The sequence below is a fragment of the Girardinichthys multiradiatus genome, chromosome 13 (genome assembly GCF_021462225.1).
Source record: "Girardinichthys multiradiatus isolate DD_20200921_A chromosome 13, DD_fGirMul_XY1, whole genome shotgun sequence".
Lineage (NCBI taxonomy): Eukaryota > Metazoa > Chordata > Actinopteri > Cyprinodontiformes > Goodeidae > Girardinichthys > Girardinichthys multiradiatus.
In genome coordinates, this window is record NC_061806.1 from 37,320,300 (window position 1) to 37,464,478 (window position 144,179).

Genomic DNA, 144,179 nt, shown 5'->3' on the forward strand with positions numbered 1-144,179 from the left:
CTGTTTGAATGCCACATTCTTAGTGCCCTGGCAAAGAGGACATCAACATGGACACCCCATATAAGAAGTATGTATAGCATGAAAACCCTAACATTTCAGTGTTATTAAATTGTCCATAGTCAAAGGTTTGTAATGTAAAGTTGTTTAATGGATTATTTTTAGAATAAAAAGTATTAGATTTAATAGAGTGGATCTCTGCATATGAATAATAGCTTGATAGCTTTATCTGGGATAAAACACAACAAAACATAGAAGCATTGTGCCAGGGATACTTTCTATGAGGAAGAAAAATAAAGACAATATAGAGAGTAAATGCCAGCAGCAGAACAGTTATTGGCTTTATCTAGGACTGAAACACAGATAAATAGAGAAGCACTGGGCATGAGGTATTTTCTGGGACAAAAAAAATAAAAAAGAGAATATACAAAGGTAATGGCAGCAACAGCCACATTAATGGCTTCATTCAGGAATAGATAAAATAGATAACTAGATAAAATTCATTAAGGAAAGAAACACAGCTAAACTGAGAAGCACTGGACTTGGATTGCTTTCTGTAGGAAAGAAAAATAAAAAGAAGGCTGCAACTAACGATTATTTTGCTAATCAATTAATTTGGTGAATAGTTCTTCAATTAATCGATTAATAATCGGATAGCAAAAAGGTTCCTAACAGGAGATTTTTTACAAAATTTTAACCAGGTGAAGCTAAAGCTATGTTACGTGAGGAGTTCTGGATGGAGCATATTTTCAGACTAAGAAGGTATTTTATCTTAAATGCAAAATGTATCCATTTTTGTACAATTTTGGCCTAAATACTGCTCTGAGTGGGTTGTTCTTTCAGCAAGTGATGTGTTTTACAGTCTGTCTAATGCAGTTATCTATATTGGATTACTAAATTAGTTGATTATTATTTCAGTAATTGATTAATCACGATTAATCCAATTAATTGTTTCAGCCCTAGAGAGTAGAAAAAGTTAATGGCAGCAACAGCTCCGTCAATGGCTTTGTTCCGGAAAGCAACAGATAAATTAAAACGCACTGACTCAGGTGTACTTTCTATGGGAAAGAAAAATAACTACAGAAAATTCATATAAGCCATGGCGCCATTATAACTCTGTCACACAGACCAGAGTAGCAAGTTTAGGTGCCTAACTTAAATATATACGTTTTAAATAATATGGATATTTTAAATTAAACCAAATTGGGTTGTTTCCATAAATTTAAATGTGAAAATGCTAAATGACTGTGGCGTCATCTGACACAATGAGCAGGAGCACACTGGGTACAGCAATGACAGAATGATTCTGATCTCATTACTAATTAATGAGCGGTGCAGTACAAGCTTTTATCACTATTGTTTGTGAAATGAGTGACAAAACAAATCTCATTCATTTTCAAATTCAAGCCCTGATTGTGATCTTACTTTTATTCTTACTGTGACGAACTTTGGAGACCTGTTACAAATCATTTAGGTGGAGAAATGGAGCTTGTGCATTATACATATGTTTTCCTTGTTTTTAAATAGGTATTTCTTTTTCATATAGTCCATGCACGCACCGTGCATGAGATAAGGGGGCGTGGCGGCTGAGTAGACGGACATGTGCGCGCTTCTCTCCCATCAGAGGGCGGTTTTGTGTCGTTGTGTGCGCAGCGTGTGGCTGCTGCTGCTGCGGCTTCTAGTGAGAGAAGTGGCAGGTACCCCAAAAATACCTACCAGCAAAGATCCAACGGCTTGGATGCGACTTTAACAGCTGATTAACCAACAATAAACACCGATATTTGTGAATGTGGCAGCCTGTTATGCTTTTTCATCACCTGTTTTAAATGAAAGCTGAGATTGGAAACAAAAGGAGAGACTTGAAAGTACGCAGAATTGGCTCAAGTAGAGATGCCTAAACGGGTTCTCTCGTCGCGATGGGGTTTGAATTGAGAAAGACGTTGTCTCACAGAAGTCGCTGAAGTTGAAGACGCGCTCCTGACCGCTGGGATGTTGTGAGCGACGCGTCGTTTGGGACAGAAGGAGCCAAAAACAAACAAGGCATAAGGGGGAACCAGGCAGGGTTGAACCAGCACCCGGAGGAATTATGGCTCTCGTAACGTTTTCTCTCAGCCTCATCACCCTGGCGCTTACAAACTTGCACCTTTCGAGAGCCAGCAGCCGTCATGCGGTGTATTGGAACAGCTCGAACCTGCAGTAAGTAGCTCTTTCTCTGCGGCTCTGAACGCAGTCCTGTCCGCGCTGCTCTTTGTTGGTGCGCACCTGTGTGGATTGTGGTTGACAACCAAAGAGAATTCGTTTAATAATAATAAAATAAAGCTAAAAAAAGAAAAAAAAATCTCTTACACTTACAAAATCTATTAGAAAAGAGATTAGATAAGACCGATTATTTATAGAAAATGTAACAGCTAGATCACTGACAATACGAAAAAAAACATAGACGCAAGTGCACATTTCCTGCCTAATCCACCAAGTCTTAATAGATTTCCTATGTTAGGATATTTAGATATCAATTGAGCAGGTGCTGTGTCTCTTAAAAGAGAAAGCTGTCTGAAAGCTTATATCAGGAGACATCCTGAAAAACGTTAATTGATAAGCTAAAAATGAAGGGTCTAAAAATGGTTCCTTGTGGAATTCCTGTTTCAATCTTTTAATGAAAAGACTTAAATTAAACCACAAGAATAGGATTACTCGATTACTACTTGGGACAGCTCTAGTAAATTTATAGTTTCCTTACATACAGGTTCACCCAACTTAAGTGTTTCACCTTTTAAACCAAATTATTATAATGGATTAATTACACAGCAATCTATTTAAAGCATTCATTTCTTTCCATTACAGTGACTAAGCTAATGAAAACCCAAAATTAGGTTTTGCAGAAAAAATGTATTTCAAAAAATTAACAAAATACAGTAATGTTTTGCAGCAGCCTACACAATGATTGGGAAGACTGCTGAATTGACAGTTGTCCAGTCATTGACACCCTCCACATGAATGTCAAGGAGAAGGACACAAGGGCACATTTGTTGCAGAATCAACCAAGTCCTAATAGATCTGCAAACAACAATACATTTGTTTCAGAGTATGCCTTCTTTGACAGACAAAGCTGTCTGAGGGATAATATAAGGTCATACTTTTGGAATGTCATTAACAGTTACACTGAAAAGGATGGCCCCTGAAATGGTTCCTTGTGGAATTCCTGGTTTAGTTTTTTTTTAAAGGAAACAACCTAATGTTACCAATAACAAGGCACTGTTTGCAACATAAGTAAATAAATTACAAAATAAAACATTTATCAAAATTGGTTAATTTTTCTCACATTCAGTACAACTCTTTCTTAGTGATGCAGTAAGGATGGAGTGAATGTTAAATATATCTCTTGTGATATATAAACTAAAAATAATGGTGCCTAAAATGGTTCCCTGTGGAATTCCTGTAAAAGATTTTTTGAGGGAAAGTCTTGATGTTATTAATTACAGCACAACGTTTGCTACTTTTACGGCGTGCTTAAATTTATGAAAACTATTAAATTATTATTATTTATATTATTATTATTATTATTGTATGACTTGATATTATTTAATTATTGAACATGTTTCAGATTTAAATCATTATTTTTCATCTTGTGATGTCCTTCCTAGTGAGCCACATGTTGCCTACCGATCTGTGTATCGGTACATGAATGTGCATGCCTTTGTGAGTGCAATTGGGTGAATGTGGCTCTAGTTTAGAGCGCTTTGAGTGTTTAAAATGACTGGAAAAGCAAATTCAGTCCATTTATCAAAACATTATGACCACTGACATGTCTCCTCATCAAAGCACAGTTAGTTGGTTGGATAATTTTGGCAGTAATTGAGCATATTGTCTCTAAAGTTGCTAAATGTAAGGATTTGAGTGAGTATAACAAGGGCCAAATTGTGAAGGCTGCATGACTGGATAGGGTTATCTCCTAAACTGCAGCTCCTTGTTAAGTGTTTTCAGTCTACTTTGGTAAGTGTCTATTAAAAGTGATCTAAGAAAGTAACTGTGGTGATAGAGGCGATGAAGGCTCATTTATGTGGTTCGATGTATAAGGAGTTTGGGACTGATCAGTGTGCTCTGATCCAACAGAGCAGCTCCTGAACCTCAGATTGCTTAAGAAATTAATGCTGGTTCTGAGAGAAATGTGTCAGAGTACGCAAGGCTTTGTGGATATTTGCATATGGAGCTTTATACATTTAGACTACTAGGGGTAGAAACAGTATGCCCTGAAAGCTGGGGGCCTCTTTTAACAGGAAGAATGGTTTGGGAATGGATCTGAAAAGCACAACAATAAGTTTGACTTAGCCTCCGGATACCCCACAACTCTGTCTGATCAAGATCCTGTAGGATGTGCTAATATCTTGGTACTTGATTTCACTATGGGAAAGTCCATTCTTTGATGATTTAGGGTTTTCACAGCAAAAGTAGGAACTTTAGGTCATAATGTCTGCAGTGATAACTCTTAAAATGACATGCATGTTCCTTTAGTTGGGTCTGTCATCAGCTAGAATACTTAAACGTTCAGAAACTATAATCCCTGCCACACTAACAGCATGCAGACTAAATGCCTGCCTATTGTTGGAATCCACCATCACTCTGGTGGCTTACATTAGGTAAGCCTCCTCAGATGTTTCTATCTGCGTCTACCTGTGTAAAAGGCAGCTTGCTGTGGGTCAGGGATCGATGTGGATTTCTGTGTCTTTGTCTTCTCATTAGCCAACAGTGAATCCATCTTTTGTACATTCTTTAATCTCTTGTCATACAACCCACCCCCAATCACCACTTCTCCATCCGTGCTACTCGTCTGTCTATTTGTATTCAACTCAGATGCAGGTCTCTCATATCTCCTCTCTCTATCTCATACATGGTTATTTTCTACCCTCTCTTGTTTTTCTGAGGTGTCTCACCAGCTTTTCTGTCCCCTTCAATTACCTTTCTTCAGTGTCTCATTATTGTCGCCCCTCAGCATCTGCTCCTGGTCCCTCGTTCATCTCCTGATAGGACGCACGGTCAATGATTGGAATTAGAAACGGTGGAAAACTTGAGACTGTTACTCAAAATTTGAGACGAATAGTGATCGAAATGGCTATAAAACTTAATCAAAACAGTCAATGGCGGATACTGCAAGACTTTCACAAGCTAATTTATGCTAAGCAGGAACTAAAGATTTATGACTGCAGTAAATCCCATCTGTATGACATGAATGGTAATAAACCTTGACAAAGTTGCATGTAAATGCTGTGAAGGTCCACAGTTTTTGAGTGCTGTAATCAATATTAGTTGTCTTTATCAATGTCAGTGAAGGCTTTTGGCAAATGCTCCTTCTGAAATGATTTTCTCAACATGAGACCAGCTCATTTGTCAGCTTTCAATTGACATTTATATGTTAGGGTGACAAATATATGCGTATATTATTAAACTTGATATTGCATGTGTAAAAGAGGGTGACAGTATGGAGGGAAAACAGAAGGAGGCAAAATGCAGGTGTTCATCTGCCTGCCTGCATGTGCAAAATCCCCTCCTTTCCTCCCAGTGAGATACAAATCTCTAAAATAATGCAAAACCTGACCCAGTTTGGAGGTAGTAGAGAAATCCACTGAGGCCATGGTAAGAATACAGATGGCCGTCAGGCTTCAAAAAGGCCTTAAAGCGTTCTCCACAGCTCTGTCTGAGGCCTCACTCGTTCAGGAAAGGGGGCTCCCTTCGTCATCCAGACCTCGTTACAGAGACAAGCCCAGGAGAGAAAGAGTAAAAAAAGGAAAGCGGTGATACACAGCCACAAAGCAGAAGCCTTTGGGGCCAAACTCTGGCTGAAGCTATAATGTTTTACCCGTGAGCACAGCATTCAGTGCAGATGGTTACAGCACAGCTGCAAGAAATGGGATCACTTTAACAGCAAGCTGTTTGCTCTAAAGCCATGAAAATGTAATTTTATGATATTTTAGCTGTAAGATTACTTTCTGTGGTCTTGTGAAGGTAAGAATTTGTTGTCATCCTTGTGGCAGCTTTTTAGTAAGGTCATAGCATTTCATCTCAACTTTATTGAATTATATACATAAATATGTTTTAGTGATAGGACAGAATGTTAACAAAGCTAAAGCTAAATCTCTACTGTTGTCCATGTTTAACTTGAACCTAACGCAATTACTGCAGAAAAGCTGAATACTACAGGAAGTACAAAAAGCTGCAGTATAAAGCTCACATTAGTTACTGCCTTTAAAGTGGGATTGTTTATGATCCAGTTATAAATTTTTACTCATTGCAATTATGTTATGAGTGGCTTTACTGGTTTTTAGTGTTTATGTTTCTTAGGACAACAGCAGATAGAATTTCTCGGGATAAGGACCTATTTTTAATTCTGTTCAAAACTCACACTTTGTCCTTAGACTATGCGCAAAACACACTGCGCATCATTCCGAACACACCCTATCAACGGCAAAGCATGGTGTTGGCAGCATCATGCTGCGGGGGTGCTTTTCTTCAGCAGGGACAAGAAAGGAGGCCAGATTTGGTGGGAAGATGAATGTGGCTAAATACAGAATACTCCTGGAAGAAAACCTAGGGCTGCAAAAGACCTACATACATAAGACTGGGTTTGGGGTTCATCTTCCAGCAGCAACGTCTATTCAGAATCTGTCGCAAGACTTGAAAAAGCTGCTCATAGACATTCGTTAGCCAATCTGACCGAGCTTTGGCCATTTTCCAAAGAAGAATTTTCAAAATGTCTCTAGGTGTGCAAAGCTGGTAGAGACATACCCCAAAAGACTTGGAGCTATAATTGCAACAAAAAGTGGCTCTTGAAACTGTTGACTCAGGAGGGCTGAATAAAAATGCATGGCACACAATTTTGAGGTTTATTTTTTTTAAAACTGTTGAGAAAATATTATGCATCACTTTTATCTAGCACATAACACCATATAATACAATTATGTTTGTGGCTGTAATGTGACAAAATGTATAAAACGTTTAATAGGTGAATATTTTTTTAAGGCATCATACGTACCTAATATGTTCTGCTAGCGCTGAATTTGGGCGAATTTCATCATTGCCCTCCTTGAAAAAAATAGTCTTCTCTTTCACCTGTGATAACCAGAGTGCTGTTTGTATTTACACAGGTTTTAGGAAGTAAACAACATCAAACAACTGATTACAGGTTTTTCTGCTGCCTTGGACTATTCCAAACAAGATATCTCGATTATTGTAACCCAGAAAAAAGCCTCGGAGCTCTTTGATCATCGCCCAAGTCTGTCACTACCACGCTGCCGCCCCCCCGACTAGAAAGTGTTGGTCTCAGCTTCTGCTCTCAGCAGTGCGCCCGGCCAACTCGTTACAGATGTCCCTGCTAATGGCTGACTAAGGCAGGAAAAAACACACACACAGGCCATTAAATCATCTTGCTTCTGAGGCAATCTGCCAATTAGAGGGGGGAGATGCGGAACATCTTGAGAGTGCGCGGGAGCAGCGGTGCACTGCAGTAGCCTCGCCTACTCACAAACATTGTCCCCTGGTCCTGCCACTTCCTCCCATCAGGTGCTTGGCCTCTCTGGATACACGGGGCACATCTCTGTAATTGGGCACCCCGTGTCAGCATGATGGAAACAGGAGACCAGCCTTCATTTAATCTACCTCTCCTTCCATAAGTCACGCAGTGTCCCTACTAATGCTCAGCCGAACACCGAAGCACAAAGAAAATGTGCCACACATCTCTTTGCTAAATTACTATTCCCTTGCCCACTCAGCAACTGGAAGGCGATCTTTTTAGCTATTTGTGGCTGGTCCTGAGTGATTTACAGCACTGTGTGTTTCATTTTGCACATTATAACCCTGATTTGGACCTGTAATGGTGTCTGTCAGGGCCCCAGCTCGCTTGATGAAAACAACCCAAGTCCCAACACACCATATTTAGCGCTAGAAAATAAATTATCACTTTGACAAATGGCTTCCCCTAGAGTGCTAGGGATTTAGGCTTTGTGATCAATGTTTAGTGGAGGTGCTGTCTTTCTAAACAGGCTCATTAACTGGCAGGCGGGTATATCTTGGAGGTTGGACCAAGCGGTAGCTGGAGGTGGTTTCCCTTGGGTGAGGGAGAAGCCGATGGCTTACAGAGAAAATTTGAGCTGCAGTGAAGCAACCTATTATTAAGAAACAACAGGAAGTAAGTTAAGCGATATTGTAGAGGATGTATAATGAAACTTGAGACATAAAAAAATAAAAAAACGATGGGAAAATATTTTACAGTGCACAAAGAATAGAGGTTAGCATGCTTTTTTTTCTCATTAATTGAGTTGGATAAAAGTCAGGAAGGCTGAACAAAGAGCATTTGTTTTTTTCCACATGCAGAAGTTATGTTATTGGCTAAATGTGCTGGAGCAGCTGTTTTCCGAGGAGATGATACCCACAGGAGTTGATCCGTGTTAATGTGGACATCGCCTGGGTCAATCATGTGGACCAGCGCTCGGAGACAATAGCTCCAGCCATCCGCTTGCCCCTCGTGCTCAGCAGAGACGGTACAAGCAGATTTGCAACCTGATTACATAGACGTTTGTCCGTTTGCAGCTCTGCCTCTGGGCTCTCTGCAATTTTGCATACAAATGCATTCTATTCATTGGCATTTAATGTCTTTTACTGTCATTGTACGACGCAGACATCTCAAACAGCCCTAGATAGTGTAAAGCTGTGAATGAATTGTCCAGTTATTCACTATATAGTGAATCAGCTATTTTGTATTGATGTTTAGCATCCCAGGTAGGCTAAATATTGCAACGGAAATTAGTTTCTCAGCGCAGTAAGGTAATGTACAGAGGTGGCACACTACATCTGTCAAAGATAACTATAACACATTAGGACTTAGTCAGAGTAGTGATAGGGTAAAAATATCTTTGATTTTTTAACAGTCATATCTCAATGATGATTCTGTCATATCAATTTACCTATGTAAAAACAAAACCCTAAAGAAAAGCATGTAATTGATTATTTAGGCCAAATATACATGTCTGTGACTTTGCTGTTTGTTCTTGTACTTCTTTAAATAATCAGAAATTGTACCAAACAAATTGATTAATTGCAGTTAATTCATGCAAAATGAATTAATCATTGAATGAAATAATTGAAAAACAGATTTTTTTTTATTTACTCAAGTTATCTATCTAATTTGAAACAATCATATCTGCCAAAAAGCAAAAATAGAAGGGGACACATGAATGTTTTACAGCACTGTTCAGTTTAACTATATTTAAACAACTGAAGGTGAAAAAGTGCTCGCTGATGAAAATGTTTAGGTTTGAGTATTTAGTTATTTTTTTCAAAAAGGGATAGTTAGAATAGACTCAATTCAATTTGTTTCTGTCCAAACTTTTGGTCTGTACTGTATTTCTCAACAAAAATTGGGACACCACATTAACTTTCAGTTTTTCAATAGAATGTTCACATATTGAACTCATTTTTTTATCCAGACATACAAAATAATAATTACAGGTAAACACATTGTTTCACCCATTAAACAAAGGATATTTACAAAACCTGTATTCTGTATTCAGCACGTAGCATAGCGGTAGAGTGGGCATCTCATATATGGAGCCTATTAGTCCTCAACGCTGGCATCCGGGGTTTGATTCAAAATTTTGGAACCTTTGCTGCATATCTTCCCATCTTCTGTCTCCCCATTTCCTGTTTATAATGCAGTGTAAAAAGGCTACTAGCATGACAAAATCTAAGAAAGGGTATTCCAACTGATAAAACGAATGTGAATATCCAACTCTAGTGTTTTCCTTTGGCTGAAATAACTCCTGTGTGATTCTTCTTGTAGCCATGGCAAAGACATCATTCTGAAGAAAGTTAGCCCCTCTCCTCAATTTCATCTGTGAGATATTTAAGAGCTGTCCTGCATTTAATCTGTTTCTAGTCACCCCACAGCATCTCAGTGAGGTCAAGATCTGGGGTTTGACTTGGCATTGGACTTTTCACTTCTTAATTCTTAGCCAGTCCTTGGTTAATTTACTGGCACCTTCATATGTCCAAAGAACACTAATCCAGACGTCTTGATCTCTTTCTATGTTCAGTCTGCCCTTCATGTTATTTGTAGCACACCTTCTATGAAAGTTACATGTGTCTGAATGTACAGGCATGCAGTAGCAAGAGCCCACTGTAAGCCCTGTGATGTGTCTCCATTTATATTTCTGTCTCAGAGCAAACATGCCAGACCTGAGCATGTTGGCAGTGGTTTTGAATTAACATAAAAGGTGAACAAAAAACGATACCCATGCTGAAGGAAGAGGATGAAAATAAAACTGATGCCTCTGTGCAATAGTGTAGATCAACCAGGGACAGAATGGGCTCTGCAGATGAAAGTACAATCCCGTTTTAAGCAGACCGTCATGACATTCTAACCCTTCATTATCTAGTATTCTCATACTCTTAAGCCAACATATGCTAATGCTAGTGTTAACACTGGTTTTTGCAGCTAATGGTGCGGTCATCTGTGCTCAGAAGTTGGAATTTCCAAATTCCAAGATGGAAAAATCGATTACACCTCCTGAAGTAGAAAAGTCTGAGATTACTTACCAAGCCCAAACTCCACACCTATAAAATATAGTGGCACTAAAATCAGTTTATTTGTATTTCTGAGAGCTTGTATCTCATTAAATCAGGAACACATACAGTACTGTACTTAATCTATGTAAGTTTCTCCCTTTATTCTTGAACGTATAGAAAATTGCAGAAATACATTGTTATGAGCTTTTTGTGCTAATAATTATTTGAGAAGAACGTTGAGCAAATTCCACTGGTTGTCCAACTTTCTACTGCAACACAATTAAACTAATCTAAGTTCAAACCTTTAAGACAAAGGGAAGGCAGCTAGTTAGAGTTAGCATGTTTAAAGAAATGTTAGCATGCTAACTGTAATGATATCTTGCTATCACTAACATCCAGCTTAACTAGATCTAAGAACCTTTGGTTTAGTTTTTCAGTCTGTTGCACTTTATATCTGCAATAAATGACACAATTTGATGGTGAAACTCTGAGAGTATGTTTAATGGTTTGTATGGATCTAAGAGTGGGCGAGCAGATCAATACATTTATATGGTATGGGAAGGTGAATGGACCCCAAGCAGAACAAAAACACAAACATGTTGCATTCTGAGCAACAATCAATCTGGGTGCGTCAGGGAATCAATTTCTAAAGGGATTTTTAATTTAATTTAGCAATGTCAGTAAATTGCCATGAAGCATTTGGAACTCGGGTCGGGAAACTCAGATCAAGTGTTGCCTAGGATTGACATGCTTGTGAATTGATTAGTAAGGGCTTGTCAGTCACTGCTCTAGGGTTTGAGTTCCTTGGAGGTCACAAGTGTGTTTGCCCTAAATTAGTTCTTGGTATGGCTTCAGCATCTTCTTCAGGGAAAAATAAGGTTTAAAAAGACATGGGCGTTGACTTAGATGACAGATATATTTCTTTAGACTTAATTTGACTTCTAGACAATAGTAAAATGAGGCATTTAATTCTCAAGGGCCATCATGGATTAAAATTCAGTTTTCATACCTGGGAGGGATTCCCCTCTTTCCTCCTACTCTTCAGCCAAGCTCATCATGTATATTTTATAGTGAGCAGGAGCTCAGCTGCAGATCTTTTGCAAGTTTTTTTCACCTTAGACTGCATTTTTCCACTTTCAAACTGAACTTTTTTTCTTTCAAGTAAACACAGTCATACACTGCTTCTCACACTTCACCCATCAGGGCCATATCGCTGAGGCGTGTCAGTGCGTTATGTTTACATAAACATAAATATATGTTGTTAACCCCATTTAACCTTAGTTTAAATACGACTCCATCGTGACAACAGTATTTACCTATGGCACAAAAAATTCACTGCTAATATAAAAACCTACCAGAAACCAACCGACATGGTGACCAATATAAACTAATTTCCAACTCTAAGGAAATCATCATGTGACTTGCCATTGCCATGAAAAGTATTTACCCTGTGTACAGATTTATTCTGTTTAAGCTTTTTTGTCACTCTTAAATGTTTCAGATTACCTTATGAAAAAACGTAATTCCCTCTTAATCCTAATAAGACTTGGCATGAGTGTGATAAATGGCAATACGTTTGTTATGTTATTGGAGTGCCTTTGAGCATCAGCCGCCTGTTTAATGTCATTCCAAAGCATTTTAATGGGAAGTAAGGCCAGACTTTGACTAGGCCACTCCCAAACTTCAGTTTTCTTTTTGAGTGATTTAGATGTCAACCTGCTGGTGTGCTTTGGATTGTGGTCTGCATAATCCAAGTGTGATTGTTCATAAGGTCATGAACTGATGGCTGGATGTTCTCCTTCAGGATTTTCTGAGAGAGAGCAGTATTTATCAATTATAGCAAGTAGTCCAGGTCCTGAGAAGCAAAATATCCGCAACTTTCTCAGAGCACTGAATGCAACACCAGAAAGGGATGCTACTGTTATTATATGGAAACAAAATAAATTCTATAAGCTTTAATTATTAATCTTTCACGATTCAGTCTTCTGTTTTAGTGTTTCAATGTCTTAATCCTCTCTGGTCTTCATCCAGTGCATGAATATAACACACTGACTGGTTTGGTGGATCAGTATAAACAGTACATAAATTCTGATGGAAAGCTGCCCAAGTACTCATCCAAGAGTTAACCTAGGTGAGAGAGAAAAAGAAAAATGTAGTCTGCCCATCAAAGGACATTAGCATCTCCACTCTCGAAGGTTATGAAAACTGCAGCTAACTGGCAGCCACAGGAGATAGTCCTGATCCCAGACAGGTAGAACCAATTTCAGACTCAATGATTTGAATGCAAATGCTTCCAACATAAAGAAGACCTTCCAACGTCTAAATGGTGGCTCCACAGTACATTATTCTGGGAGTCTGCACCACAGCGGCCCCACTACCCACTGGGAAATTACATTGCTGCTATGATGAAAATGGCTGCCATGTTGGAAAAAGATCAAAGGTGTTGATATGGGGACGGTCACTGGCTGAAGTTTGATTATTTGGGAAATGGGTCTTTTTATGGTACATTGGCTGGAAAAACGATCTGGCAGGCACAGCGCCTGGTAAAAAATAAATATGTCTATTTTTTATTAAAGCAAAAGACCTCCTCTGAACTGCGGCTGCAGAGGTGGTGTTTTAAACCGACTGGTGCACTCAGAGTTATCAGCGTTCCTTCATAAAATAAGCAGTGGGAGAGGATACAAGTTTGTGCTCTGTCATATCTTGTTCTCTGTTCGTACCCTTCAGGTGTTGAACCATGACCGGGCTTCCCTCTAATGCTCTCGACTGCTTTAAAACAGCAGCGTTAGGAGAAGTGGGAACTGTCCACACAGCTTAGTGGATTATATGGCTCCACTTTTGCTTTCATGGGGGCCGGTTTTTGATACGAGCAGCCCTAGTAGTTAGATATTGTGTTACAATTTAGATTTTTCCTTTTGAAGATGTAATTTAGTGAAGGCCTGAGAGCCTCTGGCAGCCACCGTTCCTGTAATAGGAATATTTGAAGAAAATGGAAATCTCTCTAATTTGACCCTTCAGCAACAGCAGGAGCAGCCTTAAATGAGTTAATCTGTCTGCCTCTTTGTTTTTTTAAGGAAACATTTCAATCCTCTTCAGTTGAAGCTGTTACCAAAGTCTATAAAGCTTGAAAGTTTGATGCAGCTGAAATTAGCAGAACATTTCCTGCTGGCAAAAATAAAAGTAAAATATTTATGAGAACATTTGGAGATATTAAGGCTCATCCCTGAAGAATATATTGTGTAATTACGGTATGATTCATAAAACTGAGAAGGCATTTAAGCGAAAAAGCTTAAACTGTCCTATTAGTGTTCTTCTAAGCTTTGCTTTTGTAGAGATATTATAAAATACTTTAGTGTTCAGGAATCACTCCATCTGAAAACCCATCAAAGTTAATCGAAAGGATGAATTTTTACCATTCCAGGGAGTATTCTCTTTAAGGAATAAAATGTACTTAAAATCATTGCAAATATTTTTTTTAATTTTTGCACAGTTACCACAGTACCACAGGATCACAATAAATCCAAAAGGCAACAAACAAAATGTGCTGGTGGGATTAAAAAAATATATAATAGCTCTCACCATGGCTAGATTAAAAACACATGCAGTTTAGCCCAAAATGATTCATTCTTCTGGCTGGTCTAGATTGCAAAATAAGTTTGTTTCTGTTAGGAAATTAGACAGACATTTTGATATTTAAACTCTGCAAAAGGAGTATCAAATGTATCTATTTTTATTACATCTTATCAAATATGGTACTTCAAAAATTCTGTATACAGTTTAAAAAATCAATAGAAAAATCTTCATTAACATTACAGCTATCAAACTTTTATTGGCCAGCTTTTTGCATGTTTCCATTGGGATTTTGATTATTTATCTTTGATGTTAAGCTCCAAGTCTTTGAGGTTGGAAAGCCTTCTTGCTATCACCCTAATCTTTAGCTCCCTTCAGATTACCTATTAGATTCAAGTTGGGACCCTTGCTGGGCCACTCCAAAAGGTTAATATTACTTCCAGTCAGAAGAAATATGTTGGTAAAAATAAAATATGACTTTAAACTTAAATCTGTCCACAGTATGAATCATTTTGCACTTAACTCTAATGGAAATAAAACAGAATACAATATTTCACCCTTAAATAATTAAACAATATAAGTTTACCATACAGCATATAAAGAAAACCATTTAAAAAAAGCTAAATGAAGATAAGCTCATATAAATGTGTGTAGCTTGGATATCATTAAATAGACACACAAACAGGACAAGCCTAACAATTTAGTGTCACTCAAAAGACATTTCCTAAGTCTGCCTTTACATTTTCTTTTTTAAAGAGACGGACTGGAGTACAGTTTCATAACTAATCCGTAATTTGGACCATTATCAAATGAAATATTTATTAGGTGTGGTTAAAACAATGAAAGGTGCATTTCTTTCCCTGTATTCTGTTATGATTTTAGAAATAATTATTTTCTGCAAAACAAGTTTGATAGAGAGAAGAGATAAAGTAGGCTAATGAAGAATGTCTTGCTTAAAAACACATGTTCTATATTATATAAAAATGGTCAGGATCTAAAATTGACTAAAAAGAGGCACTGAATTATCAAACCCTAAACTCAGTGTCACATTTCTAAATGACAGAGTCTGTTTTAGATTTCAACGGCCACATTAAAGTCAAGTCCAAATTCTATGGAAGCAAATGTGTCAAGTCAAGTTTATTTATATAGCGCTTTTCAGCAACAAGGCAACATATCTCCACCTCTTCACCATGCAGTTTCCTCAATTCCTCCTCCTGCTGTCGTATCCACTTTTTCAGCTCTTGAACTCTGTCTGCTTGGTCCTGTTGGCTGGTTCCTTCTGTCAAGGTGTGGTTTGCGGGCGGACCAAAGTGCAGACAAGAGCTGGGCAGCAAGCAACATGTTGTAAAAGGTTTTCAGCTTTATTTCCAGAGGTTATCAAAGAAACCAAACAAGGCACTGCACATACAAACAAAGTCCAGATCCAAAAACTTACAAGATCGGTTCTGCAGGAACATGGAAAAACTCAGCACAAATACATGGGTTGAGAACAGGGAATGACAAACACAAGGAACCAGCCACGAACAATGACACAAAACCAACTTATATACTGTGAGACAACAAAGGCAGATAATCAACGGAACAGGGAACAGGTGTGACAATGAGGCAGGGAAGCAGAAGGAACAGGTGAAACAAATACAAAGACTGAGGATGGGCAAAGTAACTAATAAACAATAAACAGAAACACAGACCAAGCAAACCTATAGACAAAGATAAATAATCAAATGGGGAATAAGAAAACTAGAATAATCATGACTAAAGTAAACAGAGAAACTAGAGGGAACATAGGAACAACAATAACAACCTAAGAACAACCAAAGAACCCATAAAGAAAACCTGAATACAAAAGTAAACAAACCTAACCACACTGACTGAATTAACTGGAAAGGAAACAGAAAATAAACTAGTAAACAAGAAGAGTGCAAATGAACAAATAATAAAACACAATTAAACATAAAGATACTAAAGAGAAATAAAACTAGAGAATCCAGGGAAGACCAAGAACTATAATAATTACATTAATAATAATAATAATAATAAACCATACAAAGTAATAAGAAAACAACCATAAAATAACTTAAGAAGTAAACACTACAAGGCGGAAGAGGGAGAAAAGAAAACATGATACAAAAACCAAAATAGAAACATCTAATCAAAAGGTAAACAAACACAAAGCCAAAAACGGAGTCCAAAAATGTCATTCCGTGACACGCTGTCCCAATATTCAAATTAAAATGTATTAATAAAATGCTTTTTCATTTTCAAAATGAAGCTGGATTTTTTGACTCATAAATAAAATTAAAAATAAATCATTTAAATTGCATTTTCAGTTTCTTCTCCAAGACTGCTCAATTTGTAAATTAATTAAAATGATAAATAAAATAACGTTTAACATTTCATTTCCAAAAGATGTCTCAGCAAAAAGTGACCAAAATTCATTTTGAAATGACAGATTTGAAAATTAAAATGTATTAACAGAAATGCTTTTTTATTTGAAAGTCATAGCTGCATTGTTTTGACTCATAAATGAAATTGCTAATAGATAATCCAAACTGCATTTTTATTTTCTTCTTCAAGACTCCCCATTGTGTAACACAACTAAAGAAAAACCTAAGAGCAAAAAGCTTTTTCAGTTTTTGCAAAAAGTGTTCCATAAATTAGTTTGACTTCACAATTCCCCCTGCTTGTCGCCCCCTAGCACAAGTATTGGGCCAAGGGAATGTCATGATATGACAGCCCAAACCATCACTGATCCACCCCCATGTTTCACTCTGGGCATGCAACAGTCTGGGTGGTACGCTTCTTTGGGGCTTCTCCACACCGTAACTCTCCTGGATGTGGGGAAAACAGTAAAGGTGGACTCATCAGAGAACAATACATGTTTCATATTGTCCACAGCCCAAGATTTGCGCTCCTTGCACCATTGAAACCGACGTTTGGCATTGGCATGAGTGACCAAAGGTTTGGCTATAGCAGCCCGGCCGTGTATATTGACCCTGCGGAGCTCCTGACGGACAGTTCTAGTAGAAACAGGAGAGTTGAGGTGCACATTTAATTCTGCCGTGATTTGGGCAGCCGTGGTTTTATGTTTTTTGGATACAATCTGGGTTAGCATCCGAACATCCCTTTCAGACAGCTTCCTCTTGCGTCCATAGTTAATCCTGTTGGATGTGGTTCGTCCTTCTTGGTGGTACGCTGACGTTACCCTGGATACCGTGGCTCTTGATACATCACAAAGACTTGCTGTCTTGGTCACAGATGCGCCAGCAAGACGTGCACCAACAATTTGTCCTCTTTTGAACTCTGGGATGTCACCCATAATGTTGTGTGCATTTCAATATTTTGAGCAAAACTGTGCTCTTACCCTGCTAATTGAACCTTCACACTCTGCTCTTACTGGTGCAATGTACAATCAATGAAGACTGGCTACCAGGCTGGTCCAATTTAGCCATGAAACCTCCCACACTAAAATGACAGGTGTTTCAGTTGCATTGGCCAACCCCTGTGTGTGTATATATATATATATATATATACCACAGTCAACAAAACTGTGAATGAACACATATGGAATAATATAGTAAACAAAACTTGTGAAGTAACTCACACATTTTTATATTTTAGATTCTTCAAAATAGCCACCCTTTGCTTTGATTAATAATAATAATAATATGAATTTAGACTTTATTGATCTCACAATGGAGCAATCGACATCTGCATTTTAACCCATCACTTTAGGGAGCAGTGGGCTGCCACTGTGAGGCACCCAGGGAGCTTTCTGGGGCTAAGGGTCTTGCTCAGGGACCCAACGACTGAGACAAATGGAACGTGGGTTCGAACGCGGAAACCCATGGGTTACATGACGAACTCTTACAACCTGAGCCACAGTTGGCTCTACTGATTTGCTCTCTTGGTATTCTCTCCATGAGGTGGTCACCTGAAATGGTTTTCCAAAGAGCCTTGAAAGAACTTCCCAGAAGTTCAGTGAGAGGCCGCCAAAGGTTATTATTTCAGTCAATATTAATGTTACTATGTATGTTTTAAACTATTTAAATTGATTTCACTCTGTTACTTAGAAAAATATTAACTTGGACAAACTAGGCTCTCTCTTTTTCAGTTGCATGTAACTGTCCAGAACAGAAAAATCTTGCCCATATTGGAAAGATTCAGGACCTGCTGCACAATCTTTCACTGTCCCTTTTGCAGCTCAATTTTATTTAATCCCATACAGTTGGGTCTGAACAGCAGCTGGGCATAAACAAGTAAGCAGACCAGAAATTGTTAAAGTTCAGTTTTAAGCTAGTGTATTCAAAGTTTTGAGGCACCCAACAAACTTCATTTGCATTTTACATTTTGCTTTTAAAAAGGAAGTTTGATGGATGCAGGAATGAAGGATCTTTAAAATCTCTCTGTCCTGCATCGAACGGAAAGGAGCCGTCCACCACTATGTTCCGATCCATCAAGGTGCCATGAAGCAGATGACAGGGACACATGTCTGAAGTCATGTTTAAATTTCATGAAGTCATGATGTTATTATAATACAAACTTCATCAGGACTTGTACTAGCTGTGGATGTGACTAGATGTAATAGATGTGTATACATGTATTATTAAAATCGTTTGCTGAATTTCTCACATTTCTCAGGACTTGACTTTCCTGCTATCAGCTGAAGCATGTGAATGTTTTCATGTATACATTATTGCATATTTCTGCGTAAGCATAAAGCATTTATTACTATTTAGTAGATTAATATAATAAACTTTCTAACTGTTTGGTATCGGGTTGCACTAAATCTCTAAACTATTACAATCAGTGCTTTAGCTTTAATAGCTCTTGCTGAAAAAGACCTCAGGCTAAATTGAAATCAGAAGTAGCCTATTGATACCCAAAGGGAAATTCTTTATATTTATTTGTGTGAAAAAAAGGCAAATTTGTATTTCAGTCAGGAAAACAAGCAGTCTAGAACTGCGGGTCTGAACGTGCGGGCAGTTTTGCAGTCATCCAGCAGATGGCACTGCCGCAAAAACAAGCGGTCTAGAACTGCATGTCTGAATGTGCAAGACTGAAACTGCGGTTTCCGGTCTGCAGAGAGATATTCAATTCAATTCAATTCAAAAATACTTTATTAATCCCAAAGGGAAATTAAATGTTGTTATAGCTCATATTATGAAGGTTTCCTCAAAGAGCCATTGTAGATGCTGATGGCTGTGGGCAGGAAGGATCTCCTGTAGCGCTCAGTCTTACAGTAGATCTGAAGAAGCCTCTGACTGAAGACACTCTGTTGTTGTAGGACAGTCTCATGAAGAGGATGCTCCGGGTTCTCCATAATGTTCTTCATTTTATGAAGAATCCATCTTTCCACAATGATCTCCAGAGGTTCCAGAGGAGTCCCCAGAACAGAGCCAGCCTTTTTTATCAGCTTGTTGAGCTTTTTTAAGTCCCTGGCTCTGATGCTGCTTCCCCAGCAGATGATGGCAGAAGAGATCACACTTTCCACAACAGACTTATAGAAGATATGCAGCATCTTGCTACAAACACCAAAGGACCTAAGCTTCCTCAAGATGTACAGTCTGCTCTGTCCCTTCTTGTAGATGGCTTCACAGTTGCATATCCACTCTAGTCTGTTGTCCAGGTGAACACCGAGGTATTTATACTCCTCCACCACCTCCACTTCTTCTCCCATGATAGAAATAGTTTTTGACTCTGTTTCTCTTAAAATCTACAATCATCTCCTTTGTTTTAGTCACGTTCAAAATGAGATGATTGTTTCCACACAGTGCCACAAAGCGGTCCACCACCTTCCTGTACTCAGCTTCTTGTCCATCTCTGATCCACCCCATGACTGCAGAATCATCTGAGTATTTCTGCAGATGACAGGAGTCTGTCTTGTACTGGACGTCTGAGGTGTACAGAGTGAAAAGGAATGGTGAGAGTACAGTCCCATGTGGTGCTCCTGTGCTGCTGACTACCTGGTTAGACTCACAACCCTTCAGTCTCACAAACTGTGGTCTGTTTGTCAGGTAGTCTTTAATTCAGGAGATTGTTGAGGCCTCCACCTGAGTCTTCTGGAGTTTCTGACAAAGCAAATCAGGTTGGATTGTATTAAATGCACTGGAGAAATTAAAGAACATGATCCTCACAGTGCTACTGGCTTTGTCCAGATGACAGTGGGTTTGTTGAAGCAGGTGTATGATGGCATCTTCAACTCCAACTCCACAGCGATAAGCAAACTGAATGGGGTCCTGATGGTTTACTGTTTGCTTACTCAGGTGGGCCAACAGGAGTCTCTCTAGGACCTTCATGATGTGAGATGTCAGGGCAACAGGTCTATAGTCATTGAGGACTGATGGGTGAGTTTTCTTTGGTACCGGAACAAGACAGGAGGTCTTCCACAACACCGGAACCTTCTTCTGGGCCAGGCTAAGGTTGAAGATTTGCTGCAGAATCCCACAGAGCTGCTCTGCACAGGCCTTCAGGACTCTAGGGCTGACATGATCTGGACCTGCAGCCTTATTCCTATTCAGTCTCTCCAGTTGTCTCTTCACCTGACTTCTTGAGACACACAGGTGGAAGGGGGAAGCAAAGGAAGCATCAGCATCTTCTGATATGGTTGAAGGCAAACATGTAGAAACAGAAGGGTCTGGCTGAGGTGGAAGATAAAAAATGTGAGGTGTTACTGGACATCTGTGGGTCCTGTGGGTCAAAGGAAGATGGAATGTCTGTTTGGCTGTGAGCAGGAGAGGAGGATGCGAAGCTTGTTTCTGAACTGAACCTATTGAAGAATGTGTTCAGTTCATTGGCTCTGTCCAGACCTCCATCGGTCTGATCATCCTTCTGCTTGAAGCTTGTGATCTTCTTCATCCCTGTCTCTGATATTGTTTTGCTGGAGCTTGCTCTCCAGCTTCTTCTTGTACACCTCCTTGCTGTCTCTTATCTTGACTTTAAGTTGCTTCTGTATACTCCTCAATAATTCTCTGTCTCCCTCTCTGAAGGCTCTTTGTTTCTTGTTAAGCAGGTCTTTCAGGTTTGTTTTTGGGGAAGCATCTCACGGTTCTGGTGGGGATGATGTCATCCACACAGAAGTTTATGTATTCGGTTACACACTCAGTCATGGCATTGATGTCCTCTCCATGTGGCTGGCACAGTGTGTCCCAGTCTGTAGCCTCAAAGCAACCTTGCAGAGCTTCTTCAGCTTCCTGTGACCATTTTCTCACAGTCCTCTTTATTACAGGTTGCCTCTGAACAAGGGGCTTATATTTCGAGCAGAGAAAAACAAGATTGTGATCTGATTTGCCTAGAGGAGGTCTTGCTGTAGAGATGTATGAGTCCTTGACATTTGCATAAAACAAATCCAATGTTTTGTTTTCTCTGGTAGAGCAGCTGACAAATTGTTGAAACGTTGGAAGTGTAGCAGAGAGTGAAGCATGGTTAAAATCACCAGAAATTGCAACAAAAGCATTGGGGTTTTGTGTCTGTAGCTTAGCAACAACTAAGCTGATGGCATCACATGCAGTGTCAGCAACAGCGGAAGGTGGAACGTAAACTCTTGCCCACATAACACTGGTGAACTCTCTGGGTAAATAATATGGACGAAAACTCACTGCCAACAGTTCAATATCTGGACTGCAGAAATGACACTTTACAGTAACATGTCCTGGATTACACCATCTGTTGTTCACAAGTACTGCCAGTCCACCTCCTTTACATTTGCTGCTCCTCTTTAAATTTCTGTCTGCTCGTATGGTTAAAAAGCCCGGCAGAGAGACGCTGGAGTCGGGGATATGATCCTGCAGCCATGTCTCAGTAAAACACATAATACTGCATGCCCGGTACTCTGGCTGGGTCCTTTGTAGGGCTTGGAGTTCATCCGACTTGTTTCCCAACGATCTCACATTGCCCATCATAATCGATGGAAGAGATGGTTTGAACTTCCTCCTTCTCTCTCTTCTCTTAGCTCCTGCTCTGCATCCACGGCGTCTCCTTTTCAACTCATCAGGGATTTGGGGTTGTAGCAGAAGTATTATTTGAGCTTTTGAGATATTAATCAGCTGCTCCCGGTTGTAAGAAACAACCCCGTTGCCATGGCAATGCATCATAACAAATGTCCAAAAATAGAAAGTATTAAGAAAAATCCTCCAAGCTGCACAGCATCCGACACTGGAGTGGACAGTCATCCAAAAAAAAATCAACTATATCCACCACAAGAAGAATAGTTCCCAAAAAAGAATAAATCAGAATCAAAAGTAACAGAACTACTCTAACCTGCTGCCACCTTGAGCGGCGCAATTCTAGAATTCATTTCATTGTTGTCCTTCCAGGGTCCTTCCCTTAGCAGCTCTGGTACATATTTGGACATGGTGATTTCCTACTGTCTCTGAACACAATCTTTGCGCTCTCATTGCGTCTCGGGAACAATGCACACCGCTCCCTAACGTACAAGATGGATAATGGTGCGGTCTGGGGCAGAAGAAGAGTTGCCACTGACGTCACTCTCCTGCGCCGCTAGGAATTGTGAAGTCAAACTGATTTATGGAATACTTTTGAAAGACCTATTAGCGATTTCATTTATGAGTCAAAAAATGCAGCTATGACTTTAAAATGAAAAAGCATTTCTGTTAATACATTTAAATTTTCAAATTTGACAGTTCAAAATGAATTTTGGTCCCTTTTTGCTGGGACATGTTTTAAAAATGAAATGTTAAATATTATTTTTTTTAAATCATTTCAATTAATTTACAAATTAAGTAGTCTTGGAGAAGATGCTTTATTTTTAATTTTATTTATGAGTCAAAAAATGCAGCTTCATTTTGAAAATGAAAAAGCATTTTATTAATACATTTTAATTTGAATATTGGGACATATTTGCTTCCATAACATTCAAAGTTTGGTACATTAGCAATCCATTTTCATATTTACATTATTATAATTATGACTTATTTTAAGCTTCCTGGATTTATAATTTAAACTAAATTAGACAATTAACCTTAATAAAATCTGATGAGCTGTCTCATCTTAGCTGGAAAGTTTCCCACATCTGCTTTCAGGTTGCATATAAACAGTCAGGACAATAACAATTAGCAACACCATTAAAAACACTGTTCACCAACCATCCGAGGTGAGGGAAGATGACGGTTTTGTTTCCACTAGATCTAAGGTCCGAAGAAGCCACCCAAAGTGATCTGGGCAAAGAGAGTTTATGTAGGTGAAAGGTCAGATTGAGGTGTGTGAGTTAAATGCTATCCAAAGTTAAAGTTAAAACATGATATTAAAATGAAATTAGAAATAATATTTGACATATTGCAACAGACATCTAACTGGTTTTTCTAATTTCCTTTTAAACTGGAGAAATGAGGAGGGCTTAAAATCGTTTGGATGGAAGATTGTGTGAGAGAGTAATCTCATCTTGTTTCATGTTAGACAGTACTGTCAACTTATTAAACTCAGTTTCCAGCTCCAGTCTGTCATTGACTCAGCTCGGTGCAATTTCTGCACGTCGGCTTCCTTTTTTCTATTCAATTACCGGGGCAGGTTTCTGCCAGAATTAAACATAATTTTCAGTTTCCGATGTTGGGTTAAACTGTTAGTTTTTCAGAAGTTTTACAGTATTTTTTTAAAAATCAAGGAACCCTTATTTAATGTCAAACTTTGGGACAAACCACCCACCTCGTCAAAGTGTACACATTAAAATGTCCTGATCAAGTCTCTTTACATCGACATTTCCCAGTTAGACCAGCAAAGCTCATGAAGCCCACTTCCTTGATTTGCCTTCTAATCAGATTAACAGTTTTTCTTTCCCAAAAGTGTTGATCAGTGGGACTAAGGTCCATTAAACTTGACATATTCCGAAATATACTGAACTAGTTCAAGTCTGAAATAGTTGGGACCCTATAATTAAGGCATCATGTTAATCTAAAAATTAATCAGCATTGTTACTCATTTAATTACTTTCCCTAAACACATCTTTTTGCAATGTGGCCACAAAAAATGAGCTCCTCTTTAAGTCTCCTCAGGCTGTTCATGAATCAACCAAACAGGCCAAGTCACACAACAGTGTGTGACTACTAAGCATAAGGTAATGAAACAAAAATGTCTAATCTGGTATAACCCCTTTTAACTAAAGCTGAAAATATTTTTTTTGGGTTATTCAAATAATATCCATAACATGTATTTTTTTTATTTCTTAGATGTGGCCTGGATTTTTTAGATAGGTACTATTATTTGTATATATAATAGTAAATAATAATGATTTAATAATAGTTTATTTATTTAAAAAATTTTAATTAAATCCTTGCTTAATAAAAAGTCAGTGTTGAAACAGTAGTTTTTATGTTTTAACTTCATATACATAGTGGAACATGGCCAAAAATATAGTATTAGTAGTATTTTACAAGTAAACATGCATTTTTGCACAGAATGCAACTATTTGACTTGGATCAAGCATTTTATGAACACCTTCCCCAAGTAGGGCTTTAAGATGGCTTCTTGTTGTATTTAAGCCACTTTGTAACTAATTTGGCAGTACGTTTGTGCATGTGTCAGACCCATTTCTAGTGAAGTTTAAGATTCCTTCTGGATTTCAGTGAAACGTTGCTTAAAGGGAGGGGTCCCCCCCCCAAGATTACATAATCTGCTGTATAATCTGCAGTCAGCAGATCAGAACATAACATAGTGATATCACACTCCTTTCTTTTCATCTGCTGCTCCACATCTTCCTCCTCATCATTTAAACAAGTCTCGTGTTGGTCTGCATCAAAAATCTATCCAAGAATTCACTCGCTGCCTTGATGTGTAAATTCAGTTATGGTTAATACATGAGCTACAGCGTATGCATAATCATGTCTCTCTACCTCAACACATAATTTTTTTCTCCCCTCTTCCTGGAGTTATCAGTCATTGATGATATGTGACTCGGAACGGCATCCTCCGACAGTGGAGGTGTAGGAGGAGAATCCTTTCCCCTTCCTTTCCTCCTCTTGTGGGTGGTAGTTCGAATAGAAATAGCTCTACAGTGCAGTCTGTTATTTATATGTGGGGCTTGCAGAGGGATGATTTTGAACGGTATTAGTGAAAAGATGGAGAGCAGCATATTTCCACAGGCTGCAGTGGGCAGCAATGTGCATTTTTGTTATGTACCTAGTTATTTCAGCTGCTTCCTTAAGCTTACAGGCTATGTAAAGGACACTTTTCGACACTAAATGCTGCAAAAACAAGATTTGTGTGTACAGTACTTGTCAGAAAATGGCTTTATCTGCATCAGTTTAAGGACCTGTTTAATGCAGCACAAGCCTGTGTCTAGACTAGTGCGTAAAACTGGGAAAAGCAAAGAGAAGAGCCCAGCTCCTTGCCATGCTGTGTGTGGGTGTATAGAATATCAATGTCCTGCTGTGCTTACACCCCTGTGTTTGTCTGGCTGCTGTTAGCTGGCATTTAAGGTATTCATTGTTAGTTGTGCGTGAGTGGGCACATTTGATTGATTGTCTTTAAAAGCGGAGTAACGATTCTGTCTGCGCATCTTAAAACTTTCGGTCTCTCTCGGTCAGCCCGTGCATGGCTTCTGCTGGTTTCTGCAGCAGCAGCCCTCCGTGACTTCCTGCCGTGTTGTTTGAAGTGTTTTTTGCTCAGCCTTCTGTTCCTGCTTCATTCTCACCTTGCGTGGAGTCAATGGGAAGTCCCAGAAGACTGCTTCGCTCAACCACATTGCTGTGTGGGTGGAGACTGGGCTCTACCACTAATTTACCTCCATTTGCTTCGTCACTCATCAGCACTGCAACTGAAAGAGGGGATCACATATGTCACCTTGTTATTTAGAAATCCCGTTGCCTATTGCACACAATGCTGGTTCATCTATTATTGGTGCACTGTGGAGCCCCTCCTGTGCCTCCCTTGTTTTAAAAAAGCCTGTAATCAGTGTAAAATAATTCAGTCAAGATATACCAGTGTTTATATTGTGGTTGTTGGTCCTAAACGGCTTTGAAATGTTGGTTTAGAGGGTTTTCATTTATACAATGAAGAATTCAAGTATGGTACAAACATGGTCTGCCAGCAAAGGTTTCTTTATATATCTCTAATTTATTTAGACTCAGATTTATACTAGATTAATCAGGATCTTCTTAAAACAGAAACACAAAGTATTTATCTGTTAGTAACCACTATTAAAAACCACTACTGATTAATCATAAACTTTAAATCAGTTACTAACTTTGAGAGCATCTGTCCTAAACTGTGTACAGCAATATTTTCTCAAACTGCGCACAACACAGGGGGACGACCTCTCCTATTGACCAGAAAGGCAACATAAGAAATGGAAAACTATTTTGCAGATGGCCTTTTTCCACTGAAGGAGCTCTCATTCTTGAGCCAGTTTGGTTCGGGTCCCTTCAAACTTTGGTGTTTTGTTGAGCACCGACGAGCATTTCCACCAGTTTTAGGAACCAAGCATGAGTCATCAACAGTGGGCGTTACACAATCAAGGGAAAGCATGGTGTCGAGGCAGCGGAGCTTGCTAATGCATGTTTAGTGTGTTTTTGCAAACATAAATAATGTTTATACAGTACATTATTTGTCTTCGACCCGCGCACGGGTGACGTTACGGTTCTCTAAGTACTCTGCGGTGCTTAAGTTGAACCTAAGTTCACACTCTGGAACCTCTTTTTGTTGGTGGAAACACGCGTCACCGGTTCAAATAACGTTCAGGAACCATATAGACCAAATATAAAAACTGCCACTGACTGAACATTAGGAACTGATCAGTATTAGATTGTTATGGGCGTGATGAACTCAAGAACCATGGCATTAATGCAAAGTTTAAAAGCACTAGAGTTATATAGCAGAGCTGCAAAATAGCAGTTTATGTGGACAGGTTATATTTAATGTTGCCGGGCTACTTTTCGTAATTCAAATACATCTGAAATTTATATGGCAATGGACATAAAGGATTTAAAAAAATCATAAATCTAAAATGAAACCCAGACTAAGGTGAAAAAAACTCTGGTTACTTTGTCACTTTCTCTAGCATTTCGTCAAAAGGCCCTTAATCCATTGGAACGGGATGTAGGCAGTTTTTAAGCCTTAAGTGTTTAAACATTGGCATACCTCAATACTAGTTACTGCAGACCAACTGCACATGCACATTACTTTCTAGTGCAGTTTTAAAAACATGAAAGAATCTGTGATTTTCCTTTCAGCCTGTTTGTATGCATAAGTATGTCTTTCATTATAAGGTAAGAAGATAAGATGGTTATGATGAATAGATTTGCTTTTGCTGCACTTAAAGGGATTCTGTGCCACTTCCCTGGAGGAACAGGTAGGGAAAAAAAGAAAAAAGCCACAACAAAAAAATAACCAAGGAGAGGAATAAAGTGGGGTTGGGGGAGTGAAATGCTCAAAAAAGAAGAGATGTAGGAGGGTGATACAGTATAAAGCAGTGCTGAGAAGGCAGAGGAAGAAAGTGTGTGGAAGTAGATATTGGCAAAGGGGGAACGGGGATATTCATATGAAGAGGAGAGGATGAGTGTGTATGGAGAATATTAATGGTGTGGCATTTAAATACCTTATCTATCTATCTATCTATCTATCTATCTATCTATCTATCTATCTATCTATCTATCTATCTATCTATCTATCTATCTATCTATCTATCTATCTATCTATCTATCTATCTATCTATCTATCTATCTATCTATCTATCTATCTATCTATCTATCTATCTATCTATCTATCTATCTATCTATCTATCTATCTATCTATCTATCTATCTATCTATCTATCTATCTATCTATCTATCTATCTATCTATCTATCTATCTATCTATCTATCTATCTATCTATCTATCTATCTATCTATCTATCTATCTATCTATCTATCTATCTATCTATCTATCTATCTATCTATCTATCTATCTATCTATCTATCTATCTATCTATCTATCTATCTATCTATCTATCTATCTATCTATCTAAATTTTCTTTAACCAAATTCAATCCCACTCACATTGTTTGCTTCTGTGACAGGACTCTGAAATCCCTCTCAGCGCTTGTCATCTTTGCTGGGATCTACGGCACAAAAGAGCAGAGAGGGAATTACAGATGTGTGTGTTTGAAAAGGAAGGAGCTGAGAGGGAAGAAAGAGGGGGGAGAAGAGCAGCCAATATATGCAATGTACCTACCACCGTAAGATACAAATGACCAAAACAGGCCGAAGAACAGGCCTGTCACAAAGACGGAAACCAAAAAAGAACGAGGAAGCCTGGGAAATGAATACAATCCTCCTTGCACGGCAAAGAACAGGCGTCTAGAGGAACAGTAGGCTACAACGGCGGGGAGAACAACCGGGGAAGAACATCTTTAAGTGTTCAATGATGTAGCAAAAAAATATCGCATACAGCCTGGGGTTGTTATGTATTATTGGAATAGCAGGGGTGGCACGCACAAAGCAACTGCAGAAGATGGATTCCCCCTGTGGAAAGAGGTCTAATACTGGGAGTCCTGCATGCTGGGAGTCCAGAATGCTGGTAGAAACGCTGTGGTTCTGATTGAAAAAAATGGAAGTACACAATAACTTTTTTCCGATTTGGAGTTATACCAGAGGAACATTCATTTGACAGTTTGAGAGAAAGTTTTGCTTCCAGTAATTATTTTAAGAATCTAAAACGTGTAACCACCTCTGATTTGGCATTTGCAAATTACAAAGCATTTTGTAATTGCTTACTAGGAGGCTTTAATTTTACTAATGGGTCTGAACTTTCAATTGAATCAAAGGTTCCATCAGTCTTGAATTTAAACTCCATTGATTGTTCCATTGTGGTAAATTGTTGCCAAAGTAATTATATTTCTAGCTAATGCATAGCATTTAGGTGGTATATCATTTTTAGTTATTTTAATCCCACATCAGATTGCTCCAATGACAATGACAACATGGTGGTGTAAACTATTAATGATAAAATCCACACGATAGTAGACCACATTGGTATATGGCATAATCTATAACTGTATGCATAGAACGGCTTTTAATTGTACCTTACTATTGCTTGCAATTTAAGGCATTTCAATGACTTCTAACATGCTTTAGTTCTTAATTTCTTAGATTACACAATTTCTTTGTAATTATTTTCAAGAGATGAAATCTATAACAACTTTTGATTTGGCATTTACACACTACAAGGCATTCTGTAATGTCTCGCTAGGAAGCTTTCAGTTTACTAATTGGAAGGATCTTTTAATTAAAACTTGTCAACCTTAATTCACTGGTAATACCATTCATCTCACCACGGCACTGTGTTACATCGTCTTGTTGCATGATATTACACCACTGTGCATTTTGCTATTACGCCATACCAGTCTGGCTAAAAAGGCTTGTGATGGTGACTTTTTGCTGCATATAATTTTAGGAATTTCAATTACTTCTAATATGGTTTTATTCCTCATTACATGCATTAAAGACACAATGCACAAATCCTTTTTTTTCTTTTTGGGACATTATAATTATTTTTATTTCTCAATAACTTTTGTCAAGACTTGCAGGTTCTATCAGTCTTGATTCTAACCACCATGGTTTGCTACATTAAGGTAAATTGGTGACAAAGAAATCATATGTTTTCAAGCTGTTAACCATGTCAATGTCAATTTATTTTGCTATTTAAATGCTTTGTGTTTGGCAGATGCCATCCTTTAGATTATACCAGTAATACCTCATATCATAGTATTACGCCATAATGGTATACCATATTACTGGTACAATCTAAGGTATACTCTAACACCATGGTGTATGTTGTCAGTAAAATATGAGGTACTACATCACCATGGTGTATGGTCTTACTGGTATCAAAGGTTCCACCAAAAACTGTCTGTCTGTCTGTCTAGCCCTCTGCAAGGTAATTTAACCTCGCTTTCTCTGGCTACCCTTAATGAAAAACCTGCATTCATTCCTGGCTGTGACCAGAGAAGTCACAGGAAGTAAACTGTCTCTGAATAATTGTTTAATGAGCCACTGCTGTTATGTAATACCAGCTACTGAATTGTGTCAGCACCGCAGGTAAAGTTAGTCACAATGGGGGACAATGATTGCCGATTTCTGTTAACTTGCTAGTGTTTCCTTAATTGGTAGGAAAACCTGAACCGATGCAACAATTTCTAGGATGGCAGGATTTAACAAGTTCAGACATACATTGTTTCTGTAATGAGCTATTGGCTTTCCAAACTGGTGTCAAGACTAGTAACGTGTTGTTAAGACAGCATCGTCTCAGGGGTTGTGGTGTTCTGGGTTTTGCATTATCTTCTTATTCTGACTTCCCTAGATTTCAGTGTCTAAATCTGATTTGTTAGGTATATCCTATTTATTCCTTTGTCTTTATTTTCTGTATTTTTCCTAACAATGTTCCTGGGTTTGCTAGACTTCCTCCTTTCCCTTCTCATCTGACCTTTTATCACACCTGCTTTGTGCCCAGTTTTTTACTTCTTTAGCGAGTATAAACTTCCGGTTTTTTATTGAGTTCGGTTGTGTTGTTCCTGTTTTGCTTTGCAACTTTTTCAATTTACACGGTCTTACAAAGTGTTAAACTTAATTATCTATATTTTTGCCCTTAAAATGTCTGAAGTATGTCCAGATTTTTCATGCTAGATCTTAAATTACATTTAATTTCATCTTACAGTAGCAGGTTTGCATCTTCAAACATTTTCTTTTATAAATCAGGTTTATGGTACTAAAACTGACTTAATAAATGTAAAAACAAAATCAAACCTTCATGATCAACTAAGCTGCACAGTGGACGAGATGGTAGCACAGACAATCTATGGATGGAGATGCTGCTCCCAAAGACAAATTTCATGACTCAAAATTCACAGCAGTTATCCAACAATGATAATATTAAATCTCATGCAAGCTGATGGCAATACTTAGAACTCCTTGGCAAGCCGATTCCTGAACAGACAGCACTTGATTAATGCAGCTAATTATTATTCATGCTACTTGGGGGCAATGACAGAGCATTGAAATGTGATTCCTAGAGGGTCAGTCAATCAGGTGATATAAAATCTAAAATAAACATGGTAATGAAACCATTGCAAATTTACATACCTGGTCATGATGGAGCACAACACTATGAATTCCACCCCACTGATCTCAACATATATACTACATACAGGGGTTGGACAATGAAAGTGAAACACCTGGTTTTAGACCACAATAATTTATTAGTATGGTGTAGGGCCTCCTTTTGCGGCCAATACAGCGTCAATTCGTCTTGGGAATGACATATACAAGTCCTGCATAGTGGTCAGAGGGATTTTAAGCCATTCTTCTTGCAGGATAGTGGTCTGGTCACTACGTGATACTGGTGGAGGAAAATGTTTCCTGACTCGCTCCTCCAAAACACCCCAAAGTGGCTCAATAATATTTAGATCTGGTGACTGTGCAGGCCATGGGAGATGTTCAACTTCACTTTCATGTTCATCAAACCAATCTTTCACCAGTCTTGCTGTGTGTACTGGTGCATTGTCATCCTGATACATGGCACCGCCTTCAGGATTCAATGTTTGAACCATTGGATGCACATGGTCCTCAAGAATGGTTCGGTAGTCCTTGGCAGTGATGCGCCCATCTAGCACAAGTATTGGACCAAGGGAATGCCATGATATGGCAGCCCAAACCATCACTGATCCACCCCCATGCTTCACTCTGGGCATGCAACAGTCTGGGTGGTACGCTTCTTTGGGGCTTCTCCACTCCGTAACTCTCCCGGATGTAGGGAAAACAGTAAAGGTGGACTCATCAGAGAACAATACATGTTTCACATTGTCCACAGCCCAAGATTTGCGCTCCTTGCACCTTTGAAACCGACGTTTGGCATTGGCATGAGTGACCAAAGGTTTGGCTATAGCAGCCCGGCCGTGTATATTGACCCTGTGGAGCTCCTGACGGACAGTTCTGGTGGAAACAGGAGAGTTGAGGTGCACATTTAATTCTGCCGTGATTTGGGCAACCGTGGTTTTATGTGTTTTGGATACAATCTGGGTTAGCACCCGAACATCCCTTTCAGACAGCTTCCTCTTGCGTCCACAGTTAATCCTGTTGGATGTGATTCGTCCTTCTTGGTGGTATGCTGACATTACCCTGGATACCGTGGCTCTTGATACATCACAAAGACTTGCTGTCTTGGTCACAGATGCGCCAGCAAGACGTGCACCAACAATTTGTCCTCCTTTGAACTCTGGTATGTCACCCATAATGTTGTGTGCATTTCAACATTTTGAGCAAAACTGTGCTCTTACCCTGCTAATTGAACCTTCACACTCTGCTCTTAGTGGTGCAATGTGCAATCAATGAAGACTGGCTACCGGGCTGGTCCAATTTAGCCATGAAACCTCCCACACTAAAATGACAGGTGTTTCAGTTTCATTGTCCAACCCCTGTACATACTACTTAGATTCTTAGTTACACATACTTCAAATACAATTTTTTATAATCGCAACAGCTTAAAGTTCTTTTAATAAGATGCTGGTATGACCAGGGTTTTCTCTGGCTGTTTTGAGGATACAGTAATGGTGAACTCTACCTTCTTTTGTTGCGCACTGCTGCTCAGCTGGATGAAAAAAGACTACTGCACTTTTATTCCAAATTCTGTTGTTTGGAAACATTTCTAGTCAGATGTCTGTCAACAGTTTGGTTGTAGACTGACAGATAGCCCAGCTAACTAACCAGCTTGTTATAGCTATTACTCTGTAAATAATAGATGACAAGAACACTGACAATCTGCTGTTAAATTTAGCAGGTGTTTATTTTATATTTTTGCTTAAGTCTATGTATCAGAATTGAAAAAACAGTAAATGCATTTTATAGGCTACATTATTATAAGTTTGTCATTAGGAGTGTGGGTTTATCAGTAGTGGGGCTAGTGGTTGCTTTTGTGTTTTATGTTTAAAGTTTTTTGTGTAAATCTTGTAAAAATGAATGTTTACTAAAGGTTCTCATACTGTAGAATCTTTAGTGTTTGAATACTAATAATTACTTTTCTGCGTTCTGTTTTCCAAAAGTATAGTTATCAGGATCAATGGGCACAAAAACATACAAATCCCACAGTTTGTTTTGACTTGCAACTGTAACACAGTTAAGTGTGATGTCATTCAAAGATCCAAAATCACAGGAAAATGGTGAACATCATTCTTTTGCTTAGGTTTCTATGCTTTAGCGAGATTTTGGGAAAAAAAAAAAGTTTTTCATCCAGTTGCCTCATAAAAAGTATCTGAATTCATGTTCTCTTCTTTGACTTTGCTTATTCTATTTAAATATCAGTATATCAGTCAGTCAGTCATTTTCTACCGTTTATTCCATAGTGGGTCGCGGGGAAGCTGGTGCCTATCTCCAGCAATCTATGAGCGAGAGGCCAGTATATCTTAATGTTTAATTTATATTATATACTGCATTTTTTTCCCTAGGAGCAGCTTGCTTTTGATGTGGAGGCAGATGGCTATAAAGCACCTCTGACTTAGATGTGAAAGACCACAGTTTGACTCCTGAAACAAATCTGTAATTAGTAGAGTAGAAGAGTCCAGCTAAAGGGTTGTGATGCTTTGATAAAGAAGAAATCAAATTTTTTGTCAACATTTACTCCAACAGTACCCGTGGGCACGGTAGTAGTCTGGTAATTTCTCAAGTGAGTCAGTTTAACACGTAGTTCAGAACTGGTTTTACTGTTTTTGTAACTGTGTTCTCTTGTGATTACAGGTTGCTGTTCTAACAGATAGAGCAAAGAGTTTAAATGAAACAGAGTCTCAGCCGGCAGTCTGTGCCTTAGGTGTGAAACTGTGGGGAGGAGTTACTTTATAACACTGTGCGCTCATTCTGAGAAATGCTTTCCCTGCTCAGCAGTCAGCTTCAGTGATTATTATTCTTACTTTGCCTGAATAAGCAGAACATTTTCATCATGTGGCAGAGTAAAAGCACTTAAAAACATTAGGATAATCCTCTGATTACTTTTGAAATCTGATTAATACATCATTAACTGCTCTTGTGTGAATTAAAAATAAAAACACAAAACTTCTTTTGTTTCATGCTTTATTTATTGAAGAAAATACAATATTTAATGTATAAAATTTGCATAAATATGCAATTATTCCTTCTCTATATTTGATGAGCACTAAAACTAAATAACCGTATGACACTGTAAAATATTTTTATATTAATTCCCCTGTACCTCTCAGATAACTTCCTTATTTTTTGTTCACTCGATCCATTTTGAACAAAAAAACGAAAATGAAATTAAGTTTGAATTACCATTCTATTAATTTTTTTATTGATTTGGTGTGTTTGTGTGGTTGTGGGGGCATGGTGAAGGTCGCCGGACCCGGGTGCGTGACGCCGGCCGGGGACCTCTTGCTGGGGAAGTTTGTCCCATCTTGGTGTGGAGTCGGGGGATCCGTTGCGAATACGGTGCTCGGTGGTGTTTGCTCTGTTGTGCTTGTGGGCGGAGGCTGCGGTGACTTTGTGCGGGGCCCTTGCCTTGCCGTCACGGTACACTGTGTGGTGGAGGACAGGATGCAGCGGGGCTGCTTTGAGCGGGGCTGTGTGAGGGGCTTGTGCTGTGTTGATGTGTCGTCATCGGCTTTTTGGGATGGAGCTCATCTGTGGGGGTGTGCCCCTGTGTAACGTTTGGGTTTGGAGGCATTTGTTCAATATCTGTGTCCTGATTGGGGGTGGCCCTGTGGGGAAATTCATGTCGGGGTTCATGGGGGCTGGGAGGCTCATGGGATTGAGATTGGAAATCATTGGAAGGTTGGGACTGTTTAGTCTTGCGATGGCTCTGGTTGGCGGGCTCGTTTGGACCAGATAGACCCGTCTTTTGTCTGTGGCCACCCCTCCGGATGGGGATGGGGGTCATTGGGGGCCTGGGTCGGAGCGGGGGGTCGGGCTGTTGTTATATGTTTCTGTAGATGTAGAAGCAATCTTCTAGTATAATCTTCTTTCTCCTTCTCTCCTTTTTTTTTTTCCTTTTTGTCTGTCCTCTCTGTCTCATAAAACCTGAAGATGTCCTATTGCATACTACTTCCATTCATTTTGATTCTGATTCCTGTTTGGGTCAGTCCAGTCTCTTTGAATATGACAGATTAGAACCCCTGGTGGATCATATTTACAGTATTCTATAAGAAGATTATAGAACATTACTTGAAATCCCCATGTTGTCAAAGCAAGTGCAAACTGTCCGAGTGGTGGGTACAAATTGATGCAACGTGTTTCTGCAAAAAGGTTCCTGTTTTGTGTATGCAATTCATATTTCTTACATGCTAACTTCTATGTGCTTTTGGTTAAACGTTGCACATCTTTTCTGAAATATGCTGGTGTTATTTTTCCTAGTCAAATAATTTAAACAGAAATCTTCACTAAGCTGGGAGACAAACCTATGGCTGCAACATTTTTTATCCTAAGCCTTAAGGCTCATCAGAAGCTGCCTCTAAAAATGTGAACACCTCAGTGTGGGAGCCAGCCTAGTCAGCCCCTTATAGTTGCAGGTGACAATAACATGACGGTGATGAAGCGAAACAGTTTTAAATGAAACCCACAGTCTGTGCCCTCATTTGATGACAGCAATGCACACACAAGTCACCTTACAGATCAAAATTATTATACAACCCCTCACTATTTCCCTACCTTCTTGCTCTGTGGCTGTCAGATCGAGTGGTGACAAGCTCATCAGCTGACAATATGAGGGCAAGCACCTTCTCTTTGGTGCTCATGCTTGAAATGGTAGACTGTCAAAAAAAATAATAACCAACAAAGTGAAGGGGTAAAGATAATATCTCATAAAACAGCGTTTAAGCCGAAGATAGGTGGTCATACAAAATGCTGTCAGCGTGTTTGTTTGGATGAGACGCCAGCAGGAAATTGTGCCAAATGCTCAGCCACCTTTTTTTGTAACAAAGATATGATGCTACTTGGACACATGCTTGGATATAGTCTCATTTATCCTCAAACCATTTGGCTTACCTCCTAATGTGTCCATGTAATCAGTTCTGCTCTTAAGGTTTTACAGGTCCTTCTCAAAATATTAGCATATTGTGATAAAGTTTATTATTTTCCATAATGTCATGATGAAAATTTAACATTCACATAGTTTAAATTCATTGCACACTAACTGAAATATTTCAGGTCTTTTATTGTCTTAATACGGATGATTTTGGCATACAGCTCATGAAAACCCAAAATTCCTATCTCACAAAATTAGCATATTTCATCCCACCAATAAAAGAAAAGTGTTTTTAATACAAAAAACGTCAACCTTCAAATAATCATGTACAGTTATGCACTCAATACTTGGTCTGGAATCCTTTGGCAGAAATGACTGCTTCAATGCGGCGTGGCATGGAGGCAATCAGCCTGTGGCACTGCTGAGGTCTTATGGAGGCCCAGGATGCTTCGATAGCGGCCTTTAGCTCATCCAGAGTGTTGGGTCTTGAGTCTCTCAACGTTCTCTTCACAATATCCCACAGATTCTCTATGGGGTTCAGGTCAGGAGAGTTGGCAGGCCAATTGAGCACAGTGATACCATGGTCAGTAAACCATTTACCAGTGGTTTTGGCACTGTGAGCAGGTGCCAGGTCGTGATGAAAAATGAAATTTTCATCTCCATAAAGCTTTTCAGCAGATGGAAGCATGAAATGCTCCAAAATCTCCTGATAGCTAGCTGCATTGACCCTGCCCTTGATAAAACACAGTGGACCAACACCAGCAGCTGACACGGCAACCAGACCATCACTGACTGTGGGTACTTGACACTGGACTTCTGGCATTTTGGCATTTCCTTCTCCCCAGTCTTCCTCCAGACTCTGGCACCTTGATTTCCGAATGACATGCAGAATTTGCTTTCATCTGAAAAAAGTACTTTGGACCACTGAGCAACAGTCCAGTGCTGCTTCTCTGTAGCCCAGGTCAGGCGCTTCTGCCGCTGTTTCTGGTTCAAAAGTGGCTTGACCTGGGGAATGCGGCACCTGTAGCCCATTTCCTGCACACGCCTGTGCACGGTGGCTCTGGATGTTTCTACTCCAGACTCAGTCCACTGCTTCCGCAGGTCCCCCAAGGTCTGGAATCGGCCCTTCTCCACAATCTTCCTCAGGGTCCGGTCACCTCTTCTCGTTGTGCAGCGTTTTCTGCCACACTTTTTCCTTCCCACAGACTTCCCACTGAGGTGCCTTGATACAGCACTCTGGGAACAGCCTATTCGTTCAGAAATGTCTTTCTGTGTCTTACCCTCTTGCTTGAGGGTGTCAATAGTGGCCTTCTGGACAGCAGTCAGGTCGGCAGTCTTACCCATGATTGGGGTTTTGAGTGATGAACCAGGCTGGGAGTTTTAAAGGCCCCAGGAATCTTTTGCAGGTGTTTAGAGTTAACTCGTTGATTCAGATGATTAGGTTCATAGCTCGTTTAGAGACCCTTTTAATTATATGTTAATTTTGTGAGATAGGAATTTTGGGTTTTCATGAGCTGTATGCCAAAATCATCCGTATTAAGACAATAAAAGACCTGAAATATTTCAGTTAGTGTGCAATGAATCTAAAATATATGAATGTTAAATTTTCATCATGACATTATGGAAAATAATTTACTTTATCACAATATGCTAATATTTTGAGAAGGACCTGTATATACTGATGTCAAGGGTAAGTGGCTGTTATCAGAGAAAACACTTCTTCTCAGGGATTAGAGCTTGAATTAACATTAGCACATACAGTGAATACAGTTTTCAAATAGTTTTTTTTATCTTGTAGAAAACCTATCTATTTACTGTAACATAAAGTTTATTATTCAGCTGAATAACTAGTATTAAGAGTAGCCAATAAGAAAAATGCGTACATATTGATTAAATTGGACATGCTGTCCTCTTAAAGTGCCTTAAGTTGCTCTATTAAAATAGATGCAGCTAAGTAAAACTTTGAAGTGCCAACCTTTTCAAGTGAACTGCTAATTGCCTCATGCAGATATGTGATTGGCTTGTCTGTGAAAATAAGTGAAAGTTTTAGGTAATTTATATGCAGAAATGTGGTGAATTCTAGAGTTTACACACTAGTTGCCAAGGCCTCAAATTGGAAATAACTGTTAAATTGTATTTACTTTTTATTATGCAAATGTCCTCAAAGACATATTGGGTAATCATGGCAATTTGATTAAAGTCTTGATTGGAGGGAAGCTTTTGAATGCTGTTAACAGTAATGTGCTTTTATAAAACATCTAATCAGAATGTTGAAAAAAGTTGTGGCACAATCAGAATAACATAATGTCGTTCTAATCAGAGAAGAAAGGAGGTGCACAAAAAGGCACACGATCAGACGAACACACACACACACACACGTATTCAGAAAAGCCACTAACTTTGATTCCTCTCAGCAGAGCTCCGCAGGTGTGGTCCGCTCCTCCTGCGCTGGCTATTAGCACAGCCTATCATTGGTATTCATTTCCCGCTCCTGATTCCCCCACAGTATTTTTTCCCCTTCTTACTTGACAGAGGACTGTAGGTTAAACGCCGGGGGGAGCGCTCCATCACGACTAGATCTGATCCAATTAAATACAGATTTAATCAGCCCCGTAGTCGGTGAGTGAATGCACAATGCGTTTGGGCCAGCGGTGACCGGAGGCCCAGCAGTGTCAGCGTGGGTTTGCCATCCTGCTTCCATCCCCAGGCTGGGAGATTGGCTTAGTGGGTGAGGAGGCATCTTGATCCTATCTGACCTGTCAGCTGAGCACATCCTTGTATCTGTAGATGGGTTCGAGATTCCTTTTTTAATAACTTGGAGCTGGGTCCTTAATTTTTTGCAGTGCACCTTACTCTGATGACTTCTAACCTGCTGGTTTACTTTAATGAGATGCAAAGTTGGTTGTGGGAGATTTATAAGATTTGAAAAAACACTCAATTAATTACTGATTTATGGGCTGGATTATATCCGTGGCAGAGGGTGACAATCTCTTTGCTGGGGTGTTTACAGTCGCTCTATGGAAAGCAAGGAGAAATTGATTGTTGAGTAAAGATTTTACTGTGCTGGGGAAGCAGTGCTGTGATATGAAGTAAAGCTCCCGAGTGCCCCATCAAAGTCCACTGTAACTGCTGTGTCACCTTCAGAAATCCAGGGGAGGATTGTACACGGGAGCTGTTGCAGAGCCTACTAATGAGAAGTTATTGGGCAAGAACCTTGCTTTTTAGCATAGCTCCACATCTAGGGTCATTTTATTCCTGACATGAGTCTTAATTACAGGTCCGACTATTCTGTGTGTGTATGTGTTTGAATGTTGGAGTAAAAACTAGCCTGTCTGGCTGTCACTCAAATGTGTAACATAAATAAATAATGTCCGCCTCAGCAAGCTGCGACCCACACAATGCAAACATGACACACCGCAGCTAAGAGTGCCGTTTATTGTCTGAGCCAAATCCAACCTAGCAAGCAGTTTGCCCTGGCTGGCAAATTTAACAAGCAGTGGTATAAGCAGTGGGGAGGGTAGGTTTACCTCTTCCAACATGCCGGTCACCTTAATGTTTAGGCTAAGGAGCTTTGCGCTATTGGATCATGGGTTAGGGTTGGGTATAAAAGATGCATTTTGTGACTTTTAATGAAAATCCGTTGAGTCAAATGAAGACAATTCTTTTCAACAACAAAGTTTAATTAAAACAAAACTCTTTCATAGAGAGGATTCATATGCAAGCTGGAAATGTCTGGAATTCCATCATTGGAAATATGAAAGTGTGAAAAAGAAAACACAGTATGGAATAATACATGTATAGCCAGATGTTTTTACACATCCTATTGTCTAAAGATTCCATCCATCCATCCATCCATCCATCCATCCATCCATCCATCCATCCATCCATCCATCCATCCATCCATCCATCCATCCATCCATCCATCCATCCATCCATCCATTGTTATTTTTTGTGAGATACTTTTAATAGCTGACAGCTGGATCTTTTACTTCTTCTCCATCTCAGGTCAGTAGTCTTTAATTACCTCCTGTGTTCAGGAAAGACTCTCCTCATCTATTATTTCCATGTGTAAATGACACGAAGAGAGAAGTTTCATCAGACTGTGCTCTCCCTCAGCATGGCCTCCGCTCGTCGCTGTTGTAGTTTGACATTTCAAACAGAGTCATGTTTGAAGTGCTCGGTTGGATGCCTACACTGTCTGCACTAGGGTGACAGTCGGTACGCTCCTTCAGTTCCTGCAGCCCCCTCCCATCCTCTGTAAGTTGCTTCTTTTGTATTTGCATACTTAACAAACAGGAAATTGTGTTCATTTGTATGCAAATGTGTTTGTCCCTAAGGCTGGGATTTTGAATTAAAAGTTTTACCGTCCCATTAATTCCAAATTACACTCTGGCACTCACATCGCCTCCTCCTCTCGACGTAGGGGTGTTCGACTCGCCGTCCAAACGCATCTCAGTCGGTTGGGCTGTTTAGTTTGCCATCTGCGAAATTGAGTCAGAATTTGGATTTAATCTGGTCCGCTGATTTGCAGATTGATCGTCTGCACAATGTCGCAATCTTTTCCTAATTATCTCTTGAATATATGCAAAGATTTTTCTGTGATTGATATTTGAAAGTACTACTAGAGACATATGAGGAGGCCTTGAAGTGGCTGACTGACAAAGTTGCGGGTAGCACAGTGAAATAAAGGGAGTGCTGAAGGCCGTCCATTTTGCCGATGTAGCACACCTCATCAGCCCAGCCCATTACGTGGTACCTGATGAAAAATGCATGCCCCTATCAGTGATGAGTGGCATGTATGGCCTGATGCTGACAGTCAAGGTAAAGTGAAAAATTTGCATGTGTACATCTTCTTCTCAAAAATAGCATTGTCTGTCATAATACTGCAGACAGAACAGCATTACCATATGAATTCAGTCATTTGATGAATGTATTGTGTTGATATGTCAATGGTTATTGACAAATTGACAAACAATAGCATAAAAAGACAACAGTCCGAACGATGAATGGAAAGTCTTTGTGCTACAGAAAATTATTAGAACCAGATCCATCACAGCTTGTTTTTAAAAATTACTTATTTTATGTTTTAGCATGTCATCGTCATGACCTAATTCACAGAAAACACAAGAATACACAAGTTGGTTGGTGACCAAAATCAGAAAAACAGTCAATGAAAACACCATAGCTGAACAGCCAACTAACGTTGGCAACATCATTCAACATAGCATCTTTCTCACTATTTAAAATGAATTTCCAGACTTCTTTAGCAACTCTTTTTTAGAGCAACTTGCAATAAATGTATCAAGTTGGAAACTGACTTAAAAGCACCAATCCTATTAAAGCTGTTTTCACACATGACACTCAGACCCACTTTAAAATTAATTATTGTGTATGTGTTGCTTGATGGCAGAGCAGTGCTGTGCCAAGCATCCTGCCCTGCACATTCAATCAGAAAGAACCATGCATAACATAAAATCCGTACCAGTGTGTGTTGGAAACTTGAAGTTGTGTTTTGTTGGTATTAATGTAAGAGCGATGTAACAGGAAGCCATCACTGCTCTTTGCCCAGTGTTGAGTTGTTGTTTATGGTCTGCAGAGGACAGAGCCCCTAAAATGTGGCAACTCAGCCATGCTGTCACTGGGGGTGCAAAGGTACATGTACTGGTACCAAACATTTTGTTGTGGGTGGATTGGAGTACAGGTTGTACACAGAAATGTCTATAGCCAAATACAATTAAATATTTTTTATTACTGAGTGTTTACATAGTCATTAAAAATCTGGTCCTTAAAAAAAGCTGGTCATGTTCAAGTGGTTTTATTGTGATATAATGTTTTTATTAATTGACAAAATCAAACCAAATGCTGACTCTATTAAAACATTACAAAAGCTATTTATTGTCAGAAAATGGTACTGCATGGTGGCACAGTTAAGAGTTTTACAGTAATTGGAACCATCCTAGAAAAATGATCCATTAAAAAAAGGCATTGATTTTTTAGTGAACAACACAAATCATCTCACTGTACCAATGTTCAGTTACTCCTGTTGTTTTTTTGGTTCAGCTGCTTCAGTTATTATTTATTAATATCATGGCTTGTCCATTAATAGTTTAGATGTGTTTTTCTACAGAATAAATGCTTATTGTTACACTATAAATACAATGGAAATTGGAAATAAAAAAAATGAATCAACACTAACTGTAACATGACCAAGGCAACCTTTTGTGCAGGACCTAATGAGTAAACACCTCTTAAAAAGAAAGTGTAAAAAGGATTAGATCAGTGAAAAACACACCAACTAACAGAGTTTTCACAATGAATGAATTGTAGATAGGGCACGTCTTGTAACCATGCAGACTTTTGGCAGCCATCTGACATGTGTGTGTAGGTTGTGTGTGTGTGTGTCTGTGCATGATGAACCAGGGAGGACACATCAGGACACATCATTTTGACTCTTGAGTGAAAGTGTTAAAGTGCTCAGATGCCTGTTTTGCTAATAAATGGAGGATACAGTTTTTATGTCTTTTCAAAGACTTTAGGCAGGTTATGTTCACTGATGTTCTTTTACAGCTCCAATCTGAGTTGAGCTCTCATCTCTTGATCTCAATCACCCACAGCATGCACATGTGCTTAATCCTCATTCATGTCAAGGCATGGTTATGATATGAAGATCCTACGTAGTATGACTTTGAGTGAAAATACCCCAGTTTTACTGTATTAGCACAAACATTAAAAGCAAAAATGTATTGCATAATTTTCATGATGCAGACCAATCAACTAAACTTTAAAACCTTAAAATGTAGGTCTATGTTTGCATCCGGTGAACCCTGATGTGCTTTGCTCACAGTAGAAAAGCAACCAGACCGATCTGAAAAAATTTAAATCCTTACTCAGAATCACATCATACCCTCTCTCTCTTACTGTCTTCTTCAGTACCACAGCATTTGTCTCATTTAAAAAAGGCAACATGGGGATATCTTGCTACTGCTAATACTGGCTAGTTTCTTTTAATATCGCCCCAGTAAACCAGCTGTTGTCATCGAGTTGGTCAGGTTTCAAAAGTGCATTGTTAAAGTGAACCAAATCCAATGACAGCTACATTACACTATGAACCATGCAGCAAAATAAAGCTCTAGATACTGTGGCATATTCTCTGGCATTTTATCAAAAGTAATTTAAACTGTTAGAAGGATGTGATGAAAAATTCGTCAACTGGCCTATACCTAATTAAGCCACACAATTTGCATGCATTGTATGCCATGAGTTTCACACAAAGGCACCCTACTGCAGTCTTTGCTGTAAATTTTGTATTTGCTCCCAGGCTACAATGTCATATTGGTTCTTACGGATCTGACCCACATGCAGAAAAGCAACTCAGGAGACAAAGATTTACGGTAATGTGTTTTATTTACAGTGAAGTGACTTGGACAGGAAAACAGGAACCGGGAAACCAACTGTAAAAACAAACAGGTCGATGAGCAGGATAACTCAGGGTCTTGAACTATTACTATAAGATTAAGTCTTACTTGGTTAATGGAGTGATCTGCCAGAGGGAGGAAAGTGGAGAGACCAAGATGTTGTTTACCCGTGACACTAATTAGGATGAAGGTAATGTGTGCCAGAATGATTAATAGGTCCAGGAATACAGAAGTCTGCGCGGTGGAAAAAGGAGGAGGGTGGACGAGGTTCTTGTAGGCTCGGCGAGGAGTGAGGAATCCAGGAGGCTCCCCACCAGCGAGGTTCGAGAGGTGCGGTTCTTGATTCATGAAGAAGAATGGCTCTTCCACAGGAAAAGGTAAATCCTAGCTGTGTTCACCACAAGGCAAGGTCAGGTGCTGGTTCAGGTATTCCTGCAAGGTAACAAGATCAAGTTAATAGAAATTCCAGGCAAGGACAAGACAAGGTAATGTAGCTTGAGCTGTACCACTAATGGACAACACTCCTCCTTAAATACTCCTCAGCAGGTGATCAAGGAAATGGTGAACACCTGTCGCCTCTTCTCCAGGTTCCGCGCCATCTAGGGGCTAAGCAAAGTAACAGCACCAAAACAGACAAAAATCCAGATCCTGACATACAAATTGAATGGAGGATAGATCTAAGATGATGCAACTTTCTTTAAAACCCTGCATTTTGTGTTATGTTTATATGTGATTCACAATCAAAGTCTTCCTTAAAGTCTACTAGTCAATGCAAATTAGTTGTACAAGATAATACACATTTTTTAAATTGACTTTCCACCCATCCACCCATTGTCTGTACCTGATTATCCTCATGGCTTTTTGGTGACAGGCAGGGTACACATTGGACAGGCCGTCAGTCCATCACAGGGCAAAACATAGACACACAGGACACACAACCGTGCACACACACACTCACACCTACTGGCAATTTACAGAGACAATTTAACAGTCATGTCTCTTTGAACTGTGGGTAGAAGCTGGAGAAACCAGAGACATGCATAGGGAGAAAATGCAAACTCCATGCAGAAAGACCCTAGACCATTATTCAGACATTCTGGTTGCAAGGCAACAGTGCTACCACGTGTGCATCCCGATATAACCTTTGCAGGACTGTAGTATAGTTGGGTGCAAATATAAATACATTGAGAGTTGACTGGAAACTCATCTGATTTTAATTTTGTTTAAAATTAGCTCATGAAGTTTTGAATTTTTACCCACTGAGTTGCTACCAGTAGATAAGACAGTGTATATTGTTTGAAAGAATGAGTTAGGATTATGATTATTGAGTTCCATGCGTCCGCGGATAACTTAGGAGAGCGGTCCGTTTTCTTCCTTGGTGGCCTCCGTGGCAGAAAGGTAGAAAAATTATGACGGACCGTCCCTAGTCGACTGGTACAAAAACAAGGAGGAAAATTGCATCTCCTTGAAAACTCCGTGTTTTTTTTGGTTACGTGTTAAACTCACGTCTTCAATCGGTAAAGTTGAAAACTTACAAACCTTCTTACTCCTGTGAGCTTAATTCGCTTAGTTTTCTCGTTGGCCAACGAAGGAGAATGAATAAAATCCACGTGGGACTTTTTCTCCAGAGGGATGCGCTTCAGTTGCTGGTCCGGTTTCCAGTGTGAAAAGCAATGGTGGGCCGTCTCATACTCTGTTATATAGTTGACGGTGGCCTCAGGGCTGCGACGCCCCCGTCCTATCAGCCGTGGTGCCCGCTGGGATTTGTAGGAACAGACTATCCTGCAGTATAAAATGGCTGATGACGTTGGAAAGGCATAGTGGCATCCAGCAACATGCAAATGGTCCAATATTCAGCAAACGAGTGGTCCAACAGAGTATTGCTTTTTTTTTAAAAAAGAAAACACTATTGGTTTTCTAAATTCAAAATCTTCTGGTTCCTCTTTCTCTAAAGTCAAAAACAACTATCCAAATAAATAAATAAGCAAGCCAAGCCTTCTTTCATGCTTAGCAATTTTCCTGCATCAACCAAAACTCAATAAGTGGTGCTGACACAAAATGTTGTTATTGTCATATTTTATCTTTGGCACAAAACACTAGATCCTAGAGGCTATGTTGTCTGGGGCCTAAATGCCCCTGGTAGGGTCTCCCATGGCAAACAGGCTCTAGGTGATGGGTCAGACAAAGAATGGTTCAAGAACCCCTCATGAAGAACAAAATATTGAGGCACGTGACGTCGCCCGGTACGGCGGAGCCGGGGTCCCACCCTGGAGCCAGGCCTGGGGTCGGGACTCGTCGGAGAGCGCCTGGTGGCCGGGTTGCTCCTCGCGGGACCCGGCCGGGCCAAGCCCGAACGAGAGACGCGAGGCCATCCCCCAGTGGGCCCACCACCTGCAGGGGGAACCGTGAGGGACCGGTGCAAAGAGGATTGGGTGGCGGACACTGGGGTGGTGGTCCCCCTTTATAAGAAGGGGGACCGGAGGGTGTGTTCCAACTACAGGGGGATCACACTCCTCAGCCTCCCTGGTAAGGCCTACGCCAGGGTATTGGAGAGGAGAGTCCGACCGATAGTCGAACCTCGGCTTCAGGAGGAACAGTGTGGTTTTCGTCCCGGCCGTGGAACACTGGACCAGCTCTATACCCTCTACAGGGTGCTCGAGGGTTCATGGGAGTTTGCCCAACCGGTTCACATGTGTTTTGTGGACCTGGAGAAGGCATTCGACTGTGTCCCTCGTGATGCCCTGTGGGGGGTGCTCCAGGAGTATGGAATCGGGTGCCCTTTATTAGGGGCCATCCGGTCCCTGTACGAGCGGAGCAGGAGTTTGGTCTGCATTGCCGGCACTAAGTCGGACCTGTTCCCAGTGCATGTTGGACTCCGGCAGGGCTGCCCTTTGTCGCCGGTCCTGTTCATAACTTTTATGGACAGGATTTCTAGACGCAGCCAAGGGCCGGAGGGGGTCTGGTTTGGGGACCAGTGGATTTCGTCTCTTCTTTTTGCGGATGACGGGGTCCTGCTGGCCCCCTCTAGCCAAGACCTACAGCATGCGCTGTGGTGGTTCGCAGCCGAGTGTGAAGCGGCTGGGATGAGGATCAGCTCCTCCAAGTCCGAGGCCATGGTACTCGACCGGAAAAGGGTGGCTTGTCCTCTTCAGGTTGGAGGGGAGTTCCTGCCTCAAGTGGAGGAGTTTAAGTATCTCGGGGTCTTGTTCACGAGTGAGGGAAGAATGGAGCGGGAGATCGACAGACGGATCGGTGCGGCTGCCACAGTAATGGGGGCGCTGTGCCGGTCCATTGTGGTGAAGAGAGAGCTGAGCCGAAAAGCAAAGCTCTTAATTTACTGGTCGGTCTACGTTCCTACCCTCACCTATGGCCATGAACTTTGGGTCATGACCGAAAGAACGAGATCACGGATACAAGCGGCTGAAATGAGCTTCCTCCGTAGGGTAGCCGGGCACTCCCTTAGAGATAGGGTGAGGAGCTCGGCCATCCGCGAGGAGCTCGGAGTAGAGCCGCTGCTCCTCCACATCGAGAGGAGCCAGTTGAGATGGCTCGGGTATCTATACCGGATGCCTCCTGGACGCCTTCCTCGGGAGGTGTTCCAGGCACGTCCCACTGGGAGGAGGCCCAGGGGACGGCCCAGGACACGCTGGAGGGACTATGTCTCTCGGCTGGCCTGGGAATGCCTTGGGCTCCCCCTGGAGGAGCTGGAGGAGGTGTCTGGAGAGAGGGACGTCTGGGCGTCTCTGCTGAGTCTGCTGCCCCCGCGACCCGGTCCTGGATAAGCGGAAGACGACGAACGAACGAACAAAACACTATTCAAAACAACCTCTTAAATTAATTTTCTAGCACATTTCAGAAAGATGTGTCAAAATTAATGTGTCAAAAACAGATGGAAATTAAAATGTTTTGCACCTAAACCAACCCCATTTTTTAACACTCAGAGAAGAACTGTTCTCTTTCCATTAGCAGGACTCAGATCCACACCTTCTGATCATCTCACATCCATCTTCCCATTTTGTCGATGTCATTTTCTTTAACATTTCTGCATTACTGAAAACATTAGTTCAAAGGTTGCTTTTACATGGTGTAAAACAAGCATTTAATCTCTTTTTTTGTAGAAATCTGACTAAATATAAAAACTGTACTGTTGTTTAGCATTGTGGAAAGGTTATGAATTATAGAAGAATCCTGGATTTAAAATATTTCTTCTTCCCATTTCTTATTAATGAGAAAAAACATCCTCTTATTTCCAAGATCCAAAATTAAACAACTCAGCTTAGAGAAAAAATACCCCCTAGCACACACAGGTTATTTAGTCATATAATTTATATTAGCCTGCCACCTTTGACCTTGACTTGCTAATTTCGAGCACTGACTTTATTTCTTCCTGTTGTTGTGCATTTTAACCCCCTCTCTCTTCAGATGTAATGCACATTAAGATACTCTCGCAATTTCATTTTGGATAATGACCTACAATTCAGATGTCATTATACCGCTAATGGTGATGAGCCACTGAACATGAGCAAACTATGATGACACCACTAACATGTTTTTATTGGGGAGCAATACAGTTCTATTTATTTGTACATATATGCCTATTTTGGTTTAATTTGTTCTCAGAGTTTTCCAACTTTGTTCTAATTTAGGTCAGTTCAACTCAATTTTCATAGCTCCAAATCACAAAACCTTCATTGTCAGACATTTTACTGGACAAATGAGTCCAATCCATATACAGTTATATGCAAATAAACTTAGTCAGAACTCATTTGATTTCAACAAATTCATTGCGTTCTAGACAGATCCATTTGCAATTACATCAATTCAGTTCCTAGTTGTATTCTGCTGATCATGTTGATCCAATTAGAGGAAAGATTTTTTACGAATCCAGCAGAGTGCATTGATTCTTCATCTCCATCTACTCTATTAACCTGAGTAAACACAACACATTATTCCACATGTTATGAGCCAATAAAATATGCTGCAAATATGGCTTTCTGATGTGACTTTAATTTTGTGGTATCCCTGTTCAATAAGCACAACCAACATTTAAGTCATTCTTAATTTTCTATATTTCCATGCAGTTTGAAACAACAAAATGTAGACAGCATTAATGTCTCTTTAAACCTTATTCCTAATGCAGCAACACAGATCTAATTAACATGTCAGAATCAGAAAAGCTTTATTGCCAAGTACGTTTTTGGACATACAAGGAATTTGTTTTGGCGTATACAATACAAATTAAACAGTATAAACATATCTACAATATAATATAAATATATGTGCACAGTTTTAAGTGAGTGAGAGTAAATATAGAGCAGTATTGGGTGCGAGAGCACTACAACAGTGCAGATGATCAGTGTGCAAGTAAAGCAGGAGTCCAAGCTGGGCGTTAATGTAATGCATAGAGTTACAGGTTACAGGTGTCCTGTCAGCAAAAAGCGGGGTGTGGGGGAAAGGGAGAGTGTCAGGGTGGTTTCCGGGCTTTGTTAACAAGGCTGGTGGCAGATGGGAAAAAACTGTTCTTGTGGCGTGAGGTTTTGGTCCGGGTGCACCACAGCCTCCTGCCAGAGGGGAGAGTCTCAAAGAGACTGTGACCGGGGTGGGAGGGATCAGCCAGAATCTTCCCTGCCCGCTTCAGGGTCCTGGAGGTGTACAGTTCCTGGAGCGACAGTAGACTGCAGCCAATCACCTTCTCAGCAGACTGAATGACATGCTGCAGCCTGCCCTTATCCTTGGCTGTAGCAGCGGCGTGCCAGATGGTGATGGAGGAGGGGAGGATGGACTCAATGATGGCTGTGTAGAAGTGCACCATCATAGTCTTTGGCAGGTTGAATTTCTTCAGCTGCCGCAGGAAGAACATCCTCTGCTGGGCTTTCTTGATGAGGGAGCTGATGTTTGGCTCCCACTTGAGATCCTGGAAGATGATGGTTCCCAGGAAGCGGAAAGATTCCACAGTGTCAATTGTGGAGTCACAGAGGGTGATGGGGGCAGGTGGGGCTGGGTTCTGCCTGAAGTCCACAACCATCTCCACTGTCTTTAGAGCGTTGAGCTCAAGGTTGTTCTGGCTGCACCAGTCCAACAGATGGTCCACCTCCCATCTGTACGCAGACTCGTCACCATCAGAGATGAGTCCGATCAGGGTGGTGTCGTCCGCAAACTTCAGAAGCTTGACAGACTGGTGACTGGAGGTGCAGCTGTTGGTGTACAGGGAGAAAAGCAGAGGAGAGAGAACACAGCCTTGGGGGGAACCAGTGCTGATGGTCAGGGAGTCAGAGACGTGCTTCCCCAGCCTCACGCGCTGCTTCCTGTCAGACAGGAAGTCAGTGATCCACCTGCAGGTGGAGTCAGGCACACTCAGCTGGGAGAGCTTCTCCTGGAGCAGAGCTGGGACGATGGTGTTGAAGGCAGAGCAGAAATCCACAAACAGGATCCTGGCGTAGGTTCCTGTGGAGTCCAGGTGCCGGAGGATGAAGTGAAGGGCTAGGTTGACTGCATCATCTACAGACCTGTTGGCTCTATAGGCAAATTGCAGGGGGTCCAGGAGGGGGTCGGTGATGTCTTTTAGGTGTGAACACAAGGCGCTCAAAGGACTTCATCACCACAGAGGTCAGGGCGACGGGTCTGAAGTCATTAAGCCCTGTGGTCCTTGGCTTCTTGGGAACAGGGATGATGATGGAGGACTTGAAGCAGGCTGGCACATGACATGTCTCCAGTGAGGTGTTAAAAATGTCTGTGAAGACTGGAGACAGCTGATCAGCGCAGTGCTTCAGGCTGGCTGGTGAGACAGAATCCGGTCCAGCAACCTTCTGGGGATTCTGTCTCCTGAAGAGTTTGTTGACGTCCCTCTACTGGATGGAAAGAGCCGTCCCCGGTGTGGGTAGGGGGCTGGTGGGGGGGAACTTCAGGGTGGGGGTTGGAGGTGCCAAGGCCCCTCTGTTATGATTCTGGCACGTCTGCTCTACCCCGTCTCCCTGGCTGCAATCAGCAGATTAGATGCACCTGGTGGCTGCTGCAGTGTAGTGCAATCTGTGGAATGCCAAGCACCTGTGTCTTCCCTGATATATACTGACTCTGACAAGCAGACGGTGCCAGATTTTTTTAAAGCCATCGTGTGAGTAGATATCCAGCGTTCCTTCCTGTCTGATCTTTGTTCTTGACCTTACCTTGCCTTTTGGATTTATGCCTCTGTCTGCTCCCTGTCGGACTATTTGGATTTTGGTTGTCGAACTTGTTTCCTGCATCTGGTTTATGCCTCTACCTGCCCCTTGCCTGACGCCTCTTGTTCCGATCGTTGACCCTGTTTCTGTCCTTGGATTATTGAGCCAGCCTAGCCCTCGGATTATTCAGCCTGGAGTCACTTCTTACCTGTGCTGTGGAGATCACTGCCTGCCACCCACTGAGGATTCCCCTCTGGGTTTCAAGTTCCACTCAAGACAAAAGCAGTTTAGTGGCTTTTCTGATCCCTGCAAAATCTGGAGAGACTACAAGTCACTAATCCCTCTTTCTGCCTCAGTGATTCCTGGAAGCTGTGAGGAGTGTTACCTGTGTGACGTTTTCCTGTGGCTGAATAAACCTTTTAAACTTTCAGTACTGTGTCTGGCTGAATCTTGGGTCCGCCTTTTTCTGATTCATAGCACCCTCTTAAGGTGGGGGTGGTGGATTGTGGCTGCAGGTGTTGGGGGGGATGGTTGCAGGACTGTCCCTTTGTCTTTCAAAGCGGCAGTAGAACTCGTTCAGGTCGTTGGCGAGGCGTCGGTCGTTGATGGAGTGGGGGGCTTTCGGCTTGTTGTTGGTGATCTGCCTGAGCCCTTTCCACACAGATGCAGAGTCGTTGGCTGAGAACTGGTTTTGGAGCTTCTCAGAGTACAGTCGTTTGGCCTCTTTCACTGCCTTGCCAAACTTGTACTTGGCCTCTCTGTATATGTCTTTGTCCCCACTCCTGAAGGCCTTTTCCTTATCCAGTCTTAACCTTCTGAGTTTAGCTGTGAACCAGGGTTTGTCGTTGTTGTAACTCACCCTGGTGCATGATGGTACACAGCTGTCCTCACAGAAGCTGATGTAGGAAGTCACAGCCTCTGTGTACTCGTCCAGACTGTTGGTAGTAGTCCTGAACACATCCCAGTCCGTACAGCCTAAACACGCCTGGAGATTCTCCACAGCCTCACTGCTCTACTTCCTTGTCGTCCTCACAACAGGTTTGCAGAGCTTTAGTTTCTGCCTGTATGCAGGAATCAGGTGGACCATGATGTGGTCGGATTGGCCCAGTGCAGCACGTGGGACGGCGTGATAAGCGTCTCTGATGGTGGTGTAACAGTGATCCAGAATGTTGTCCTCTCTGGTCGGACATTTTATAAACTGTCTATATTTGGGGAGTTCGTGGGTGAGATTACCTTTGTTAAAGTCGCCAACGACAATAACTAAGGAGTCCGGGTTGGTCCGCTCCACACTCAGTATCTGGTCGGCGAGCATGCGCTGTGCGACCTGCACGTTAGCTTGCGGCGGGATGTAAACACCGACCAGGATGAACGAAGCGAACTCACGCGGGGAATAGAAAGGCTTACAGTTTATGATGAAGGATTCCAGGTCTGGAGAACAGTGCTGCTGAATCACTGTCACGTCGTTGCACCAACCACTGTTGAGGTAAAAACAGATTCCTCCACCTTTCGCTTTACCAGAGAGTTCCGTGTCTCTGTCCGCTCTGTAGAGCTGGAATCCTGCCAGCTGCAGCGCAGAGTCCGGTATTAATCCACATTAATTAATCCGTGAAACACAAAACTGCCGATGAATAAAAGTCCCTGTTTTTCCCCAACAGCAGTTGTAGTTTCTCAATTTTGTTGGGAAGTGAGCGCATGTTAGAGAGAAATATTCCAGGTAACAGTGTTCGTAGTCCACGCTGGCAAAGACGTACCAGTACCCCAGCCCGTTTCCCTCTCTTCCGGCACCTTTGACCAGAATGTCCACAAATTCCAGAGCAGTAGGCAGAAAAGTGGGAAATAACTCCTCTGGTGTAGTAGCCCTGATGTTCATGAGTTCTTCTCTGGTGAGAGAGCTCCGGGTACCATCACAGAAGACCGTTTTAAAGCAAAAAACAAAACAAAACAATGCGCACCAACACGCCGAGGCGACCATCTGCGGCGCCATCTTAAAGAAAACACTAGCAGAAGACACTTTATTTTAGCAAAAACATCAAACAAGATGAAATGATTATTCTTTTATGTTAAGGCACACCTTCAAAGAAGACACAAAGCATGGTGGAGGAATCGTTTAATTGAGTAATAAAACATAAATTCATCAAAGAATATTTTATAGTAGCTACCTGGTAATACAAAGTGTACTTACTTTACACATGAAAAATCTTTCTCTCCACCCTTTTCCTACATCACGTGATGCAATGCTTGATTTCTGTTGCCAACTTTGGGTGCATCAAACATACATTTTTCCGCCTTAAACCCAATTATATCTTCATCTTACAAGGAATGAGATGATCTGAAGAAACGGACTCTGATTAGATATATCTGGCTAATCAGCTCCACATCTACAGACAAAAATAGAAGAAAAAAAAAATTGGTATGGATTTGGTATAACGTTTGAAGCTGTTTCTAAGGCTCTATCCTTCAACAGACAGGGGAATGGGTTCTGGTCTTATCAATCCTCACCATTTCATAGTTCTGCAGTTTCGGCTTTTTCCTACTCGAATTTTGCCATTGAAAGATTGAGCCACAGAACATTTCAGTCCATGTGTCAATTCCCACCTTGCTTGAGGACATTTCATACTGGCTTTGACAACTGATGCTTTTAATATGTTTTCATATAATCTGCTCTACGTAGATTATAATCTAATCCAATAAATAAGATCTTCCAGCATGTCAGTCAGAGTTGTTTTGGTTCAGTCTGTGTTTAAGGCAATGGAATCTTCAAAAAAATGTACATTAAGTTTTTTAGCATTTTTTTAATTATTTATCTCTGAGAGAGATAAACTGATAAACATTAGTTAAATACATGTAGGAAATAGTTTGTTTCATTGGTATACAATTAAAGGTTGTGACAAATTGGCAATGTATGGGTAGAAATTATTAAATTGTTATTATAATTATTAAATTATTATTGAATAATAGTTACTAAAATAATATTATAGCGCTTTTCTATTCATAGAGACAACTCAAAGCACTTTACGCAAGAGTTACGTTCACACAAACACACAAATCAATGGGCAACTTGGGGTTAAGTGCCTTGCCCAGCGACACATCAACATGTGAAAGGAGGGAGCTGGAATGAAACCCACAATTTTTTGGATTGCAAGACTTCTCTTCCCACTGAGCCACATTGGCCCACAAAAGTAACTTCTAAGAATAATTAGCGGCTGAATGATATTCAGTCAAAAAATAAATTATTGGTTAGAAACTAAGCAGATCTTTGAATCTATGGATACTTTTCGAATAGGTTCACTCCCTGTTCCCATTTTTGCAGCTTAATTCTAAACTCTTTTGTTTTGCCTTTGAATGACCTGTCATCGAACATTAACAATACATTATAAGGGCTTGGAGGAAAATTAGTAACTGAAACCTAAATTTGGTCTGAAGGAAACCCAGTGGTTCTGAGGCCGTGAGAAAGTGGGATATAAAGAGGAGGCAGAAGAACGTGCCATAAAAAGAACCAGCAGCATTATCACAACCCCCAGTATGGGCACTATAGCCACCAGTGTTAAGCTTTGAATTGGGAGAATTGAATTAGACTGACTTGTCTTTAAAGGTTTCTGCAATCTAGCTGCCAAAGGCTTTCTGTCTGAGAGCCAGCGAGGGTCAGCAGGACCGCCTAAGACGGCAACAGCCCTCAGTCTCAGCCACTCAGAGAAACACTGGAGGTGGGGAGAGGAGAGAGAGACAAGCTCAGCTTGGCAGCTCCACTGGAGTCTGATAAGCTTTAATGGCACTGCCACAATGATGCACACCACGACACACACAAACACCCACGCACACACACAATGACCTCGAGCAGCCTTGTGGGGAAAAATTTTCCAGACCCTGGATAAATTTGCTGTAGCAGGGAGTCTCTATTTACCAGTAATTGCATTTCTCTGCCCTCTTCTAGACCAAACTTCAAAAATGTTCTGTGCCTCAGGAAGTCGAAGGTGGCTTGGGAGAAAGCAGCAGAACATGTTGTCGACCTCACATGGTGCTCCGCCACCAGTTGACAGCTTATAAGACCAATCTGTACCACACATGAATGCATGCTGCGTGCAGTACATAACCTGTCAGACAAACATGCTGTATCATCTGCACGTCCTGAATGCCTGTTCATCCCAAACAAAATGTATTTAACCAGTTCATGTCTGTCTGCTCCACAAAATGACTTAAAAGATCCATTACTAAATGTCACGGATACAGGGCTGTGAAATAGGTCTTGCCTATTACCGATTTCAGATTATAAAAGACATTTTTACATCAGCCAATTGAAACAAAGCAGTTTTCAAGTGGTGATTTCATTTAAGGGAAAAACGCTATCTAAACAGACCTATGTGAAAAAGTAATTTCACCCTAAACCTAATAATTGGTTGTCCCATCCTTGGTGCCACCTACTACAATCATCAAGTATTTGTGATAAGTGATAATAAATTGCAGGTGTGCTTTGGATCATTGTCCTGTTGCATACCCAAAGTGCGCTTGAATTTAGGATCATGTATTGATGGCTGGAGATTCTCCTTCAGGTTCCATCAGTTATAGCAAGTTGTACGGGTCCTATCTATCACACTGCCACCGCCATGATTCACTGTGAATATGATTTTGTTTTTGATTTTGTGAAATGCTGCTTTGCCAGAAGTTTCCCAAAAAGTCTTGTAGGACTCGTCTTTGTGTGTACGCCATTTTTGCCCAGTTTCTTTAAATTGTCGAGTTATGAACTCTGACCTTAACGGAGGCAAGTAAGGCTTTCAGTGCTTTCGATATTGTTCCAGGTTCTTTCATGACCTTCAGGGTGAGTTGTGATGAGTCACTTCTGAGAATTGAAAACACTTCCATGTCTTCTTGATTTTTGGGACAATGACCCCAGATGACCTGGCCTCCACAGTCACCGGACCTGAACCCAATCGAGATGGTTTGGGGTGAGCTGGACCGTAGAGTGAAGGCAATAGGGCCAAAAAGTGCTAAGCATCTCTGGGAACTCCTTCAAGACTGTTGGAAAACCATTTCAGGTGACTACTTCTTGAAGCTCATCAACAGAATGCCAAGAGTGTGCGGAGCAGTAATCAAACCAAAAGGTGGCTACTTTGAAGAACCTAGAATATAAGACATATTTTCAGTTGTTTCACACTTTTTTGTTCAGTATATAATTCCACATGTGTTAATTCATAGTTTTGATGCCTTCAGTGTGAAGCTACAATATTCATAGTCATGAAAATAAAAAAAACTCTTTGAACGAGAAGGTGTGTCCAAACTTTTGGTCTGTACTGTATGTCTGTGACTTTGTTGTTTGCTCTTGTACTTCTTTAATCATCAGAAATTGTACCAAACAAATTTATTAATTGCAGTTAATTCATGCAAAATGAATTAATCATTGAATGAAATCATTGAAAAACAGATTTTTTTTTTGTTTATGTACTCAAGTTATCTATCTTATTTGAAACAATCATATCTGCCAAAAAGCAAAAATACAAGGGGACACATGAATTTTTTACAGCACTGTTCAGCTTAACGATATCTAAACAGATGAAGGTGAAAAAGTGCTCGCTGATGAAAATGTTTGGGTTTGAGTATTTAGTTAATTTTTCAAAAGGGGATAGTTAGAATAGACTCAATTCAATTCAATTCAGGCTTGTCTTTTGGCAAAATGAGCCTCATGTGCCCTGAATTTGTTGCCCACATTTGTTGCTTGTTAAGCATGCAGTTAAAATCCAGTGTTACCATTTAGAGGCAACACACAACACCCTCAACAGTTTTAACCACTCCTGGTGAAGATGTGCAAAACAATTATAATAAAATTCCTTACCATTGTCCTTGCGGTGCCTGGTGGAAAGTTGGCCTGTGCTGCTTACCACCATCACTTTATACCAATGCTTAAAAAAGTTTTGACGTCAAAATGTTTTCCATCAAGCTACTTCAAATATTTAAAGTCCTTTTAATGAGATTTTAGTCATTTCTGCAATCACCAGTTTTCTTTGACCGTATGGACAGAGCAATACTGTGCTCTCCTTTTTTCTCCTTCTTCTGCACACTGCCGATCAGCTGGCTGGAAGAACACTCCTATACTTTCCCCTGACTACAAGAAACACAAATTGAGCAGTCATGGTGCGTAAACGAACTAATACACTAGCAGCAGGTTTTTAAACTCCCACAGATTACTCTATGTAAAGAAAAATGGTAAAAACAAGTTTAATGTTCTGCAAAAAAAGTAAATTACTGCTAAATTTTGTGGGTTTTTATTCTAGATTACTGTAATATTAATATAACTGTAATAATCAATATATTATTATGGGTACCACATGTCAAGGTTTATAATAAACATATTCTATATACAGTGCCTTGCGAAAGTACTCAGGCCCCTTGAACCTTTCAACCTCTTGCCACATTTCAGGCTTCAAACATAAAGATTTAAAATTCAAATTTTTTGTGAAGAATCAACAACAACAAGTGGGACACAATAATGAAGTGGAATGAAATTTATTGGATGTGTCAAACTTTTTTAACAAATAAAAAACTGAAAAGGGGAGTGCAATATTATTCGGCCCCTTTACTTTCAGTTCAGCAAACTCACTCCAGAAGTTCAGTGAGGATCTCTGAATGATCCAATGTTGTCCCAAATGATGATGATGATAAATAGAATCCACCTGTGTGTAATCAAGTCTCCGTATAAATGCACCTGCTCTGTGATAGTCTCAGGGTTCTGTTCAAAGTGCAGAGAGCATCATGAAGACCAAGGAACACACCAGGAAGGTCTGAGATAATGTTGTGCAGAAGTTTAAAGCCGGATTTGGATACCAAAAAGATTTCCCAAGCTTTAAACATCCCAAGGAGCACTGTGCAAGCAATCATATTGAAATGGAAGGAGTATCATACCACTGCAAATCTACCAAGACCCGGCCGTCCCTCTAAACTTTCATCTGGAACAAGGAGAAGACTGATCAGAGATGCAGCCAAGAGGCCCATGATCACTCTGGATGAACTGCAGAGATCTACAGCTGAGGTGGGAGAGTCTGTCCATAGGACAACAATCAGTCGTACACTGCACAAATCTGGCCTTTATGGAAGAGTGGCAAGAAGAAAACCATTTCTCAAAGAAATCCATAAAAAGTCTCGTTTAAAGTTTGCCACAAGCCACCTGGGAGACACACCAAACATGTGGAAGAAGGTGCTCTGGTCAGATGAAACCAAAATCAAACTGTTTGGCCACAATGCAAAACAATATGTTTGGTGTAAAAGCAACACAGTTCATCACCCTGAACACATCATCCCCACTGTCAAACATGGTGGTGGCAGCATCATGGTTTGGGCCTGCTTTTCATCAGCAGGGACAAGGAAGATGGTCAAAATTGATGGGAAGATGGATGGGGCCAAATACAGGACCATTCTGGAAGAAAACCTGTTGGAGTCTGCAAGAGACCTGAGACTGGGACGGAGATTTATCTTCCAACAAGACAATGATCCAAAACATAAAGCCAAATCTACAATGGAATGGTTCCCAAATAAACGTATCCAGGTGTTGGAATGACCAAGTCAAAGTCCAGACCTGAATCCAAACGAGAATCTGGGGAAAGAGCTGAAGACTGCTGTTCATGAACGCTCTCCATCCAACCTCACTGAGCTCCAGCTGTTTTGCAAGGAAGAATGGGCAAGAATTTCAGTCCCTCGATGTGCAAAACTGATAGAGACATACCCCAAGAGACTTGCAGCTGTAATTGCAGCAAAGGGTGGCGCTACAAAGAATTAATGCAAGGGGGCCGAATAATATTGCACACCCCACTTTTCAGTTTTTTATTTGTTAAAAAAGTTTGACACATCCAATAAATTTCATTCCACTTCACGATTGTGTCCCACTTGTTGTTGATTCTTCACAAACAATTAGAATTTTATATCTTTATGTTTGAAGCCTGAAATGTGGCAAGAGGTTGAAAAGTTCAAGGGGGCTGAATACTTTCGCAAGGCACTGTATGGGCAATTTTAGGATAAAAACTGGTTAAAATCAATGAGTTCATGAGCTGAGCTCCCATTCCTGAGAACTTCAAACTGGTTTTTACTTGATGCACATGAAGGGAATGCAGCTCACGCTGATGCCATTAAAAGTTACTCTGTTCTGGTTTTTAGGAATAAACTTTGAATATTTCATGCAGAAATTACCACAGCATTTTCCTCCCACGTTGGTTATATAGGCCTTAGCATCTGCTCTCTTTAAACATGACTTCACTTTACATGTGAGAAATAGGAATAATACATATTTCAGATAACACAAATCCAAACTCTCTTTGCTAATAATTTATGTAACTAGTTGGATGATCACATGCCCACATCTGATGTAGATCTTAGTGACAGAAATGCCAAAGCTCAGAGAAGGTGATGAGAACCTTGTGAAAATGTTGAACATCTGCTGTGGTGGCATTTATTTTATACACAAATGTCGGGGTGGCACAAGTGATTTTATTTAAATGTTGGATTTTTTTACCTTAGATTTTCAGTGCAATAAATAAACTTTTATTCACCTATATGTCCTACTGAGATACAGTGAGTCCTGGGCATGAAGTAAAAGATTCATTTATTCAGAGGTTTTTACACATCTTTACCAGGGCTGCCAATATTTGTGCTGGGTGGTCTAAGGAGGGGATGGCAAATTACACACAGGAACAAATAAGTGTTTTCTGTGTTTGATTTTTCAATTCTAGTTTTAGTGTCAAAGTGGCATCCTACGAGGTGTGGTTAATACTTAAATCCAAATCCAGTGATTCAGTCTGGAAATCCAAATCAAATCAGCAGAGGTTGTTTCATCACAAGCAAACCCAAAAACACAAACTCTTGTTATTCCCCTTAAGCAAATAAAATAGGTTCATTAGAGCAGGCAGTTTTAAAAGTCTGGAAAGCTTCAAAAGATTACACATGTTGCAATGTTTGAAAATGTGGGTTTATTTTCCACATTTAGGTAGCAGACTTCTTTTTCTTGTGAACATTTGGCTGAGAAGATCAATTCCACCTGTCTGACTTGTTACTGGCCAGCTGCCAGTTTGCTTAGCTTTGCACAAAGACTGGAAACAAGATGAAACGGCTACAGCAGTGTGTCTCTGTCAATACCAAGCGTGTGGGCTCATCGTAAAGCTGCAGAATGGATCATGGGATTATAGGCCTGTGTGAAAAAGATGCACAGAGAGAAATATGTTTATTTTTGTGACAAGTTTGTTCTGCTTTTACAACAAAAACACCTGAGACCTCAAAAATACCACCACTTTATGGTATTAATATAATAAATGTCATATTCAAACACTGAAATGCAACAGCATTTAATATAATTTTAATATACTCAAATAGTTTTTTTTATTTTTTTAAAGATTATTAGATTATAAGATTATTTTGACACATAGCAACAGATGATAATAATCTAGGAAGAAAACATGAAAGATTTGACCCTCTTTAAAATCAGCTTTATGGTATTTCAGGCACTCCTACTCATTCATGGTCTTAATTCAGTTTCAGCTCTTGATATTTTAATGGTAAAGATTAAAATCTTCATTCAATGCAAAATATCGAGCAGCAATGTTTAGCCAGCAACAAAGCAGGATACGAATCTTTCTTTCTTCGATTTTTGATAGGCCTTGCATCGGTGAAATTATCACCCTAAAAATGGATTTTATGTAGCGCTTTTCTAGTCATTAAGGCACTTTAAACCAGAGCCACATTCACTCACAACTGAGCACACATTCATGCAGATTGGAAGGCAATTTAGGATTAAATAGCTTGCCCAGGGGCACATCAATATGTGGAAAGGGCAGAATCTAGAATCAAACCCACAACTTTCCAATTGCAAGATGACCACTCTTCCCATTTAGTCATCAATTGCCTATATAGGCCAGATTTTTGCCATCCTTGAATTGTGGTTGCAAGCTGCGTGAAACCGTATTGGTCTGTTTACTTTTCCATGTACATGACCTTTAATAACATCTCATTCTTACCTATAAGGTCCATTTTGTTGATGGACCCACCATTGCCAGCAAGAGCAACTTTAACTCTTCTGTAAACATCTTCCGCAAGGTTTAAGAGTGTGTTGATAGTTAGATGAGAAAACCAGAATTGCAGCCTCTGCTCTAATTAAACCCTTAAAGTGTTTAAGAAGGCTGAGGTCAGGACTCTGTGGAGGCTAGTCGAGCTTTTCCACACTAAACTCTATACACCTGCAGCTGTGGAAGTGATTCTAGCACCAGAACTCACTAACTAAATTTAAACTAATCTTTTAACAACAACCAACTTCAGACTGGTAGTATATTAGCATTTTGGGTTGGTCCAGCCAGAGTCCCAAATTCAATCTGATAAATAATCTATGGAGTTACCTAAAGATTAGGGTGGCAACGTCTTAGACTTGGAGCTCATCACCAAAGATAAATCATCATAATATGAGAGAATACATAGAAAAAGCTGGTCAGCAATTATAGATGGTGTTTGATTGCTGTAATGCAAAAAGAGATTTTTTCATTGAATTTTGAGCAGGGTAAAAACAATGTTCAACATGCAATACTTTAAAATCAAATTTAATAAAAACAGATATCTTTGCATAGCATCTTTTGAAAGATGCCTGTCCTAGTTCCTTTTGGAAAGAGACTTCTAGGGTGAACTAAAAATAATTTAAACTCAAAATCTGACAGGGATTGTATAATTTTGGGCTTACCTTTAGAAAACAAGTAAAAGCCTGGAACATAAAGGATTTGTTCTTTCTTTTCACTAAGAGTGGTTTTAAGAGTGGTTCTCAAAACAATAATGCACTCAGAAGCGTCGTCTGTGGAGAGCAAATGCTGTGCTGCCTGCTATCAAGTGGAGCCGACTGCCGCATCGCATATGACTCAAAATGTCCATCTGCCCCCCATTATGTCAACAACAGTGTTTTTTAATTTCTTTTTGCAGCTTTTAGCATTGTGTTTAAAACCGGCCCTCGCATATTTCTGTTCTTTTGGGAGCTCTTTTTATATTTCTCCAGATAAACATGCATTAGGGGGCTCTTAAAAAAACTGACCAGGAGGCAGCCTCTGCGCAACAGATAATTATGTGCAAAAGAATGACCAAGCGTGTGGGGTGCAAATTGTATTGTGGGAGGCCTCCATGGAACAGAGATGTCAACTGGAGAGGCTGCCGTTCTCTCTGTGCACCTCACCCATTGTTCTGTGTGGTGAATGGCAGGGGGCATTTCACCAGATCTACATGCTTGACTGTGGGCGTATCTGTTCATCAGAGAGAACGATTTAGCCCCTCGCCGCCTGTAAATGGGAGCATGAGTGTGGCAGTAATTCTGAACTCCTCTTGAGAATGACATGAGGGGTTAGCAGAAAGCCCATCGCCACCTGTCATAACCCACGAAACAACAGGTAGGGGATGAAGAAAAACCAAACATAACATCTGCATGTCAGCACTCTTCGCTTTCTAATTGTTCTGTGCACATTTACTGGATTATTGGTTTAATTCTGCTTTACAATCACTGTTCATTGTTCCCGCTCATTGTTTCCTTGCTCAATTTGTTTGTTTATCTCACACTTTCACCACACAAATGTTTCCTTTCTCATGCCAACCGGGTGATTTCTGTTCAAGGCAGCTGAATTAAATTGAATTTAAGGAGCGCAGGGAGGAAGAAATTTGGGATAGAAGGATGAAGAGGCACCTGCAGACATGAGAAACAATAAAACAAATGAAGGAATCCAAAATTAAGTCTGTTTTAGTTTTAGCCTGTACGGGCACCTGCGCACCACATATAAAATGATGAATTACTCACAAAAAGCTGTACTTCTTCTTAACTCTTAACTAACCCTCTTCTCTCCCACATATCTATATGGATGGACGCAAGGTTTATGGATGTATGTATGTGAAAAGGTTGTGTCTGCTTAAGACGTGTTTGACGGCATGGATGTAAATGTTGTATGGACATAAGTGTATGTCCAAAAGTGTGTTTTAATGTGTCTATGACCATGCTTGCTTCATTGTGCCATAAATTGCCCTTCGGGGACAAATAAAGTTTTATTGAATTGAATTGACTTGAATTAAAAGGACAAATTAAAGCGTTAGGTAGGCTTGTTTTAATTTAAGGGTCTGGCTGCTGAATATTACGACTAGTCATCTAAGGACTAAGCATCCTTATCACTTTCAGATACCCAGCTTTTACCGTCTGAGATGTGTTTGATAATCCCAGGTTGAAGCTCTATACTCATCTGTTAAGATTAGGATCCCAGACCCTATAATCCTCTGATCTCCTATTCATCACAGCTGCTACATCTTACATTATATAATAGGAGTTTACAGTTTTAAACAGATGATATCTATTCTGATTTTGTCAGCTAAGCGTGTGACAGGGAAATGAGGAGTTTATCTACAGTGCTAATAAAACATAATGTTTCTCTTTTTGTGAGAGTAAAAAATGGAGTTTCACTCAAACGTGCTGGGCTTTCATTTCAATGGCTTGAAAAGACATGATGCCATGCTAAAGGCTAAAACTGGTATATAACCTCTTAAATGCTGGTTGTAGTGATTATAAACTTCTATTTCTAAAAGAAAGACACACTAAAAGAATTTGCTATGTATTTTTTATGCATTGATTTGTGTGAAGAGTGAAGGGGGGTTTAACAGAATTGCCCTAAATCGGTAGAGACTTTGATTTTATGATTTTAACCCTTCTTAAAATAAATGGAATTGTGCTCTAATGCACTCATTTGCATATCTGGCTTTTGTTTCCAGCTGCAACTGTGACTGTTGCTGAAGGCCAGAGCCTTTTTCTAAGAGTGTATTTGATGATAAACTGTGAATTTCTGTTTTATCAGGGCGTGACGTAGAGGTAAAGGGGTTGCCCCAGACGTTGTTGTTGCTCGACGCAGCTGTCTGGGGTTCCCAAACTTGGGACATTTGCTGCTGATCTTTCCCCCTCTCTCTCCACCCATATCCTGACTGATTAATCTGAATATAGTCCACTAGTGCCACACAACCTTTTATAAATGTACCTCAGCTGTAGTTGTTTTCAGGAAACAGTAGACAATGCAACTGAACAATATAAAATGATCCATCATACTAATAACTGAAACTATATTTATAGCATAACCCTTGGTGTTGGCCTGATTTTGTGATCCAGGTCCCGTGGACACAAAAAAGACGTATAAATAAAAAAACAGCTAAATTGTAGATAATAAAGTTGATTTGTGTTAGAATTTTTATTGCTAATAAATAAAAAAATGACAGTACACGCACTGTGATGATAAAAAGCAGGAATGAGGCTGAAGTTACTCTTTTGCTGTATGGGACATAGAATCATGCTCTTCCCCTACCTGTTGCTGCATCCTGCCAGGATTATAGAAAAACCATCTATGCCTTAATTAGGTTGCACTTACCTCAGCAATGATCGGAAAAAAATGTCTTTATTTTTCTGCAGCCCTTACTATAAATCCTGTAAGCTAAAAGCTGAAGTGGGACTCTATTTGTGATATAAGTGCCCTCAAATGGGGTACACTGTGGTCCTAGCTTGCAAGTGCAACTTGATAGCGCCATTCGGTTTTGATTAATAAAGCTTGGGCCTTGAATTTGCATCCCCACAGAAGAACACAGATGTTTGTGGAACAGCCTGACCGCACATGCTGCAGACAGCAGACAACCATATCTACTTTCAAAGGAAAATCTTACCCTGGTCTGCATAAATTCACAAAGATTGTCCCAAAACTATGTCTGTCTGAAGCATCTCTAATGTTGCTACAATGTACAATTTTAGCTTAAGTTCCTCCGCTAAAAAGACTTATCACCAAACACTGACCAGACCGCAGTATTTCCAGTGTGGATAAGTGCCTGTTTTGTGAACTGTAACCTCCACACAATAAAATGTTTCCAGCTCTGTTTCAGCTGGGCTGTTGCTTGGCAGCGAGGAAGGAGATATATCGAACACATTTAACACTGAGCTGTTCTAACTTCCTCCCAGATCAATATGAGTCTTAAACTGCTGCCAACTGGCTGAAACTTGCTGCAATTTTCTCCCATCTTAGGCTTTGTCCAGATTTTACATCGGTAATGATTAAATACTTCAAATTGAGCCAAACGCCCCTATTAGGCCAGAGAACACTGACTCATGTTGGTCGCACAGATTAATAATGCATTATAGCATGTTACACGGGATAATTAACTCCGCTGTTAAACACAAGCTGAGTCCAAAGTGCCATTCTGCAAGGATGTTGTTGTCAAAAGTGAGAAAGCAGCGAGTGATCACTATGCCATCCATCTTTGTTGTGAATGATTATAGGCTTTGCGATTTTCCTTTGATTTGCAATTTCTTTCATCATTGTATCAGCAAGTGGTGCTACAATTAGATGGATATTAATCAGCTGTGCTGTAATTATCCAGAGAGAACTTTATTTTCTAAATTTTAAAATGTGTGTTTCTGAATCATAATGTCTGCTCTGTTGCATTAAAACCTTTTTTATACTTGCACTGTTTTTCCATCAATCACAGATAGCCTTTTGTGTTGATTAAATTGCTCATGCTTACTTCTGTTCAATAATCTCACAATTTTCATAACATTCTCCATTAAAATATTCCATTCATTTTTTTTAAATTGAGTGAACTTCATTTAATTTAGTCTTTTGGGGTCTGTGATCATACAAATGTGTAATGTGACAATAATTTATGAACAAAGTTTGATTATCAAGACTTTTTTCTTTTTCTAAATGGCCATTTTCCACCATCTGTTTTCTTTCTGCTTTATCTGATTTGCCACAAAACATTTTACCATTTTACCCATTAATATTTTTATTATTCACTTACTGACTGGAATAAAACTAGATAGAAAAAATCATTAAATGGCCATTTTAATAACTGTTTGTTCTCTAAACTTTAAATTCAAGTTGAGTCAGACCTGTGGTTCTTAAACAGGGTCTAAAATATAGAATAAAGCATTAGACTTGCTACTTCTTTAAACTTTTACAAACAAAATAAAGTTGAGAAAGGTCACAAACAGTGCTTTAAAGGATCTGTGTAGGAGATTTAATCCCTTAGAGCTCTGAGTTCTTGAAGTACAGCAGATCTAAGATGGTCCACTTTCCACAAAAGGAATGGCCATATTCTACCTAGTTTCAGTGTTTCATTATTAATACAACCTACATATTAAAAGACAGAACAGCTTTTTAAGAGGGTTCAAAGTCAATACTTTGTACTCTGACGTTTATTAAAAATGCAGAGCAAAATCCAGAAATTTGAGTCTGGAAAAGTATGGATTTTTGCAATGACAATTGTGTAGGAACCTATGTCTAACCAAGGATAAATCCTCAAAATACTAGTGAAAACATGCAAAAAGCTGCTCAACAGTTATAAAAACGGTTTGATCGCTGTAATGTCAATAAAACATTTTACTTCATTATAGAGACAGGTATAAATTAATACATTTAAATCAAAATGCCAATTTGATTTAGATGTCTTGTTTCCCATTGAAAACAGACTTCTTGGTTTGAAGATATGAGCCACGCATATGTATTTAATTTTAAAAATTGGCTGTGTGGCTAACTGGTAACGGCTGACAAACTCACAGACAGAAGATTGAGGCGTTTCGCCAGGGACTCCGTTACAGTTCATTTAAAGATGCCTTGACAGCGGTCAGATCAAAATTAATTAATCAAAATTAATTAATCAAGATAAATGTGCTTTTGTGTGATTATGGTAATTCTTATATACATAAAAAGGGAATAAATAATTGTAAAAATCTGATTTTGAATGGACGAATGGTGCTACACCCGCTTTTATGACCTTCCAAAGTGTTGGGAGTTTTGCTAAAAGTGTGGAAAATGTAATTGAGCCAAATGTTTCTTCTGAAGATAAAATCTGATAAACATAATAAGAAAAAGAAACAGTTTCCTTTCAGTTCAACATTTATCATGCTGTTTTATTTTCTTAATTAGCGGAAAAGCTGCAGAAGGAAGTATTTGGTCCTAAAAGTGCACCCAGGCGTCACAGCATGACTCAGTTGTTTATGTCCTTCAGTCATTTTGTGCTTCTCAGCTCATTTTCTGCTGTATCCTTGGGCTGGAAGGGGAATGTTATCTCCCTCAGTTTTTCCTTGTAAGGTAAATAATCCATGTTACATTTGCTGCACATTACAAATAGACTGATTTCGACTGCGATCTGCATTGTGCTGGCCCTAATCTAACCAGTGTAATAACCTAATTGATCACTTACATGTAGCTGGACTCGTTCAGAGGTTTGTGCTCTAATTTACGCTAGCCATGCTTGAGTCCCCTCTAACACAGCTTTTCTTTTTTCATCCCTCCTTCCACTCTTGTTCCTTTTGCTTTCCATCTATCCCCGGCAGTTCTGGTCCACTGCTCTGCCTCCATCTCCCTGGACTCTTTATTGACTGTTGAACGCGAGGCGGTGTTAAACGAGCATCGATGTAATAGTAGGCATTAGCCCTTTGAACTACCCTTAATCTGCCTGTAATAAACTCACATTTATTTTGCTGACTTGCAAACATCCAGCATGTGAATAGATATACGTCGGACGGGTGAGCAGAGAGAGACGGAGCCAGTCCTAGTACATATTGGCCAGTTTGAGATTTTAAACTTGTATTAACCTTGTGTAAAAATACCACAGTGTTATGGTATTTACAAATTATATGTTAGCTTTTATTGATACCAGAAAAGCAACAATTATTCCTACAGCTTTCGATACCACAATGATTATCACAGTTGAAAAAATGGTATAAATCTTTTTATTTTAAAACATAGACCTAAACATACTGGTCCTGTTTATAAATTAATTAAACACTACATTACATATAGTCTTCCCTACAAGAAAACTAAATATCACTGTCACTTTTTTTAATCTGTTTTGCTAGTTTGATGTTATTTGGTTATTTAATCGGGCAGTTAAGTCCAGAATTATTCATACCCCTGGCAGATTTTGATTTCAATTTATATTTCAGTCATCCCCATCCCAGAGTTTTGTTTCTGATGTGAGACGGGTATCTCATAAAAGATAATAAAACGGTGTAAAAGGACAAATATTTTTCTTTTTTTATTTTACATTTCGTTATAAAAGGCCTGTATGTAATGTAGCAAACCCTTCTCTGTTTTCATGACATTGATTATTTTTGGTGACCCACAGTAAGTCACAACAACCAGCTTTTTTAGGCTGGTTGCCTTCCTTCATCCAGCCGACCTGTGTTGCAACAAGGTGGACCGGGCCTCCATACAGCTGGAGAAAACTGTGGTCACTCCACCATTTTCTCTGGGATCTTATTAAAAAGACCTGAAAGTGAAGGGATGGGTATACCTTGATACCAGTAACCAGAACTTGCGTAGTTCCTTCATAAACAGACATTGTAATTGGGGTGTCACACTTAGTGTGGAGCCCATCAAACTCCTGTGTGCTTTATCAGAATCATGGCTGAGACTTTCCTTTAATTGAAATGTAATTGGAGAAGCACCACTGATCGTGAACCACATTTGCTCGGGCTCCCTCCCTGTTAAACCCTGGGCTTTTCTGTTTTCCGCTCACTGACTCTATTCCTCCCTGTCTACACCACCTCCTCCTCCTCCTTCCATAAGGAGTGTGTCAGTCATGTGCAGTGGAGCGAAACATAGGAACAAGGCCCCCTGCTGGGTCCAGAGCACGTGGGTCAATGTACTTCAGGGGCCCGAGCAACAAGAAACGAGGAAAAAGCTCAGTGTGGCATTTAGAAGGGAGAAGTGGAGATTAAGAGAGAGAGAGCAGCTATGAGATGTGGAATAATTTGTAGTAGCTTGTGCGCTCTATTGCTCCATTTCATCCAGCATTTAGTTAAACGAGATTTGTTTTCTTTTTGCCTTTTGTTGTGTGGAATATCTGGGAGAAGTCAATTTGCTGGCTCATTTGTCAAATGCTGGAGTGCGTCAGTGACATCTCTTTGGTGCCATGAAGCGAAGAGAGGCTCTCTGTATCAGCTGGAGTGTAGATGGGAATGGGGCTGCCAGAGATTGCCTGTGCACCGTCTTAAATGTGGACTGGAAAACAATAAAAACTAAGGGTACTGGCACATCATTTCTGTGCCAGATTGATTCTTAAATGGTACAGGGCAGTGTGAAAGAGGGGGATGGAAGGGAGATAAAGAGAAAAATGGAGGAAAAGAGGGCTGAATTGAAAGCCACAGATGGTATCTTGCAGGGCTAAAAGATTTTTTATTGATGCTGTGGTTTGAAGGAGACCAGTACTTACCACATAAAAGCCACTTCAAAAGGCCAGCAAATAACAAATGAAAGCATTGTAGGAGAGCAGAATGGTGACTTTCTGACCAATTTGATGGCTGGTGGTCATTAGTGCAAGCTGTTTCTTATTACCAGGTGGCAGACTTAGACTACTTCATCCAAAGAAACAGGGTCGTGCTTTCATTCTGGTGGAAGCTGTGGAAGAAGTTACTGTTTGCATTGTCTTCTGTCTATTCGAGATCAGCCCGCCGAGGTAATAGGTCCAGTGAGGAAACCCAGACATCCCAAGATGTTTCCAGTCCAGACAGAATATTTAGTCCTTCCAGCAAGTTCTTGGGCTGCTTCTGGGTCTCCTCCACAGAAAATCTGGAAAACCTCTGACAGCATACAACCAGGGGACATCTCGATCATGTGTCCAAACTGCCTCAACGGACTCTTTCGTTGTGGAGTGACGGCTCTATTAGACGATGCCGTTTCTTACCCATCCTCTAGAGCTAAGTCCAGCCAGCCAAATTGGAAACTCATCTCAACCTAAAAATATCAAAAAAGTAAAACAGAGGCTTGAGCCTTTTTCACAAAACATTTTCCTCTTAAGTCCGCAAACAAAGGCCAGCCCAGAGATGGCTCCAGGCACTGATAAATCACAGGTGAAGCTGGCGATGTCCAGCTCAGCTTAGATCTTTTAAAAATCAAGCCGGAAGTGTGGTGCAGCATCAACATCAGTGCTACTCTTACCATCTGCTATTCAAATCAAAACAAAACCTTCACATTTAAATATCACCCTTTTACTCATGTACTTGGAAAAATTACTTTTTGAGTCTTGTTAATGCTTTTGAATCCTATGGCTGGTTGGCGAGAAAAAACATCTGACATCACTAGATTGCTCCCCTGACCCGTGAAGACGGCATGCTCTTATTCAGGTAAACTTATGTGGGGCTGTGACTACTTCGTTTGGCGAGTTGGGTGTAACAGAGGCAGACTGACATCTACTGCCCTTGTTGCATCAGTCCTTTTATAAAACACATGAGAATGGTGAAAAGAGGCCTTAAACAGCGATTCATGCTCATACTCAGACTCAACAGGTCAGGGATCGGGACCTACCATCACCCCTTACTGACTAGCCACAAAAGAAGTCAAACAAATGTGTCTTTCAGTTTCTTTTTTCTTATTCAAGCATTGATCATAAAGCTGACGTAAAAATCTAGGAAATCTGTAACAACCATTTTTAACTGGTTCTTGCACTCTTCATGCGAAATATATAAAGGAAAAAAAAGTGCAACTACAGATAAATATTTTTGAATGTCTCAAATTATGTATGTTTATATGAAAATCTTTTCATATAAACAATATACTATAGGGAAAATTTTGTCCAAAAACTGGAAAAAAAAAACTGATAAAAATTACATTTTCAGTAGCTAAATACTGAGAAATGTTGTGCTTTGGAAACACTTAAGTATCACAAAGGTCAATCTTGGGTGTAACACTAACTTCATAAACTGTCAGAATTAATTAGTGAAATGAACATGCTTTGTGCTCCTCATAAGAGCCTCGAATCTGGAGTTATTTTAGACAAAGCTACTCTGAGGTCCTGCTGGATGTCCAGTCTGTTTCACTGCTCAAGTTGCAAGGGAAGGATGCTTGCTCATTACAGTGCAGCTCTAGAAAACCTCCATGAACTTCATGTTATCACATGATAGCTCAACCAGCTGACTCTCTTTGTTGCTAGGCAACGTGACAGCTTCCATGTTGATTCTTAAGGCGTCGCACATCCACTCGCCATCACTTTGTTTCTTTGGATATTGATATATCGTGTGTTGTAGACTGTGCCTTACTTGGGTTTCTCTAATTGTCAGTTTGCATATTTAAAATTAAATTTTGCGTGTTGCGTAAAACGGTAATTGTCAACTTGCATTACTGCCACCTACTGTAGGGAGTGTGAATAGACAACCCTTGTGGATTTTTTTATGTTTGGACCTCCTGTTGTTTTCAAAACCGCCTTACTTTATAATAGAAAGAATTGAACAAGGCGTCAAAAGTATTCCTCGGAGTCTGGACCCGCTTCATTGTGAGACATAAAGCTATACTGAGGCATAATGTGCGATTATAGTAGCTTATATTAGGCTTTGTTGTTCTGTTCTTTGTCGTTGCCTCACTTATACTTTTACAGACACTGGAAAAGGTAAAACTTCATATTTGTGAATGAATGAGACCTGTAACTAATAATTTAGTAAAGGTATTAACATAAGGAGAAAAAATGAGAGATGTTGCTGGAAATTGGAGGGGGACTGAGGATTCTTCATTTAGCATTAATGAGACATAAAGTGTGTCATGAAAAAGTGATCACATGGAAGAGACCGAGTGAAAAATGAATGTCTGAAAGAGCAACAATAACCGGTGAGGGGATGAGAACCAATAATTGATGTGGAGCTGCGGTGTAAGAATGAACGAGAGCAAACAGCGAGCCGAACCACAGCAATCAGGAAGACAAACAGAACACGGTGATGAATATAGAGCTGCAAATGAGAGCAAATGGGCAGAGAAGAGATGAAGTCAATGTGGTGAGAGATGAAGAGGAGGCCAGGGGGAGGTTGGAGTCAGGGCGAGAAGAGATGGAAGGGAGGGAAAGGTGGAGGAAAAATTGAGCAAGCAAAAAGGAGGGAGGTTGTTGTTTTAAGATTAGTATGGATGAGTGTGTCCCCCCACCTTTCTGGGGAGGGAGCCCATCGACTCCACTAGTCTGTCACTCCACTCGTTTATGCCTTGCTCTGAGGGAGAGGTAAAGGGCGCTGAGTTGGTGTGTGCGCTGTGGGCTTCAGGTGGCTCGTGTGGAAATAGGGGCAATTTGGAAAATAAGTGTAGTGCTCTTTTCATCACCAAATGAGTCATCCTTGCTTTCATTATGCGGCTTTTCTTCCCTCAGATTCAGTTTTTTTCCCTTCAGATAATCTTTTCATTCTTGCTTGTTCTTCGCTTATTCGTCAAAAGGTTATTCTCATGATTGTGTTCTGTTCTACCTAGATGAGTCCTAAAGTTTGATTGAAATAATTGCTTTCATGTTCTGTAAAATTGACAGAGAACAAAATATGGTCTTCAAGAAGTGGTGCAGCACAACATCTACGGAGGTGAAAAAATACAATAATCATCTAAAATCAGACACAGTTGGAAACGTAAGGAGCACATTGCATACTTCTTAATCTAAAAGGTTCGTTTTTTAAGCAGCCTCATTAGAGATTAAGACAAAAGAAACATCTTCCTCAGACATCTCAGACAGACAGTTGAATATTCAACATAAGTAAGTTTGAGCTATAAAGACAGGGACAGTATTTTATCTCTTGCACACAATGGCGAAACAAGGCTTCCAAAGCGTTTTGCTCAAATGGTGATGAAAAGTGATTTACAATTTTCAACTCTGCTATAATTTGTGATTTTACAAGATCAGTATGAATGGCAGAGGTTTTACATGACTTGGATGGATGGATGGATGGATAACTGAATGAGTACAGAAATAAATCAGAACAAATATCTGAGAAGGCAATACTAATATATACATACATTTTTAAAACTTACTCAAAGGAAAGAAAAAACCCTAAGGAGCAGAGGCCGCATGCACACATCCTTGCCTATTTCTTTATTTTTCACCATACAAACTGATAAAAGTGGAAAGGTTACTATGTCTTAACAGTAAAAGCAAATACAACTGTAATGGCAGAAGCAAGTACGGTAGAAATGTTATTAAGTAGTCATTGCTTCGAAGTTTTGCATTTTGTCAAAGCCTCCTAGGCCATTTTTGCTTGTTGCAGCCATAAAGTTACAATTTTCCCACATAAAAAGGCAGACACAGACAAATTCTAAACAGACTAGGATTCTTATTGCTTTTTGAATGGAGCTGCAAGCACGGTTGCAAAAATTTTACTCAGTGGATGCCAAAGCAACAACAGCAAATAGGTCCCAATAGATTTGAAGAGACTATGTCTTTTTTGGAGTGCAAACAAATACCATTTTCAACCAAAGTAGGTTGGAGCCCGTTCTGGTTCTTGAACTTGATTTTGATTTTTATAAACATTATTTATATGTTTGCAAAAATGCACTAAACAAGCAATGTAAAACTACTCGTTTTCTTTTCACTTGCAGATACTGAACATATGCAAATGAAAACATTGTGCATAACATTGTTCTTGCACGGAGTTGCTGTCTCCTTTCCCGTAATAACTGTAGTTCATGGATGCCCTCTTTGTGCATTAGAAGGAACATTGCACGCAGCTCAGGAAGCTCCACTTTCTCACTACTACACTTTCTCCCACTGCGTTGTGTAAAACCTAGTAATGATAACTCATGCTTTGTTGCCAAAACTGGTGGAAACACGTGTCGACACTCAACAAAATACCAAAGTTGGAAAGCACCATAACCTAATCGGTTCAAGAACAAGAGTTCAGTGGAAAAACACTAATCTCATTGCTTGATCTCATCCACCCCCGGGCCTTACCACCAAGGAGCTTTTTAATCACCTCGGTGACTTCAGCACCGGAATTGGAGAGCCCAGCCTAGCCTGGGGACTGATGTACATGTGGTGTGTAATTAACCAAAAGCAACCAATGACGCTAAACAGAGAAACTACACAGTGATGTCAGTTCCTCGTCTCAGTTGTTTAAAGATCATAAATTACATCCACCTGTCAACATTCATTCAAATTTTCATTCCAATTCACTATGTCCTTGAAGTTATGAAAAACAAAATTCTGATGTTTTGCTCTATATTTTATGCACAGATCAGGTTTTAAAGTGCTTCTTTAAAGGTGACCCAGTATACTACCTTTTAACTATTTGGTATAGGTCTATGGCCTTACAAAACATGTTAATTGCATTTTTCGCACAAAATCATTCTCAGATATTGAGATTTCACCTCCTCAATTCCCCCTTTTTTGAGCTCCTTTCAGAATGAGCTGTTTTAGGGCTCTGTCACTTTTATGCAAATTAGCTGTATTTGGCTGTGCCCCCAACAAGCACTTTGTATGTGTGAAAACGAAATTGAAACTTATAAGACACAACAAGAAGAACTTAATATTTGTCATCTGCAGATTTGCCAGGAACAGTGGGGACTGAATTTTCTTCAGTCGAAGTCTTTCTGCAAATCCTGACGTGTACTGATGTGAGTTCTCAAAGTTTGGAGTGTTTATAGAAGCATTGGATATGGAAATGGAAGTATTTAAACGTTTAAAAAAGTGAATTTTGCATAATAGGTCTCCTTTAGGCGATGCAAAGCTTTAAAATGCATTTTATTGGTTGTTAAAGGCACAGAAATGTAAAAAGTGATTATGTTCCAGCATAGATGATAATTAGAATTAGTCACTTTTGGTCGCTGGTGCTGGGTAATGAAATTAATTTAAAGTCAGCATGGGACAGTTTAGTCAAACAGAAGTCTGAAAATTTAAGGGGAATTTAAAGCTATATATATATATCTATATATATCTATAGATATATATATATATATATAGATACCTAAAAGTTTCAGATTTCTTATCTAATGGTTTTCTTTATGTTTATGACTATTTACAATGTACATAGAGTCTCATTGAAATTAGTCCCAGAGCTCATTGTCGACTCATCCAGAAGGTCACAAAAGGACAATATCTAAAGCACTGCTGCCCTTAGTTGTCTCCGTTAAGGTCCGTGTTAATGACCCAACAACTGAAAGGAGATGTGGCAGAAATGACCTTTGTGGCAGAGTTTCAAGGCTTAAAACACTGCTGATCAAAAACAACACAAAAGGTTTCACACTTTCCAAAAAAGAATAAAAAAACATCTAGAGGACCCAGGGAAGTTTGGGAAATATTCTGTAAGTTAGATTTTTTTTGTAAGGTGCTTACCCTGTTATGTCAGGTGTTAAATTAACACAGCATTTGAGAAAAAGACAGTACCTATAGTCAAACATGGAGGTGGCAGTGTGATGGTCTGGGCCTGCTTTGTTGCATCAGGACCTGAATGATTTGCTGTAACTCATGGAACCATGTATTATGCTCTGTAGCTGAAAATCCTGAATGAGAATATCTGACCCGTGTTTGTGACCCGTGATCCACAACACAACAGCAAGTGCTTCTCTAAATTGCTAAAAAAAGACCCAAATTGAAGGTTTTGAAGTGGCCTAGTCCAACTCCACCCTTATATCTGAATGAGATGCTCTGACATGACCTCAGACTTATTGTCAGTTATCACAAATGGTTAATAACACTTGTTGGAACCAAGGGTGGCACAGTCGGTTATTGGGTTTTGGGGGCAATTACTTTTTTCTCATAGGGCCAGGGTTGGTTTGAATAGCTTTTTTGTCTTAATGAATGAAAAAAATACATTTTATATTTACTCAGGCTATCTGTGCTTGATCTTAAAATTGGTTTAATGATCTAAAGCATCCAAGTGTGGCAAAAAAAATCAAAAACCAAAGAAATCTGTGAGGATTTTTAACAGCACTGTGTATATATACAGAAATATACAGATACTGATGTCCCTGATGCCCTAAACGTTGCCAAAAACACCAAGTACAACTAAAATTTTCATTGCTTACAATTTGATCAGTGGTGTGATTATTTAGTAGAAGCCAGACAAAGTTATCATTGTTTTTCCAGTTGTTTCATCCTTAGTGTGTGTGTTTGTATGTGTGTGTGTGTGTGTGTGTGTGTGTGTGCGTGTTCAGCCCAGTTACCAAGAAGGTTATCAGGCCAGCACACAAACCAGACCTGAGGTGTTGAGGAGGGTCCCTGCAGACTATAAGGCATGAGTATGCAGCACCAGGTGCTTATTTTTACCGGCGGTTCGTGCGTCTGTTTACCTGCCGCTCTCCCTGCATTGTTTGTGTACGCCCATGAGCAGAACCTCCCAGCAGGAGCAGCCAAAGAGCGTTCCTCTAATGTCATCCTCTGGCCGTCCTCCAGCTAAAAGCCAGCGGCTTTCTTTCCTCCTCCCTCAATGTCACCTTTCCTCCCTTCACTTTTTGCCGCCTCTCTTTCTCTGCTGCCTTCTCCTCCTTCTCCACCCCTACCACCATTCCCTCTCTCTCTGTTTGTCATTTTTCATCATCTGTCTGTGTTAGCTAATCTCCATCCAATCGCTGCTCTCCGTCTCAATTCATCATCCCTTACTTGGGTCCTGCGCTGAAGGTTACCGAGTTGCTGATAGAGAGGAGAGGAGGAATAGATGATCATAAAGACTGACAAGGATTCAACGAGGGATTTAACCTCTATTCTCTTTTCTTACCTCTTATTTCTGCCTTTGTTTCTTATTCTTCGCCTCCATCTCTTCATGTTTCACCTCACCTCCTGCTCCTCTGCTGATCTCTGCCCTTCTGTTTGGTTTCTCCTGATGACATGTCTCATCTCTCCCTCCCGGTTTTCCCCGCTCTTGTCGAACTCAACAGAGAAACTCCACAGAAATGACATCTGTTTATTTCTAGTATAGTGACTTGTAAAAATGTTCATACCCACCACTTTTCGAAATCTTCTGACATCACAACCAGACACTTTAACGGGATTGTTTTGGGATGTTATGTAAAAGACCAAGTAGTGCACACGTCTTGAAGTGGAAGAAATTATACATGCTTTTCACAAAGTCAATATTTTGTAGAATATTTTGTAGAAACACCTTTCAGAGCAGTTACAGTATTAAATGTTTTATGGTATGTCTCACCACTATTAAACATGTAGAGATGGACATTTTGGCCCATTCTTCTTTAAAAACAGCTCAAGCTCAGTCAGAGTGGATGGAGAGCATCTCAGATAAGCAGTATTTAAGATTTGCCACAGATTTAGGTCAGTACTTTGGGCTGCTGCCCTGTGGAAAGTGAACATCTGCCTGTGTCTTGTGTTTTTTGTATCCTTTGCCCCATGATTACCCTGTATTTGCCTTGATCGAACTTTACTTCAATTCTGTTTAAACAGGCTTTCTGTTAAATGTTTACTTCAATTGTGTGTTTTATTGTATGTTATTTTATCTTATTTATGGCACTTAATTTTAATAGTTATTTTAATGGTTTTCTGTACAGCATTTTCTGATGGTTTTCTCTGAGAAAGATGCTTAACAAATAAATTTTACTTACTTACATACTTACTTCTGACCAGCGTCCTTCGTGCTGCAGAGGAAAATCCCCCCTACAGCATTATGCTGCCACCACCATGTCTTTATGTTAGGTTTCTGTCACATAGTGTTGTGTATTTTAGCCAAATATTTTATATTTTGTCTAATCTAACCAGATGGCAAATGTAAATGAAACTTATGACTTTTCTTTAACAATTCTTGCGTTTTGCCTCTTTTTCATTAGCACAAAATTTGTGTAGTGCACGGCTAAATGTTGTTCTGTCAGTTCTCTTAACTTAGCTGTGGATCTCTGCTGCTCCTTCAGAGCTACTTTAAGCCTCCTGGCTGCTTCTCTGATCAATGCTGTCCTTGGTTGGCTGTCACATTAAGTGACTGGCAATATCATTGTATGTTTCAGTTGTGTAATGCTCCTTCCAGAGTACTGATGCCAACTCTGACTAAACATCCTTATGATGTTGCAAATGTTCTCTTTCAAACCTCTGAAGCCTTGACAGAACAGCTGGACTTATACTGAGACTATGTTGCACACATGTGGACTCTATTTGATTATAAGTTATTTGATTGTACTGTATTTTTTAATGGCTATCAGAGTAAAACATGTAAAATAATAAGCATGCCGCACTTTTCATTTTTTTGTTTGTAAAAAATTGGGAAAACCATGTGTAATTTTTCTTTACCTAACAAATACGCACTAAAACTGGTTTATCACATAAAGTTCCCATAAAACACGTTAAGATTTTTGGTTCTACAATGACAAAATGTGCAAAAAACTGTATGGCAGAAAAATGACTAATAAATACCTAATAATCACCTGGAAACCACAGTTCCCTTGGTGAAACACTTTGTGGCTCTATCATGCTGTGGGAAACCTTTTCTTATTCTTAGCAGGGACAAGGTTGATGGAAAGATGGATGGTGTTAAATACGGGGCATTCCTGGATGAAAACCTGTTAAATACTTGAGACTTGGTTGGAGGTTCACCTTTCAGCATGACAACCATTTATACCCAGAACTGTGAAATCAAAACTTATTCATATGTTAAAATGGCCCAGTCAAAGCCCAGTTCTAAATTAGATGGAGAATCTAAATTGATTTCCACACATGTTCTTGATCCACCAATGACTGAGCTGGAAGGAGAATGAATAGAAATTATAGTCACTAGATTTTCCAAGCTAAAAAGACATACCTCTAATTTGAAGCAAATATGTTGTTACCACATTTTCTGACTTTAATTTGTTTAAAAAAAAATTTAAAGTTTTATTTTCGCTTCACAACTGGTGTTGCTCTAATGCATAAAGTTGAAATACATGGCAGATTGTGGTTGTGGCATAAGGAAATGTGAAAAGATATTGAGGTATGGATAATGTTGCATGGTACTGTAAAACAAAGCCAGTTAGACATTTGAACTTGGTGTTTAATTTAGTTACATTTGTTCACATCACCTTGATTTATCACATATCAATATTCAGACACTTGCAAATGGCTCAGTATATTAGGGTTGTTTGAGTTTCCTATCTTATGCTCATAAGGTCACATTCAGAGCTCCTGCATGCCTCACTACACAGGACGGTTGCATTAGGCGCCCTGCTTGCCTGTATCAGAAATCACCGCACACAGACATTATTATTCAGTCTGTGCTCCCACTGGCTGCCTGTGTAACCTCCTAAGCTTTGGACTAAAGTTTCAGTGAAACCGTGCAGGCCAAAGTCTATTTCATAGCACCCATATTTCTGTTGCATATTGATAAAGCCAATCTGTGACTTTCTCCTTCGTCCCCTCTGTCTTTGCCACTGGTGTCCCCCGCATTCACAGTGCATTCACTGAAACCGTTCCTTTTGTCACCAGCTATTTATGCATTACACATCTCCTCCTAACAATCTGTCTTTTCATCTTTCAATTTTCTCTCCTTTGCCGCCGTCCGTCTCTACATCCCTTTCTTCTGCCTCGCTTAAAGCGGTTCACCTCACTGCTATCTCCATGCCGGGGCAGACTACCCCCCGTTAAACACAATTCTTATCTAGCCCTCTATATTCCTTCATCAAATTTTTTCCCCCTATCTTTGCCCAGCTACCTCTCGCACATTCTTACTCCATGCATCCTCCGTTCTCCTGCCCCAGCCCCACTCCTCTTTTGGGTGAAATTAAACCCGTCAACGCGAGTCATGACTGACCACGTCTCCCACCAAAGTTCAACAGCCCCAAGAAAACAGACCTTGAAAAATGAGATAAACTTTATCAAAACTGCAGTAGGCTTACCGCTTCATGGGCAGTGTTTGTATTTTTACACCACCCCACGCCCCGCTCCACCCATTCTGTCTGCACTCTCCTCCCCTCACTCGTTTTTCCCTTGCTTTTTTTCTTTCCGTCTCCTCCTCAGACAGACACTGTCACAGCCCTGACAGTGAGGAGAGTCTGCAGTGATTAACACTGATTAAAGTGGTTAACGAGTCTCCTTTTCGTTGTGTTGATTTGAAGGTGTGTGTGTATTCAGGGTGTGTGCTTATCTGTGAGGGATCGTGTGTTTGTGTTTAACATGTGTCCATAAAGCTGTCACTCATTTCTGCAGGGTGTTGGAGAAGAAAAGCCCAGCTGTGGGTGCTTAGTGCTGGAGGTGTATGTGTTTAATTGGATTCTATAAAGCCAAATATCTGTGTTGCAGCAGTATGTTGCAATGGATCTACTGGTGCATGTGAGGATATTAAATTAATCTAGACACCCTTGGTTTTTGATTCACATGCTACACTTTGAACACAGACTCATTTACTGAGAACCAAATGGCCAAAGTGTAAATTAGCTTCCCAATATTTTAGCATGGAAACACTGAATGTTTCATTATGTACAATCTGAGTGTGCACATTAGTTGGCGGCTGATATGAGACCACAGCTTGACAGTATCACGGTATTACATCAGATACACGGTGATCTAATTGATTTTATTTATAACAGAAAAGCAACCATTATTTGTAGTGCTGCAAAATGTAATATACAGACATAGTATTATGCTTAGAATAATGTTATTTATGGTTGTGTCAGCTTGTTTTTCCATTGTTCCAGACCTTTTGTGCAGGTGTGAATACACTCAAGTGAACTCAAATGTGGACCTAACAACCGGACCGAGACTCAGTTTTTGAGGTAGTCTCAGTCCACTTCCAAACAAACTCTGGTGCGGTTCGCTGCTGGCTGCGTGTTTTAGCTCATTGCAGAGCACAGCATCTCCTTCGGCTTGCAGCACGCGTGCGGCGAGGGAAATAAAAGGTTGCAAAATCTGTGTTGAACGAGCTGGTAACAATGATATTGCAGCGATAATAACCGCGCAAAAATACAGAACAGAAGGGCTGCTTGCAGGACTACCACCGTTGTTTTCCTCCATTTCCGGGTCGGTTCTCTGTTCTGCCTCCGTCATTTCTGTCCAATTGTGGCTTTGTTTACAGTTATAGTTTACTTGCAAAAAGTACAATGTGAAAGCAAACCGCACCAAAACAAAAACAAAAACATTTTTGGTCCACACCAAACAAGCAGACCAAAGGACTTTCCTGGGGTGAATACACCATATATCATCTACTCATTACTATTTTAATGCATCGACTGAGAAAAAGGAAAACCTGTTAAAAGTGTGCACTTCAAATGTCATGAACAGCATGTAGTTTACACTCCAACCACTAGAAAATGGCAAACCACCTCAACTCGAATTGTTAGTATGGGAGGCACATGCATCAACCAGCATTTGTGGTTTACAGTCCTACTTGGTAAATTAGAATATACAGGGGTTGGACATTGAAAGTGAAACACCTGGTTTTAGACCACAATAATTTATTAGTATGGTGTAGGGCCTCCTTTTGCGGCCAATACAGCATCAATTCGTCTTGGGAATGACATATACAAGTCCTGCACAGTGGTTAGAGGGATTTTAAGCCATTCTTCTTGCAGGATAGTGACCAGGTCACTACGTGATACTGGTGGAGGAAAACGTTTCCTGACTCACTCCTCCAAAACACCCCACAGTGGCTCAATAATATTTAGATCTGGTGACTGTGCAGGCAATGGGAGATGTTCAACTTCACTTTCATGTTCATCAAACCAATCTTTCACCAGTCTTGCTGTGTGTATTGGTGCATTGTCATCCTGATACACGGCACCACCTTCAGGATACAATGTTTGAACCATTGGATGCACATGGTCCTCAAGAATGGTTCGGTAGTCCTTGGCAGTGACGCGCCCATCTAGCACAAGTATTGGGCCAAGGGAATGCCATGATATGGCAGCCCAAACCATCACTGATCCACCCCATGCTTCACTCTGGGCATGCAACAGTCTGGGTGGTACGCTTCTTTGGGGCTTCTCCACACCGTAACTCTCTCGGATATGGGGAAAACAGTAAAGGTGGACTCATCAGAGAACAATACATGTTTCACATTGTCCACAGCCCAAGATTTGCGCTCCTTGCACCATTGAAACCAACGTTTGGCATTGGCATGAGGGACCAAAGGTTTGGCTATAACAGCCCGGCTGTGTATATTGACCCTGTGGAGCTCCCGACGGACAGTTCTGGTGGAAACAGGAGAGTTGAGGTGCACATTTAATTCTGCCGTGATTTGGGCAGCCGTGGTTTTATGTTTTTTGGATACAATCTGGGTTAGCACCCGAACATCCCTTTAAGACAGCTTCCTCTTGCGTCCACAGTTAATCCTGTTGGATGTGGTTCGTCCTTCTTGGTGGTATGCTGACATTACCCTGGATACCGGGGCTCTTGATACATCACAAAGACTTGCTGTCTTGGTCACAGATGCGCCAGCAAGACGTGCACCAACAATTTGTCCTCTTTTGAACTCTGGTATGTTACCCATAATGTTGTGTGCATTTCAATATTTTGAGCAAAACTGTGCTCTTACCCTGCTAATTGAACCTTCACACTCTGCTCTTACTGGTGCAATGTGCAATCAATGAAAACTGGCTACCAGGCTGGTCCAATTTAGCCATGAAACCTCCCACACTAAAATGACAGGTGTTTCAGTTTCATTGGCCAACCCCTGTACATTCCAATGAGGCTTGTTTGTCAAATTTAAAGTACCTTTTGAAAATAACAACATTTAAGCTGGTTTTAAACTGACATTTCATTAAGCCCGCATTCCTGAATTAAACATGTTATTTCTTGGTCTGATGTAATGCTCTAATCCTAAATGTTTTGTTTTCATTAGATATAAGCAGAAGATCTTCATAATTACCAAAAATAAAGTTTTGAAAACATCAGTCTGTGTGCAATTAATCTATATAATGTTTCACTTCAATGAGTCACCAAACTAAATGAACTTTTCAATAATATTCTAATTTACATTATGAATGTTTATACACAAATATGGTTTATTCAAACCGATCCAGGACTGGTGCTAATTCGCAACACTCGTCTAAAAAGGTTTAAACCGCAGGAATTTAACAGATTTTAGCTGTTAATTTGTTTAAGTCACTGGACACTTTAATAGTGGCAACTGGCTTGTGCCTACACCTGAAAATTGCAGGATGAGTTTTCGATTGTCAAAATATTAGACTCAGGTAGGCCAAACATATATTTATTCTCACATTTAACTCAGTTTAATCTTTGGAGACCATAGTAACGTGTTTTATGTGAAAACATTTTCTCAAAAACATTTCTAGGACATAAACCATGAATTACTGAATTTCTCTTTAGTGGTGAGCTATTAATCATCCCATAGAGAGTGTTTACCGTATATCGATAGCTGAAAATGGAGCTCTGCAACCTTAAAAATGTGTATATATGTCCAAGCTTACAAAAATACTACATTACTTTCCCCCAGGCTTGTTGTTTACTAGATAAAATCAAGGTCTCCTTGAAAAAAAAAACGTGTGTGGCAGCATAAACAATCAATCTGCTTGTGCAGAAGGTAGATCCAGGCGTGATCGAGCAGGCTGGCTCAACCTTGTACGATGAGCCCAGAAGCCCCCGGAGCCTGAAGAGCAGTAACCCTCCCTACTGAGGGAGGTCAGGCTGAGTGAGCCTTTGAGGCGCACAGATTCACATTGGACATGGCTGCCTGAGCCAAAAGAACAACTTCATGAATTATAAAAGCAGCACACAAGCCCATTGCTGGGAAGAGATGGAGGTAGAGATAACAACATGCTGTAGATAGAAAGATGGTGTAGGGCAAGCATAAAGGTAGAAGGAAAAGATGCACTGGTGCAGGAAGATGGAGAGATGAAGATTGTATGTACTGAAGTAAGAGGAGGTTTGATTCAGAGTGAAGGATGAATTTAGGAAATGTTAGTGCATGTCTACATGTCTGTAAAACCTGCTGTGTTTTCAACAAATCTAGCCAGCTGCATGGAGAATGGCAAAGTAAGCCGTTGGCATCAGTCCCATCACACATAGAAAAAAAGCAACATTTTCACACAGACATCATAACTCACCACACACAGCCTTTGTTCCAGCTTCTTCAAACAGTTTTCAGTGTGGAGGTGTGACAGCACGCAAGGCAGGGATCTTCTGCCCACCATCTCTAAACCCCAGTAAGAAAAAGCAAAAACAAAAAACGAGGCAGAAATTAGGGATTTCTTTCTCTTTCTCTTTCCTTTGCACCAATTATCTAATGTGTGATCTGTGAGCCTGGCTGCCTGTCATGCTCAAACTACGGTTTATTCTGTCTTTTAATCTTTCCAGTAATCTTTTCACCACTGCTGAGCCGATGTCACAGCAGTGAAGTTGAAGACAAGGCAATTCCATTAGGAGATGGCATGAGGCAGCTTTCATTAATGGCCCCTGCCAGACGCTGCGCTTCACATGAAATAAAGGCACAGGGATATTTGAGTTTTATTTGATTCCTCAGAATAATGCATTGCGCCTCATCGCAAAGTTGTTACAGAGATGGGGTTCCAGTTTTCAGAAATGAGTGATTGTGGATATTTGATGAAGCAGGTGGTGTCCTTTTTCAGAGCCATAATGCAATTTCTTACAAGCCCAAAATAATAATAACAATTAGAGATTTACACAGAATATTGTGGCTTGTTATGTTGTGATAATAGTATTATTTTCTGAAGTTAGTTTTGTCATAACAATGTCATTATCTCAAGATGACAAGATCTCAAGCTAATTTCCGTGTCATAATCCTTAATATCCTATTGTAAGATAACGATCTCCCCACTTTGTTTTGTACAATAGCTCTATTATGTTCTTGTTACCTTGACATTAGATCTCAAGCTTCTTATATGTTGTGACCATTTTTTATCTTTGTGTTTGATGATACTATATCAAAATCATGATCTGGAAATAAGAGATTTTGTGTGTGTTTTGTCATGCTAAATTTAAAGTTCATTATAGAAAAATAACAATACATCAAGCTTGTTTTAAAGTCATTACCACATTATTTTAATGTTATGATGAGATTACAATACCATGAGTTTGTTTTTACATATTATGACCTCTTTTTATCAATATAATGAGTTTTTAAAATTACCTTGTCTTAATATCAACAGTATTGATTCAAATACAGTATCTTCTTACAGCTCTGTGCATCTTCTGGCCTAGTATTTAATCCCCCCTCCGCCCTTGAGATTCTGACTGGTAGGGACCAATCAAGCTAAAACTCACCTGATTCTGGTCACCACACAAATTCCTGGTCCATTTTGACAAAATACAACAACACCAAAATAATTTCTGAAGAAACAGACATGCTGGCAGTTGCCTCATGTCAAACAGCTGCAGAATACCCTTTCCTTTTTGTGCACAGTTACATAAGTGCCTCCTTTATGTACCAGCAACTTTCGCATTTCATAGCCTTGGGGCATTTAGAGTGATTTTATTCTGAGCAGAGTAACACAAAACTTAGAGAGGTGGGAACATAGAACAATCAAAGGAGAGAAACCATGCAGGTGATAGGATAGAGATCCGTGAAGGAGAGTGAGAAAACATGTGCAGCAGCCAGTCAATTATTCAGACGAGAAAGGGTCTGTTGCATCCTGGGAGCAGCTTTCAGCTTGTCTGTCTGGCATCACCTGCTAATGGGCAACAGATTGACATGCTACCTGAGCAGACTCTCACCCTCACCCCCCTCAATGACTCTCTTCTCATCTGGACAGGCTCTTATCAGTGCTCTCTGGTGGCACATGTAAATAATTACTCCATGACCGCTGTGGTGTGCAAGCTGGAGGGCTGATTGCATAAAATGAAATGGAGAGAGATTTTAAAAGAATCATTCAATATTTTGATAAAATTACATTTATTAGCTATGTCGAAGGTTAGCTTTGGCTGATCAAAAAAGCAGGTTTCTAAGCACATTAAGACATCATAAGATAGTTTGCGGACGACACCACCCTGATCGGACTCATCTCTGATGGTGATGAGTCCGCGTACAGATGGGAGGTGGACCATCTGTTGGACTGGTGCAGCCAGAACAACCTTGAGCTCAACGCTCTAAAGACAGTGGAGATGGTTGTGGACTTCAGGCAGAACCCAGCCCCACCTGCCCCCATCACCCTCTGTGACTCCACAATTGACACTGTGGAATCTTTCCGCTTCCTGGGAACCATCATCTCCCAGGATCTCAAGTGGGAGCCAAACATCAGCTCCCTCATCAAGGAAGCCCAGCAGAGGATGTTCTTCCTGTGGCAGCTGAAGAAATTCAACCTACCAAAGACTATGATGGTGCACTTCTACACAGCCATCATTGAGTCCATCCTCACCTCCTCCATCACCATCTGGTACGCCGCTGCTACAGCCAAGGATAAGGGCAGGCTGCAGCGTGTCATTCGGTCTGCTGAGAAGGTGATTGGGTGCAGTCTACTGTCGCTCCAGGAACTATACACCTCCAGGACCCTGAAGCGGGCAGGGAAGATTCTGGCTGATCCCTCCCACCCCGGTCACAGACTCTTTGAAACTCTCCCCTCTGGCAGGAGGCTGCGGTCCATCCGGACCAAAACCTCACGCCACAAGAACAGTTTTTTCCCATCTGCCACCAGCCTTGTTAACAAGCCCGGAAACCACCCTGACACTCTCCCTTTCCCCCACACACCCCCTTTTTTTTGCTGACAGGACACTTGTAACTTGTAACTCTATGCGTTACATTAACGCTCAGCTTGGACTCCTGCTTTACTTACACTGCTTTACTTGCACAATGATCATCTGCACTGTTGTATTGCTCTTGCATCTTATACTGCTCTATACTTACTCTCACTCACTTAAAACTGTGCACATATATTTATATTATATTGTAGATATGTTTATACTGTTTAATTTGTATTGTATTGCACCAACTACGCCAAAACAAATTCCTTGTATGTCCAAAAACGTACTTGGCAATAAAGCTTTTCTGATTCTGATTCTGATTCTGATTCTGATATCATTTTGTGGACAAAGACAATGTAAACAATTATTTACATAAATTATCACAACATTAACAATGAGCTAAGCAAGACTTCACATTAATAGCAAACTACTTAAAAAACAAACTTGCAAAGCATAATGCAACAAATATTTCACATTTAACAATAAAGTTATAGATTAGAAAGTGTGTTCATATAAGCATGACATTTCTTGGTGTGTTTGGTGGTGTGTCTAATGGTGTGATTCTCTGTTACGGTTTAAGAGATCCTACTTTCAGATCCGAGATGAGACCATAAATCTTGTTATATTTAAGGATGGTCCAAAGACAAGCTAAAACAGTCCTAGACAGCCACAGAGATGTATTGTTAGGACTACACGTATAAAGATTAAGTTACAGAAATGATTACAAGCGTTAAATGAAATTATGCCTAATTTTAAAGTTAAAAGTTAATAGAAAAAACAAAGCTAATCTAAAACGAGCCTAATCTAAAATTACCCCAGAAAATACATAAAAAATAAATTAACCAAATGTCACATAAATTAGAATGCAAAAAGTGGGCATGAGGTGTTTTTCCACAAATTGATCCTTTGTTCCATATCAAAGCCATTGACAGTGTTTGTTATTAAAAAGCTCAATCCAGACTCATCAGATAAAGTCACACAATTCAGTAAAAGTCTCAGTACATTTTAGAAAACTTAACGTTTTTATGTGTCTGATGGTAGGACAGAATTACTCCTGAATTATTTTCCCCCCTCACCATCTGCCTTAATGTAAGTGGTGACAAGTTAAACTTGGGTGGTTATTGAGTTGTTGTTTTTTTGCTACAGTTTAAACATTTCTTATTTCTGACTGAAAACTTTTGATTTGAGCAAACAAATTTTTACAAATTTTATTTGCAGCTATTTCTTGATTTATCAAGAAATAAAAATTAAATTGCAGATTCTCTTGTCTTTCCTATGTTTTGGCATAGAGAATTGGTTTTCTGTGTTATGGCAAATATTTACCTTAGGGAAACAGAAAGTCATATTTTACTATTAAGAGTTTACAGGACACTTACCAACCTAGAAAGTAAAGTATAGCACTGGTGATTTTGTAAAGACCACTGTTTCTTAACATAGGATTATTTTCCCACCGAATAAATGTTATCAAAGGAATGTTGGATTGTTCTAAATTTTTTTCATTGTAAGATTATGATGCTGCAATAAAATATTAATCTGTTATAAGCCTTTTTTACACATTTTTAGCAAGGGTGCCAAAAAGCTTCCTGTATGTGGCTGTTAGATATGTTAATACAGTGACTATGGCAATTGTAATTACTACAACAGAATGTAGTGAACGTTACCATGTTTCCTAAAAGTGCATGTGTTTGAGTTCTAGCAGGAGGAGTTTTGTACCTACATGAAACCCTGCAGCTGCTGGTTCCAGGAGATAAAATACTTGATTTATTCTACTTCCATTAGGCTGGCGCTGTCCAAACGTGGTCCAGTCTAAATCTGACCCAGAAGTATTTTCCTTCATCTTTTTTCCACTTTCCCCCTTCTCCTACTCTTCCTCCCTTTGTTCTCGTTGCTCTTTATTTTTTGTGCTCGCTCAGAAGGCAATATGTGTGCCAGCCTTAAGAAGGATCTTAAAAACGGAGGTTTTTGAAATGAACTCCCTACTATAGTTGGTTTCCTAAGAGAGCAGCTGAGGCCCTCACACACTGAACTTCAAAGCTTGCATACTAAACTTTATACAGATAACATAATTGTCACTGTTGCTCTCTGCAGACTTACCTCTGTGCACACGCCTTACATACATTAAGTCATCTACTATTGTTGCCTTCATTTGAACTTCCTTTTGATAACTAATTATGCTGTAGATTTTCCATGTGCATGAATGCTCTGTCGTTTTTTTATTTTGGAATGTACAGCCTTTTCAGTCCTTTTCTTGAGTTTGCAGTCTCTTCTTTTGCAAAATAGCTGGAGATTGGCAGTATAAGTACTTTGTTTTTGGACGTAGCCTGGTGGACCAGCGTGAGCTGCCTGGCACAGTCGTAGAGGGTGTGTACTGTGAAGAATTCATCTTGATGGCACTGTCTATTGTCTGTCACAGCTCCTCTTGCTGTGTTGCTTTCTGTTTACTTTGCCATCTATTTTGGTTCTCTTTCTCTCTAAAGTCAACATCTTGTACTGCAGTTTCAATTCACAATAAACAAAACAAAAAATAAACCCTCCTCCCAAGAATACCATAAAATAGGAAGTGCTGAAACATCTGTCACAACTCAAAACACTGTATGCACACAGATTTGCACTTTGGGTTGCCCTTCATGAGCATTTGGTTAAAGCTGAATCCATTCTATAAAATTGCAGAATGCTATTTAAAATCTCTTTCTTGAGCTTGAAAATAATTTCTGTATGATCCATTATGATTGATTTAGTTAATTTAGTTTATTCAGAACATGGTTGTAAATCTAAAGAGTAAAAGATACAAAAAATCTATAATATGACTTTATAACAACTTATATAATCATCAGAGATTTAATACTTATACTTATTCAATCTTATCCCAGTATTTTAAAGTCAAAACTGCCCTTGTCTGATCATGTTGGTGCAGAATCATGTTGGTGATAATATTACCTGATAAACATTTTAGAGGTTTTGGTCATTACCATCCTTGCTGTCAATACGTTGTCCCTTTTTGCCAACTGGGCAACACTTAATCTTGTCTTACAAGACATTTCACAAGGTTGGAGCTTACAGAGAGAAATATCTTTGACCATTTCTCTTCTCATTATCCAGAGTTCTGGGTCCTCTCTTATGCTCTCTCCTCTTCAACACACCCCAAACGTTTTCTATAAGATTCAGGTCAGGGGACAGAGATGACCATTGAAGAAGGTTGATCTTGTTATCTGGTGATTATTCTTCTAAAATAATGGCTGTCCATTTTTACTTTTCTGAGGCCAGGGGATTTTTTTAACCTCCTACTGCCTGAATTTATGTACGATTATGTAAATAAATACATTATTTGTGTATTTGATGTCAACAAGATTATAGTTTAAGAGATTGTTAATTTGGAAATACCATATCAATCTAAGCTTTGGCATTTAGTATATACATTTGCAAAATTAGACATGACTAATTCTACTAGATGGTAGTAAAGTGTTTACAAATAATTCTTGCTATGTGTTGAATATGCCTCAATGGACATTAGTGGTATACATATGTCATCTTGGCTGTGTGTTAGTGTGGCGATGGTAGTCTCCAAGTAGAAGCCCTGGCACATGCGCAAATTAGTAGAAATTAATGCACACAACATAATGGCCGTTCAGTCAGTTTAAAACCTACAGAAGATAATGTCAACAATAACAATGACGGACTGCACAGTACTTACTTGTGCTTCTGACTCTTTTGAATCAAACAATGGCTCCTCTGCGAAGTGCTTATTTTTTTCCTGTTTTGTAAGCGGGAAGTGTCTGCGCATGTTGAGTTTCAAAGAACATACTGCTTGCTGGTGGCATGGCGAGGGGAATCACACCATATTCACGTCATTACTGTTAACAGAAACGGGGGAAACATTCTGTTTTCAACTGATCTTTGTTGTGTAAACCGGTCCTTAGATTGTAGATGTGATTTATTCAACAGCGGCTTTAGTGACTGGTCAGAAGGATAAATAATTCACAAATGTAAATTATTACTGTTTCATCATTTGCTATCTCTGAATGATTACTTTATATGTAAATTTACCTTGAACAACTGTACTACAACTACAGTTTCAATTTGTCTGCAACGTGGCCGTGAAAAGATTTTTCTTTAATATAAGGCTCTCATTGTGAAAGATTAAGAAAGGAATATCAATCATGAAATCCGCGTACATTCAAGCATTCATGCACATAATGAAATCCTCCACCCCCTTGTTTTTGGCAAGAAAAGAATCATCTGTCCATCCTGTTGAATTTCGGCAGCAAGGCACCTTCTGTTCATTTATCATCTCAAAAACCAGTTGCATGTCCCTCCTGTATTCAGCCCCGCTGAAAATTAATCACAGTCACTGACAGTGTTTTGTTTGTTTTTTTCCAACTACTTCAACAACAACTCCAAAAGGCTCTAATGTACTCCAAAAAACTGTAATTATTCTCGTGAAAATACTTCAGGATTTTACAATCCTACAATACATTTTAAACTCTAATCATTATTATTCAGTCTATTATGTTGTGTATTAGTGTGGGATCTTTACAGGAAAGCAGTAAATTATACGTGCTTCTTATAGTCCTGATGATCTGACTGTGCGATGCAAAGAGGATAGAAGAAGCTGATGAGAGGGATCAAGCCTTTAATAGTGAGGTACAATTAGAGCCGCACCTTCAAAGAGATGGATGCCTTTTATATCTGCATGTTGCAGGATATAATCACAGCAATAACTCAGCTGGTAACATCACTAATAAGGACTGTCCAGGAGTATAGACCAGCTTGTAATGCAATACTACCATGGAGAGTTTCTGTCTGCAGTTATTTAGCAAGAAGGGATTCCCATTTTACATCCATTCATCATCTATACCGACCTATCCTTGAAGGGTTGCGGAAGGGTTGGTGCCTATCTCCAGTGGTCATTGGGCGAGAGGCAGAGTACACTATGGACAGCTCACCCGTCCATCACAGTGCAACACAGAGGCACACAGGACAAACAATCATGCACTCACAAAACCATACCAAAGGGCAATTTATAGAGACCAACTAACCTTACAGTAAATGCAAATTCCATGCAAAAAGACCCCAGGTCAGGATTTGAACTCAGGCCCTTCTTGCTGCAAGGCATGCTGCTGTCAAGCATCCACGGTGCAGTCTGGATCCCTATTTTGTTTTTCAAATGTACTATTTTTGTTCTCCTGCCATATTTTTTGGTCTTATTATTTATTAGTGACTGGTAACTAATGTTTTGTCAACCATGAATCCTAGTTTTGATAAACAAAATTATTTGTATAGAAAGTGTAAATTGGGCAGTTAAGTGCCCAGTTAGCTGCCAACTCTTGGTGCATTTTAGTTCTAATTAAGAGCAGAGAAACAGAACAGCAGAGCCAGCTGGACAAAACCCAGCCAAATTGCTAGATTTGGGTACATATAATAGTTTTTTTTCATTAAATTTCTTAGTTTATTTTTCCAGAAACATCTAAACGTTTTAAAAATTTAAATATAAACTAAGAATATTACACAAGGTTTAAATTTTGTTACTTCTGTCAAATATTTGTGTGACATTCCTACAAACCTTTATGTATTTTTTCCTGCACACGTTCAATGTAGTCAGCGTCTCTCGGTTACTTTCTTTAAGATTGTTTACTTTCTAATTCATGTCCAACTTTGTTCTGGACTGATCCAAAGTTAAAAATAAACCAAACCTTCCATGGCTATGACCCAGCAAACAGCTTATCCCTCCTGCAACAGAACAACTTTAATGTTGGTTTGAGCAACTGTTGTGGCTGTTTCAGAGCTTTTCCCACTCAGCCAAGTTTGAAAATAGAACGGTGAGATCCACAAGCGGAAAAACCCTGTTTCAATTAGGGGTGACACAAAATCCAGGCTATAGTAAGCCGTCCTGTTTCTTCAAGTAAGGCAGTTTTTCTGGTGTCGAGAAAATGAACGCATCCAGGTGGTTCTACTGCTTTGAGACGAGTAAATGTTTCATACAAATTAAGCTTTTAATCAGCTTAAACCATTTTTGGTAATTCTTGCTGTCAGACAACATATGGAGTTTTTACATCCTATGTTATTATCTGGTTTAAATTTTATATCCAGCTGTGAAGCCAATCAAAATGCCCTAAAAAGTTGTTCCATGTGTTTGAAAATGCTGACACGGTTATTTCTTAAATTTTGATGTGAACTGTCATTTTCACAGTTTTCGCCGTGTCTGCACTTTTGTCTTTGCTGTATAGGTGGCTGGTGTAAACTGTTTTCTAACCTTCAAATCCATAGAGGGATTAGGATCAAACAATGCTACACAGATGCTCTTTGGAAACATCCCTGCTGTGATAAAAGCAAATATAAAACGCCTTCTGTCCTCTGGTAGATTTATGGTATGCAGAAAGTCTAGCTGGAGAAGAGCCAATGTTTAATTTTTAACTGTGTTATCTGTTTTTCTGTCTGATATTTAAACTTACTCTCTGGAAGTCTAGTGAGGAACAGGCATCATAAAGCCACATGTAATATTAAAAAAGAGATGCCAGTTCATTTTTCCTTCAAATGAGCTGACTGTAACTCATATTGCTTTGCAAGTGATTTAATCCGAGGATGAAGATACTGAAATTGCATTATTGTGTTGATCATGTTTAGTGAATATCACAACTACAACTCAAGCATACATCTGAAGTCGTCTGTTTAATCAGGACTCGCTGTAGCTGAGCTGCATGTACCTTAGATTTTCATTTTCAGTGACAAGCAGCAAAAACTAAAGGCTGAATTTCCCCTCAACTATTATTTCTTTTGGCAAACATCAAACCGTTTCTGTCTCTTGATTCTGAACGGTAAATTATTTATTGTTTCATTTGTCTTTTCTCTCTACACTGAATTTTTATGATTCTGCATGAGATTAGTCATTTTAAGACATTCTACTGTGCATGCTGTATTTTCACACTTTTTCTTCAGATTTGTACATTAAATAAACCCAAAGGTTTGGTAAGTTACATTTTATAGGTAGGTTCATCGCTATGTGTAGTATATAACCACCACTTTCCTAATCCATCCATCCAGAAAGATAAAGGTAATGTTAAGCATTTATTGCTTCAGTTTTACTAAAATGTCGAGCTTTCAGCCATTGGGGTGGCATGAATTAGCTGTAACAGTCCCACACCCCTACTATAACAGGGAAACTCACAGATAATACACTGGCACTGGACTGATAACATCTTACAATTGTCAGGGTGGGCCTGCAGCTCTGACTGGTTATTGTTTTTTATGAAGCTGTTTCAGTTTATATTTGTTGGCGTGCAGAGCAAATGTCATGACCAGGGAACATCACACAAATGTATTAATTACCAGAGTGAGTCTTTATCTAAAAGCTTTGGCATTTCAACATTTCTGAGCTCAGCCAAGAATATCTGCCAGCAATTTTGGGAGTTTATCTGTAATCTCAGTGATTAAACAATAAATTCATGATTATTGCAGTGTCTTAGAAAACTGTTTAAACTTCACACTTCCACATTTCTGTCACATTAGAAGCACAAACTTCCATGTGGTTTACTGGGAATTAATTTGATAGACCAACACCGAGGAATTATTTTCTGTAGTGTGTAAGGAGAATGATGCACGGTTAAAAAAAAAAAAAAAGAAATCTGATAAGAATACTGCTTTTGTATGTATTCATTCTCTCTCTGTCAATACTTTTTAAAACCAACTTAACCTGCATGTCTCTACCAGCCTTGCAAATCTAGAGACTGACATTTCTTGCTCATTCTTCTTCGCACAATCAAGCTCACGTAGAGGGTCCTTTAGCCACAATTTTCCTGAGATTCTAGGTGAATTTAGGTCAAAGTTTGACTGGGTCATTCTAATAAATTTTGATGCTTTATTTTAAACCACCCACCTGTAGCTCTAGCTGTATGTTTAGGATTGTAATCCTGCTGGAAGGTGAACCTCCGCTCCAGTCTCAAGGCTATAAAGCCTCTAACATGTTTTCTTCAAGGATTGCCCCATATTTAGCTCCATCCATCTTACCGATGGCCGACCAACTTCCCTATCCCTGCTGCAGAAACCATCCCCACAGCATGCTACTACCACCCCTTGTTTCACTATGGAGATGATGTGCACAATGAATACTTCTCCTCAATTCTTTACCTTCTGCCCCAGATTTGGATTCTGATGCAAAGCCTCAAGAAGCAGAAAAAACCTGCTGTATCTGCAATGAGGGCAGCCAGTTAACAGAAATCAATAAACTGCTATCAAAGTAATTGGTTTGAAAAGGAGAACTCTGTCAAGGTGTCCTTGACTCACAATTACTTAAGCAAAAATATACGCTCTCGTAGTAAGTGGGGTCAAAAAGATGAACGGTGCAGCTTTATCACTCAGATCCTTGTTGCAGTTATTGGTAATGTTATTGCCTAAGTGTTCTAACTATAAAACTGCACCTGAACGTGTTAAAACCGGGCAGAAATAAGGAAGATATTTTCAAACAATGTTTGGGAGGAGACGGAAGGCATGCAGAGAAAACATTTATGGTTAAATCCTTAAATAAATAAAATAAAAGGTTCATCGGTTTTTGTGAGGCCAGGGTGGCCGCAACGTTATGAAAGAGAACGATGAATGCCTCCCTGTGGTTTAATAGTGGCAGAGGAGGGATGCAGCGTCGGCCTGTTCCCACAAAACTGGCTCAGCACTCGTTTTTACCTCAATCCTTCATTTTGGATCGAAGTGCCGTAAACTGGCCCGTTATTTGCAGCATTAACTCAATCAAGGATGACTCACAGGAGAAAGAGTGTTTGTGTGTGTATGTTCAGGTGATGTCTTTGTCTTTTTGGATGCATTTGCTCGAGTAATGAGTTAAAGAGAAAAACAGCTGTGATACTTGATTGTAGTCTGTGAGTCTTAGAGGTGGTAAACAGAGCACTGGTGAACGGCATTTGAGCTGCGGCGGTTTGTAGAGTGGTGGTTTATCCTCCCGACGAGGCTGATGTTGATTACCCCGGGGAGAGCTTTTTAAGGTCATCGTTGATGGTGTCCAGCTGACCTCATCGTTACTGAGAGAAGATCCTGCAACACTGCATATTGTAGGGATGCTGCAAAAACATACTTGTAAGATTTTTACATTTATCTTTCTTAAAGGGAAACTTAATTTATTATGTCAAGTAAAAGGAAAATGGATCAACACAAATCAACTGACAATTGAAACATTGGCTTTACATACACATACTGTAACATATATACTGTTCCTATTATCCTATTTTATTTCCTCTAAAGTTTATATACTTATACATAATGTCTGTAGACTGTGAGCACTTGAAACTGAAGTCAACTTTCTTGTTTGTGCACACAGTCTTGGCCAATAAAGATGATTCTGATTCTAATTAGATGCAGATTACTTACGCAATAAATAAAGCCCTAATTGTGTAACATTATTTTTTTTTTAGGAATCATTTTAATATTTACTTTGAAGATGTGGATGCAAATAAAGCATTTCCAGAACAGCTCCCATTAAAATTTTGTGATAACTGGCAGTGAGTCTTGCAACACTGAAGAATTTAGGCCCACTGTTCTTTGCAGAATTGTTTTATACTTCAGTCAAATTGGAGTTTTTTTTGGTTTTTTTTTTTAGCATTAATGGCCTACTTAAAGTCATACCACACCATCTTAATCAAATGTAAGTCCGGACGTTGTGTTATTTGTTTTGAGCCATTTAGAGATGGACATGCTGATTTGCTTTGGATCACTGTCCTGCTGCGCTACCCGATGAGCTTTAAGGTCACAAACTGATGGATGGAAGTTGATGGATTTTCTGGTAGAGAGCAGAATTCATGATTATATAAATTACAGCAAGTCTTCCAGGTTGTGACACTGCAACAGAAAAGGCCCAGACCATAACATTGCCATCTGTGTTTTCTGAAATGCTGTCAGTTTTACACCAGATATAACAGGACACGTATCTTCCAACAAGTTCTGCAATTGTCTCATCAGTCCACAGAGTATTTTCTCTAAAGTCTTGAGGATCATTTAAGATCATCACTGTGTTTTGGTCAGCAGTGGGTTTTGCCCTGCAACTCTTCCATGGATGCCGTTTTTGCATTCATGGGAGAGTTTCCGTTTGTTAAATTATGAACTCTTGCCTTAACTGAGGCTACTGAGGTCAGCAGAGCTTTAGATTTTCTGGTTTCTTTTAATATGTCAATGATGAATTGTTGATATGCTCTTGGAGTGACTTTGGTTGGTAGGAAGGTTCACCCCTGTTTTATTCATTTGTATATAATGACTCTTGGTTGGTTTGTTAGAGTCCTGAAGCCTTAGAAATGGCTCTGTAACCCTTTCCAGACTGATAGATGTCTGACTATATAACTCATCTGTTGTGAAATTTCTTTAGATTGGTTTATGATGTGTTACTATTTGAGATCTGTTCACCTACTTTATATTGTCGGACAGGTTCTATTTAATAATGTCTTTGTTGCGAAATTGAAACAAAAAATACTGATGCATATTATTTCTGTTGCCTTGTTTGTGTCCAGAAGCACAGGTGTATTTATTTTGCACATAAAAATCAGGATCAATGTTGTTGCCAATTTTTGACACTTCTAGTACTACTTACTAATGGCATCCATGTGAAAAATGGTGGGCAAAATATATTGATTCAATATTTCTATGGTGGTCTTTAAAAGGGTTTCTCTGTGTGTCCAAATGACACAGGTGGAGCACAAATTAAGGGATTGGGGAGGGTTAAACCTGACATTTATTACTGTAATGATTAATCCTGTTTAAACCTTGTTTCATCTTCAGAATAATTAGTTTATTTTTCATTACAGGGATTTTTTTGTTTAATGCGGTTATTCCAAATATTCTGTTTGCAAAGTGAGTGTCTCCTACTGTATCCCATCCTCATCAATGTTTTTTATTACTGTCAGTATTCTCCAAAGACTCCCTTCTGTGCAGATGTGTAGGGTGTGGTGGTGCTATCTTTGTCTCATTATCTTGTTCTTTTCACTTACTCCACCTCTTCCACTGCTATGTTACTCCACCCCCTGCAATCTGCCTCCCCTGGTAGTCTTCACCAGCTTGTGCAGCCTTTACTAACTAGCTGTGCACTCCCACTCGTAGGGAAATGATGATGAGACAGCAGAATCACCGCAGAGACAATGCAGAGCAGAGACAGAGGAGGAAAGGGAAGAAGCTGCAGGAAGAGATGGTAGAAAGAGCTATCAGTCTTTTAAGGCATTTTTACCATATGTATGTTCAATCCTGGAGAGTATGATGTCTCCTTTTGGACCTTTCTTTCTTTTTCTTGACTCTTTGTTGTCATTGTCATTCCCCTCACTGTTCCCTCTTCCTCATCCTATCTTAACTTATTAAATCTGCCTCAACCCTCCTTCTCTGTGCTTCTCTTCTCCCATCTCCTCTCCATTGCTCTCTGCCCGGTAACCTTTTTGTGTTGTGCCACTAAGTGGATGGCTTACGGCAAACAGTTGGGGGGGGGGACTCCTCATCTCGTCCTCTCACCCACACACCCTAACTACATCATTTCACTCCATCCTTTTTCCTTTGCTCTTTTTTTTCTACTCTCTTTTGACTTACCTCCTCTTTCTTTGTTCCCCAATTTCGCTCTGGTAAAGATTATGTTTGAAACAAATGACCCACCTGCAGTGGAGGTTTGGATAGATGAGTTGGAAGTAATAACTAAAGCAGCGAGCAGGTATGGGCTGGTTTTAGGTTCACCTTGAAAGAGCAGTTCCACCATGTTGTTCGTTTATCTTTCTTTTTATTTGGATGCCAAAGACAATAAGGAGTTTTATACAGTTGTATTAGGCATATATTGTTGCCCCTCCCCCATATGTTGCTTCAAGCTGTCAGTCAGCTGTGTAAGAAATGACAAACAGTCTTTTTTCCCTTTTTTTCCTTGTGTTTATTATTTGGTTTTTGTGTTCTCTTTCAAGTTCATTGACTAACTAAATGTTTCAATTGTCCAAGTATTTTATAAATTTATAGGTTTCAATTAAAGGTATGGTAGTTCTTCCATGGTTGTGTTGTAGCGCCACCTCTGGATGGGAAAACAGTTCTAAATGGAAAAGGAAAGATACCTTTTTTATGTTGTTATGTTGGATTTATTGGTTCTCAGCTCTTTTACATTTGTAACTATATGGTCAATTTATGTGTTGGTAAAACATACATTTAGAACCCTGAAAAATATGCAGAAATCTTTGAATACTTTCTATTAGAGTAACGTACAGAGCTGCATCAAAAAGAAAAGTATCCCCTATTCCACGTGCTTTTAATAATTAATGAGACTGATTGATTTATGAACATTAATATAACCCAAAGTAGTTTTAATCGAATTAAAATGTGCAAATAAGCCACTTCTGTAGTATCTGCTGTACATTTAGCATTTTTTCTGGTGTCTCTACTAGTTAAGGCTCAAGGTGGACTGCCTTTTAATACCTAACCAGCACCTTTATCCATACGTATCACAGAAAAGGTCAAGCACATTCTCCTTGGGTAGTTTCAGCTCTAGTCAAACACTGCCATCCTCTACGATAAGGACTCTCTCTTACTTTTTACACAACACTGGACTACCTCTAACTTTTCATACACCACACCTCACCACTCGTCCCCACCCTCCTCCTCCACAACATCCCTTCCGCCCACCCTCACTAAATATAGTCCCTGCATGGCTGTGCCGTCTCTTCCTGCTAGGCTGCGAGACAAAAGCCTGTCATCTGCAGCAATGGAGACACAAAGCACAGATATGATTGATGGTCATAAGAGAAGAAGAGTCATTAAAAAGTAGATAAACATCTGCCTCAGCATTTGGATAAATGAATAAAAGAATGAAAATCTACAAACAAAAGGTGCAATTGTAGGATGTTAGATAGTGAGACATAAAGGATGTTAGATAGTAAGATATAAAGGAGAGAAAAGGAGTGGTTTATGGCATTCCCTGACATCATTTTTCAATTGAACAATCAAAACTATGAAAGCCTAAACGAGTAATGAGTCTGGCAGCAGATGCATAATAATAAACAATGATGGATAGTTATGACTGTGTAAGTGTTTCTATAGGAATAGAAGAGTTGATGTATATGCAAGAGAAAACAACCAAGAGATAAATATTTTTCCATAGGGAAGCATGGAGAAGTTGGAGCTCATGTTCAGCACAATATCGCCACCTAATTGTGCAAAGTAGTCATTACAGCTAGTTAAAGCAGGTTACACTTCACTGTAGCCGAGGGCAATTCCCATCTAATCAGCACACCTGCAGAAGCCTTTGTAATGATTTCTACTTTGTCTAATTACAGACTGTGTAATTTACATAATAGGTGTACCCAGTATTACACACAGTGTCGGTAACAGCAGCCACAGCAACCTCGCAGCTGTTCAGTGAGGGAGTTAAAGTCAGCTGAGGGTGTTATTTTACCATCACATCTACTTGACCACCAAGAGGCTCTGCCTACCTGCTAACAGCAGGCTCATCCGTTCGTAACTGCCCCCCTGAGGAGCTCGCTCTGTGATGGGTACAGCGTGCACAATGGTTCCCCTAAAGCCAGAACATACATCGCTCCTGACAGGATCTCCTTCTACCTCAGTGAACCAGGCATGCTTTGGGCTGAGGTTAACACCCAGGAGGGCAGAATATCATTCCCAGCATGACCCTCGACCCTCGAAAGGATGCAATGAGTAATAAAACGTGTGTTCTGACATGTGGAGAGATGTCCAAGCTGCAGTTGTGACATGTTTATAGCCCCAGTCATTTATAGATGCTTATATTAGAATTATATTCCTGTTTTAATGCTAAATAAACTTATAAAAAATGGATATTATTGTTGTATATAGTGATTTTTTATGTTTAGTTTTCCTTTGCATAATTACAGTATTTATTTATTTGGTATTTTTTTCATTGGGAAGTAAGACAAAAGAAAGTCACCTATGTAGCAATAAGTGTATGATTCACCTTATACATGTAATCTAATTAGTTTTTCACACATTATTCTATTTTTAGATCATTTTGTTTAATTCGTGATATTATAAAATCTGTAATGTGTTTTGTTTTGTACACTAGGGGTTAAATTTGTACTTACTTAAATGTGACTCTGCACCTTTATTGAATAAACAAATCTATGCATAGTAAAAATGTAAATTTTCAAATACTTGTAAATACTTTACATTGATTTAATTACATTAGTATAGGATATTTTGTGCCAGCCAAATGTTCCACAGTAACGCTTGATGTATTTTATTACTTGCAGTTTCTTATCCTAATCCCTGTCTGTTATTTTTTTTTTATTGTCAGGCTTCGGAGAGAGGGGTACACTGTACAAGTCAGCGTCAACGACTACCTAGACATCTACTGCCCACACTACAACACCAGCCAGCGTGGGACTCTGGAGCGCGTGGTGGCCGAGCAGTACATCCTCTACATGGTCAACTATCGAGGCTACTACACCTGCAACCCCCAGATGGGCGTTAAGCGCTGGGAGTGCAACCGGCCCCACGTGCCTCACACGCCCATCAAGTTTTCTGAGAAGTTCCAGCGGTACAGCGCCTTCTCGCTGGGCTACGAGTTCACCGTGGGCCAGGAGTACTACTACATCTGTGAGTCACTAGCTCTCTGTGATGGATTGAAAACGCCTGAGGATGCAGAACATCCAATATTGTGATGCGAGTGTCTCTTCACCCACATGCATTGACGGCGTGTGGGTTTAGATAATAGCTTGTTGAAGTTAAGCTGAGGACATTCAGTTTCCTGGTGGTGCAGTTTGTAGAACGAGCCTTGCAAAAGTGATCACACCTCTTAAACTTTATCAGATTTTGTGTTATTGGAAGCACAAGCTTATATGTATGTTATTAGGATTTTAAGTTCTAGACCAACCATACATAATTATGAATGCATGGTTTTAAAATGGCTTTAGAAATTACAACCTGAAAAGTGTGTTGTTTATTTGTATTCAGCCCCTTTTACGCTAATACAGCTAAATAAAAGTACAGTACAAGCAGTTGCCTTCAAGAAAACACATAAAACAGTAAATAGTGTCGGCCTGTTTGTAATTTAATACGAGTATAATTATAGCCGTTTGTGAAGGACTTAGAGGCTTGTTAGCACTAAGATACTAAAGATTCCTGGACAGATATTGGTAGCTGAATCGGAAGCATCAAGACCTCTGGGGTGGGTGTGGCTCAGTGGGAACAGCAAACGGAAGGTTGTGTGGTTAATTGCAGCTTTCCCCACCACATGTCGATGTGCAGTTGGGCAAGGCACATTACCCTGAGTTGCCTGTTGATTTGTGATTACAGTATAAATGTGTGAGCTTTGAGCGAGCGACTGGGTGAATGTGGCTCTTGTGTAAAAGAGCTTTGATTGGTCTATATTGCTGGAAAAGTGAAAAGTTTAGTCCATGTATCATTCTGAGTAGAGCAGGTTCAAGCAGGATCCCTGCATGCCAGGCTTTGGACCAGGCACTGTTAGGAGCATATTTTTTTTAAGGCATGTCCTTTAAAGTTTGCAACAAATCATGTAAGAGAGCAGCAAACGTGACAGAAGGTGCTCTGGTCAGATGAGACCACCTTCACATCAGTTTGTAGACTAAATATACAGCCAGAGTTTTAAGGTTCTTCTTTCAAAAAGATGTTTGAAACAATGTTAAGCACAGATGGACTCTATGTACTAGTTAGGATTACTTCTGCAGTGGATTTTATTCAAGGTATCAGAATAAAGGGGGTGAAATAAAAACACATGACAGACTTTTCACATCTTAATTTCTAAAATCTTTTGAAGCCATGAATCCTTTTCCTTCCACTTCACAACTATGCGCTCCTTTGTGTTGGTCTATCACCAAAAATCCCCCAAAAAACACACCAATGTTTGTTAGTGTGATGTGGCCTCCAGAGGGCACAAGGTTGACATGTTATATATGTTTGTCCTTTGTTTTAGCCACACCCATCCACCACCATGGCCACAGCTGCCTGAGACTGAGGGTCTTCGTCTGCTGCTCCACTGGTGAGACTACTCTGCTTCCACTCTCCAGTTTGCTCATGTATTTTTATGTCCCACAAACACAGAGAAACAAAGAGGCCAAAAGTTGCACACACACGAAGAAATAAAGAGGATCTCAGCATTGTGTCTCAGAAAGAAAGTACGGAAGACTTTTTTGGCCTTGTGCTGCCTTGATGAGGTTTAGATGATGCAGTTTTCTCCCTCAAAGCAGTGCTTTGAGAATGACAACCTTATGTTATCTGTCTCTGCTATTACAGTAATGCTCTATCTCATTCTGTGACAGACATGCTCTCATGAAGATGTACAAAAGATGTAGAGAGGAAAAAAAATAAATTCAGCTGTAAGATTCAGATCTCTTTGCCCTCCCCTCCTTCTGTCACTCCCCTTCCTCGACTTTCTTCTTGACCACCCCCTCCGCCTAGCTCTCCGTCTTTCTTCTCTTTCTTGCCTCCTGCTCCGTATAGTGTGTGTGTTATTTTTACCCTGGTAGTCTGCACTCTCCCCTGCAGGCCTTTGATCAGGCAGCATGGTACAGAAAGCCTCCCCCCTCTCCTCTAACCTTGTCAGCACTAATAGATCAGACTCTCAGGCCAGTGTCATTCCCCATGTACAGATCACCTTAACACACCCCAGTGTCGCTGTCAATCTGTTGATGTACCTTCATTTGCATCTGTATTGTTGTGTGTGTTGGTTTAAAGCGTTTGAGGGCATTTCATGTCTGTCTGCACATTTCCGCCATCAATTTGTCTGATGTGTGTGCATGCACTGAAGGGTTCATTGCACTCAGTCAGTTTTACAGCTTGCCATCAAAAGCGTTCTTGACTTCAGCACCCCTTCGTTCTCTTTGTTGCCCTCTTTAACCCTGACAGAACAGGCCTCAAGATAAGTCAGAGGGTTGAATATTCATGAAGTAGCTACCGCAAAACAATGTTCCTGTCTGTGCATCATCAACAGGAACCAAGTCACAACCAAAACAGGTCTTAAATAACTGTTAGTTACATCTTAAATGTTTATGTTTGCTAAATTACTGCTTCATAAGTCTTTTTTCTGCTACTGAAACTGTCTTTTTGTGTGTTCAAACAATGAAGTTGAAAATGTTCTGGTTACATAATCCATGCCCAGCTGGTTCACCGTGGGATAGTGAACATTTAATAGGGTTTGACTTGAAAACATGCCCTTCATCAGTGGCATTTTTGAGTTTTACTACTGAAGTAGGCGTTAAAAACATTACCAAAGTTTAAAAACATAATCTTAATCAGACATTTTACTTCCATATTTAAGGGTCCGTTTATACTTTTTTTATTTATTTAAGGGTAACTGGGGTTTTGCATTTTGTGCTGTTATTAAAAGTCATAATGGTCTTAACAAAGGACTGTCCAACCTGAGATAGCCATAAAAATTATGTCCACTGACGTCCAGTGTTTGGAGGGTCTGTCGTAGCTTTTCTGCTGTGTTTTTGACCACCGAGTCACCTTTCACATAGGTATACAGGATAATTTATGGTTGACACATTGCAACACCGGGTTGCCAAAGATGCCCATATCATCCCCCATCCCCCTCCACTACCGTGCTTGACAGTTGGTATGTGGTGAATGTGCTGATATGCTGTGTTTATTTTTCTGAAATATGATACTGTGCATTATAACAACCATTTCTATCTTGATTTCATTTAACCAACAAAAATTGTTGAAGTTCCTCCAGATTCACAAACCAAAGTCATGCTCCTGTATTCTTTTTGGAGAAATTAGGCTCTTTCTTTTTCTTGATTTTACTGACATGAACATTTAACTCCAGGCCAGAGGCTGCAAAAATTCATGCTTTTATAGAGATGGTCACATTTGCTGATGATCAGTTATTTAAGTAGATTTGCTTGGATGCACTTTGTTGCAACTTTTCTTCTTAAATCCTTGGAAAGCACCTAGTACACTCATTTGCATTTTATGAAGTACTATTTTATACAGTTCTGATAATGTTTAAATGATTTTAGAATCATTAAATACTATATCTCTTTTATTGCATCTTGATGCAGAAAACCCTAGATTGAAAAGAGTATGTAATTATTAATTGTTTACATTACTTTCTTAGCTTTAACATGCGACACAGCTATATTAAACAGAGTTAAATTATTTTAATTACTGCTTGAGGAAAAGCGTTTATAACTTTACATAATTAACATTTCACCTCCAGAGGTTTTTTGGTGAGAAACAGCCCAGCCAACATCGGCTCTGTCAGGTGTGAGCCGAGTTGCAAGGATTCATGTTATCCAAATGTCTGATTGTAGCTCAAACACAACAAATGCAAGTGAATAGTACGTTTCCATCATCTCTGTGGATTAAAGGCTGTCCACCATCTCCAATCAGCGCTGCTTCTGCTCAGTTTTTATTTGTGTACCTCATTCATACTTTTTTATTGTGAGAAACTTCCTACATTTTTTTTCGGTTCTAGCTTTCACAGTTAGAACAATAGACGTCGCAGTACAGAGTCTAGTTGATGGTATTTAAAGCAATACCGCTCCTGTTTTTGAATATACTGGCGTACGGTATAGCTGCATTACTGCCCAACCTTAATCCATGCTTGCACACTTCCATAAACCCACATGCCATCTATTCAAAGAGCAAACTGACTTTAATTCCAAGTCTAGACAAACAGTCAAAGTAATAATTTCTGTCCTGCAGTCCCTAAATAGATTTTTTAAATCCTCCAGGCGCAGTCTGGATTTACAGTCCACAATTTCTTAACGGTTTCTCCAATCCATTTTAACTCCACCAAGCTGACCTATTAATGTACACAGATTAATCATGCTGAAAATCTGAGTTTTCTCTCTCTCTGTGTGAGTGTCTGTGTCTCTTCCCATAATTGTTTTCTCCTCTCTGTTTTTATCTTCCCTTTTCTCTCCATCTGTCTGTCTCTGCTGTGTTTCTCAGCCTCCCAGGGGGATGATGACTCCAGTCAAACTTCTCCCGACTACACAGTCAGGCCGAACATCAAAATACACAATATTGGTGAGTGACCACTGGTCAGTGGAAACAAGCAGTGGAGAAATTTTGCCTTTTTATTTACTCAGTTGTGGTTCACATAAAGCAGTCTCCTAACGTGAGTGGATTTTCTTGTTTTCTAATTTGGTGTTTCAAATGGAGTTTTTTAAATATGCTTGAACAACCCCAGGTTATTCTGGTCTTTTGATTTGTACATATTTTAATTAGCAGCTGTAGAGGTTTTTGACATGGGGTGATCGGCTCTCTACCCAGGGTGCCATTCTGCCAGGGGACACCTGAGTACTAAATGTGTTTTATGTTGTTAAGGTCTAGTGAGTCATGAATGTGGCACCCATTTACCCATGACATATATGGACATGAGCAACATGTGTTGTGGACATTTGAAGCACTTTAAGAAACTACAGTGTGTGTCCAATGGATGGCTATTGATGCCTGAAGTGGGGTATCTGATTCATGACTTTGGTGTCTCATTCCCAGTCTTGGGATTTGGCACTTCATTAAACGGCTATTTTACAGTTTACAGAATCTGCTCTGTATAATCTCTTGCTTAAAATGTAAAACACTCAGGCTCAGGGAGACCTTAACTGCATCATTCTGGATTGAACAGAGATTCTTTAAAACACAGACTGAGAATTATGAAAAATCTTTCAATGCATTTTTTTGACCACTGAGGGTTGAGACGAAATGTAAAAACAAGGAATAACAAGACAAGTCAACCCTCGAGTCATTTATTCTGCTTGAGTAAAGATTATGGCAGTATTTATGCAAGAATTGGCTCTCTGTGTGCAATAACTCAATCACAAAACACTGCTTTGTGGCAGTTTGTTGTTGTCTATTATATTTGAGGTGCCCCCTATAACACATTTGACCTCCTAGACAGTGTTTCACCATCTTTTTTGCCCCCAGCTGATATACATCTTAGCGACCGAGTTCAAAAACCTCAGGCAGAGTGGTGCAGATGTTGTGAGAAAGAGTTTAGTGGAAAAAAAATGTGTTAATCAGAATCGATATCGTTGCAGCAATAAACGACTGCATATTGTGCAGCCTTAACATGTAAAGGATCTTTCAGTGGCATCACTAAAGTGTGATATAACATGCTTGTTTAAAATGACTGGATCTTATCTCTTATTAGTTATTAGTTGACTTATTATTAAATTTCTAATTCTGTTTAACATTTGAATAAATACTTGTCACTTATTTTAGGGAAACAGTCAGCAAGAAGCTTTAAGTCAAAAGTTCATGTCCAAAATAATTCAGACTTCTCCGAGTGCAACAATTTGTTGATTTTCCAAACTAATTTTAATACATTTTTGTTTCAGTTTTGACCAAAATAGTCGTGGAAGCTCAGAACTTTATGTATTTTGGTGTCTTGTTCATGAGTGATGCTGGGATGAAGCACAAGGTGGATAAATGGATCGGTGGCTTATCTGCAGTGCTGTGGCCGCTGCTTTGGTGCAAGAAAAAGAAGTGAGCCAAAAAGCAAAACTTCTGATTTACGGTCGGCAGCGACCCTCACCTTTGTTCATGTGACGTGTATCATCACCAAAAGAGCTACATCCTGGATACAAGCAGCCAAAATGAGCCCTTTTCCTAGGTGTGTCAGGACTCGGTATTAGAGATAGAGTGAGGTCTCCATCATCCAGAGAGAGATTGAACCACACCTGCTGCTCCTGCATCGAAAGGAGTCAGCTGAAGTGCTTCGGGAATATGATCAGGATCCCTCCTGGACGGCACATTTTGGAGGTTTTCTGGGTACGTCCTGCTGGGTAGAGAGACAAGACAAGAGCCAGATCTCACTGGATTGACTATAAATCCCTTTTGGCCTTGGAGCATCCTCAGATCCCCTTGAATCAGGTAGATTTCTGAGAGGTGGAAACTTTAGATGAATGTTATGGTTAAAATTATAAACCAAAAAATAAGACAAATAAACCCAGATTCAGTTTTTGCGTAACCTTTGTTGGGTAGACAGACATTTATCAAATCAAAGTCGCAAAGCAGGATACAGTAAGTCTTAATTCATGGCATGATAGGCAGCGATCATTTATATTAGTAATGTTAACATGATAATTACAATAAATGATGGGGGTGGACTGAGCCAAACCTCTGAAACAGAATTAGCCTCATTGCTGACCTTGTTACACTGTTCATTTGTCATTGTCATTATAAGATTAATTATTTCCTCCATGAGCCACATCAATTCAGTCATAGGGCTACACACGGTTTCATGACCTCACGTTATCTTTCATGAGAGCGATCCTAATGAGCTGCATACAGAACACTTACTTAGGGACACCATGGAGGAAAGTTTCTGGGTTTGTACAGTGATGCAAATGCCCTAAAAATAAGCATGAAATGAGTTGGAATAATTTCAATACTCGAAAACTTCAGTTCCAAAAGCAGTGGGAGCAACTGTTTTTATTCCAGAAAACTCTTTCAGCTATTCTTTCCTCATATATACAGAAATCCACAGAGCAAATTGAGGTCTTAGAAGAAACTAAAGGTTTGTGTTTGTGTTTACCTAAGGAGAGCAAATGTCAGAGAAAGAGTCAATTGCTCAGTGGAGTGGTTACGTAAGCCCTCTATTTTCCTTTGTCTTTTCCCATCCCCATCTCAAACAAAAGCCTTTTGCTGGGAATCATTTAGCCTGCTTATTTCTGGGCAATGTCGGCAGACTGTGACAAGGGCTAAGAGATTGTGACCTATCTGAGATGGAAATCACAACTAATGGAGAAAACCCAAAAAATGCTTGAGCCTTAAGCAACATGAGCATTCACAGTAGAAGGGAGAAGGCCGGACAGAAAAGGTATATAGGAGAGACAAAGAGGAAGTCAGTGAGATAAAAGATGGCAGAGAGAAATGCAGCAGTAAAGTAAAAAGGACAGATGAGGAAGAAAAAATAAAACGGAAGAGGGGCAGAAAAAACATGTAAAGTAAAAGGAAAAACTCAGTGGTGGGCGATTTGCTCAGCAGTAACTCTTGCTCCAGCTTACGTAGAATTTAATACAAAAAACCACACACTCACTGACAGGAAATCATAAAAAATCATAGCCTGCAGCGCTGTGGTGCATTCTGCTGAATACATTTGGAGGAGGATGCGCGGATTGATGCACATGCACAGACTCGCATAAACAAGAACGCGCTTTACAACAACCCCCCAGTGGCTCCACTCACCACTGGACTCCCACTCTCTGACTCAGGACCAGACCAGCCCACAGACTGGCTCAGCATCAACGTTTCTCCATCACATATGTTTGCCCTTCTGCCATCTTTTTTTCTTCCTAAATCATTATCTAACCTTCTGCGTCACATTTTCTTTATTTAACTCAGTGTTTTAAGGATAACACTGCACTGTTACAGCTATAGTCTGATTGTTTTGTTCTTTGAATGGTTTGTAAAGTACTACAACCTGAATATTAGTAAATATAAGGAGATTGTTTATATCATGATTATAATCCTTACCATTTTGCAATCCTAATAAGCTTTTAAACAATAAGTACTTGAAAATGTCTAATATGTCAAAAGAACATTTTCATAGACTATATATTGCTGCTGTACTCCTATTTAATCTTTTGTGTGAAACAGCTCCAAAAAAATGTCAGGTTCCCAGATAGTATTTATATAATGGAAGGAAATGTGGTGAAAAAAAAAGGCCAGACAATTATAGAGGACCAATCCTGCCATAATTCAGTAATTATTTCAGAAATAAATAAATAGCTAATTAAAGCAATTACTGGCCCAATAAATGAAATAATGTACCATTAAAGACAAGAAAAGGTGTTGTCAACATCTGATCAAAATATCAGATGTTTAGTTACAATCTTTAGCTGTTCTAAATAATGTTTGCGCCCTAATGTAATGGCACATTAATTTATTTGCTAAACTATTTATTGGGCTAGTAATTTGTTTATTAAGCTATGTATTTTTTGATTCCTGAATTTATTCTTAGTTATGGCAGGATTGGTCCTCCATACACAATGGATCCCATTATGGACTTATGTAAATTTTCTATAGAGGTTTCATACAGGCCACCTCTGGATAGAAAGAAGGACCCATTTGAGTCCTAGATGTATTGCTCAGTTTGAAATGATTTCCTCAGTAGCCATTGTGACCCAACATCGTTTTAATGTAATGGGTTGAATTTAGTCAACCCAAACTGGTCCCATACAGAAGCCCGTTTTGAACCCTGGCTCACCAATTCAGTCTAAGCAAAGTCCATATGAGGTGATGCCAGGAATTTGACAAATGCCTCAAATAACAACAATAGTTGTTTAAAATGTTCATCTGTTCACTGATCTACTTTATCATATTCAGGTTGAAGAGGAATAGGATAGGGAGAGGCAGCTGTTATTGTTTTGCAAGTCAAGCAAAATAAAAGATTTTGCTGTTTTTAGCTGAAAAAGATTAACATAATGTATCCTCATAATACTGACATTAGATTTTATGAAACAAATCTAAAGAACATGTTGCTGTGACTATATCACAACCCTCGATATTTTAAAATGATAAATTGTAAACATTATTTATAAAAATATTAAATGTCTCAAGCAAAACAATTGCTAGTAGAATTGTAAAGTGCAGGTTGGTAAAGACCTCCACCTCTACCTTTCGCCTCCACTCACTCTGCCTGCAGCTAATGCTCAGTCAGTTATCAATTAACTTTCCAAAGTTGTCTTGTTGGACTGTTGAACTTGTTACCCACTTGTCACATTTATTGGACATATAGTATGTAGTTGAGGGTATGCTCAGATACAGGTTTGGATTCACCTAAATGTTGTGGCAGGGCACCAGTGCAACTAGTTAGTCTTGAGCAGTTTTATAGGTTACCTTACTAATGAGCTGCGGTAGGCAGATTTTCTTTAAATGTTTGGAGCACTAACTGTGTCATTAATATTATTATTGTAGTAATAGTCTGTCATTGGTTCAGTCTTGGCCTAGGTCTCTCATCCCCTAGGCCTTATATTTGGTATACATGGGCACATCCCATGTGTGTCAAATCTCACTTAAATATTTATGCATAACACCTACTTAAGACTGTCTGTTCAAGCTTGGGCACTGGGGGGGCTACAACTGTATAGCTATATAGAGGTTGTAACCCCCCTCAGTTCCCCCTTAGTAGCGCCACTGGGGTTCATCTCTGTGTACTACTTATATTATGAGGCATATTTCTAGTAGACTACACTGTATAACAAGTGAAAACTAACAAATGGAGTTTCAAGCATCACTTCATAAGAACAAACTCAGTACATAGCGGAGTATATGGTGATTAAAAGAGCATTTTTATCACTGGCAATATGTCCCCAGTTGTGACGTTTTAGTTTTGCACCTTTGCAATTTTTTACATGCAGAAAACCCTGTAAAATGCATGTGAGGAAGTGGAAAAACAAAGAAAACCATGAAAACACAGCCTCTTTAAAGAACTTTCACAGTCAGCTCATCTGACCTGGAAGAGAAAAGTAAGGGGGAACAATTAAATACTACTCAGGCTGTCCGGTGTAAGCATTCATCACACTTACTCAGTTGTTTGTCGAGAAACTGGTAACATTTGCAGTCTGCATGAGAGCAGCGCTTACAAATCACTTTCATGAACGAGGCCACTGTTTGTTTGCATCCTGTCATCTTGTCTAATTCACTTGCTGTTCTTGCCCTATTAAAAAAGAATTTCCACATCTCTGCAATTAATGTTGCCGGGTCCACTGCACAACACAACACACAGACATGATTGATGAACTTTGAAATAATTGGTGCAGAGTAAAAACTCTGCACTTCTATTCTTTTGGCTATGAACAGCAGCGGTGTAAGAAAAGAAATCACTGCAGCAGTAGTAATTCTTTATTGTTGAGTTAATCATCTAAAGTGTTGTTCTTACATATATCTCCTATCTTTGTCACATTTAAATTATTCTCAAACAAACTTTGATACCAGAGAAAGCAAACCTTAGTAAATACAAAATACTGTTTTTAAATTATGGTCTAACGTATCAAGGGAAGGAGGCCTTCAAACCAACCATTGTAAAACCACTTTGTTTTTGAAGGCACAGGGTTCTTTCTAGTTGAGAGCAAAAAATATGATTAATTACAATATGACAATATTTTAAGTGCCTTTTTAAGGAAGAACCGGTAAGTAGGGGACAATTCAGATCTCGGCATCAAAACTATGAATTAACACATGTGGAATTATATACTGAACAAAAAAGTGTGAAACAACTGAAAATATGTCTTATATTCTAGGTTCTTCAAAGTAGCCACCTTTTACTTTGATTACTGCTCCGCACACTCTTGACATTCTGTTGATGAGTTTCAAGAGGTAGTCACCTGAAATGGTTTTCACTTCACAGGTGTGTCCTGTCAAGTTTAATAAGTGGTATTTCATTACTTATAAATGGGGTTGGGACCATCAGTTGTGTTGTGCAGGAGGTGGATACAGTACACAGCTGATAGTCCTACTGAATAGACTGTTAGAATTTGTATTATGGCAACAAAAAAGCAGCTAAGTAAAGAAAAACGAGTGGCCATCATTACTTTAAGAAATGAAAGTCAGTCAGTCCGAACAACTGGGAAAACGTTGAAAGTGTCCCCAAGTGCAGTCGCAAAAACCATCAAGCGCTACATAGAAACTGGCTCACATGGGGACCGCCCCAGGAAAGGAAGACCAAGAGTCACCTCTGCTGCGGACGATAAGTTCATCCGAGTCACCAGCCTCAGAAATCGCAGGTTAACAGCAGCTCAGATTAGAGAACAGGTCAATGCCACACAGAGTTCTAGCAGCAGACACATCTCTAGAACAACTGTTAAGAGGAGACTGTGTGAATCAGGCCCTCATGGTAAAATAGCTGCTAGGAAACCACAGCTGAGGACAGGCAACAAGCAGAAGAGACTTGTTTGGGCTAAAGAACACAAGGAATGGACATTAGACCAGTGGAAATCTGTGCTTTGGTCTGATGAGTCCAAGTTTGAGATCTTTGGTTCCAACCACCGTGTCTTTGTGCGGCACAGAAGAGGTGAACGGATGGACTCTACATGCCTGGTTCCCACCATGAAGCATGGAGAAGGAGGTGTGATGGTGTGGGGGTGCTTTGCTGGTGACACTGTTGGGGATTTATTCAAAATTGAACGCATACTGAACCAGCATGGCTACCACAGCATCTTGCAGCGGCAAGCTATTCCATCCGGTTTGTCTTTAGTTGGACCATCATTTATTTTTAAACAGGACAATGACCCCAAACACACCTCCAGGCTGTGTAAGGGCTATTTGACCAAGAAGGAGAGTGATGGGGTGCTGCGCCAGATGACCTGGCCTCCACAGTCACCGGACCTGAACCCAATCGAGATGGTTTGGGGTGAGCTGGACCGCAGAGTGAAGGCAAAAGGGCCAACAAGTGCTAAGCATCTCTGGGAACTCCTTCAAGACTGTTGGAAAACCATTTCAGGTGACGACCTCTTGAAGCTCATCAACAGAATACCAAGAGTGTGTGGAGCAGTAATCAAAGCAAAAGGTGGCTACTTTGAAGAACCTAGAATATAAGACATATTTTCAGTTGTTTCACACTTTTTTGTTCAGTATATAATTCCACATGTGTTAATTCATAGTTTTGATGCCTTCAGTGTGAAGCTACAATATTCATAGTCATGAAAATAAAGAAAACTCTTTCAATGAGAAGGTGTGTCCAAACGTACTGTATAATTTAGGTATCAATTAACAATTAGTATAAGTGTTAAAATCCTTTGTGGCAGTATGTACCTTTTTATTCAGTCATGCAGTTGTTTTATTTTAACATAATTGCTTATCTTTAGTGTGCCACTGTGCGCTTCCATTTGCCTGTCAATTTGATGTTGATCCAAATAAATCTTACTACTGAGGGACAAATAAGAAAATCTATCTAAACTAAAATAAATTGTGCTTCAAAACAAATATAGATCTGGCACATGCAAAACCTATTTTTTACAATGTAAACAAAGATCTGGTCCATGCAAATGTATTCAGCAGCAGCCCTGTACAAATTCTCTCTTTCTGGTAATTTTGTAGAATGCTTTCTACAATGTGATCAACTAAAGCAGCAGGGTAGGTTGCTATGGCTTTTTACTTTGTTCTGCTTTAATTGTGAGCTTCGTATCTAAACGAGGAAGCTCAGAGCGGCGGAGCACCATCATTTGGCTGTCTGCGTCCATGAGGCTCATATTTAAATAGATAGCATTCGCCTTTTGTTGTCTGGGAGGTTTACTACTTCACTGAGCTTCACCGATTTTTTAGTTGCTCTCAGACATCAATGTCATTAGCGCAGCCAGCATATGGTATTATTTAGCATTTTACTGTCCGTCTGCCTTGTAGGGAAAGTTCCACCGAACAACCCTTTTGTGTTTGTCTTGCTGTCTAAAGAGACTATATGTCTGTTCTTTGGCTGTACTTGCCATGTTAGCAGAATTTAAAACTTTCAGCAGCTCATTGTTTTGGTCAGATGAGTGGGCTGGCTGTCTCCGATATTGCAGCTGCTGCACGAAGAAGTGCCACAACCTTGGCAAATGTGAGTGGGTCAGTTTATATTGATTATGGCACAAATGGGTATCTTTAAGTAATATTTTTTTTAGTATCAATTATATCAAAATATCAATTATTTTGAGAACCCTATAGCACTGTTAGTCTTCTAATGTGCTGAATGTCAGAAAATGAGTCAGAATGTAATGATTCCAGAAACAGTCTACATGTGTAAACTGTGTGAACTCTGTGACCAGAAGACATGAAGCTGTGGTGCTCAGTTTCTGCTTTTGTAACATCCAAACAATAGACATGTGGTTTCTGAGCAAGATAAACCAAGTGTCACAGGTTGCAATAACAATAAAATAAATAGACTGCTGTCTGAGCAATGCTCTGACCGAGTGCTCAGTCATTCTGAAATTCTGTTTAAAATAAACAGCTTCGTCAATGTCATCCTAAAAAGAGACAAAAGCTGTTGGCTGAAATTATTGAAAATGTGGGCTTATTTTTTAAGAATAAATAGGCTTTGAATAACTGACAGTAGTAAACTCATATTTATTGTGTATGTTATTCCTTTCTAGATGTAGATGTGTGTTTATTCTGTTTATGGTTCACTGTTCATCTACCATCACTGCAGCTTCGTTGGCAGGAAGAATTATCTGCCCAGACAACCTTTCCCCCCCTATTGACAGTCCAGAGCTGATGTTTCTCATTTCACTGGAAACGCCTTGGGTGTTTTTCTGTGGACACAGAAGCTGTTCTGCGTGCCTCCTGTTGGTCTGTTAGGGCTCATACAGGCAGGAATGCACCCGGAAATTGATTTCTGGATCCTAAATTTGGACCGTGGAGACAGGTGTCATACTGAAGACCTTTGATAACTTGCAGCAGCCCGAGGCTTTTCACATCGCCCACATTAGTCTTCAATTGCAAGATTTCTTGAAAGGCAAGGATTTTAGAAGGTGTTTTCTCTGTGGTTTGTTCAACTTACTGGTGCCTGTAAACAAATCTGTAAGAGTTAGTACACATGTAAGGAACCAAAGAGTTGCTTTATGAACATATTTAGAAAAACACATAAATATGCTTTCATGTTAACCCTATTTTAGATCTGGTTGTATGTTTTGGGTCGTTCTCCTGCTGAAAGATGAACATCCACCTCAGTCTGAAGTTTCTTACAGCCCTTTAGATTTTCTTAACCTTTATTTAGCTCCTTCCATCCACCTTTAAACTCCCACCAGCTTCCCTGTCTCTGAACTAAAGCATTACCACACCATAATGCTGCCACCCCCCAAAATAAGTAAATTTTTTATTGCACTGGTGTCATGATCTGACATCCTGGGACTTGGTTTGTGTTTTTGTGTTAACTGTGTTTAGGTTTATGTTTTCCTTTATTGTTTATTAGTTCCACCTGTCACCTCTGCCTCCCTGCCAGCTTGTCACACCTGTTCTTAGTTTCTGTGATTACCTGCCTTTGTTTTCTCCCTGTATATTAGTTGGTCTGTGTTCTTTGTTCCCCGCTGGTTTCTCTATCACTGTTCCTCGTCACTACCCTTGTTGATGTTCAGTTTTGCTACGTTGGAGAACTGAGTACTCATGTAGGTTTTTGGCTCTGAACTCGGTTATGTACCTGCAGTGATTTTTGTGACGCTTTTGACGGTTTTGGAATAAAACCTCAAGATTAACTCATCATGCGGCTGCCAAGCTCTTTTCTGCACTTTGGTCCGATTCAAACACTTAACGTGAAAAACTGTTTGTTTGCTAGAACTTCTATGACATCACGATGACAAAATGAACCGTATTTTATCTGGTTTAAATCAACAAATGTTAGATTTGTTTTATTTTGAGTTCATCCAATCAGCATTTTTATCTTTGTACATTTCCAGGAATAAAAACTGGAACACTGTGTATGTTTTTTTTTTTTTTACAGTTTAAAACCTTTACTTACATAAGATATATATAAACAGTCATAGAATAATCTTACCTCATGTACAGTACTTGTAATTTTCCACAACCCAGTGGGATTATATTGAAGGTGATGATGGGATTATAATGTAAGATATTTGTCTGTCTGTACAAGGATATGTTATAATCTGTGAACACAAAAGATTTATCTTTGACAGGTATAATAATCACAGGGTGCATGTAAAACGTTGATCTGACAATGTTTGGATGCTGTTCAATTATTTGGTTTTTAGATCTATGGATACCTGTGTTGGAGTTTCTGTATTTCAGGTTTTTACATAGTTTTTTTGAGTTATAATGAGGAACCCATAACTTGGTTTGATACCTTATTCTGATCTTCTAGTTGGTTCTGTTTAGTTTTTCCTGTTGGCGTTCCTTTCAAATCTGGAAATCCCAGCCCCTACATCAGTTGCTAACATTCCTCTGTATGCACATTTCATGGTTTCTGTATTTTCTGTCCGATTCTGGTTTATCTTTTGACCGAGATCTTTTTACATTAGCATGAATTGGTAGTGCACTAGATTGGGTCAGATTTTGTCTCATGTTTGTTCAACAATTAGAAATCTGAGTACATAAAGTGGGGTTCCTCAAGGTTGTAAATTTTGCACCATTTTTATTCATAATATAGATGTTCCTCTTAGCTCAGATTATGGAGTATTACGATCTACTACTGGGCTGCACAGTGGCGCAGCTGTTGCCTTGTAGCAAGAAGGTCCTGGGTTCGATTCCCGGCCTGGGATCTTTCTGCATGGAGTTTGCATGTTCTCCCCGTGCATGTGTGGGTTCTCACCAGGTACTCCAGCTTCCTCCCACAGTCCAAAGACATGCCTGTTAGGTGTATGAATGAGTGTGTGCATGGTTGTTTGTGTGCTGCCTTGCGATGGACTGGCGATCTGTCCAGGGTGTACCCCACCTCCTGCCCATAGACTGCTAGAGATATGCACCAGCTCCCCTGTGACCCACTATGGAATAAGCAGTAGAAAATGACTGACTGATGACAATCTACTACATCTCTTATCATATATATGCTGATAACTTGCAACGTTATACACTATATTGCTAAAAGTAATTGCAAGTGTGCTTTCACTGACACTTAAGTGCCTTCCTGTTCTTAATTTGTGGGGTTTAATTTGATGTTGGCTGACCATAGGCAGCGATAACATATTTGGCCCTTCTGCGAAGGTTTTCCACTAGGTTTAATAGTGTGTTCATGCAAACTTTGACCATTCTTCAGCAAATGCATTTGTGAGGTATAACCCATCCCAAAGTTGAGAGAAGATTAAGAACACAATCTTTGTGTTTGAAGGCAGAGTGATAAATGTAAAAGATAACTTCAGACCAAGCAATAATACAATTTGTTCTCTATACATCCAAACTTCATATTTTGTATAAATACAGCTGCTGATAAACCTAACAATTTAAGGTTCTTTCAATGTGCATTCATTTAAAATAATCATCTACAAGTATATTTCTGTTTTTTAAAGCAAGTATTTCCCCCTTCTTTGATTTTTTAAAAATATTTTAACAAAACCCAGTGATGGTTTCATTTATCAAGGGAAAAAAGCTATCCAATCCAACCGGGCACCATGTAAATAAGCGATTTCCCAGTAAACCTAACAACTGGTTGTGCCATCCCTGGTGACAACAACTACCATCAAGCATTTGTGATAAAAGGCAATGAGTCCTTTTTATCAATGTAATGTTGGCCCACTCTTTTTTTGCAGAATTGTTTCCCTGCAGCCTCATTGGAGGATTTTAACGAATGAGCTGCCTGTTTAAGGTCATGCCACAGCTACTCAATCAAATTGAAGTCTAGACTTTGACTAAGCCACTTGGTTTAGATAGGTTTAGCTTTTTTCCTCTTTAAAATAAATCCCTAATTTGGAAAATGCCTTTTGTATTTCCTTAATTATCTTTGTCTAAGATTAAATTTATTCTTATCTGAAACTTTAAAATGTGACAAAAAGCAAAAACACTAGTAATCTATAATGGGGCAAATACCTTTTTACAACAGTGTAGACTAAATGTTAGCATGATTTTATCCTGGATAAAAGGTGATCTGTGTTTGTTTTTGTACCATATGTAATTTTTCAATCATTAAGCAGCAGTTTTCTCAGGTTTATCTAACAACCTGGAATGAGTTAATCGGCTCTATCTTGTTTGTTTGCCTGATATTGTAGAGATAATGGGAAGCATTAGTTAGGGAATGAACGTGATGAGCTTGTAATCCACTTTTATTGAAAATTCCTAAATGCGTTCCCCGAGCTTTTTCTCCGTCTTTCCCCTTGAGCTAATGTTCTGTTGCATCAAATCAATGCTAAGGCCATAGTAATTTGGTTTGATTGAAATCCCTTGAGGACAAAAATATCATTAGCCTGAAAAAAGTAGCACAAATAAAAAACATCAGAAACGACTTTGTTGTTTAAATTTTCTCTCCCACAGGAAAGGCCATATGTAGCTGACGGTAACTTGTTGATAATTGCTTCATGCCTCTATCCCTGCTTATATTAAAGCCCAATTTGCATGCACCACTCAGCACTTTTAAATAAATTAATAAAATAGTAATGTTTTGTCTTTTTTTTTCTTCACGATTGCTTATTTTCTTTCTGTTTCTTTTCTCCAGATGAATTTAACCCTGAAGTTCCCAAGCTGGAGAAGAGCGTGAGCGGCAGCAGCCCGTCACGCGATCGCCTTCTCCTCACCGTGGCAACGGTGCTCGTGTCGGCCATACTGTTGTCCTAGCGACCGTCATGAGGAGCTTGTTGGACCGCCTTGTCCAAAGGGCTTTGTATCCCACCAAGTTTTTTTGAAGACCTGAAAGATAAACGACGCAAACGAAGAATATGTGCAACGGATAAAAGTCAAAGACAAAGAAAAAAAGAAGTGAGGCCTTTTTGCAGTCATATTTACACCTGTATCACATGAAAACTACAATATTTCATGCAGGTGTGGTGACCACATGGAGATTACAACCAATATTCAGAATCCAGTTTTTTTGTGCCGCGCTCATTGGATGGTGATGGGAGTTTTTTTGTAGCATGATAGAGAAAAGAACGTTACTCTCATCGCATGATGAAAGCAAGGTTTTTGTGTTAGCTTTGAAGAAGATGGCAACTTTAAACTCTAGAGTGGATTTTGTTAAGGCTTTGCTGCATTAAACCAAACTTTGATGTAGGAAAAAAAGGCAAGATGGACTTTGGAAACTGTAACAAGGCCTTTATATGATTAGTGAGTAATCAAAATGACTGTCATTGTCCTGGACATTGTAGAATGTTTTCATACTGGTATGTGGTAGCTGTTGATGATAAAAGCCTGGAGAAAAGTGTGACAATTTCTAAGAATATCCTTGGGCCTTTCAGTAATCCATTTTCTCCAGACATCAAAATGCTCTGGCTTTGTGATAGGCACAGATTCAAAGCCTGCTTTTCTTAGAAGGGTACTGAGTGCCCCTCAGAACTAGTCTTTTGTCTGCATTTCCTGGCTTTGCACTGTAACAACCTAAGACAAATACAGACCCTGGACTAGTAATTTGATGGAAATTATGCTTAAAGTCTCAATCTGTTGTCATAGAAGAATAGATCCAGTATGAGCATCCGGATTGTACGCCATATTGTGAGAGGCATTTTTGTGGAAACAAAAGTTGTGCACGACAGTTCTGCTCCAGGGTTCTAGGTAAATCTGTGTGAAGCATGGCCTGTTGTAATACTGTAAGGCATTAGCATGATAAGGCTCTTCAGTTTTACAACAGACAGTAAATCAGTAAATGAAAAAAGCAAAAAGGAAATATCATTTAAACCTAAATAATATCAAAATTTATTTATACAGTGTAGTTAAGGCCAGAGTTAGTCAGTTATACCTCTTGCAGATTTAGACTTAATGTTTCTTTTAATGTTGCCACTATGTTTCCTCTGACTGGAAGTGACCCAGTAAGTTTCCTGACTTGAATCTGATAGAGAATCTTTAAAGGGAGCTACTGATTAGGGTAATGGAAACAAGGTATTGCAAACTCAATCCCTTGAAGCTCATCATCCAAAATAAATCATAAAAATACTAATGGAAACATGCAAAAAGCTGGCAAAGCTGGTACTGGCAATTTAAGATGTTAGTACGTTATTACTACTGCTGCTACTACTACAATAGTATTCCTAATACTATTAAGATACTGAGACCTCTTTTACAATATAAAACAAGAATAGGTTTACATTTTAATATAAATGATACATAAAAAAATCAATTAGTTATTAATAGAAAAAAATCTAGAATGCATCAATCAAACCCTTCTTATAATGATCCGCTTTTTGCTTGTTTCCACTGATATTTTGACCTATTACCTGCAGTGATGAGCCCCCAGTCTACGGTTGGAAGCCCTCCGTCCCATCACCCCAATCTTTTGCTCCCTACACAGAATCTAAATCAGATTCCACTTCGTTAATATTTCTTCCTCCCAAAAAAGTCAGTCAGTCAGTCATTTTCTACCGCTTAATCCATAGTGGGTCACGGGGGAGCTGGTGCCCATCTCCGGCAGTCTATGGGCGAGAGGCGGGGTACACCCTGGACAGGTCACCAGTCCATCGCAGGGCAACACACATACAACCATGCACACCCTCATTCACACACCTAAGGACAATTTAGATTGACCAATTAACCTAACAGGCTTGTCTTTGGACTGTGGGAGGAAGCCGGAGTACCCTGTGAGAACCCACGCATGCACAGGGTGAACATGCAAACTCCATGCAGAAAGAAATCAAACCCAGGACCTTCTTGCTGCAAGGCAACAGTGCTACCAACTGTGCCACCGTGCAGCCCCCCCAAAAAACAATGCACCAAAATTATTTAAATGTAAACTTTAGTGTTTCATTCAAAAAACCATGTTTCTACACAAATCTTAGTTGCTTTCTAAGGAGAACTTGTCGCTCACAATATGGTGGATGTGCTGATGTATCGCAACGAAGCCAATGCTGTGTCTAATCTTCTATATCTGAAACTAATGATGACACCATCTTGATAAAAAAAGAACAAAAGATAAATAAAATGTGTGAATGTGAAACTTATTAGTTCTTTTATACTGCGTAGGCAAACCTTAATCAAATTACAATGTTGTGCTTTTTTATTTACTTTTCAAATGCTCTTATTTTGACATTAAAGTGTATTTATCTACATAATTTATTAATGTGCATTCTTAGGCCTTTGCTCAATAAGCTATCGTGCCATTTTTTATCATTTGTTTTTCAAAACTGTTGAATTTGTACTGCAGTATTTTGCTTGTTTAGACAAATAGATGTAATTCAGCCGGTCACAAACAGACAGTTCTTGGTTAATAATTCGGTGCAGGCATACACTCAGTTAGCCCAGTCTCATGTAAAAAGAAGCAGCTGATAATGTTGATGAGAAGCATGTCATAAACCAACTGGGAATTCACAGACAGAGCTGGTGTTGTTGGATCCTGCATTGTAATGTACATTTAAAAATACGTGCAGGGTTCTGGAATGTGCATGAGTGTTTTAGTGTGAGCGTGTATTTATTTTTTGTTTGTTGTTGTTGCGTGGGAGTGAATGAAAGGACGTATATAAGTGGAACGTGTTTGTCCGCGCTTTTAAAGTACGTGGCATTTAGAAAATTTCGTACCCATTAACGGAGTCATTTGTAGGATCTGAATATGCAAGCGTGTATGAGGGAGAATGTGCTTTTAAATCATGTTAGTTTATGTTTAAAGATGGGGTCTGAGACGCCGGCAAAAGCATTTACTTTTACTGAAGACAACCACAAGACGTGTTTACGTTTGACAAGAATGAATAAACTGTAAATTAAACCAAGAATGATCAAAATGATGCCAATTAAAATCTTTTTGCAAACTTGTTTGAGTCTTTCTGATTCTGATTATTTTTATGTTTAAATCAGACTATCTTGTCTCTGTAAGTGAAGTTGGTAACATTATTTTTTTTGACAAATTTTACACATGACATTATTCATTTTTTTAGCTTTGAACTTTATTGTCTTGTGAAAAACTTGCTGTTTTCAAAGGATTTAAAAGGAAAAGTTACAGCCAGGTGCTGCTAATTAAATGCATTAGTTAACTGATCAACATAAGCTGTGAACACCTTTATATAGCCAGGAGCTTTGACCCTTTGCTCATCTGGAGCACACAGGTCTGTGTTAACACAATGCAAAATCAGAAAGACATCAGCAGACATAGAAAAGCAATATTGGCTGCCCATTAATCTGGGAAGGCCTAAAAGGCCCCTTTAAAGAGTTTTAAATCTGTCATTATACAGAGAGAGTATTCACAAGAGAAAAACCTTCAAGAGTGGTGTTAGTCTTCCCAGGAGTGGATGCCCCAGCAAATTCCCCACAAGTAAGATCATGTTCAGAAAAACTGCAAAAAAACCTAAGAGCTCTTTCTCAGACTCTAAACACATCAAGCACGTTGTTCTGAATCGCGAAAGTATTTGTACCCACTGAGATTTTTCACTTTTTGTTACATTACAACCAGAAACTAATGTATTTTATTGGTTTTTATGTGATAGACCAATAAAAATATAACAGTCTGTAACTGCGAAGTGTAGTGAAAATGAAACATGGTTTTCGAAACAACAAAAAACTAAGCTAAAAAATGCGGTGTGTTTGTATTTGATTCTATTTCGTCTAGTTCCTCTAAATAAAATCTAGTGGAACCAAACGTTCCAAGTAATGTACTTGATAAACATATTCCACTTGTCCACTTGTCTGTTGTCCACTTGACTATGTTAAATGAAAGTCATAAGAAGTCCCATTTTTCAGTGTGGACACATCCAACCTGAGGAAGAAAGTAAAACACTGTAGTTGGTGTAAAACTAACTGCACATTGCCCAGAGAACACCTTTCCTAAAGTTGGTGGTGGCAGCATCATGCTTTGGGTCTGCTTTTCTTCACCAGGCACTGGAAAATCTGCCAAGCTAAATCCAAGGCAATCCTGGAAAAAAACCTGTTGGATGATGCTAAAGACTTGAGACTGGGGTAGAGACTCACAGGACAATAAACCTAAACATCTAGCAAAGGTTACAAGGCGTTTCCAGTAATAATTTTCAAAGAACATGGGTTTTATTTCACCAAAATAACAAATTTCAAATAACGGTTACAGTGCCCTTAAAAGAGGTCCAATAAAGAAGCTAAACTCAAGACAAAAAAAAAAAAAAATTAGGGTAAAACATAACAAAACCTCAAACTAACTGCTCAAACAAACAAACTGACCTCCTACACAAAGGGGACCTAAATACTGGCTGATCAGACCAGACTAACACACTGAGGAAGAGGGAAGGAAAATATATACAGAAATTTAACAAAAATAACTAAATACAGTTAGCTTAAACAGTTACTTGAATGACTAATAACTAAACAAAATAAGCAAATCACAAAAGCAAAAAGAACTTATGCAAAAATTAGAATAAACACTCTATGGTCTTCCCCCATGGTGGAACTCCAGATGGTATCACCCAATCAGTCAATCTGGAATTGGAGTGTGCCAGCCAAAGTCCATTGCTTCTGTTCAAGGTACTCCCCCACAGCACCAGCAAAGAAAGCACAAACAATTTTAAATATTTGACAAAATTAAATATACAAAAGTTAACCAAATGTGCGCGCTACAATTAGAAATAATGTATTTCAATATTGTCAAATGAAAATATAAACAGAAACCCATGTATTTATGCTGCAGTGAATGTGTATATGAAAACTCAAAATTAAAAAGTGTTTGTGTGTGGGGTTACCGACTGTGTGGCTGCAGGTGTGGCCATCACAACCCTTCATGACTGAAAGTTGAGGCCATAGGTGAGGGTAGGAAATAAACTGGATTAGATTAAAGCATAATAATCTGCAAGAATGTACCCAGCCAAAGACCAAAACCAAACTTCAACCTGAAATCTGTGGCAGGATATGAAAGTTCACAGAAAATGTTTAGCTTCAAGTTGTGTAAATGTGGTAGAAACCTCCCTTAAAACAGTTACAGTGGTAGTTGCAAGTGGTATAAAAAGTACTGAAAACCATATATTATATACCTTCCACAATTATGCAGTACTTTGTGTTGATCTTTCACACAGAACGTTTATTAAAACACATTAAAATTTTAGTTTGTAACTTGACAAAATGGGGTATGAACACTTTTGCATGCATTGTAAATGTTTAACTTTATTATTGTACAATTAAAAGTATGGCTTGTTTGGAAATATTGTTAGAATAAAGCATCTTCTTCCTAAAGATAATATGGTAGCATAAAATTGCTTCATTTGAAACTAAATTAACTGAAGGGAGACTTCAGAATCTATGTCCTTTTGTCTCAAAAGGACATTGATTCTGAAGTCTATGTGTTGGCTGTGTTGGGCAGGGCATGAATGACATCGTACCTGACCAAATTACAGTCTTTGTTCTGAAGTACCGGCAGCAGCAGATTTTCAATCATCTCACCATAAACATAAACATTTGTTTGTCTTTTTGAGATTTTTGGCCATTGCAGCCATGTTGTGAAAATGTGCTGGCCACAATACCTCCACAATGATGCTAAAGAATTAAAAAGTCAGAAAAGACTAAAACTACAAGCTAGAGGCAGTCATGAAAACTTTCATTTAGATTTAAAAATCTACATCTAACCAAATACCCAACAGAAGTAAAAACATATCAAAGAAATAAAATATTCTCATTTGCCTTCTGTATAGCTTCTGTAATGAAACCCTCACCATGGTTTTGCTCCCACATCTGTTTCTTCTCCTCATAAACTCTCCTTTTTTTTAGATATACCAGCTTTAAAAAGAGGTATAAACACTTACGTTGGACACAAATTATCACTTTTTTGTCGCAGCCCGTTGGTAGAGCCTCTCACTTCAGCTTAACAAACAGCCCTGCCATGAAACATAATCACAGCAGAAAGAGGCAGAATCACCACTCCACGTTTCCCTGTTCTGTCGCTCTGTCTGAAAGAAGAAAAAGAAAAAAACACCTGCAAGCCATTCATGTCTCTGCAGATTTGCCACTCCACATCGCTCTTCCTACCGCCAAACCCCCTGCCCCACCACCCCTGTCGGCTTCTTTCTGATCTTCCTTCACAGCACAGAAAGGAGGTGACAATGTGAGGGACACGTCTCAGATGCACTAATGTCCATGTCAAAAAAGGACAAAAGGGGGCAGAGGAGATTTTTGCTTTGATGCTACACTTCAGACCACAAAAAGGAAGTAAAGAAAAAGGAAGTATAGCGGATTCAGGGGAGTGTTTTAAACCTGGGTCAAATGTTTAGGTGGGTCCATGTAGCTGTGCCTGGTAGCCAGTCTTCATTGATTGCACATTGCACCAGTAAGAGCAGAGTGTGTAGGTTCAATTCCCAGGGTAAGAGCACAGTTTTGCTCAAAATATTGAAATGCACACAACATTATGGGTGACATACCAGAGTTCAAAAGAGGACAAACTGTTGGTGAACGTCTTGCTGGCGCATCTGTGACCAAGACAGCAAGTCTTTGTGATGTATCAAGAGCCACGGTATCCAGGGTAATATCAGCATACCACCAAGAAGGACGAACCACATCCAACAGGATTAACTGTGGACGCAAGAGGAAGTTGTCTGAAAGGGTGCTAACCCGGATTGTATCCAAACAACATAAAACCACGGCTGCCCAAATCACGGCAGAATTAAATGTGCACCTCAACTCTCCTGTTTCCACCAGAACTGTCCGTCAGGAGCTCCACAGGGTCAATATACATGGCCGGGCTGCTATAGTCAAACCTTTGGTCACTCATGCCAATGCCAAACGTTGGTTTCAATGGTGCAAGGAGCGCAAATCTTGGGCTGTGGACAATGTGAAACATGTATTGTTCTCTGATGAGTCCACCTTTACTGTTTTCCCCACATCTGGGAGAGTTACGGTGTGGAGAAGCCCCAAAGAAGCGTACCACCCAGACTGTTGCATGCCCAGAGTGAAGCATGGGGGTGGATCAGTGATGGTTTGGGCTGCCATATCATGACATTCCCTTGGCCCAATACTTGTGCTAGATGGGCGCGTCACTGCCAAGGACTACCGAACCATTCTTGAGGACCATGTGCATCCAATGGTTCAAACATTGAATCCTGAAGGCGGTGCCGTGTATCAGGATGACAATGCAGCAATACACACAGCAAGACTGGTGAAAGATTGGTTTGATGAACATGAAAGTGAAGTTGAACATCTCCCATGGCCTGCACAGTCACCAGATCTAAATATTATTGAGCCACTTTGGGGTGTTTTGGAGGAGCGCGTCAGGAAACGTTTTCCTCCACCAGTATCATGTAGTGACCTGGTCACTATCCTGCAAGAAGAATGGCTTAAAATCCCTCTGACCACTGTGCAGGACTTGTATATGTCATTCCCAAGACGAATTGATGCTGTATTGGCCGTAAAAGGAGGCCCTACACCATACTAATAAATTATTGTGGTCTAAAACCAGGTGTTTCACTTTCATTGTCCAACCCCTGTACATACCATGTCAGTTATAATAAACCATATATGCTTGTTTTATAGGTGACAGCTTCCTATTTACTCTGACGTTTGCCCATCTTATCTGACAGACTGATAATTGCAGAACATCACAGAAGATCTCAGCTTACAGTCCCTAAATGTTTTAAAAGGTCTGGTCTTGCACATAAATTGACAGCATGAAACAGTATAAGCGTTTTAGCTGCTGCTCCTGGGCCTGAGCTGACAGCGTATAGTTTAGTAATTTTGGAGAAAATTGGCCTCATTTGTTGCTGGCTCCAAGGAGCTTCTAATTTAAAAGAATTAGAGCCATCATAATCACAACTTTAATTCCAGTCTGGGAAAGCATACTTTGACCAGAATTAAATATGATTTAGGTCTGGGTTTAAAAATTTACATATTTCCACAAACAGCTGACATCGCTCTTGATATGTATTTACTCCCCTTGAGCTTTTTCACATTTTGTCATGAAATAACCACAAACTTCAAAGTATTACATTAGGATTCCACGTGATAGACCAACAAGTAGTGCATATTTGTGAGGTGGAAAGAGAATCATAAAAGTTTTCCCAAATATTTTATACATAAAAATCTGAAAAGTTTAGCATGCATTTGTATTCCACCCACTTTACACTATTGTCCCTAAATAAAATCTATGGCAAGTAAAAAGTGAGTTTAAAAAGCATTAGAAATGTTTTTATATTACAGTCGTCTTTTCTTATAATCATTTTACTCTGGAATCAGTGGACACTGTGTGATGATGAATGATGACATTTTAGTCAACAACCAATGGCCTCATGAACATATCTCCGCAATCGTCCTCCTATCTTGAAGCAGTTTAACTATGGAAGAGCTGCAGAGATCCACAGCTTGGGTGTAAGGATCTGTTGACCGGACAATTATCAATGAATAATATGGATTTTATGGGACAGTGACAATAAGAAAGCCATTCCTGAAGAAAAGCCAGAGGAAGTTTAGTTTGCAGTTTGTAACAAGCCATGTGGTGGACACAGCAAACATGTTAAAAGGTGCGCCATCACAGATGAGACAAAAATTTTACATTTTGTTCTACTTGCAATATGCCACGTGCGGCGAACACTGCACATCACACCTTCCTCATGGTGGAACATGTTGGAGGCATCATGCTGTTAGGGGTGCTTTTTGACTGAAAACCCTTGAAACGTGATCACCTTCCAACTGGATAGCAACACTAAGCATACAGCCAGAGCTGCAACTGAACAATTTAGATAAAAGAAAATGAATGCATTACAATGGTCCAGTCAAAGTCCAGACCAAAATCCAATTGAATATATATAGCAAGACTTGAAAGTTGATGTCCACAGACATACTACATCCAATTTGACTGAGCATGAGCTGTTAGAGGCTGCAAAAGACAGAGAGGAATGGACAAAAATGTCTCCTCATATGCAAAGATGGCAGAGAAAAGTTGCAAAAGTCTTGCTGCTGTAACTGGAAAGACAGCTGATCCTGCAGATTTGAATCGGGACAGTTAAATATAAGTTCACACCACACTTTTCAGATTTTTATTCAGTGAAAAAGTATATAGTCTTTTCATTCCTGTTCTCAATTATGTGCTACTTTATGTTAATCTATAAGATAAAATCCTAATGATAATAAATAGCGGTTTTAAAGTGAAAAAAATACATAAAAAGAGTTTAACGGGTAAAGATCCAGGCACTTTGGGTCTCTAACAAGTCCTCAGTCCATACTCTTCCTAAGGAAGACATTCCAGTAGCATGAGGAGATTACCTCTTTTCTATTTGGAGACACATTATCGTTTTCTGAATCATTTATTGTGAGATAAGCCATCTGTGGCACTGGCAGCTCCGTGCTGTTAAGGAGAAATTCCCCTGACAAGCCGCACCGTTTGGCTCCAGCAGTGAAGCAGATGCCTCCTCCTCAGAGGACGTGTTATAACTCAGGACATCAGTGAGACAATCACTGAAAATAGTCTCACATTTGAGCACTGGTTGCAAGCTGTCGTTTCAAAGATGGCAGTCGTAAAACCGAATTGTGGCTCATTTAAAAAACACATGTCACTGGCAACTATTTTGTTCCTACTTTCTCATCTCAGTCATACACTGAGCTTTGTCTTTTCGTCTCTTTGTTAATGGAAGTAAACAAAAAACAGTCCCCCATTTAAAGCAGTCCAGTGCTTGTCTGTCACATTTTCTAATAGAACTCCATCAGTGAAATATTCAATAAATGACTAATCTGACTCCATTATCTGATCAGCAGGGTAAACCGAGGACATATCGTGTCACCTTCAGGTCCATTATCAGTATTTTAAATTCCAGGCTTGATCACATTAACATCATATCTAACTTCCATCAGTCATTACTTTGGTTATTATATTTTTAGGCACTAGTGGCGTTTATCCTTCTCAGTATTTTTTGAAAGTGAGCTGAAAGAAAACAGGGTGGAGAACGAGGGGAAGATATGTGGCAAACGTCAACGGGCCGGGACACGAACCTGCGACAGATGCATTGCTTTGGTTATTTTGATTAAATCAGTATGTGCAATAGCCTGATTTTGGTTCATGTATTATTTCTAAGCAGCTTCAACTCTAAAAGAAATGCCAAGACACATTGTTCAGGAGAATGTCTTAGAACTGAAGTTAAATATGCAGCCATTTTCTTAAGTACAACTGTTCAATTGCTTGTGAACACATATAGGAAATTATCCAATCACACGGCCGCAAATCTATTCCTTTAGGCATCAAAACCTGGTGAAGTTCAAACTAAGCATCAGAATGGGGAAGAAGGTACTCCAATGGTCTCCACAGGCTCCATATCCCCCATCCAATAGAGCACATTTGGGACATGGTGGAATGAGATTCGCATGTGGATGTGCAGCCAATAAATCTGTAGCAAATGTTTCTAATACTTGTTGAATCTCTGCCACCAAGAATTAAGGCAGTTCTGAAGGCAAAAGGGTGTCCAATCTGGTAATAACAAGATGTACCTAATGAATAACGTAGCTAATGAGCATATGTATATCCTGAAGAAAAAAGTGGATCTAGATTGGCACATCTCTATCGATATACTTCAGAGTATTCTTTTCTTGTCACATGATATCTGCTTTCTCCATGCTATGTGTGCTTATTTCTGGTCGGGGTCACAGGGAGTCCATGCCTTTCTCTAGCACGAAATGTATCATGGACTTTCACACCTAAGGAAAATCTACAATATCCTATTAATGTGCAGGTTTTTGGAGAAAACTGTAAACCCACGCATGCAAACTTCATTCAGAAAGTACTGCATCTGAGATTTCAACTAAGAACCTTTTCGCTACGAGGAAACAGTACAAACCGCTGTTTCACAGTGCTACAATCTTTGCAAATGTCCAATCTGAGGTGTCCATATCCACAGCAATATTGCATACTAATTACTGGTCTATCATATTATGTAAATAGTAAATGGACACAATTTATGTAGTGCTATTCCAGTCATACCAACCACTCAAAGCACTTCACACTAGAGCCGCATTCACCCAAATGCATTCACAGACATACATTCGCAATCCGACACGCAGATCGGTAGACAGCTTGAGGTGAGGTGCCTTGCCCAGGGGCACATCGACATGTGGGGGGAGGAAACTTGAATCAAACTCACAACTTTCAGATTGAGAGACAACTATTCACTCACTGTGTCATGGTCTTGTCCAGTGTCTAAATTGGGTAATTATCCAGAGTTCTTCAAGGTTTTTGAAATGGAGTGTAGAAAGGCAGCGTTAGACAGTAGTGGAGTTATCTAACCTACACTATGGCTGCATCATGAAGTGGTATGTTAAGCAGATTGATACAAACACATGCTGAGAGTAACTATCGTCTACTTAATTCCTGGTCTATTTTCCTACACACTCCTCTTCTGGCATCATTTTCTTGAAAGGATTGCAATTTTAGAACATCTTTTCATCCCTTGGCACCTGTATGTGTGCAGATCAAAAATGTTTCTTTTATCAGGACTCAGAGCTTTTCTCTTGATTTAAGAGCCTCCCTTGCTGTTGTTTTGAAAACACAGCATTTCTGTGGATGAGTGGATTATTTTTGACAGCACTCAGAGATGAATCATGTAGGAATCATACATTCATAGATTTATTGCATATCCGATCTGGTTTCAGTTTAGCATGCTCTCTTTTTAAATGTGCAAACCGTTCCTTCAGCCACATTTCCAAACAGAAAACATCACGACGAGAGACGTGTCCTTTTGGAAACATGTTTTCAGACGACAGATCTGAGCAGAACTGCTCCCATTTAAACAGGCAGCTTAACAGCTTCTCACCCATAGATGTCAGCAAAACGTTCTTTTGCTTTGCCTGTGAAATACAAATAGTTTCATCCAGATAATCTGAAAATCAGTGTGCACCTGACTCTAAAATATGTCTGCATACAAGATAATTTATAATTTCCTATGAACAATGATAATAAGACTCAGTAGGTTTATGTGTTATGTGATGTTTGTCCTGAGTAGAGTTTGTACTCTCATTAAGGGCTTTCATTGGGTAAGCTTTTAAAATATAGTAGAAAGTAAATCTTTTCAGACACTAAGTATACCATTAATGTTTGATTTGTGGTTGTTAGTGTGAGTAGGCAATATCATATTTAATCAGAACAGTCAGGAAATATTAATCAGACTATAACTAGGCTGTTGAAAAGCTGCCCATGGAACAATACAAGTTACTGCATTTAATATTTTATATTACATAACCCTTTAAAATATGAGCTTACCTACTGTAGTGGACAAATAATATTCTTAAACCCAGCAGGATTATATTGATTCATGTCTGATGATGGCATTATATGTCGGCACTACACATAAAGTTATATTATTTTGCTGAACACACAGGGGGATGAGTATGTTGACGTCTTCAGATATTGGATTAGAACTGGAACACTAAATGTTCTCTTTATAGCTCGTCTGAACTGCCCTGCTTTTAAAAAAGATTTGAAAAGTCCTGCACGCACAAACTGCATTAACTTGTGAATCATTTAAGCTCCATAATTCACTGATGGTAATACAAACATCTCTAATATTGAAATAAAAGCAAAATAATCATTTTAACAGTTACAAAATAATAAGTCAAAGTCATTGTTCAAATTATTTGCTTGCTCAGGTGGTTTCGTCATGATGACTGCATGCAGAGCAATCTTGCTAAAAACTTTGTTTATATTTTTTATTTATCTTTCTCTCTCAAAATCCATTTACACTACCTCATCAATCATTTACCATCATATATCATGTTAATAAACTGAGCGTCCAAAGCAAGCCAAATGACCCGGTTATTTAGGCTCAATTGGTAAAATAAATCCCTTATCTGAATGGTTTGATTATAATTTTTGCCCCACATATGACAAAATCTCTAAATTTACTAAGTTTTTATTACACTGTTTAACAATCTTTCAGAGTACTCAGTGCATATTGAACTGGACTGTATAATGTCCAGTACAATTATTTCTCATATAACAATTATGTATGCTACAAATGGGTCTCAGCAGCAGTCAGAAGCTTACATCCACTCATCATAGGGCGTGAACTGATTTTGAGCTTTTACAGATTGATTTGAAACATTATTTTTTCAAGCAGCAGTAAACAGACAGCAAATAATAACTCTAAAATAACTTTATATACGGAACTGTTTTTTGTTTAATTCCATTAACAGAGAGCAGAAAAGACAAAGCTCAGTGTGTGACTAAGATGAGACAGTAGGAACAAAATTGTTTTTGCCAGTTAGAATTTACTGTAACTTTTCTCTAATTTCACCTAGGGTTAAAAATTATACAAGCTCAGATTAATGTATGTATACCTCCACTAATATTTGGTTAAATGTCTCGTTGCAAGTTGCACCTTTACCACATATTTTCATCACCATCAACAAACTTCTGCCTAAATCCTGGCTAGTATTTAACCACTCATCAAGGCAGCATTAGTAGAGATCATTATAATCGACTGTTCTTTTGGTCAGATCAAGCTTTTAAACATAGTTTAAGTTGTTGCTTCCAGAAAGCTTCAAATGCTTCTTGTTAGCTTGCCTTATCCAGTTATCCAGTTATCCATGCTACCTTCAGCATCCTTGTCACTGAAAGGCTCTTAGATGGAAAAGATTTACCTACACTCTTCAAAAACTATTTCTTGTCATTGGGGCCAAATAACCAACCTTTGACTTCCTTGTACTTTGTATGGCAAAATGGTCCCACCACTTTTAAAGCCATGGCTTTTGAATGTTTTAAATCATTGTTATTCTAACTACTTCTAGCAGTAAAAATTAGCACTGCAGCCTAAAATTAGATGGCAACCAGCTTGTACATAAAAACAAATGACAATGTTTATCTGCCTAAAGAGTTGCAAAGTAAAAAAAATAGAGACCAAATACAGTCCCAACAATTTAAAACAATGTCTTCTAAAAGGTTTTAAACTGCTGCTTTTCTAGCTTATTTTAACAGCTAGTGTAGTGGCTATAAATGCTATGTAAAATTATAGTATTGTATAATTATTCAATCAATCAGTGCTTTGATTTATTTTTTGGGATAAGATTTTTTTCAAGGTTATGAGAAAATGATATACTAATAACAATTAAGTATAAATCTGTTAATAATCTAACTAAAATGGATTAGAAATCTAAGGCTCCCTTTCACAAAGCACCTCAAAGCAGGATTAGGTGTATTTTTGCTATCTATGTGTGTGTTATGAAAATCAAATGATAAAGCATTCAGTTTCATTTTCTTTTCCTTATCCAGAACTGAAAAAAAGCGTCTTGATGCGACATGATTTTTCACAAATCAGCATTGTTGAAGTAAAACAAAGATTGTTCTTTCTGACTCTTTGAGTGCTGAGGAAACCTTGAAAAATTGAACTCCGTGGCTTCAGTTCACCTAATAGGAGAGATCTGTGTCTTGTTCTTCATGCTAAAGGAACCGTGTCAAATCTTCTCAAGATTCTGGATTTGATCTGACATTTCTCCAGCTTCGGGTCACCACGAGTCAACTTTCCTCCTCCGCATACGGAAACTAACCCTAGTAGAGGGCTTGATGCGAGGAAAGATGATGAGACGTTTTGGGATCTAAAACGGCATCATTTAATACCCTTAGAAAACCAGTGTCAGCTGTGGCAACAAAGACACGCGCAGAATTAGGAAGGATGATGTGACGGTCCACCTTTGACGTCAGAAAGCTATCACGGCAGTTTAGCAGCTAGATGTGTTAGTGTTTACTTCAATATATTCAACAGTTGCTGATCTGACTAAAGCAGCTCGCAGGGTGAGACACGTCTGCAGGGCTGGGAGGTAATTTCTTTCAGTAGATCCTTTTGATAGGCCATAAAAACAGCATAAGTCGTGTGAGAATGTGGAAAATCTTAAAGAAAGACCAATGTAGGCTCATTGTGATGTGCCGTTTTTATGCAAAATGAAAGTTAGCCTCCTAATTCATGCAGCGGCACACTAAACTATGGTGTTTAGAAACAGATTTTCCTTGCACATGGGAGAAAATGTCAACCTGCATCTTAATTAGAGCAACGTTAAGCTTCCTAGAGGGCTTCGCTTTTGCGCACATTAATTTGGGCTTTCTCCAGCCTTCCTCACGTCAGATGACAAATCTGTTGACAAGTGAGGAAAACAGAACCAAACAGACCACATTTTCTGTCTGCAGCAGCATCTGCACGCCTGCTTGCTGCCTGCTTGTGACCTGAGTTGTTTTAAATAGGACAATTTGACTGTAACACTGGGCAAGAAGAAATGTGATGCTGCAAACAAGTTCCCGCTTTTAGGGATGAGGTTAAAAGTATTATTATTAGGTAATACATTTATTTATCTTTATTTTTAAATGCATATTCTAATTATAAATAGATAGATAGACAGACAGACAGACAGACAGACAGACAGACAGACAGACAGACAGATAGATAGACAGACAGAGACAGATAGATAGATAGATAGATAGATAGATAGATAGATAGATAGATAGATAGATAGATAGATAGATAGATAGATAGATAGATAGATAGATAGATAGATAGATAGATAGATAGATAGATAGATAGATAGATAGATAGATAGATAGATAGATAGATAGATAGATAGATAGATAGATAGATAGATAGATAGATAGATAGATAGATAGATAGATAGATAGATAGATAGATAGATAGATAGATAGATAGATAGATAGATAGATAGATAGATAGATAGATAGATAGATAGATAGATAGATAGATAGATAGATAGATAGATAGATAGATAGATAGATAGATAGATAGATAGATAGATAGATAGATAGATAGATAGATAGATTTTTGTGATTTACAAAATCCTATCTTCATTCTGACAGTGAGCTTCTTACAGTCTCTCCATAATCTGGCTGTATTTCCTGTTGACCATTTTAACCCCTTGTTTTAATTTTAAACATCACTTTCACTTGGGTTTCCACACTGCTCCCTAATCACCACCCACTCACTCTCCTTCCCCTTCCTCTTGCCCTCTAGATTTAGCTGTAATCCGTCATTTCTGGTGATTACATCTGCTCAGCAATCAACAGCTGGGGACCCACATGCACACGCAAACAGCCATAGATCATGTGTGCGTGTTTGTGTGTGTAGACACTCTGAGCATCTAGCCGCAATGTAAGCTAAAGACAAGATGCTTCTTGTTTTGGAAAATGTAATTGACAAGAATATCTAATGGTATCAAAAGGAAAATATTTTTTTGTCCCCATTTCTCATTCGAGTCATTCACGACTCAGTATTTGCCGTTGAAGTTTCGATCAGGCTCTGCTTTTTTTTTTTTTAAAGCACAGTGCTGTGCTCTAAAAATCAAGTGCAATAAATGTATTAAAACCAAATGCCATATCCAGTCATAAAAAGTATTTGGCTTGTTTTTCCCTTTTTGTCAAACTTTAATGTTTCAGATTAGGACAACGAATTTTAGTAAACAAGATAAGCACTTATCAAGTGAAAAAGCTACACAAGTCCTATGTGAATGTTCTGGAAAAATTATGGTCAGTTGTTTTCATTCAGCCACATTCAAGGGTTTTCAAGCAGGAACAGCCCATTTAAAATCGTTTCACAGTATCTCAAGTAGATTTAAGTCAGAACTTTAAGTAGGCCACTTTACAGCCTTTGTTTGTTTTTTTAACAGAGGTAGACTTGCTGTTTTGCTTTGGATCATTGTAATGATGCATAACCCAATTTGACCTCAACTTGAGGTCTGAAAATGATGGCCTAGCATTCTCATTCAGGGATTTCAGGAAGAGAACATAATTTGTAGTTCCATTAATGGTGGTCAGTTGTTCACGTCCTGAACACGCGAAGCTGCCCCAGACCATCACATTGGCATAATAATGTTTAAATTTCAGATTTTTGTTCTATTTCTAAAATGCCTTGTTAGTTTTACACCACATTTAGCAGAATGAGCATCTTCCAAAAGTTCCTCCTTTTTCTCCTCAGTCCACAGAATATTTCCCCAAAACTCATGAGGTTTAAAATAATTTTCAGCAAATGAACGACAGGCCTTTGTGGTTCTTTTGGTCTCTAGTTGTCTTCTCCTATGAATGCCATTTCTGCACAGTCTTTTTCTTATTGTTGAATCATGAGTCGCTGATGTGCTTCAAGAGTAATTCTGGTAGGCCAGACACTTCTGGAAGGTTGACCACTGTTCCATGTTTTCTCCATAATGGTTCTCATTGTGGTTCACTGGGATTTCAAAGCCTTAGAAATACCCTTTCTAGATTAACAGATGTCACTGACTTGGCTTCTCCTCTGCTTGGTGGTGGTTCTAGACCAAGTTTACCAGGGGGGGCAGGGTAGGGCCAGTTTATTTCATGGGTCACAGAGCAAAAGAATGAAACAAAAAAACTGGGTAATATTTTATTGCTTCGTCGATTAAGTGAGTTAAAGAGCCACTTGCAGCTTTGGGGCTGCAGATCGGAGACCCCTGATCTAACAGATGAAAACTGGGATTCTATCGCCATATGACTGAAGCTAAAACTGCATCAACTTAATTTTTAATTCATTGTTAAACTAAAAACCGTAAAGGTAAAAAACGAAATCAGTTATGGTTTTATATCATCATAAGAAATTGATTTGGTATTATGTCTTCAGTACAGGGGGCCCTGTACTGAAGACATAATACCAAGGCCCAGTTCTACAGGGGCACTGGCCCGTGTCGGCCACTGTCTAGAACCACCCATGCCTCGGCTCTTCAACTTCTTCTTATCGGGGGCATGGTGTGTTGCTACGATGCCTTTTGGCCTACTTCATGTCGTCAGACACGTTTGTTTTAAGTGATTTGAATCACAGTTAATTCATGAGGTAATGAACTTGGCATTTTTTTTCACATGGCTTCGTTGGTTTTGATAATTATAAATTGTAAATATGAAAAGTTTTTATATTTACTCCACCACAAGCGGTATCTGAATAGCATAACAAAAGAGTATTTGGCCATAATTTATAATCTGTACCAGTTTTATCACGAACCTGTCATTAGTTAATTATCTTTTATTTAATAGCTTTTTAATTCTCTTCCACTTTATTTATTTCTTTATTTTCCATCCAAGTGACTCATTTTTAATGTGGAAATACATGTGGGTACCTGCTTGAGCACACCCTCAAAATACAATACGCTCATACACAGTATTACTGCAACTTAGCGCTTTTGTAATAAGACCAAGGCATTTTCAATTCGGCTGTCATTTTGAATGTTTGAAGTTGCTACCATTGGTCTGTTCCTGTCCGTGAAATGTTCTGTTTCCTATTTTTACTATATAAAGAAAAGAAAAAAACGACGCACAAACCCAAAGATTCGTGAATGATTCCTTAGTACAAGGGGGTCCAACTCCTATCATCCTTGGTCCAATGATTGAGTTACCTCGTCATCATGCACTCACGTTCTACAGAGTCATGTGAATGACCTAATTATTTGATTTAGGTGTCTTGAAGAAGAGGCACATTTGAAAGTTGGACACCAGCGCTCGAAGACTGGACTGGAGTTTGACACCTGTGCCTTATCAATAAGATTTGACTGAAAAGAGATGGAAAATAATGTCAGGCTGTTGCTAGATAACCACTTCACAAGCTCAGTGAAAGTAGGTGTGTGCTATATATTTTTCTACTGATATTATAAAGATTTTTTTTTCAGCTCTAAGAATGGGCAGGTTAGGGTAATTGGCCATTTGAAGAGCCCAATGGTGCCCAAACTTTTACTTTCTGGCTGATGTTTGAAATGCAGCTTCAGTATTTCCACATAATGTACTTTCCTCATGATGCCATCTATTTTGTAAAAGCACATCAGTCTCTGTAGCAGGAAAATACCCACACAGCATGATCTGCTTCCCCCATACTTTATAATTGTGATGGTGTTCTCAGGCTTGCAGGTTTCACCCTTTCTCCTCTAAATGTAACGATGGTCATCAAGACCAAACACTTTCATCAGACCTCAGGTCTGCAAACATTAAGGTCTATGTCCCTGTGTGTATTTGGAAACTGTTGCTTTCGAAATAGAGGTTCCTTTCTCGCTGAGTGCCCTTTCAGCCCATGTGGGTACAAGCCTCATTTCACATTCATTTCATTTTTCCCACCACTTTATTACTGGTGCATTTTAACAATTAAAAAAAGACTGAATCTAGTGAAGCTCTCTTTGACTTTTGGGTTATGGTTTCTGGCATTTTTGCATGATTTACAAACTGTTTTGTGGACCTTAATAATTTTTAATCAAAAGTCTGAACCATTTTTTTGACAAGGATGTTTTGCTCTAAACCTTCGCAAATCATATTGGTTGAAATCTCAGCTATGTATTTGAAATAAGGTCTACATGTAGCTTCAGCAATGAAATAAAGTCTATTGCCTACTGCAAAGAAACAGTGTGACAGCAGTCTGAGTTCAAAAATATCCACTAATCTCCACATGAAGAAGAAATTGAATAAAATCTTGCAGTTGATGTTGGTTTAATGACACATTGTTTGACAGTTTTCTTTCAATAAGAGGATCATATTGAAGGTTAAAAGCCACTGAACCTTCACAGTAATATTTGTGCTTTCTTGTGAGGTTCTGTCAAAATCTACTTCAATCAAATGGCTCCATCAGATGTTGCTAAGTATCCTGACTGACTTGCTATGGGCATATTTTTCCCCAAAATCACCTTGGTGAGCGTACACTCTATCCAAATAAGAAAAACATCCTGTATCATTTTTTTCTATTATGACATGAAACGGAGTCGTAACGATGATAACTTCAGGAAAACATTTAGAGTCTCACAAACAAATTTGTTTATAGGTTGTCATTATGTTTCAGCAGCTGCTGTGTGTTGGTTTTCACCATGGAGCTTTGTTTTATTCTGCACTATAAATAATCTTTGAAGGCTGAAGCCAAATGTCTGTTTGGGAACACAAAAGAGTTGTGAGCGCCACATTAAATCAGCATGTTGCAAGGCATTAACTGCCATGATGATGGATGAGATGTAAACTGACAAACTCTAAATAAAGCTACGAAGCAAATATTTTAAACGCTACAAATATTTTACCATTTAGTAAGACTGGCCAATCAGCTTCACATTTTGGGTAGTTTGAGCTATCTGTCTGAGTTCAGACTGGCAACATCTGTATAGCGTTTTTTAATATTTACAGACCATTGCGTAACCTTGTTATGAGTTTTATTCCTCAGCTGGCAACTCACATTTACGGTAAACTAAACATGACGTGAACACAGCATGACGCCTGGTTGGGAGTCAGCAGAGGTCCAGCCTTTAACAAGCAACACCTGCGCCTGATCAAGCCCCTGCCGTTATATCTCCGAGGTTCAGTAAAAAACAGAGAAAGAATGGCTCCCACTTTATGGCCCACATGCAACACTGTGGCTCATGTGTTATATTTCAGATGGTAAAACTGGAGTCTGCAACAAGGAACCAGAAGGCTCATATTTAAAATATCAACCTATAAAATCAATGCAGACATTTATTCCTCCTTCTTTAATCTTACTCATAGGAAATATCACTCTGCATAATTTGTCTGCTATAAAAAATGATACAAAAGGGAGTTAGTTTACTTCATTCATCGGGGTTAAAAAGCTATGCCCGAGTTGAAGACTTTTTCTATTCAGGATTGCATTATCGAGCACTGCACTAATTTTATGAAGAACTATCAGTTGTGCAGTTTAGATAAATCATAGATCAGCCTTTTTATCACAGAAAAGACTGGCCATATTATGTTTAGACCTGAGAATTATTGCATGTTAACAAGGTGGTCATTTGCTAGACTGGTGCAACACGTCTGACACAGTTACTCCCTTTGGAAAATAGGCACCGGCCAGTATTAGATTCTTATGGTGCGCTAACCTTGAGTATAAAAATGCTTTCACTGTATTAACACAAAACAGTAAAACAAATGTAAAACCTAATCTAACAGCATCTATTATTACACTTTTAATGTAATCTCTACCATATATTTATATTTTATTCATAGACTTAAGCCAAAAATATCAGAACCCAGCGGTTAGCAGTAGTTTTATAAGTAAATGTGCATATTGTGCAGAATATTTCACATTTTTGCTATTCTGTTTTTTGTTCCACCTTATTCCTAGTTGTGGTAATGTTGGTTTGATCTTCCTAGCTACTTTAGGAATGGTGCAGTAAAGTGGTTTATTTTGGTACGTAATCATGTGTAGTGAGCTGTAGATTTGAATGAACTGGTTAACAGTTTAATAAAATTTCTTCTTTTAAGAAAATCACACACCTACTGACATGTCTTAAACAGTCATGACTGCTTGCTATATGTGGCTGCAATCAGTATCCTTTGATATGAACATTTTCATTTATGAATGTGTTTCTATTTTAAGCAATGAAAGACTTTAGAGGATTTTTCCCTGATCTGTGTGGTGAAAACCTCTCTTCTATTTTATAAACAAAGATAAGGTGTATTTACAGGTCCTTCTCAAAATATTAGCATATTGTGATAAAGTTCATTATTTTTCCTAATGTAATGATGAAAATTTAACATTCATATATTTTAGATTCATTGCACACTAACTGAAATATTTCAGGCCTTTTATTGTCTTAATACGGATGATTGTGGCATACAGCTCATGAAAACCCAAAATTCCTATCTCACAAAATTAGCATATTTCATCCGACCAATAAAAGAAAAGTGTTTTTAATACAAAAAACGTCAACCTTCAAATAATCATGTACAGTTATGCACTCAATACTTGGTCGGGAATCCTTTGGCAGAAATGACTGCTTCAATGCGGCGTGGCATGGAGGCAATCAGCCTGTGGCACTGCTGAGGTCTTATGGAGGCCCAGGATGCTTCGATAGCGGCCTTTAACTCATCCAGAGTGTTGGGTCTTGAGTCTCTCAACGTTCTCTTCACAATATCCCACAGATTCTCTATGGGGTTCAGGTCAGGAGAGTAGGCAGGCCAATTGAGCACAGTGATACCATGGTCAGTAAACCATTTACCAGTGGTTTTGGCACTGTGAGCAGGTGCCAGGTCGTGCTGAAAAATGAAATCTTCATCTCCATAAAGCTTTTCAGCAGATGGAAGCATGAAGTGCTCCAAAATCTCCTGATAGCTAGCTGCATTGACCCTGCCCTTGATAAAACACAGTGGACCAACACCAGCAGCTGACACGGCACCCCAGACCATCCCTGACTGTGGGTATTTGACACTGGACTTCTGGCATTTTGGCATTTCCTTCTCCCCAGTCTTCCTCCAGACTCTGGCACCTTGATTTCCGAATGACATGCAGAATTTGCTTTCATCCGAAAAAGTACTTTGGACCATTGAGCAACAGTCCAGTGCTGCTTCTCTGTAGCCCAGGTCAGGCGCTTCTGCTGCTGTTTCTGGTTCAAAAGTGGCTTGACCTGGGGAATGCGGCACCTGTAGCCCATTTCCTGCACACTCCTGTGCACGGTGGCTCTGGATGTTTCTACTCCAGACTCAGTCCACTGCTTCCGCAGGTCCCACAAGGTCTGGAATCGGCCCTTCTCCACAACCTTCCTCAGGGTCCGGTCACCTCTTCTCGTTGTGCAGCATTTTCTGCCACACTTTTTCCTTCCCACAGACTTCCCACTGAGGTGCTTTGATACAGCACTCTGGGAACAGCCTATTCGTTCAGAAATTTCTTTCTGTGTCTTACCCTCTTGCGTGAGGGTGTCAATAGTGGCCTTCTGGACAGCAGTCAGGTCGGCAGTCTTACCCATGATTGGGGTTTTGAGTGATGAACCTGGCTGGGAGTTTTAAAGGCCTCAGGAATCTTTTGCAGGTGTTTAGAGTTAACTCGTTGATTCAGATGATTAGGTTCATAGCTCGTTTAGAGACCCTTTTAATGATATGCTAATTTTGTGAGATAGGAATTTTGGGTTTTCATGAGCTGTATGCCAAAATCATCCGTATTAAGACAATAAAAGACCTGAAATATTTCAGTTAGTGTGCAATGAATCTAAAATATATGAATGTTAAATTTTCATCATTACATTATGGAAAATAATGAACTTTATCACAATATGCTAATATTTTGAGAAGGACCTGTAGATCTCAAAACTCCTAAATGACTCATGTCTGCCTTGTATCAGATTCTCAATTAATTTGCTCTTCCAGATGTGATAAAATTTCTAGGGAAAAAGAATAATTATGGCTGCTAACAAGCAGGAGACAAGTCAGTAGTGAGAGCTCAAGACGCTAAGAAGAATGAGCAATCGGAGGGACTTCCTGAACTGTTGATCCCACAGGATTCCTTGGAGAAATGCCATTTGTGTTAGACCTGTTTGCTTTCCATTCTTGTCATCTCTAAGAGAGAGACCTTCCTTCTTCTGGATTGTGATGATGGCACATATTGTCACAACAACCTCCCTTTTCACTGATAGTTGCTGCAGACCAAGCCTGACCTGATAAACTTAGGCTGGCCCTCTGTGGAGTGATCACCAAGTCTGACCTAAAGGACTTTGTACAAATAGTGTCCAGCCTTGAAAGAGAACATGGTGAGGTGCAGGAGCTGGAGGAGAGACATCTTTTGCCACACAGGTGGGATTATTTATGTTATTGGCCACAGTGAGATTCAAGGCCACAAAACGTCCATTAGCATGGTATCTGCTGTTTACATGGCATCCATAATTTGTCTCTCATGGCAACAATAAGGCAAAAACTGCATTCATATTCCAGTGAGAAAGACGTTTATTCTTTCTTTTCAGTTTGTAGCTTCAGTCAACGTCTTTGCATACTTTTCTCTTCTCACAAATAATTTCTCCTCCCTTTTAAAAAGCCTTGAAGTTTGTTGAAGCATCGATATGTCATGCCCCAGAAACCTTTTTTAGTAGCTCCTTGCTCCATATCACCTTGGGTATGCTTTGGCAAAGCAGGCTCTGAAGTGTCCATATCGTCTGGTCCATCACTAAACTAAATAAAAAACTCAGAGAGTGCAGACCTCTGCCAAGGCCACTAGCTGCTGACAGGGTGAGGAACCGTGTGGGAATTCTAAGTTGTCGCATCACGGTCTGGCAATGATAAAGATTCCTTCAAAAAAATCCTGGATCCAGATGGTGCTCCGCATCACTACCAAAATCTAATGATCTGTTTTACTTTGTCCTGATTGTTTGAAACTTTCATCCAAATTCGTTCTTAACTTTTTGAGATATTTTGCGAACAGATAGACCCACAGACAACAGTAAAAAACATAACCTCCTTAGCATAGGTAATAAATATCCTTTACTATGATTCTGCCTACCTACCTCCAGCACGCTTTTGGGTCAAACTCAACAGGACAACATAACACAATGAAAATAGGAGTATCATATCAATTTTATTTTAAACCAAAGCTTTTTTTTCCTTTCCTAAACATGTTCAGTTGTGTCTAATAATCAAACCAAATCTTATGGAAGCACTGACTGGAATCAGCAGACTAAATCTGAAAGGGGTGGTGCTTTTACTGTTATAGAGCTGAGCCTCATTTTGTTAGTGCGTAGTTCCAGTTAATGTTTATGGTGTCATGGTTGAGGTTTGTTAGAGAGAATCATAAATCACATACGGCTCTAAAGATACAACTTTGTTTGTTTCCATGTCCCACAGCTCCTTCTATGTTATTTGTGCCATCCCACCACATCCAGTTGAGCCAGGGAAACTCCGCTGGTGCATGGGACTGTTTTATGTTGGTGGAGCACCTCCTCCAACACCAAATCCCAGCATTCATAAAATCTAACCTTTGTTGCCATGCAGGTGTTGTTGCTACTCCTTCACCTCTATGGTGTCATTTGCTTCTGCCAAATTTTCCTCCACCCTACTCTTGATAAGGATTGAGGCAAACTTCAGGGATAACACGTTCAAAAAGAATAGTGCGATCCTGAGAGAATATAAATGTTTATTGACTGTTATCAATAAAATAATATTTTTAAAAATGTCAAAATGCAAAACTTTAACAAACAATGATTATTTCCTGCAGAAACATTCAGAGAAAGACCTATTCAACTTCAATATTTTGCAACAAACCAGGAATGAGATTATATAAATACTGCTTACCGTGCCAAGATGTTGCCCAGATGTGGGTGGATTTATTTATTTTTTTGGCTGTATAATCACTCACATTCCCAAAGAGAAACAAGAACAACCTGTATCTTCTATGTGATGGCATAACACTAACGGATTAAAAAACCCAGGAGAAGACATTCATTTATGCAAACCTTTACTTTCAGAGGAAGCTACTCCCTGCAACAATGAAAAACACAAACATGATCAGACATACTAATACAAGAATAATTATAATACCTAAACAAAGAAGTTTAGGTATCTCCTTGATTGATGGGGGGATGAACTGAGAGATTGATCCACAGATTGGACCTTCGTCTGTAGTAATGAGGGGATTGCGTTGGTGAAAATGAAGCAGTTTTCTGATTTACCACTCCATCTACATTCCAACCCTAATTTACAGTCAACAAATGCAGGCCCAGGACTGAGAGAACAAAATCCTGGAAATGAACAGCAGAATTGAGCTTCCCGAGTAGAGGGATGGAGCTCTACGGATAAGATGAGGAGCTCTGTCATCCAAGCTTGGAATAGAGCCTCTGATCATCTGCATCAGAAGGAATTAGCTGAGGTGGTTCAGACACTTAATTAGGATACCTTCTGGACATCTCCATTGGAAGTCTATGTACACATGAAAGGAGAGCCCAGGGAAGACCAAGGACTTGGTGGTATGACTATATTTCAGCTGTGACCCTAAACCCACAGGGACATCCCAGGAGGAAATGGAAAGATCAATGAATTGACTGATTCAAGACTGGTGGACTGATAATTACATGGCTATAAGCATGATCTGGTAAATAATGGGTTGGGCACAAAAATACTAGAAGGATGGATGGATCTTCACCACAACATAATGGAGC

General features: G+C 39.4%; 1 protein-coding gene across 2 annotated transcripts; it reads left to right on the forward strand.

The window, feature by feature from the left end:
* The first annotated feature begins 1,587 nt into the window (after positions 1 to 1,587).
* Positions 1,588 to 119,905, forward strand: efna3a (ephrin-A3a). 2 transcript variants are annotated; one of them, XM_047383042.1, is made up of 5 exons: positions 1,590 to 2,193; positions 100,210 to 100,511; positions 101,848 to 101,913; positions 104,835 to 104,912; positions 117,958 to 119,905. In XM_047383042.1, the coding sequence occupies exons 1-5, from the start codon at positions 2,084 to 2,086 to the stop codon at positions 118,074 to 118,076; spliced, it is 675 nt and encodes a 224-aa protein (XP_047238998.1). In that variant the 5' UTR covers positions 1,590 to 2,083; the 3' UTR covers positions 118,077 to 119,905. The 2 variants fall into 2 exon arrangements, with proteins under 2 accessions (XP_047238999.1, XP_047238998.1); XM_047383043.1 differs by lacking the exon at positions 104,835 to 104,912 and having other exon boundaries at positions 1,588 to 2,193.
* The last annotated feature ends 24,274 nt before the right edge of the window (positions 119,906 to 144,179 follow it).

Excerpts from the sequence above, each read along its gene's own strand:
- efna3a (XM_047383042.1), top strand. The coding sequence starts at position 2,084 with ATGGCTCTCGTAACGTTTTCTCTCAGCCTCATCACCCTGGCGCTTACA. Across the intron at positions 2,194-100,209 it reads TGGAACAGCTCGAACCTGCA|GCTTCGGAGAGAGGGGTACA; the intron begins GTAAGTAGCTCT and ends TTTTATTGTCAG. Across the intron at positions 101,914-104,834 it reads CTTCGTCTGCTGCTCCACTG|CCTCCCAGGGGGATGATGAC; the intron begins GTGAGACTACTC and ends TGTGTTTCTCAG.